This window comes from Pseudophryne corroboree, chromosome 2 (assembly GCF_028390025.1).
Source record: "Pseudophryne corroboree isolate aPseCor3 chromosome 2, aPseCor3.hap2, whole genome shotgun sequence".
In the NCBI taxonomy this organism is placed as follows: Eukaryota; Metazoa; Chordata; class Amphibia; order Anura; family Myobatrachidae; genus Pseudophryne; species Pseudophryne corroboree.
Window position 1 is genome coordinate 975,286,663 of NC_086445.1, and position 144,179 is coordinate 975,430,841.

The 144,179-nt window shown below is 45.6% G+C and overlaps 1 protein-coding gene and 2 long non-coding RNA genes across 4 annotated transcripts in view; 1 reads left to right on the top strand and 2 right to left on the bottom strand.

The window, feature by feature from the left end:
* The window catches only part of LOC134987403 (putative nuclease HARBI1), a 2,743-nt gene extending 1,452 nt beyond the window's left edge, over positions 1-1,291 (bottom strand). Inside the window, exons 1-2 of one of the 2 annotated variants that reach the window (XM_063950497.1) lie at positions 474-1,291; positions 17-389 (exon numbers count right to left, since the gene is read on the bottom strand). In XM_063950497.1, coding sequence (XP_063806567.1) covers positions 17-389; positions 474-1,218 — 1,118 coding nt within the window. In that variant the 5' untranslated portion in view covers positions 1,219-1,291. Of the gene's footprint in view, positions 390-473 lie in introns of both variants that reach the window. The other variant, XM_063950496.1, reaches the window with a different exon arrangement.
* A 28,869-nt stretch (positions 1,292-30,160) lies between these two features.
* Positions 30,161-79,949, bottom strand: LOC134987440 (uncharacterized). Its single transcript, XR_010193103.1, has 3 exons — positions 79,744-79,949; positions 78,939-79,054; positions 30,161-30,389 (listed from the first exon to the last, which is right to left on the bottom strand). It is a non-coding gene; the product is annotated as an uncharacterized LOC134987440 (long non-coding RNA).
* On the top strand, positions 33,250-54,041 carry LOC134987429 (uncharacterized). The gene is made up of 2 exons (XR_010193092.1): positions 33,250-33,659; positions 53,619-54,041. It is a non-coding gene; the product is annotated as an uncharacterized LOC134987429 (long non-coding RNA).
* Positions 79,950-144,179: the final 64,230 nt, after the last annotated feature.

Consider the following 144,179-nt stretch of genomic DNA (forward strand, 5'->3'; position numbering starts at 1 on the left):
TATAAAAACACTATACCTGAAATATTCGGCAACAATCCTTGCCCTCACTTGGCTCCCCCTCCGTGTAACACTCCCACCACCGAAGTGTCGAACAACCCCTGGCTCCTCATCAGGCAATTCCTCTGCCTGAGGAAGCTCTACACTACTCCTTACCGCGATATTATGTAGTATTGCGCACAGGACCACTATTTTACTTGCCATCTCCGGCGAATACATGATGTCGCCACCAGTGCGGTGGAGCACACGAAACCGCCCTTTAAGGACACCAATTGTGCGCTCCACCAGCTGCCTAGTGGCAGTAAGCGCGGAGTTAAATGCCATCTGTGGTCCTGGCCTGGGATTACGGTAAGGAGTCATGAGCCAGGGGGTGCAAGGATATCCACGGTCTCCTGTTTGAGGAAAAACCTTAAATTAAAAAGAGTATATTATAAAATTTCATTTATTTTTAAGATAAAAAATATCTTCAAACTCACCCAATAACCACATGTCTGCTCGTTGACTTGCTCTTAATCTCTGCCATATCCCTGATTGTCTAATGACATATGCATCATGTGAACTTCCAGTAAACTTGGCATTCAGGGAAAGGATCTGGAGGGATGGCCCACAAACAACCATTACATTCAGAGAATGAAACAGTTTCCTGTTTCTATAAATTTCTTCATTATGTCTTGGTGGCTGAATAGCAACATGTGTGCCATCCACAACCCCAATAACATGTGGGAAGCGACTACCACCTTCCTCAAATTGCCGCTTCACCACATCTAGGGCACCAACATCCAAAGGCATATCAATGAATTGCTTCACCCGCTTTAGGAAAGCCTGGCAGACACGCCGCAGGACCTTACTGAACTGGCCCTGCGACATGCCAACCAGGTCTCCCACAACATGTTGATATGAGGCTGTAGCCAAAAAATGTAACACAGCAAGGAATTGTGTCAATGGTGGTATTGCTGTAGGATACCGAATTTCAGACTCCAGATCACTCTCTATTATGGAGAGAGTGTCTAGGATTAGATGTGGTGGCAGCCTGTATCTACGCACCACCACATCATCTGGCATCCCAAAAAGTAGGACACGGGTTCTGAAAATTGGTGGCCTAGCACGCCTCCGTTGCCTTGGTTGATGAGGAGCCGGTTGTGGTTGTGGGGCTGGCGGTTGGGGTGGGAGTGCTGGCGTGGGTTGGGGAGGTAGGGCTTCTGCTGCGATAAATATCGACATAACACACTTTTTTGAGATAAAAACAAAAAAATGTTTAATACTCCAAAATTATTTATTAAAAAATATACAAACAATAAATGTATAAAAAAAGGTGGAGTCAACTTACTGCAGGAGCGTACGACATTATTTCTGGGTTCAATTCAGGAACAAAATATTAAAAAAAAAAAAAATACATATGTTAATTTGAGAAAAACCAAAAATGTAAGTTTCTAGATTTCTGAGCATCAAACACATCACAAACACCATAAAACAAATATAAATAAAAATAAAATAAAGGAAAAAATTCAATCAAGTAACAAAAAAAAACCATTTAGTAGCTAGGCCAGGCAAGAAAAACACTACTTTGCAGATCAATCCAGGTAAGAAAAAATACTTGTCTTTACAAAATGGCAAAGAAACATAATAACAACACTTTGAACAAACACAAACAGGCACCAACACAGGCAAAGGGCACTTACCTGATCCAAAATCAATAAAGTTTTTGTGTTTTCTTGCACACCAAAAACTCAAAATATACAAGGGTTTCCTCACCCAAAAAACAACTCCTACAAGAGAACAAAAATGACAGTCAAAAACAACATACAGACCATTCAAACAAACAAACAACAACACAGGCAAAGGGCACTTACCTGATCCAAAATCAATAAAGTTTTTGTGTTTTCTTGCACACCAAAAACTCAAAATATACAAGGGTTTCCTCACCCAAAAAACAACTCCTACAAGAGAACAAAAATGACAGTCAAATCAAAGAAGCACAGGTTTATTTACAAAAATGGACTTGCAAAATATATCTGTGTTTTTTAATAAAAATTAAAAAAAAACCAAAAAAAAAAACTTTGAATTCAAAAAATTACCAAGAAGATTTCCAGAATACTCACAAACGAAAAAACGCAACAAAAAAATGTCTATACTCAAAACGCAAACGAAAGGACAAATGTATGCTTGACAATTACTCACTCTGCAAATTCCTATAGCACCTTCACGCACAAGCCAACAAACTCAAGTGAAACTCAAAACTACCTACACTCACAGCGTGCAAAGTAGGCCCTTAAATAAGCAGTGCAATCAACCAGATTGTGTACACCTGTGTGAATTAACGCTTCGCACGTAGGTATATAAGCGCACACACCTCGCCGTACACGTCATCACAAACATGGCTTCTCGTGAGCAAATCGCAGCAGAGATGGACCGCATTGCAGAGCAGGAGATGGCATTGCGGAAAAGACGCATAGATTGCCAACGGCGCATGCTGGAATACGCCTCTGCGGATGTTGAAGAGGCAGGACCTAGTACTCTGCAAATGTCTGCTTCTGAACCACAACAATTGACTGGGGATACTCTGCCACACACACAAAGTGACCAAACTGAGGGAGAATTGGCTTTAGCCACACAAACACAACAGACAGAAGCTGCTAGTGAGGAGGAAGATGGTGATGAACAACAAGAAACCTCACAGGCTACCTCCAGACGGAAGAAAAGACAGCCTGCATTCACTAAGAGGGAGTTGCGTGTCTTGGTCACGCAGGCCATGTCCAAAATCCATAGAGGGCCAAAAAACATGGGGGCTGCTTCAAAAGAACGAATCTGGAGAGACATCACAAAATCTGTGAATGAAGTTGGCTCTGTCGTCAGAACATCACAGGAAGTGAGACGACGGTAAGTGCATATTGACAGTCCTTTTTCTGTGCTAAGTTGACTAAAAAATGTAGTTACATGTGATGTTATGTCTAGCAAACACAAGCAGAACACGTGTCCTATATATTAGCTTAGACAAATAATAAGACTCTACTTTGTCCCTCTTTCACAATACATATGTAGGTGGGCCGACTTCAAATCCCGCCTGAAGGCAAAGAGGACTGCGGAGTGGAATGCCTCAAGGGCTACAGGTGGAGGAGCACCTGTCGCTGTGGAGTATACTGACTTGGAGGAGATGGCGATGCCCTGTGTCAGTTATGAGGAGGGCCAAGGGGTGTCTCATATGGACACGGACCTGCCTGAGATCCTGACGGGACATGACTTGGAAGGTAAGTTTACACATTTAGTTGTCTGTAATTTTGACAGTATTTATAATAATAAACTAATTTTGTATCCTACTTTTTTCCCACACATTCTTCTATTTGCTTGCCACAAAACACAGCACAGGGGGGTGATCCGTTTGAGTCACAGGACGGTTATGTGGTTGAGGCTGAGGTGGAGGGACCTAGTGAGTCTGGCAGTGTGGGCCAACAAATCCCACCTCTGCAGGTTCCTACTGGCCCCCCCACCCAACCCTCTGCTATCCCGGAGATCCTGCTTGAAATCGCTAGGTATGGTGAGAGCCTAAATCGGTTTCAAGACGGGGTCATCCGGGAGGTAAGCCAGATAGCTGTCCGGCTCACTGAGCACCGAACCTGTGTTGAGCAAGGTGTTGCTCAACTCTGCCAAGGTCTGGCAGAGATCAGGCAGGGCCAAGAACAACTTGCCTCCTCATTCCAAACCCTTGCAAATAACATCTTGCAAGGGCTCCAGGCCATCGCTGTCTCCCTTGCCCACAGTGGCAGAGAGCCACCCACATCGGCTCCCTCCCCTGCCCCTGCCCAGGAAGAACAGCCCACTGGGCAGGCCCAACGAAGGTCGCTCCGCAGACCTTCCAAAGAAGAACAGCCTCAGGCGGGGAGAAAAAGAAGAAAATGATGTCTCTCCAGATGGGCAGCACCCATGTTTTTGATGTTGCCTCTATGTATTTTTGGAGTTGGCTTGTGTGACCAGAATGGATAACTCCCTCTTAGTGAAATGTATTCTTTCTGTTTGGATGTATTGTAGCCTGTGAGTTTATGTGTATAAACACCAGAGCCATCTTCCTCTTACTAGTGTGCTATGTATTGTTGTGTTTGTGTGGTGGATCCTAATTCTTTCTCATTTGGTTTAAAATTTGTGTGTGGCAGGGTGTGTCATGTTTTATTTATGCTTTAAAAATATACTTTTGTCAGAAGCAGAATTTTGCAGAGTACTGAGTTCTGCTATCTAATGATTGTCAGTGCCATCTGCTTGCTGCTTGGTCCATCTCTGCCTGTGCGACTCACGTGGAGTCATGTTTAAATGTTGTCAAAAAATTATATAGTAATAAAAAATATATTTCAAAAATTTGAGCAGTTTCTTCCAGGTAATGCAGTTCCAGAAAGATTAGGTCAGCATATAGACACTTGTAGACCAATCTGCTAATTCTCCTTAAAAATTGAAAAAAAAAAAAAAAAGGTATGCTTTGCACCACACTTTAATGTCCATATTAAGTAAACAGACACGACGCTTTTTATAAATATCTAGGGTCAACAGGACATCATTTCAAACATTGTCAGATATTATAATCAAATATTATTGTGACTTTTAAGACTAAATTAAAGTGTATGCTGCATTATGTTGGTGTTGGTTTATTTTTAAACAATTTTGCAGATTTCAAACACTTTCACAAATATTTTCATTTGCTTGTATTTGGGAGTCTTACACACATTAAAACAAGTTTTAAAAAGGCTTACACAACAAATTCAAAAAAAAAAAACACCCTTATTTGGCAGTGTGTGAGATTTATATGTGAGTAGACTAAACATGTAATGTGTGTTCAGACAATTGCTGGTTGGTAACTTTCATCTGCTCATTAATTAACAAGTAATTGGACATCAGATGAATGTGATATCCAATTAACTGCTAATTACTGCATACACACTTGTACCAGTACTTCGCAAATGTAGAGTAACTGCAGACCTACTCTGCTGCTGCGTGAATGTTGCTACGGTTTCCTATGTTAGTTTTAACAGCGACAATGTTTATTTGCGAAAAACACGCCCATTGCGAGTTGAATACTCCCACACTGTACGCCCACTTTCACGCCCTTGTCGGAGCATTGCGAAGTCTCGCCTCCGCCACGCCCACGCCACTCCTCGTTTTCGTTTGGCAGTTACGGCTTTATTTTTTCTGAGTAATTTTGCACAGTTGTCGTACGTATGTACTCGCGCATGCGTAATCACGCATTTGCGCATGCGCAGATACTTACATTTCGTACATTTGCGATGCGATGACTCTTAGCGATCAACTCGGAATGAGGGCCATTGTGAGGTGTGAGGTGTTCAGAATAGACTGGAAATGAGTGGAAATTATGGTAATTGTGGTTAATAATACTATGGGATCATGATGACCCCCAAATTCTATGATGTAAGCTGTTTTTTAGGGTTTTTTGAAAAAAACACCCGAATCCAAAACACACCCGAATCCGGCAAAAAATTTTCGGTGAGGTTTTGCCAAAACGCGTCCGAATCCAAAACACGGCCGCGGAACCGAATCCAAAACCAAAACACAAAACCCGAAAAATGTCCGGTGCACATCACTAATAGAAACGCGCGTAAATCATATATGATTTTACTAAATGGATGTACTAGAGATGTGCGCCGACCCCCATGTTTTGGTTTTAGTTTTGGCATACCTCCCAACATGACCCTCTCCAGGAGGGACACAATGCTCTGCTTCTGGACTTTTCTCTTAATCTATGATTGCCGGCAGCTGATTTGAACAGGTTAATGGATATGAAAGGTGTTTTAGTATAGGTGATGGCAATCATAGATTAAGAGAAAAGTCCAGAAGCAGAGCATTGTGTCCCTCCTGGAGAGGGTCATGTTGGGAGGTATGGTTTTGGTGTTGGATCTATGGGCCTAATTCAGATCTGATCGCAGCGGCAAATTTGTTAGCTAATGGGCAAAACCATGTGCACTGCAGGGCGGGGCAGATATACATTTTTAAAGAGAGTTAGATTTGGGTCAGCTATTTTGTTTCTGTGCAGGGTAAATACTGGCTGCTTTATTTTTACACTGCAATATAGATTTCAGTTTGAACACACCCCACCCAAATCTAACTCTCTCTGCACATGTTATATCTGCCCCCCCTGCAGTGTACATGGGGGGTCATTCCGAGTTGATCGCTCGCTAGCAGTTTTTAGCAGCCGTGCAAACGCATTGTCGCCGCCCACCAGAGAGTGTATTTTCGGTTTGCAGAAGTGAGAACGCCTGTGCAGCAGAGCGCCTGCAAAAACATTTTGTGCAGAACAAGACCAGCCCTGGACTTACTCTTCGTGTGCGTTGATTCTAACGTTGGAGGGTTGGCTTTTGACGTCACACACCCGCCCAGCGTTCACCCAGCCACGCCTGCGTTTGCCCTGGCACGCCTGCGTTTTTCCAAACACTCCCAGAAAACGGCCAGTTGACACCCAGAAACGTCCCCTTCCTGTCAATCTTCTTGCGTTGTGCCATGCGACTAAAAGCTTCGCTAGAACCTGTGCAAAACCATAAATGACTTTGTACCCGTACGTCACGCGTGCGCATATGCATGCGCAGAAATGCTGATTTTTAGCCTGATCGCTGCGCTGTGAACAATGGCAGCTAGCGATCAACTCGGAATGACCCCCTGGTTTTGTCCATGCGATCAGATCTGAATTAGGCCCTATATCTCCTTCATGTTTTGGATCTGTATTTGGTTTTGCCAAAACCGCCCTTGTGTGTTTTGGTTTTGGATCTGTACTTATGTCAAAAAATCATAAAAACAGCTAAAATAACACAATTTGGGGGAATTTTTGTTCCTTCAGTATTATGAACCTCAGTAATATTAATTTTCAGTCAATTCTGACCTCCTCACAGCTCACAATATTGTTTTCATCCAGTTTAGGCCAAAAGGTTGCACCGAGGTAGCTGGATGACTAAGCTGAGCACAAGCAGTGGGCGGCACAAACATGTGGCACTTAACTTCCAACATGGCACATCCAGAAAACGCAATGGCACTGCAGTGGCAGACAAGGTGGCAGTTAATAAACTATGACAATGTTTATCGTCTATACAAGACAGTCAGCAGTGCTTCAAACAGTGCATAATGCAAAGAAAAGTGGTACAATATGGAATAGTCCTTGGGCCCTCCCACTCACCCTTATGTTGTATATATTAAACAGGACATGCACAGTTTAAAAGAGAATCACCTCAGTGACAGGGACTGCCACTTGTGGCTGAAATGATTGGTCAGTTTGGGCCCCCACAAAATAAGTTACCAATGGGCAGTGAACATTGCTAGTAATGATCTCTACGTACACAAACTGGTTCTACATTGGCAAGATGACGCCATCATCATCATCATCCAATTCCTCATCCCCATCAGTGTGTACATCATCTTATTCACACAATATTAATTTGTCCCTGCTGGAATCCACCATACAGGCGCCATTCTATTTTTTGGACATAATTGCCAGTAAAGGTCTTCTTCGTGGAATTGGTCATTCATTTTGATGAACATATTTTCCACATTTTGGGGAAGTAACCTCCTATGCCAAGCGCTGACATGGTTCCCGGCTGCTCTGAAAACTGTTTCTGCATACACACTGGAGAGTGGGAACTTAAGTAGAGCAAAGCCAGTTTGTGCAAGGGCCTTCAAATTGCCTTTTATTTCCTGCCAGTAGTGAAATGGACTGTCTGACATGCCTATTTGGATGTTATCACTAAAATAATCATCAACCATTTTCCCTGAATGGTGACCGTATCAGATGGAATCATGGTAGATATGTCCGTAATTGTAGGCAGTTATTTTAGGCCCAACCAGATGTCATAAGGTTTTGCTGACTGATCTGTATCACCACCAGTGGGTCACTTAGAAAAATTTAGTTTTTCCTGGCAGCAGCAGCTGTCTGAGAAACTAAAGGAGGAGATGTTGCAGTGTCACGTGCCGCTTGAGCAGACAATTTGTTCACCAACAGCTCTTTGCATCTCTTAAGATTTGTGTCCATCGGAAAGAAAGATACAATGTATGACTTAAACCTAGGATCAAGGGCCTAATTCAGATCTGATCGCAGGGCTGCTAATTTGCTGTCCTGTGATCAGATAGTCGCCGCCTCCAGGGGGAGTATAAATTCGCTGTGCAAGTGTGCAATCGCATGTGTAGCTGAGCTGTGAAAATCCACTTTGTGCAGTCTATGCGCAACCCAGGACTTACTCCTCCAGTGCGATGAGAACATGCTGATCGGGGCCGGAGCTGACGTCAGACACCCTCCCTGAAAATGCTTGGGGCATTTTTCCGGATACTCCCTGTAAACGGTCAGTTGCCATCCACAAATAGCCTCTTCCTGTCAATCACCATACGAACGGATTTTTCGCACCATCCCGTTGCTAACCGGTGATGCCCGTTGTTGTTGTCTGAGGTGCGTGTGCATTGCGGTGCATACGCATATGCAGTTAGGGTCTGATCGCCCGCTGTGTGAAAATGGACAGCAGTGATCAGATCTGAATTATCGCCAAGTATGGTCGGCAAAATATAGTGAACTAACTTCAAGAGATTGATGACCCTTGGATCTTGGCAAAGCAAATGAAGGGCTTGAACTACAAGTCTGACGTGCTTAGCGGAATTGCTTTGTTTCATCCCCTACTTCTCTTTCTCTAGCTGCTTTTCTAAGAGTCTAATAAAAGGAAAGACCTGACTCAAGCTCTCAGTGTCTGAACTAACTTCACCTGTGGCAACTTCAAAGGGTTGGAGAACCTTGCACAACGCGGAAATTATTCTCCTCTGTGCTTGCCTCAGGTGCATTCCCGCTCCTTTCCCTATGTCATAGGTGGATGTATAGGCTTGAATGGCCTTTTGCTGCTCCTCCATCCGCTGAAGGATATAAAGGGTAGAATTCCACCTCGTTACTACCTCTTGCTTCAGATAATGGCAGGGAAAATTCAAGGGTGTTTGCTGTCGCTCCAGTCTTCGACATGCAGTGGCTGAATGTCGAAAATGTCTTGAAATGTTTCAGGACATCGAAAGCATCTCCTGCATGCCCCTGTCATTTACGGAAAAAACTTCTGCACCTCCAAATGAATTGTGTGAGCAAAACAGGGTACATGTTAGAATTTACCCAGCTATAATGCTCTCACAATATTGGTGGCATTGTTCGAAATCACAAAATCCCAGGAGAGACCAGGTGGGGTAAGCTATTTTGCAATGATTTTCCTGAGTTTTTCTAAGAGGTTGTCATCGGTATGCCTCTTAGTGAAACCAGTGATACACAGAGTGGCCTGCCTCTGAATGAGCTGGTATTTGTTAGATGCTGCTGCTGTTGGTTCTGCTGAAAGCAATACACCTACCCAGTGGACTATCACAGTCATGTAATCTTTAGTTTGTCCTGTTCTGCTTGTCCCAATATCTGTGGTTAAGTGGACAGTGGGAACAATGGCATTTTGGAGGACACTAATTAAGCTTTTCTTAACATCCTTTTAACATACTTGCCTACCCTCCCGGAAAGCCGGGAGGCTCCGGAAAATTGGGTGGCCCTCCCGGCCCCCCAGAAAGGTGGGCATGTGTTTCCCTCTTTTCCTGGCAGCCCCCACACTCCCCCTCGGCCGCCCACAGCAGAGAACAAGTGGGCGGTCCGAGGGGGATACGATGACGCGATTTGCATCATCGTAGCTCCGCTCCCCGCTGTACAGTGCCTGTTTTCTCGGCACTGTCTTAGCGGGAGCAGGGCTACGATGACACGACTATTGTGCCACGCCCCCGGACCACTCACTTTCCCTGTGGGCCATGCCCCTGGACCGCCCACATTGCCGCCACACATGCCCCCATTAGCCTACCACGCTGTAACCTCCCAGAGGATGGTGCAGCAAGGTAGGCAACTATGCCTTGTAAGGAATTGCTTTTCTAGTGAAGTGGAATCTAGATGGGATTTGGTAGTGGGGAAACAGGACCTTGATTTACTGTCTAAAACCCACTGCATTAATGGCAGATACTGGACGCACATCTAAAACCAGCATAGCTGTTATGACATCAGTAATCCGCTGTGTATATGGGTGACTGCTGTCATACTTACTCCCCCTTGCAAAGGATTGTTTAGCAGTCAATTGTTTTGTTGAGCTACTACAAGTAGTCTTCCTAGTCCCATTCTGGGATGAAGATTCACTCACAGCAGCAGCACCAGGCGTAGCACTGAAGGATCATTCTGAGGAAGCCTGGAAAGGAGACAAGTCAGTCATGTTTATTAAATTGAATGCAGGACTATTTCCAATCATGAATTGAGGATATTGGCAATGAAGGTGTTGGTGGTGGAGATTCCAGGCACTGGACAGGGGCGGATTGGGATTGAACACCAGCCCAGGAAATTTATGGAAGCAGCCCTAGTGGGGGTGGAGTCTGATGAGGGGGAGGGGCCTGTCAAGAGGGTGGGGTCACTCCTCAGAGGTCCTGATTCTGAGATAGACACAGTTGGGGCCTCCTTTGCTTTACGTTATGCTAATGTTTACCTACGACTTTATGCATATTCTGCTACAATGCCCTTCCCTAATGGACATCTGTACGTCTGAATATACAAGGACGGATATGCCCACTTTCAGTGTCTACTGACACTGCTGTCATGCCTTTACTCTACTTTTGATTTTTCATTCTACAAACCCCTTTTGTTTAACCTTATATGTTTCAAAGTACAGGGAGGGGGAGCACACACTACATACAGCACAGTACAGGGAGGGAGCACACACTACATACAGCACAGTACAGGGAGGGAGCATACACTACATACAGCACAGTATAGGGAGGGGGAGCACACACTACATACAGCACAGTACAGGGAGGGAGCACACACTACATACAGCACAGTACAGGGAGGGAGCACACTACATACAGCACAGTACAGGAAGGGAGCACACATTACATACAGCACAGTACAGGGAGGGAACACACACACTACATACAGCACAGTACAGGGAGGGGGAGCACACACTACATACAGCACAGTACAGTGAGGGGTAGCACACACTACATACAGCACAGTACAGGGAGGGAGCACACACTACATACAGCACAGTACAGGGAGGGGGAGCACACACTACACACAGCACAGTACAGGGAGGGAGCACACACTACATACAGCACAGTACAGGGAGGGAGCACACACTACATACAGCACAGTACAGGGAGGGAGGGGGAGCACACACTACATACAGCACAGTACAGGGAGGGAGCACACACTACATACAGCACAGTACAGGGAGGGAGCACACTACATACAGCACAGTACAGGAAGGGAGCACACACTACATACAGCACAGTACAGGAAGGGAGCACACACTACATACAGCACAGTACAGGGAGGGGGAGCTCACACTACATACAGCACAGTACAGGGAGGGAGCACGCACTACATACAGCACAGTACAGGGAGGGGGAGCACACACTACATACAGCACAGTACAGTGAGGGGTAGCACACACTACATACAGCACAGTACAGGGAGGGAGCACACACTACATACAGTACAGGGAGGGAGCACACACTACATACAGCACAGTACAGGGAGGGGGAGCACACACTACACACAGCACAGTACAGGGAGGGAGCACACACTACATACAGCACAGTACAGGGAGGGAGCACACACTACATACAGCACAGTACAGGGAGGGGGAGCACACACTACATACAGCACAGTACAGGGAGGGAGCACACACTACATACAGCACAGTACAGGGAGGGAGCACACTACATACAGCACAGTACAGGAAGGGAGCACACACTACATACAGCACAGTACAGGGAGGGGAAGCACACACTACATACAGCACAGTACAGGGAGGGAGCACACACTACATACAGCACAGTACAGGGATGGGGAGCACACACTACACACAGCACAGTACAGGGAGGGAGCACACACTACATACAGCACAGTACAGGGAGGGGGAGCACACACTACACACAGCACAGTACAGGGAGGGAGCACACACTACATACAGCACAGTACAGGGAGGGAGCACACACTACATACAGCACAGTACAGGGAGGGAGCACACTACATACAGCACAGTACAGGAAGGGAGCACACACTACATACAGCACAGTACAGGAAAGGAGCACACACTACATACAGCACAGTACAGGGAGGGAGCACGCACTACATACAGCACAGTACAGGGAGGGGGAGCACACACTACATACAGCACAGTACAGTGAGGGGGAGCACACACTACATACAGCACAGTACAGGGAGGGCGAGCTCACACTACATACAGCACAGTACAGGGAAGGAGCACACACTACATACAGCACAGTACAGGGAGGGAGCACACACTACATACAGCACAGTACAGGGAGGGAGCACACACTACATACAGCACAGTACAGGGAGGGGAAGCACACACTACATACAGCACAGTACAGGGAGGGAGCACACACTACATACAGCACAGTACAGGGAGGGGGAGCACACACTAGATACAGCACAGTACAGTGAGGGGGAGCACACACTACATACAGCACAGTACAGGGAGGGAGCACACACTACATAAAGCACAGTACAGGGGAGGAGCACACACTACATACAGCACAGTACAGGAAGGGAGCACACACTACATACAGCACAGTACAGGGAGGGAGCACACACTACATACAGCACAGTACAGGGAGGGGGAGCACACACTACATACAGCACAGTACAGGGGAGGGAGCACACACTACATACAGTACAGGGAGGGAGCACACACTACATACAGCACAGTACAGGGAGAGAGCACACACTACATACAGCACAGTACAGGAAGGGAGCACACACTACATACAGCACAGTACAGGGAGGGAGCACACACTACATACAGCACAGTACATGGAGGGGGAGCACACACCACATACAGCACAGTACATAGAGGGGGAGCACACACTACATACAGCACAGTAAAGGGAGGGAGCACACACAAGTAGTGAAACACAGACACAGGACCAGCGCAGCGGAATCTGTCCAAGTGGCCAATACGCCCCTGATCTGATTACATACATAGCCACCACATATTACATGGATAGGACTACATTACACGTATAGTATAGCACTGCATTACATGTATAGCACCGCACTACACGTATAGCACTGCATTACACAAATAGCACCACATAACATGAATAGCACCACATTACATGTATCACACTGCACTACACGTATAGCACCTCATTATACGAATAGCACCACATTACACGTATAGCACCTCATTACACAAATAGCACCACATTACATACGAAGCCACTGCATTACATACGTAGCCACTGCATTACATAAATAGGCCCATCATCATGGACAGACATTGGGCAGCTATAGGGCTGAAGGACTTTGCATAAGAGATTGTCCCAGGACTGGCTGTGAGTGCTGCCTGATCAGCTGGCATCCTGAGAATAAGGTACACCCTTCTCCTGTCCATTCCCCAAACTATACACTGTGGCCCTAACCCTTACACCAAAAATAATGTGATTAAAAATAACCTCTCTGTCGGGTCCCCTTCAGCGCTCAGTTGACGCTCTGTCCAGTTCAGCGAGGGTGCGGGAGCTAGGGTGGCGGCGGGTGTAGTGAACCCGGCTCTGACCATCGCTATGCTGCTGCTCCCAGGCTCGTTGAAGAGACCTTTGGCCGGGGCCAGGGAGAGGATGCTGCTGGGCAGGTTAAATATTTCCAGGTCCCCCATTGGTAGAACAGCTTCACCACTTTTCATGGTTAGCGGCACCTGAAAGTTCCCTAGTCTAACTTCTGGATTGCGTTCCAATGAACCGCAAGTACTGGAAGCAGTGTGAGCCAGCCCAGCCTGAGTGTGAATCGGTCTGGCTGAGGGGGATATGGGACCAGCCCCTCAGAATCTGTCATGGTGTCCTGGTGGGCCAATCCGCCCCTGCACTTGGATATAACAGAGAGTAGAAAGCTAGATGATGCTGGACTGGTTGTTGTTACATGTTTAGCCAAAGTTTCTGAATTAAAAAAAAAAACTTATGATGAATATGCTGCAAGTGATGTAACAGGGAGGAGGTTCCAAGATGGTAAAGGTCCCTACCTCTACTTACCATGGTTTTACAAAGGGTACAGATGGCTTGACACTTAAGAGGTGGATTTTTTTGCTTTTGTACAGGCATGACAATGGGATTTTTCATATCATGGGTAACAACTATTTCCACTGGTGTCTGATTTACACAAACAACATCCTCATCAAAATCCTTATTAGCGCCAGCTACACAAAGATACTCCTAATCCTGGTGCACTTCCACAGAAGCATCCTCAATTTCTATGTCAGCATGTTGACTTGAGCTGCTTATCCCCATATTTTCAGAGGGCGCACAAATGGTGGAAGGCGGCTCCTCTTCAAGTACAGTATTGGAAAGGTAAGGCATACCTGCAGACACATGTAGACTGTTCTCAAGGATTTGTAATGATTCTGAGCACACAGATGGTTCCTGTGCCTTAACATGTTTAATTTAAAAAAAAACTTCTACAGATAGCAGGGCTTACATCATCATAAAAGGCAGGACCACCAGTCATATATAAATGCCAAGGCTTTAGCCTTTCCCTGTCACTTTGTTTGTTGAATGGCATAGTGTCAATTTTATGTTTCTCTCTAGCAAACTTTATTATTGATGTTTTTTTCTTTACAACTGTAAAATGATATTGCTTCTTGGATTTTACATGCCCTGACTTAAGACTTCAGTGCCTTTGGGCATTCGCGTTAGTAGATAATGTTGACAGACTTGTATCGTCATGATTGGTGGCAGCACCTGCAGCACTAGTATGTGATTCCTGCTCTCCTCTCAATTGTTTGTCCTCCATATCTACAGTATCAACAAAACACAAATGAAGTGAGGTACAGCACACACAATTTGAATAAAAAATGTACCACCTACAGTGTCGCACAATACGTGTGTGAGTCAGAAATAATAATCCAACACTGCAGTTTACTTTCACCTACAGTTTCACACAATGTGTATATGAATCATAAATAAAAATCTAACAGTGCGGTTTACTTTCGCCTACAGTGTCACACAATATGTGTATGTGTCAGAAATAATCATCTAACACTGCAGTTTACTTAAACCTACAGTGTCACACAATACGTGTATGAGTCAGAAATGATAATCTAACACCTAACACTGTGGTTTACGTTCACCTACAGTGTCACACATTACATGAATGAGTCATAATATATATTACACTGCAGTTCATTTCCACCTACAGTGTCACACAATACATTTATGAAAGTATACTACAGTGGGGTTTATCACCCAAAAAAAAAAAAATTAAACCACTGGAGGATACAGCAGCCTCTTGACAGAGGGACACAGCACCCCTTTATGTACAAGAAAGCATAGACACATACAATGTTGCAATATGTGTATGGTTATACACTGCAGTCTGTCAACAGTGTCACATAAAAATAATAATATAGTACACAGGGGTATATCACCACAAAAAAATGTTTTTTCTTTTTTTAAACTATATATTTAGCTTTTATTTTGTTTAAACTGGGGCAGAGCACCCCTAGATTGACACAGCACCCCTGGAGGACAGAGCAGCCCCTTTATGGATGGAGAGAGAACTCTTGGAGGACACAGCAGCCCCAGCCCCTTGATGGACAAAACATCAGCACTCCTGGATGGACAACACAGCAGCACTCCTGGATGGACAACACAACACTCTTGGAAGGACACCGCCGGGACACGTCTTTTCAATACAGGCTCCACAACTGGAGTAAAGATGGCGCGATCGCCGGGGACCTGTATAAAATCCAAAACCCATGAGAATCCGACAGTGAGAGGATGATGTTTTAACTTTACGTGGGATCCGAGTCCAGCGGGAAAACCCGAGTCAGACTCGGATCTCAGCTCAGATCGTGAAGTTTGGGTGGGTCCGGTTTTCGGAGAACCAGACCTACTCACCTTTAGTCTGTACCTGACATGCGCAATGAGAGCCACTCAAGTTATCTTCACTGCAAACTGCAATTTCTATACTATGGGGGAGATTTATCAAAGCTGGAAGAAAGATAAAGTGGAGAGAGATAAAGGTCCAACCAAACAGCTTCTAACTGTCATGTTACGGGCTGTGTTTGAAAAATGGTGGGCTGGTTGGTTGGTACTTTACCTCTCTCCAATTTATCTCTGTCTAAGCTCTGATAAATCTGGGTGGCTGCTCCTTTATGCAGCCACTGGGTGGGGGGTCCTGCTGTGATTATCAATCAGCAGTGATCAACAGCTTGGCAGACACTGGGGGAGGATGCAGGGAGGCAGAGGGGCCGCACTCTGTGAGTGACAGTTGCAGGAAGATTATCTTCCAGCAGCCGCCTGTGCTATGTATCTTACTGGTTGCATTGTTTGCGATCAAATCAGATAATGCACTTGCTGGTGTGGTCACAAACGATGTGTCTATGCCAGGCAAGTGGTCATTGCATACTCTGGCAATTAACTGACAAGAATTGACTTAGAGACAAAAAAATGGGTTGCACGAGAAAACGTGGACACTAAATTTTATTATAAACAATAGGTTTTAATCAACAAAACTTGATTACAGCATCTGCAGTCCCAGAGGTATGTGACCAAACCATTGAAATAAAAAATATAATTCAGCTTTGCTCCCGAGCATTTTATCTGTGGCAAAGCTGGTGTGGCTAGTGTGCCTGCGACTATAGCGCACAGATGCATATGCACGCGCATGCCCATAGGAAATGAATAGGCAGCGTACATAGTCGCAGCCGTGCCACGGGTAAGATGAGCGTGGCTACATCTGTACATGCTCTGTACTTACCTAATTACATTCCAAATTATGATTCAGGGGATGGTAGTTCCAAAATAATGCAAAATATGTTAATCCAGCAAACTACTGTATGTCAAAATCTTCCTGTCTGGCCACTGAAAACATGAGAAGAGATAGTTACTGTAAGTGCCATGGATAAAAACCTATTTTTATATATACAGACTATATATTTGGAACAGTACACCTGCTCTTGGCTTGTTTACTTTGCCAAAATCTATCATTGGAACTCTGATTTACCGAATGATGGACTTCTGCTTGGCAAAGCAACTAATGTGAGGTGCCTAGAAAAAAGAACAACCACTCCTTTTGATTTTCTAGTCAGACCACAGGCATGAAAGGAGGATGGGGGGTGTTCAGCGGTGGCTGCTACCATTTTATGGTAGGGGGCTGTCACTACCCATGACACACAGGAGAGGAGAGAGAGTCGGCCCCAGCTAGCCAGGTCTAAGCACCTGTGCAATGGCACCGCCAAGTGCCAGGACCGGAGCATGCGCACAAGCAGCTGCTAAAGTGCTCATGCGCAAACCCCTGGCTTCTATGTACTGCATTGTATGCAGCCTATAGAATCCATATTGGGCTGACAATCAGGCAGGGAGTGGCTTTCAACAGGAAGCCTGCTCTCTGCTAATCACAGCCCGGTGTGGCAGTCCCGGAGGAAGGAAACACCTGCCTGTCCTGTGGGTGACTAGCAGGTAGTACTTCTAATATGAAGTCACTGGCAGTCACAGTTAAGCCACTGAGCCAGTGCACTCACACAGACCACAACTGGTTCAGCTGAGCTCACTGAAGTAGCAGATTTTAGTAGGGGGAGCTGCATCCCTGCAGCCCATAGGTAAAATCAGCCACTGGAGGTATAATATGTAAGATCAGGCTGGTGCAAGACAGAAGATTGTGGAACAAGGTCGACCTTCTTTGTTTACAGTTCTAGTACTTCATGTTGAATCTCCAGAGTTTATTAGCCATCGATAGTCAACTGGAAAATATTGCTATCAGTGTGAACTCAGATATCTGCCTCAAGGAGGGGGAAGGGAGGAGGAAGGTCAGGGTTCAGGGATGGAAGGGCCAAGGCTAAGTTCACTAGAGTGAGCTGCCCAGAAACTCAGAGCCAAGTTAAAAGCCGCAAAAGTGACTAATACATGTGAGGCTGGTTCTATCGACCTGAAGGGAGTTCACTTCATAGGCCACTATGCTGGACAAGTGGAAACTAAACAGGGCGGTGTCATATTGGTGGTAGACTATTATTATTAACAGCTCCCACTCTCTAACCCAGGACTTGACAACTTTTTGTAAAATCTAGAAGCCAGGACAAAAGTGAAGGAGCAAGATCACCATCCGCCCACCAAAACAAAAACTGAACTCCTCCATGCAGCCACATTACGGAGCAGCTTCCTCCCACTCCTCGGGCAAACCAAAACCCATGTCTAGACAACTAAGGAAATGTGGTACCCCCATCCCTCAACAGCCACACACTCCCCCTTCCTGGGCAAGCAATCCCCTCCCCTGTCTGCACACGACCCATTCCGAAGCCACAATCACCGGCAGCACATAGGACTTCTTAGGGCCAGGCAGCAAAATCTAGTTTCCATGGCGACCTGGACCCAGGAATTTGTTGAGCCATGCTCTAACCATTCAGAGTTCTCTCATTCATTCCTATGGCAGTGAACTAAAAGCCCTGTGCACCAGGGCATGCTGGCATCTGTGGTTATCCATGTACCAACATGCCCTGACAGCCTTTAAATTTGGGAATAACAGAGCTACAGTAGCTGAAACCTGTGACCCACCATTAAAGAAGAATATAGATTTTTATATTTTTTTAACAACAAATTACTAGCTTCACACCCACAGGGCTGGTGCAGGTTGTGCTTTAGCTGGGGGAACCCTGAATTTTTTTATTTGTAGTTTACAAAATACACTGTAAACACACCAGAATGCCACACCAGTGTAGGGTTTCGTAATAAATTGTACATCACCGGCAAATTGGCGTGTAAGCTTGCAGGCTATCACATCCCACCACAATCAAGCCACGATCTTTGGTCATCCTAAAGGTCACTGAAAATTAACTCGCTGTTACGTTCTTCCACAAGTGCCTAACTCCATCTGGTCAACATCAGCCTCCCTCTTGCAGATCTGGACTTTGTATATCGCTGCCTGAGTCCCGTCTACTCTGGACTGTATCCAGGGGAAACCCTGTGGACTTCTATACTTCTATAACTCAGAATTATGGGAATAGTTTAATAAAAAAGAATGCAGTTGAAAATAAATCTGTTGAAATCCCATTTGTCCATTATAAATTCTTGTAATAAAAAAGCAGCTGTTTGTTCTCAGTTTACAGACATCAGCTTCTGTTATACACACACAATTCTTATATCATAATTACAAGCAACAGTTATCATAACAAATTAAAAATGCTAACTTCTGTCACTCTGGGGTGGATGAGGAGCACCTGTATTAAACATTAGTGGTCAGGTATCTTTCTAGATGCTTTGCAGCTTATTTATCAAAGGAAGAAATTGTTAAATATGCGAAAACTGACATATTTGCTGGATTTTCCTTAGTGAACAAGCCCCTCAGAAATCAATGATCATCACTGGGTAATTTTTTATTGCAAAAGGCTTTGCATTTGAAAATGCAGGATTGGGCTTCCAGGAGCAGGACGCATGTGGCTTCAGCAGTGACCCTAACTGGGGTTGCACATAAGGCATTATTACAGTAGGTGTGTAGAGGCAAGCAGGGCCGATTTAAGAATGTGGCAGTTGGAACCACCGGCGGCTCCTACTTACATTTAGTAGGTGGGCTGCAGCAGCCAGGAGATCTGAGTCCTGTCTGCCAGGTCACTGCACCTGCACAATGGATCTGGCAGGTGCAGAGCCAGATTAAGGGGGGGGGGGGGTCAGGGGGTAAGTACCCTGAGCCCCCCCAGGTTTAGGGGGGCCATGGCCAGAGCAGCTCTTCCCCAGCTCTGATGCTGTCTTCTCCCCTCTCCAGCTTCTGCCACCAGCTCTCCTAGCAGCAGCGGAGGCTGGAGCTAGAATCGGTCACTGTACTGCCTGGGATCATGAAGGAGGGAGATGGGAGTGGGTACTAGTTACCCGTGCCAGAGTCCGTCGCCGGCTCCTGTACCCCCTCTTCTCCTGTCGGATTAGCCCCTGGCTGAAGGTCACAATCAAGCCCTCCAGATCTGAATAAAACAATAAAACAAAAACCCACGGCATTTGCATAAGAGGCGTGGCCACACATCCGGCGATTAAGCCACGCGCCCTGACCTCACAGTGAGCAGAGCAATGGGGTAGTTGCTAGCAATAGGGGAGGGCCCCCCTGTCTTCAGTGCCCCCCCCCCCCCCCCCCCAGGCATAATCCGGCCCTGGGCAAGTGCCAGGACCAGCGTATGCTGAGATGGGCAAACTCCCGGGTTCTATGGACTGCTTCGGCTGCAGCCCATAAGAGCCGGATTATTAAGTAGTGTTAAAGTATTATTGCTGATGCTTTTTGATCTGCTGGGGGAACACTTTTCTGTTTTTCTTGTTTAGAACAATCCTTCCCTGAGTTTGCTCTTAATATTGATATATTTTTGTATGAGCTGTTATCATGTAGAATAACATTTTGTAGTTATACAGACCCATCTGTCCTCAGCTTATCCACGATGGGCGCACGCATCGCGGCATGTGTCTATTCATGGCCGTACTCGTCTTAGCATCTCTTGCATATGCACCATGCATACCTAACTGCGCAACATCAGCATTGAGTCCATCTCTAAATAAGCCCCTATGTTCCAACTAGAGATACGCGGTTCGGTTCTCCTGAAATACAAACACAACCGAACTTAGGGGTTCCAAGTTAAGTCGAGTCCCAGTTCAGAATCACTTTGAGTTTCCAAGTGGTACCGAGTCCCGGTTCGGGTCTGTTGTTAGTTTGCTACTCGGATTAAAAAAAAGAACTTGCACATTTCTAGTTCCAACTTTTCAGATCTGTTGTCTACCAGGAAATATATGCCGATACAGAAATACCACTAGTTTGGAGGTTATTTAAATATTTCCTCCACGTTATTTAGGAAACTGTGTTGGTCCTTTGATCTGGTTAATGATGTTTGATTGGATGTTTTGTATGTACTACTATGCAACAATCTGTATATTTTAAATATCATTATAGTTATGTTCCCCTGAATTATAGAGATAAAATGACTAAAGTGTGAGTTTTTTTTAGAAGTGGAGATTCTACTTTTCATTTATCTAGCACCTTCTAGAAGATAATAGCAAGAATCTGATTGGTTGTCATGGTCAACAGCTTCACTTTAGAGATGTGCACTTGAAATTTTTCGGGTTTTGTGTTTTGGTTTTGGGTTCGGTTCCGCGGCCGTGTTTTGGGTTCGACCGCGTTTTGGCAAAACCTCACCGAATTTATTTTGTCGGATTCGGGTGTGTTTTGGATTCGGGTGTTTTTTTCAAAAAACACTAAAAAACAGCTTAAATCATAGAATTTGGGGGTCATTTTGATCCCAAAGTATTATTAACCTCAAAAACCATAATTTCCACTCATTTTCAGTCTATTCTGAACACCTCACACCTCACAATATTATTTTTAGTCCTAAAATTTGCACCGAGGTCGCTGGATGACTAAGCTAAGCGACCCTAGTGGCCGACACAAACACCTGGCCCATCTAGGAGTGGCACTGCAGTGTCACGCAGGATGGCCCTTCCAAAAAACACTCCCCAAACAGCACATGACGCAAAGAAATAAAGAGGCGCAATGAGGTAGCTGTGTGAGTAAGCTAAGTGACCCTAGTGGCCGACACAAACACCTGGCCCATCTAGGAGTGGCACTGCAGTGTCACGCAGGATGGCCCTTCCAAAAAACACTCCCCAAACAGCACATGGCGCAAAGAAAAAAAGAGGCGCAATGAGGTAGCTGTGTGAGTAAGATAAGCGACCCTAGTGGCCGACACAAACACCTGGCCCATCTAGGAGTGGCACTGCAGTGTCACGCAGGATGGCCCTTCCAAAAAACACTCCCCAAACAGCACATGACGCAAAGAAAAAAAGAGGCGCAATGAGGTAGCTGTGTGAGTAAGATAAGCGACCCTAGTGGCCGACACAAACACCTGGCCCATCTAGGAGTGGCACTGCAGTGTCACGCAGGATGGCCCTTCAAAAAAATACTCCCCAAACAGCACATGACGCAAAGAAAAATGAAAGAAAAAAGAGGTGCAAGATGGAATTGTCCTTGGGCCCTCCCACCCACCCTTATGTTGTATAAACAGGACATGCACACTTTAACCAACCCATCATTTCAGTGACAGGGTCTGCCACACGACTGTGACTGAAATGACGGGTTGGTTTGGACCCCCACCAAAAAAGAAGCAATTAATCTCTCCTTGCACAAACTGGCTCTACAGAGGCAAGATGTCCACCTCATCATCATCCTCCGATATATCACCGTGTACATCCCCCTCCTCACAGATTATCAATTCGTCCCCACTGGAATCCACCATCTCAGCTCCCTGTGTACTTTGTGGAGGCAATTGCTGCTGGTCAATGTCTCCACGGAGGAATTGATTATAATTCATTTTAATGAACATCATCTTCTCCACATTTTCTGGAAGTAACCTCGTACGCCGATTGCTGACAAGGTGAGCGGCGGCACTAAACACTCTTTCGGAGTACACACTTGTGGGAGGGCAACTTAGGTAGAATAAAGCCAGTTTGTGCAAGGGCCTCCAAATTGCCTCTTTTTCCTGCCAGTATAAGTACGGACTGTCTGACGTGCCTACTTGGATGCGGTCACTCATATAATCCTCCACCATTCTTTCAATGGGGAGAGAATCATATGCAGTGCCAGTAGACGACATGTCCGTAATCGTTGGCAGGTCCTTCAGTCCGGACCAGATGTCAGCATCAGCAGTCGCTCCAGACTGCCCTGCATCACCGCCAGCGGGTGGGCTCGGAATTCTGAGCCTTTTCCTCGCACCCCCAGTTGCGGGAGAATGTGAAGGAGGAGATGTTGACAGGTCGCGTTCCGCTTGACTTGACAATTTTGTCACCAGCAGGTCTTTGAATCCCAGCAGACTTGTGTCTGCCGGAAAGAGAGATCCAAGGTAGGTTTTAAATCTAGGATCGAGCACGGTGGCCAAAATGTAGTGCTCTGATTTCAACAGATTGACCACCCGTGAATCCTTGTTAAGCGAATTAAGGGCTCCATCCACAAGTCCCACATGCCTAGCGGAATCGCTCTGTGTTAGCTCCTCCTTCAATGTCTCCAGCTTCTTCTGCAAAAGCCTGATGAGGGGAATGACCTGACTCAGGCTGGCAGTGTCTGAACTGACTTCACGTGTGGCAAGTTCAAAGGGCAGCAGAACCTTGCACAACGTTGAAATCATTCTCCACTGCGCTTGAGACAGGTGCATTCCACCTCCTATATCGTGCTCAATTGTATAGGCTTGAATGGCCTTTTGCTGCTCCTCCAACCTCTGAAGCATATATAGGGTTGAATTCCACCTCGTTACCACTTCTTGCTTCAGATGATGGCAGGGCAGGTTCAAGCGTTTTTGGTGGTGCTCCAGTCTTCTGTACGTGGTGCCTGTACGCCGAAAGTGTCCCGCAATTCTTCTGGCCACCGACAGCATCTCTTGCACGCCCCTCTCGTTTTTTAAATAATTCTGCACCACCAAATTCAAGGTATGTGCAAAACATGGGACGTGCTGGAATTTGCCCATATTTAATGCACACACAATATTGCTGGCGCTGTCCGATGCCACAAATCCACAGGAGAGTCCAATTGGGGTAAGCCATTCCGCGATGATCTTCCTCAGTTGCCGTAAGAGGTTTTCAGCTGTGTGCGTATTCTGGAAAGCGGTGATACAAAGCGTAGCCTGCCTAGGAAAGAGTTGGCGTTTGCGAGATGCTGCTACTGGTGCCGCCGCTGCTGTTCTTGCGGCGGAGTCCATACATCTACCCAGTGGGCTGTCACAGTCATATAGTCCTGACCCTGCCCTGCTCCACTTGTCCACATGTCCGTGGTTAAGTGGACATTGGGTACAACTGCATTTTTTAGGACACTGGTGAGTCTTTTTCTGACGTCCGTGTACATTCTCGGTATCGCCTGCCTAGAGAAGTGGAACCTAGATGGTATTTGGTAACGGGGGCACACTACCTCAAGAAATTGTCTAGTTCCCTGTGAACTAACGGCGGATACCGGACGCACGTCTAACACCAACATAGTTGTCAAGGCCTCAGTTATCCGCTTTGCAACAGGATGACTGCTGTGATATTTCATCTTACTCGCAAAGGACTGTTGGACATTCAATTGCTTGGTGGAAGTAGTAAAAGTGGGCTTACGACTTCCCCTCTGGGATGACCATCGACTCCCAGCAGCAACAACAGCAGCGCCAGCAGCAGTAGGCGTTACACGCAAGGATGCATCGGAGGAATCCCAGGCAGGAGAGGACTCGTCAGAATTGCCAGTGACATGGCCTGCAGGACTATTGGCATTCCTGGGGAAGGAGGAAATTGACACCGAGGGAGTTGGTGGGGTGGTTTGCGTGAGCTTGGTTACAAGAGGAAGGGATTTACTGGTCAGTGGACTGCTTCCGCTGTCGCCCAAAGTTTTTGAACTTGTCACTGACTTATTATGAATGCGCTGCAGGTGACGTATAAGGGAGGATGTTCCGAGGTGGTTAACGTCCTTACCCCTACTTATTACAGCTTGACAAAGGCAACACACGGCTTGACAAATGTTGTCCGCATTTCTGTTGAAATACTTCCACACCGAAGAGCTGATTTTTTTGGTATTTTCACCAGGCATGTCAATGGCCATATTCCTCCCACGGACAACAGGTGTCTCCCGGGGTGCCTGACTTAAACAAACCACCTCACCATCAGAATCCTCCTTGTCAATTTCCTCCCCAGCGCCAGCAACACCCATATCCTCCTCATCCTGGTGTACTTCAACACTGACATCTTCAATCTGACTTTCAGGAACTGGACTGCGGGTGCTCCTTCCAGCACTTGCAGGGGGCGTGCAAATGGTGGAAGGCGCATGCTCTTCACGTCCAGTGTTGGGAAGGTCAGGCATCGCAACCGACACAATTGGACTCTCCTTGTGGATTTGGGATTTCGAAGAACGCACAGTTCTTTGCTGTGCTTTTGCCAGCTTGAGTCTTTTCATTTTTCTAGCGAGAGGCTGAGTGCTTCCATCCTCATGTGAAGCTGAACCACTAGCCATGAACATAGGCCAGGGCCTCAGCCGTTCCTTGCCACTCCGTGTGGTAAATGGCATATTGGCAAGTTTACGCTTCTCCTCCGACAATTTTATTTTAGATTTTTGAGTCCTTTTTTTACTGATATTTGGTGTTTTGGATTTTACATGCTCTGTACTATGACATTGGGCATCGGCCTTGGCAGACGACGTTGCGGCATTTCATCGTCTCGGCCATGACTAGTGGCAGCAGCTTCAGCACGAGGTGGAAGTGGATCTTGATCTTTCCCTATTTTTGGAACCTCAACATTTTTGTTCTCCATATTTTAATAGGCACAACTAAAAGGCACCTCAGGTAAACAATGGAGATGGATGGATACTAGTATACTTATGGATGACGAGCGACTGCCGACACAGAGGTAGCTACAGCCGTGGACTACCGTACTGTGTCTGCTGCTAATATAGACTGGATGATAATGAGATAAAATTAAAATATATATATATATCACACTAGTACTGCAGCCGGACAGGTATATATTATGTAATGACGGACCTGCTGGACACTGTCAGTCAGACTCAGCACTGCAGACTCCTAAAGTAAGCTACTAGTATCAAGAAGATAGAAAAAAAAAACCACGGGTAGGTGGTATACAATTATGGATGGACGAGCGACTGCCGACACAGAGGTAGCTACAGCCGTGGACTACCGTACTGTGTCTGCTGCTAATATAGACTGGATGATAATGAGATAAAATTAAAATATATATATATATCACACTAGTACTGCAGCCGGACAGGTATATATTATGTAATGACGGACCTGCTGGACACTGTCTGTCAGCACTGCAGACTCCTAAAGTAAGCTACTAGTATCAAGAAGATAGAAAAAAAAAACCCACGGGTAGGTGGTATACAATTATGGATGGACGAGCGACTGCCGACACAGAGGTAGCTACAGCCGTGGACTACCGTACTGTGTCTGCTGCTAATATAGACTGGATGATAATGAGATAAAATTAAAATATATATATATCACACTAGTACTGCAGCCGGACAGGTATATATTATGTAATGACGGACCTGCTGGACACTGTCTGTCAGCACTGCAGACTCCTAAAGTAAGCTACTAGTATCAAGAAGATAGAAAAAAAAAAACCACGGGTAGGTGGTATACAATTATGGATGGACGAGCGACTGCCGACACAGAGGTAGCTACAGCCGAGGACTACCGTACTGTGTCTGCTGCTAATATAGACTGGATGATAATGAGATAAAATTAAAATATATATATATATATCACACTAGTACTGCAGCCGGACAGGTATATATTATGTAATGACGGACCTGCTGGACACTGTCTGCAGAATGCGTTTATAAAAACACCACACGACGAGTGTTTAACTTTTTCAGGCAGACAATCACAATTATACTGGTGGTCAGCAGACAATCACAATACTGGTGGTCAGTGGTCACTGGTCAGTCACACTGGCAGTGGCACTCTGGCAGCAAAAGTGTGCACTGTACTTAAAATATGTACTCCTGCTATAACTGCTCCCCAGTCTCCCCCACAATTAAGCTGTGTGAGCAGTGAGCACTCAGCACAGTCAGATAATGATATACAGTATTACATATGATGCAGCACACTGGGCTGAGCACAGATATGGTATGTGACTGTGTCACACTGTGTATCGTTTTTTTTCAGGCAGAGAACGGATTAATTAAACTGGTGGTCACTGGTCACACTATCAGCAGCAAGTAGTACTCCTCCTAATAATATGCTCCCCAAAATTTGTGTCTCTCTCTAGTACTCTAGTCTAAACGGAGAGGACGCCAGCCACGTCCTCTCCCTATCAATCTCAATGCACGTGTGAAAATGGCGGCGACGCGCGGCTCCTTATATAGAATCCGAGTCTCGCGATAGAATACGAGCCTCGCGAGAATCCGACAGCGGGATGATGACGTTCGGGCGCGCTCGGGTTAACCGAGCAAGGCGGGAAGATCCGAGTCGCTCGGCCCCGTGTAAAAAAACCTGAAGTTCGGGCGGGTTCGGATTCCGAGGAACCGAACCCGCTCATCTCTACTTCACTTCTAAAAAAAAGTCACACTTTAGTAAATTTACCACATAGCATCACTGAACTACAGCAGGATGGATGTACACATACTAATCAGCATTACTTATGGATATAGTGATGGTGATTTTATTTACCTGTAAATCTAGATCATAGATGTGACTCGGTAAAGCACCAAGAATCACCTTTAACTCCAAATCTTGCACCAGGTTTATTTGCACATGCCCTTATATGTTAATTGCCCCCTTCTGCTCCTTTCTATGTACAAGTCGTTGAAGTAATAATACCGTAGGATCAAAATTACCCCCAAATGATGTGATTTTAGCTGTTTTTATGTTTTTTTTTTAAAAATCATCCAGATCCAGAACCAAAACCAAAACACGAAAGGGTGGTTTTGGCAAAACCAAGCCAAAACCAAAACACGGGTGGGGAATTTGAACCAAAACCAAAACACGAAAGGGTGGTTTTGGCAAAACCAAGCCAAAACCAAAACACGAGTGGGGAATTTGAACCAAAACCAAAACACGAAAAGTGCCCGCCGCACATCTCTAATATATATACAACTGTCAATAGGGATCCTAACTCATCACACAGTATGAATATTGCACCAACATGCCACTTTATGCCATGCAAAAGCGCCTTCATGCAATTTTTAATTAGACTCTTCCTCTTTCTCCGTCCTGTACGACAGTTTATATGGAAATTTTTAAATAATGTTAAACGCATATGACAATTATGTTCCAATTTGCACGTCATTTACAATTCCCGTGGAACAATGTGGCACTAAATTAGAAGCAACTTTATAGGTTTTGAACATTAATGTGTTAATAAATGTACAGATAAACAACACCTCAGAACCGTAATTAGGCAAAGCGCAGATGTCACACAAACATTGTCTGAAGAAAAAGAGAATAGTATAATTACTTCACAAGTGCTTCTCTATGGACTTATTCCTCTACTCCGCTGTTCACTTCTTATATCTCTGACAGATGTGGCTAATCAATTATACATAAAGCAATTCAACAGTATTTACGTTTTCTGTATATGCTTTGAATAATTTTATGTTAAAGTTGCAATTTTGAAGTTGTACTAAGTGAAGTGTCAATAAATTGTACAGAAACTAAAGAGCACTTACTGTATATCTGCATTAAAAAGAGCTTTGGAGAATTTTATCCAGAAAGTGAAAAAGGAAAGATATTTGTTCAAATAAACTTTTTGTCATAGGTACGCCCCAGGCAATGCAAGACAGTTACAGCATATTAAGGTTAATGCACATTGGGGGGCATTCCGACCCATTCGCACGCAGCCGTGTGTCGCTGTGGTGCGAACGGATTCGGAATGCACATGCGCGGTGGTTGCACTGTGGGTTACACCGCGTCCTACGAAGAAAGCAGTCGCAGAGCCGACTGCAAGAAGATTAACAGAAAGAAGGTGTACCTGGGTGGTTCCGGACCATAGGAGACTGTTTTCGGGGAGTGGAGAAGAAAATGCAGGCGTGTCCAGCAGAACGGAGGGCGGATGTCTGACGTCAAAGCCGGCCCCAGCCTAGTCTTCTTTTGCTTGAATTTTTTTTAGCTTAGCGGGGCTGCACAAGCGATCGCAGCCCGGCTACGCTAAAGTACACTCCCCCATAGGCGTGTACTAGTTGATTGCAGCATCAGCAAAAAGTTGCTGGCTGTGATCAACTCGGAATGACCACCATTGCCTCTTAGTGCACCTACTGGTAAACACCTACTGAGAATATTTTATTTGATGGTTTGTTTTAGAGAAATAGGGTGTATAATCCAGGTAAAAGCCATATTATATTGTTGCACAGCACCCAGAGTCAGCTTCTGCTAATGATTCTCAGCTCTCATATATGGGTCAGCATCCTGCTGCTCTGGATGCCGGTGGTCAGGTGACCAACACTTAATCTTGACACCACTCCTAATCCCAGCGCAAGAACCCTGACTGATGGCATCCCGTATCTAAGTATTGAGGTGAGGGTGAGGGGAGGGGGGGCAGGGGGGGTAAGGATTAGGAATCTGGGGGGAGGGTGTTAGCCCTAGTTGCCTCCCCCTGTATCCTTAGCCTAGCCGCCACCCCCTGGGATTAGCTGTAGTTGAGACCCCGTGTCCTTAGCCCTAGCCGCCACCCCCAGGAATTAGCTGTAGCTGACACCCCCTGTGTACTTAGCCCTATCCACCACCCCCTGGGATTAGCCATAGCTGACACACCCCCTGTGTCTTCAGCCCTAGCCGCCACCAAGCGGGTTAGTTTAGGGTGCAGGGGAGGAGTAAATTAATTACCCTCTCCCCTATCGGCATTCTAACAGTCTGCATCCCACTGTCGTGTGACCGCCGTCATTGCGTATCACACCCCTTACATGTTATCACAGAGCTGTACAATGAAAATGATTAGGTTAAGGTCCCTGTCCAGTTGACCCTTAGACTCCTGATTGACCACATTGCAGTATCCAGGAGACTTCACCAGGTTATTTAAATAATGTTTCATTTATTGCAGCAGTAAGTGCAAGACAGAGACAGAGGAGCACAGTTTTATATTTAATACCAGAGGAAAAGTGAAATGATAGCTTTTGAGATCATTGCACTTCTTAAACATGGTAGGAAAGCACTCCTTTTGCAGACCCTGTCGCTGCATGCAATGAATAGTACATTCGAGTGATGTATAATTGTACAATAAGAAACTATAATTAATGCATCGGAAATCCGATAATTAGTAATTGTGCCCCTTTATGAGATAATGCTAGCTGCCACTGAGCCTGGAAGCAATGTGTGTAGAATCTCGCAGCGGATGTGTCCTTAACTGTAGGCTAAGGGGAAAGAAATGAGAACTTTAACATTCATTGAGTTCCATACTTAGCTTACTAATAGGAACCATTTTTTATTCTGCAGACTAATTGCATTCAGAATACAAACCTTTCATATAAATATTTTGGGATGATGATTGAAAGCCACAAGATGTTCAGTAAAAAAAATTCTCTTACAAACAAAATTGTAATTAAATCAGATGTAATTTAACAAGCTTTGAAGGGCTCTTCTTGCAATTCTGCATGATTTCATTAAGATATTGGTAGCAGATGAATAGTACTTTCACTGTAGAAGGGATATAATCATTTAATTTGAATGCATAATAAGAAGCTATTTTAATGGTGTCAGATTACATCTTAACATGTTTCTTTTACTTGCTGGGTCAGTAACACATTTCCTAGTACATGCGGGATATGGCTAAATGTTGATACAGAGAGTATTCAGTAGAGTGCAGGGTTAAATATAGCACACAAATAGCTGTGTCCAATCATATACAGGTATGGGATCTTGTGTCTGGACGCCAGTTATCTGAAAAGTAAAATAAAACAATATTAAGATAAAATCATTTCTGATCTTCTCATAATTTTGTTATACAAACAAAGGGGATCGGTATGAAATACCTCCAATCAAAATCCCAACGGCAATTGACCGACGGTCAAAATGCCGACAAGGTCAAAATCCAGACATGGACAAAGTTCCGACATTTAAAACACAGACAAGGTCAAAATACCGACATGTAAAATGCTGATGGTTCAAAATGCCGACATGCTGTTTTCATTGTTTTTGTGTGTATGTCGACATAGGTCGACATGGACACCATATAAGTGTACCGCGTCCCCTCGCATAGCTCGCTGTGCTCGCCATGCTTCGGACACGGTGCACTATTATATTCCCCCTCCAGGTCCACTGGGATGGTAAAGTATGAACAAGTCGGTTTCAATGAAAAAATCATGAAAAACTCATGTCTGCATTTTGACCTGTCTGCATTTTACATGTCGGTATTTTTTTTGACCTTGTCGGTATTTTAAATGTCGGTATTTTGTCCATCTCGGGATTTTGACTTTGTCGAGATTTTGACCTTGTCGGGATTTTGATTGGAGGTAAATTGATTGCATCCCAAACAAAGACATGATCACCTCTACCATCACAGACATAACAACTTCTTCCGTCACTACTAAGCAGTTTAATAGTACAAGCCATGTGAGGTCCACCCAAGTGTGTGTGTGTGTGTGTGTGTGTGTGTGTGTGTGTGTGTGTGTGTGTGTGTGTGTGTGTGTGTGTGTGTGTGTGTGTGTGTGTGTGTATCTTTTATGCACGACTAGAGTTTTGGACCAAGCACCACTAAATTTGGCATGGTAGTGCAGTTTTTCCAGAATTAGGTTTCTGCCCACTGTAGGTATGAACTCTGTCAGGGCCATGGAGGTCTACATGGTGGCCACCAATTAGGCCGTGGAGTCGCTGAATTAAGCAACTTTGCTCAGGATGTCGCCCAGTGCCAAAAACTGCACTGCTCTGAAGGCACATGCTGATATGTAGCAGTGGGGGACAGGCAAAGTTCCAATGGAAGAGCAGTCAGTCAACTGACACACTGCACCTGCACTGACAGCTACTAGCGATGGTTTCCAATCTTAGTCTGCAGAGATTTCTGCTCAGCAATGCTGATTTCTGTTATGTAAGTCAGTCTGCATCTGATATACTCCATTCCAAACAGTCAGAGAATACGCCTGCCTGCACTGTCATTTACTCCTAATTTGCATTGTTATCCAGGTGTGAATGACTCCTGTGTTCCGTCTCAAAGCTTTCTCTCTTTAATATACCACATTCAAACTATTTACATCTCAGTCCTCAAAAGTGTGATCCTTTTCAGGACCATTCACTGTTAAAGCACAACCACAGACTAAGTTTCTGGAAAGTCATGCCACCAAAAAAATTATCCAGTGTAGTTCGCAGTCCCTCAGCTCCTAGATGTAAAAGAGTGGTAAGACGTGAGAAGACTACAGAAGAAGTACAAGTATGCTTGGCAGCGCAATAAGAGAGACAAGTAGACAATTGAGAGAGAGAATCAATCAATGCAAAGCTAGCGCACCAATCTGCTAATGTTTCTAGACATGCAGCATCCAGGACTATGGTGTCCCCACGTGCAAGGCAACCACATCAGTCAGCTGATGCTGCTAGACATGCAACCTCAAGAGACATGAAGTCAGCAACTGCAAGAAAAACGCATCAGTCAATCAAGGCTGCACAAACTGCTACATCCAGGGCCATGGAATCCCCAGCTGCAAGACAAACCCACCAGTCAGTCAATGCTGTATAAATTGCAGCCTCGAGAGCAATGGTGTCTTCAGCAGCAACACAAATTCAACAATCTGCTAATTCTGCAAGAACTGCAGTTCTCATACTAAAGCCATGGCAAGACTTTAAACATGCTGAATTTCAGTATGATGCAGACATACAGTATGAAATGCGCCCTCAGGTAAATACTGGGAACATGTCCAGGCAATGCATGTACTACAGTGCTAAGGCATGGGACAGAATAGCACCTGGTATGTGTTGCTGTGGGGGCAAGGTGAAGCTCCCACCAGTCTTGAACCCACCTGAACCCAGGGGCTGGCTGGCAACTTTCAGCCTGGGGGCAGACTCAAGCAAGAGGACCATTTTTTTCTCAGGGAATCTGCAGTCATGTGGCCCTGGAACACCTAAATTGCACTGGGCCGGGGTGCAGATGGCACCCTGCCCCTCTGCCCAGCCAGCCGCTGCCTGAGCCACTTAAGTCTCTGGTTGTTGGAACACACAATAAATCAAAAGTGTTTTGCTCAGACATTAGAAAATATAAATCTGCTCTCAGAATGACATCATTTGGAGCAACAGGTCCAGTAGATGATTCAGTACACATGTATGAAAAATGTAAGTTCAGGGTCCAGGTAACCATCGAGTAGGAATAGGATCATTGTTGCCACTTCCCAAACAGTACGGTCCTTTTCAGCATCAATGGAATGAGGATATAGGCGAGAACAATGTAAAAAAGCTGAAGGTTGCAGATGTTCTTCAAGTTCCATTCTTCAACCCTAGCTAGTGTGGTGCCCCACCAAAAGGACCCCCTCCCCCAGTATATTTACTGAGGAGTGTCTGATTTATGTCCACACTGTATATATGTACCTGATTTATTGTAATAAAATATTTACGTAATGATATATATATATAACTGCATAGAGTGCCCTGTATGTTATGCCCCTCATTCATTGGTGACAGTGGGGTGTTTGCTGCAGCTGCTTATGACATTGGTGACAGTGGGACAGCAGCCATGCATTCAGCGCGTGGTAAACAGGGACTCCCACCTGCACTCTGAGTTCACAGTATGCATGCGGCTCCAGAACAGTGAGTCAGCAGAGAGAGAGCCGTTAGGTTGGCAGTTGGGCAGCCATGTTTGGACTGAGGGCTGGCAGCTAGCCTACCAAAGGTGCAGATCAGCTAGTGCGTGTGCTCTCGTTCCCCGGTGCCTGTGAACAGCAGACAGCATCAGGCTAGTTCCAACGGTGCTTCCCCTGGCTGTGGACAAGTCATCCTGTCACCCAGCATACAGCGATGACCGAAGGAAGCAGAGCGGTGTTCAGCGTAGACCCTCCTAGGGAGATGAGTAACATCAGGCGGGAGAAAAGGTGGCACCATCTTTGCTATCCAAGCCAGCTTATTATTATTACAGACAGGAGTCCCTGCCAATAACTAGGCTGTAAGGAGGTGAAACAGTGTCTCCAGTTCACAACCACAGCAAAGAGACAGTAAGACAGGCAGACTGCAGAGGTAGCAATCCAAAGATCACAGCCTATATCAGATATATAGCCAGTGGTGCAAGTAGAAAAAATGTCTTACAAGTACTGTGTGCGCCAAAAATGTGTGTGGTCAAATGACGCATGGGGCATGGCTAATGAAAATGGGGGCGTGATACACACATGGGGGGTAGATACACATATGACCCCAATAGTGCCAGATACACGTTGCTCCACAGTGCCAGACATAAATTGCCCCACAGTGCAAGATACACATTGCCACACTGTGCCAGATACACATTGCCCCACAGTGCCAGATACACATTGCCCCACAGTGTGAGATACACATTGCCTCACTGTGCCAGATACACAAATGCCAGATATACATTGCTTCACAGTGCCAGATACACATTGCCCCACAGTGCCAGACACACATTGCCCCACAGTGTGAGATACACATTGCCTCACTGTGCCAGATACACAAATGCCCCCAGAGTGGCAGATTTACATTGCCTCACAATGCCAGATACACAAATGCCCCCAGAGTGCCAGAATTACCCTGCCTCACAGTGCCAGATACACATTGCCTCACAGTGCCAGATACACAAATGCCCCCAGAGTGCCAGATATACATTGCCTCACAGTGCCAGATACACATTTCCCCACAGTGCCAGATATACATTGCCTCATAGTGCCAGATACACAAATGCCCCCAGAGTGCCAGATATACATTGCCTCATAGTGCCAGATACACAAATGCTCCCTCTGTGTCAGATATACATTGCCCCCCAGTGCCAGATACAGAAATGCTCCCACAGTGCCAGATATGCCCCCAGTGCCAGATACACATTGCCTCACTGTGCCAGATACACAAATGCCCCCAGAGTGCCAGATATACATTGCCTCACAGTACCAGATACACGTTGCCTCACTGTGCCAGATATACATTGCTCCACAATGCCAGATACACAAATGCCTCCAGAGTGCCAGATATACATTGTCCCCCAGTGCCAGATACACAAATGCCCCCACAGTGCCAGATATGCCCCCAGTGCCACATATGCCCCCAGTGCCAGATACATAAATTCCCCAGTGCCAGATACAGAAATGCCCCCAGTGCCAGATACACATGTCCCCCAGTGCCAGATACAGAAATGCCCCCACAGTGCCAGATATGCTCCCAGTGCCAGATATGCCCCCAGTGCCAGATACACATGTCTCCGTAGTGCCAGATATGCCCCCAGTGCCAGGTACACATGTCCTCACAGTGCCTCCTCTTCCCCTGCTGCTTACCGCACTGCTGCTGTCCTGTGTGTGAAGGGAGGAGAGCGCAGTGTGCGCCTCTCCTGCCCCTCAGTCTCCGGCGGCAGTGTGGGTGTCTACCTTCAATTAGGCGCCGATCCATGAGCCAATCAAAGCTCACGGTCCGGCAGACAATCAGGAGCCTTGGCTGCCGGTTTGCGAGCTCTGATTGGCTCATGGGCCGGCGCCGAATTGTAGGTAGACACTGAGGGGGCAGGAGAGGCGCACGCTGCACTCTCCTCCCTCACAGCAGCAGCGCGGTGAGCAGCAGCGGAGGGAGGAGCGGCGGCCCGGCGGCGGTGGGTACAGCGTACTTACGGCTAAATTCTTAAGGGTACGCCGTACCCGCCCACTTGCACCGCTGTGTATAGCATCTACAGACCTCCAATTCTTTCCTTAGCAGCCTGATCTAACAGAGGTGATTTGTATCTGTCCTTTATCTTCAGCTACTTCCAGCTGCTTAATTACCTAAAGAGTCAGTCAGGAATATGATGTTACTACTAACAGTCACGGAACTTTTAATAAACCACTAATATTTATACTTACCGCTGTTAGTCAGGAGATCACTACATAAGTGTTCACTTTCCCTCTCAGCAAACCGGCAGAGATAGTGCAGGATTATAAACTGTTATATTGCTACAGCTACACGATATTATAGCTGGAACACATTAATCCCTACAATCCCTGTGGAGTTATACAAGGAAAGAGAGACTGAGGAAGTGTTGTTAACTCTCAGGACACTTGTAACAGGGAACTGTTTCAGAGGGAAACGAGACTCATTTAATAAAGACATAGCCAGGCTTTCTTTACGTCCTAAAGGGATTCTTCACATGTGCACCAACGTGGTAGAAGGTGTACCCCGATAGACTGTGATATTGTTATTGTATCGTAAATTTGGTGTATTGTTATATAGCTAAGTCAATGTTGAGGTGCCCAAAGTGAGCATTGCATGACAAATGCGGTTGAGGCTATAGTATGGTATTAATCTAACAGGCCTTGTACCACCAACCCTTTCAGCCTAAACACTCTAGCGGAACCAGGTAAAGGAACACGCGGTGCCACAGAGTTGCAGACCAATAAAACTTGTTTATTGTTTTTAGGTGTGCAGATTTTACTGCATCGTTGTAATGTAATTCTGTTCAATGACATATTGCTATTGTGAGTTCTTTATGTTGCGGAGTCCTTAGTAGAGGACATCAGTAAATAAATACACTGTGTGGCAAAATCTTCAAAGAAGTTCTTATTGTTGAAGCCTTCCTTGCCACTTTGGGAAGAGTGGAGTCTTAAGGAGACCTGTAGAGTCAAGAAGAGACGAGGTACCTCTATAGTGACTGAATACTTACCTGTAACTTATAAAAGCATACTTACCTTCCAACACCTATCTCTAGAACTTACCTGAGTGGGATATTACACTAGTGTATCATAGGTAGGGCATCCTAAATGACAGAAAATTAAACCCGAGCATGGATGTGTCTGTATTTCACAGTACTCCTGCACATGTCCAAAATGGCTGCCACCAAAGGGTTAATGCCCGGCAACTGCTGTGGTGAGTTTGTGTAAAAATATGTTTGTGCACTGTATGTGTGCCGCAGCACCAAGCCGAGCTCGGTGACTGTGGCACTGTTGGGGTAATTCTGGATAAATCTGGTGCTCTGTCCCATTTGCAATGAACAGTGGGAGCACTGTGAGAGGTAGTATGTGGATCCATCAGGAATAGCCAGTGACACAGGATCAGGCACCCCTGGGCAATCACTAACGTAACTCTATGCAATGGACTAGCCACTAGGTTGCTACCAGTGTCTGACTGGACCTGGACTTGGACCAGACTGGAACGTGCAGAGCCGGCCATAGGCATAGGCAAACTGGGCAATTGCCTAGGGCATTTGATATGCCTAGGGGCATCAGCAGCTTCTGCTGATTAAAATGATATGCGGCATGCCTATATTCTGTGTGTAGCATTTCATATGCAGATACAGCCACAGTCTCACACATTATATAGGCATGCTGCATATCAGTTTAATCAGCAGAAGCTGCTTGTGCATCCTAGCCACATACCAATGCAAATAAGATGCATTTTCATAACAAAAAAGGTGCCCAACGTTAGCATTGAGGCAAGATTTATGAGGACACATCTGCTTCCAAGCAGAGGCAGAGGTCACAGTGTTAGTGGCAGTATGAGTGATGTATGCATGTGAGTGGGTTGGTTGTGCAGTAGTGTTCGGAATATGTGTAAGGAGCATTATGTGTGTCATGTAAAAATGCATTAATAATGTGCAACATATGTGTATGGGGCACTGTGTCATTATGTGTATACGGGCATTAATAATGTGCGGCATATGTGTAACAGGGTACAACTGTATGTGTGTCATTCTGTGTAAAGGGGCACTAATAATGTGCAGCAAATGTGTAGGGGGCACTATGCATGTCATTATGTGTATAAGGGCATTATTAACATGCGGCATATGTGTAAGGGACATTGTGTGTAAAAGGGCATTAATAAAGGTTGTCATAATGTGTAAGGCGCATTATGTTTATAAGGACATTAATAATGTATCTCATATGTGTAAGGGGTATTACTGTGTGGAATTTGTGTGTATAAATGCATTACTAATGTGTGGCATTATGTGTATAAGGTGCTCTACTATGAGGCGTTGCGTATAGAAAGGGCACTACTGTGTCGTCTAATGTGAATAAAGAGTGATAGGGTGTGGTGTAATGTGAATAAGGAGCAATTCAGTGTGATGTAATGTGAATAAGGGGCTCTACTGTGAGGAGTAACATTTATAAGGTAAAGTGATACTACTGTGGAATGTAATATAAATTATGGACACTATTGTATGATAAAATGTGAATAAAGTTGTAGTACTGTGTGGCGTAATTGGAATTGGGGTTACTATTGTGCGGCCATGCCCCTTGCCAGCAAAAACACACTCCTTTTTGGGCTGTGTGCCAAATGTGCGAACTGTTCCTATTTAAAATATAGGGGGTACAAACCCCAAAAATAAGGACTGCTATGGGTGAGGGGTGATGGTGCTGGGAAAGAGGTGCAAGGTCAGAGGCGGAACCAGCGATGGTGCTAGGGGGCACCAGACAAAATCTTGCCTAGGGCATCATATTGGTTAGGGCCGGCTCTGGGAACGTGCAATGGAGATAGACTGGAACAAGATATCACTCTGGCTGGATTAGAACCGGTAAGCTTCAGGACAGGCAGGTATATGTAACTTGATTTGCTCTAGAAATTACTGTCAGCTGGCTGAGACCTGTACTTCTCTGGGTAGCAAATAGACAGCAGGAATCGAACTGTGGGATGGAACGGAGTCCATGGTCGTCGGAGGTGCGCGATGCTGGTGAATCTTTGATATTTTTTAAAAGGGTAATCGCTTACAAGGCATGGTTTGTCTGGAAAGTGTTTACCCCTTTAAATAAACGTCCAAGATCGTCCGACATTGCGCATCTCCAGTGATCTCGGACTCTATTACATCCCACAGTATATAAAACCCAGTGTGTGTGTGCAGTCTGTGCGCAGCTCAAGACTTACTCTTCCAGTGCGATGAGAACAGGCAGTTCGGGGCCGGAATTGATGTCAGACACCCTCCCTGAAAACGCTTGGTAACGTCTGCATTTTTCCGCACACTCCCTGTAAACGCTCAGTTGCCACCCACATATGGCCTCTTCCTATCAATCATCTTCTGAACTCCCGTGCGATCGGCTTTTCGCACCATCCCGTCGCTGGCCTCCATTGCCTATTGCTGTTGTCTGGCGCGCGTGCGCATTGCGGTGCAGAAATGCACAGCAGCGATCAGATCTGAATTACCCCCAAAGAAGGAAACCAGAAATTGAGCAAAGTGGGGAAGGTATCTTTGGTGCTTATAGGGGGGCAAAAGATGGGAAGATTGCTAAAATTAGAAATGCACCTTTAACCTGACTTGGCGACTCTCCCATACAGGAGGGAAATATGTTTATGCGACTATCATTCAGTCCATAATGGAACAATCCATAGTCATGTGACACCAGAGCCGGCCTTAACCAATATGATGCCCTAGGCAAGATTTTGGCTGGTGCCCCCTAGTACCACCGCTGGTTCTGCCTCTGACCTTGCACCTCTTTCCCAGCACCATCACCCCTCACCCATAGCAGTCCTTATTTTGGTGTTTGTACCCCCTATATTTTACATAGGAACAGTTCGCACATTTGGTGCTCAGCCCAAAAAGGGGTGTGTTTTTGCTGGCAAATGGGCATGGCCACAATAGTACCCCCAATTCCAATTACGCCACACAGTACTGTACTTTATTCACATTTGATCATGCAATAGTATCCATAATTCATTATACATCCCACAGTAGTATCACTTTACCTTATAAACGTTACTCCTCACATTAGAGACCCTTATTCACATTTCATCACACTGAATTGCTCCTTATTCACATTACACCACACCCTATTGCTCTTTATTCACATTAGATGACACAGTAGTGCCCTTTCTATACGCAACACCACATAGTAGAGCACCTTATACACATAATGCCACAGAGTAATGCCCCTTACATATATGAAACACATTATTAAGGTCCTTATAAACATAATGTGCATTACACATTATGACAACCTTTATTAATGCCCTTTTACACATAATGTCCCTTACACATATGCCGCACATTATGAATGCCCTTATACACATAATGACACACATAGTGCCCCCTACACATTTGCTGCACATTATTAGTGTCCCTATACACATAATGACACACATACAGTAGTACCCTGTTACACATATGCCACACATTATTAATGCCCTTATACACATAATGACACACATAGTGCCCTTACACATATGTTGCATATTATTAATGCATTTTTACATGACACACATAATGCTCCTTACACTACTGCACAACCAACCCACTCACATGCACACAGCCCTTACACTGCCACTAACACTGTGACCTCTGCCTTTACTTGGCTACAGATGTGTCCTCATAAATCTTGCCTCAATGCTAACGTCGGGCACCTTTTTTTATGAAAATGCAGCTTACCACTTTTACACTCGAATGAAAATCCCGGGATTTTGCACGTGAACGCGCATCATCCCGGGATTTTTGTCAGTGTGAAAGGGTACAGGGTCAATTTCCCGGGACGAGCATCCCGGGATTTCAACCCAGGTCTCGTCCAGGGTTGGTCCCAAGACCGTCCCGGGAAGCTGTGTAGTGTGAAAGGGTCCGTCCCGGGATTCACTATCCCGGGACTGTTAAAAGGACTCGGATTGGAGCTTTCTTGAGCTCAGAAAAGATGATGTCATCTTTTCTGAGCCCAAGGCCATTTCTAATGACATACTTATGCATTTGCAGGGATATCCCGGGATCAGTGTAAATGGGGCTGTCCCGGGTCGATCCCAGGTCTTAGTGCAGTGTGAAAGGGGTCAGTCCCGGGAATGCATCCCGGGAGTGACCCGGGAGTGCGAGTGTAAAAGGGGTATTATTTGCATTGCTATGTGGCTAGGATGCACAAGCAGCTTCTGCTGATTAAAATTATATGTAGCATGCCTATATACTGTGTGAGACTGTGGCTGTATCTGCATATGAAATGCTACACACAGAATATAGGCATGCTGCATATCATTTTAATCAGCAGAAGCTGCTGATGCCCCTAGGCATATCAAATGCCCTAGGCAATTGCCTAATTTGCCTATACCTATGGCCGGCTCTGTGTGACACAAGCGATTACACCGTGCATGTAAAAATCAGGTGTGCACAAAACATATTAACATTTAGCAGCTAAATCTATGATTATTTTGGAGAGGTCTGTAAAGAAACCTCCATCTAGCCCTTTCTGTTTTTTAACTTGCCCAATGTATTCAATGTATGCCTCTTCACAGACCATTGAGTGTTTACGTCTCCTTTGAGGTCGCTGCTGAAGAACACAGGATAGTTAATACCAGTCTGGTGTATGTATAATGGTACTTTATTACTGCATACAGTATGTGGCCACTCTGGTTTTGAAAAGGTAAAAGTCACAAGCTCCACAATGAAAGACAGATGTATTCGTGAATGCGTTACGGCCTTTTCAGACAGCTTTGTACCTAACTGTCTACATTTGTGTGTCCCCAGGCTGTCACTCATACACTAAACAAGGCTGAAACATTTCTCAGCAGTTCAGTGTATCACTGACAGCCAATTTCACCGAGCATCCTCTGTCTTTTTATAGCCACATTTTCTCAGAGCCAATGAAAATCTGAAAAACAAAGATCAGCTAAGCTCATAGTATTAACAAATTCAGGCCAATTCACCAAGGCCAGGAGAATATCATAATTTACTTTTCATGGCTTAAAAGATGTTCCAGTTGAATTATTTATTTGTGACCTTTACAAGTGAAAGAACTGAAAGAATACATCCATAGATCTTCAAATCACATGGTTAAAAAACACTGAAATATTATTTTTATTTGCATTACTGTTGCTATGTTGTAATAGTACCTGTAACATAATACTTTTATTATATTTATAGTGCACTTACAGTACATAGTAACATAGTAATTGAGGTTGAAAAGAGGCAATTTGCCCATTGTGTTCAACCTATATTAAGTTGCGATGAATCTACATACCCGCTGAGTTTTATGTTTTATGACTAGTTAACTACTATAACTCATACAACCTCCGGATTAACCATTTTGATATTTTAAATATTATAACCTTGGATGTAATTTTCATTCAGAAATGTATCCATTCCTTTTTAAAATCCATTTACAGAGTCCGCCATTACCACCTTCCCTGGCAGGGAAGTCCACATCCTAATTGCCCTAACAGTGAAGAACCCTTTCCTCCATCGCATTCGGAAAGGGTTCTTCACTGTTAGTACATTAGGTCCAGTCGTTTTAAAAAAGGAGGGGACTGGCGTGCAGACCCCGTTGCAGGCCCCCTCCTCACCAGCAAAACCAGGTTGATTTTGCCATGTAAATGTTTGTCACTTAAAAAAAAAAAACAGGAAAACGGAGTGCAAACGGAGCCCCTTACAGGTTCGCCGAGCTCGCCACCGGGTCTATACCCACTCTATGGGTGTCATGGACACCCACGAGTGGGAATAGCCGCTGTGTGCCGGCTGCCGGCATTGTAAGCGGTCGGGATTCCGGTGTCAGGATACAGGTGTCTTATGGGGATTCTGCTGTCATTTTTGGCAGACTTCTGGGTGGGGGTGACACGTCCCCTTCCCTGCTAAGTATGAGAGAGACTCTGGCAGGAGCGTAAAATGAGGGAGGACTTAGCTAAAAGTCCCTCCTTATAATTGGTGACTCTCATAGCTGAATGACATCATCACATCAGATGGAATGACATCATTAATTACACTCACTTAAAAGAAGTGGCCCCTAATAAGTTATTCTTTGCTGATCCATGTGTGAGGAGAAGAAAGCATGCTAATTCTGTCTTCTGAAATGTCAAAGTACCGGGTCTAATATGTGTGGGTATGGCAGAAATAATTGCTGTTCGGTCTATAGATCTACTCTAAAAAGGTCTATAGTCAATAGGTTGACCACTAATGGTCGACATGCATTCGGTCGACAGGGTTAAAAGGTCCACATGTAAAAAGTAGACAGCTCAAAAGGTCGACATGACCATAGTCGACACACATATAGTCGACACAGGTTTTTTTTTATGTTTTCATTTTTTCCAACTTTTTCATACTATACCATCCACGTGGATTACGATTGGGAATAGTAACCTGTGTCGAGTGGCGCCTAGATAAGGGTAGGGGCGAGCAGAGGCGTCACTCACCTCTTATGTACCCGGTGCGGTAGGGGGCGTGGCCTCACTGAAGGAACGTGGCTTTGCGAGCCGCCCCATGGGAGGGGCGTGGCTTCATGGGAGGGGTGTGGCTAAATTTCCCGACCCGCATTTTGTCACTCCGGGGGTTCGGGAATTGTGGCCTGCCCCCAGAGACTAGCATGCCTGCAGTGCCAGCTCCTACATGGTGACAAGAGCCGGGTTGCTGCACATAATGTTACAGTGCAGCACCTGGCTCCTGTCACTGAGCAGGAGCAGGCACTTTGGTGTCACCCCTCGGCGGATGACATCCGGGTGCGGGCCGCACCCCCCGCACCCACCATGTGATGCCACTGGGGGTGGGTACACTTTACCCGGGCCTGGGCCTGTTGGAGGGCCCGGGGTCGGCTTCCCCCCCTCCCCCTTCCCTGATGCAGAGAGCCAGTAGGGAGAGGGAGAACTGAATGCCACTGCAGCAGACGCTCTCCCCAGCCCAGCACACGCTCCTCAGTGCTGTGTGCTAAGCTTTGGAGAGAGGCAGCTGCAGCCTGTCCTCTCCCTCGCTCTCTGTCTCTCTTGCTCCCTGCATGGGTGTAGGAGCGAGCGATTGCACCCTGTCTCTCTGGACACCGGCGCCCCCGCTTCGCGACCGCATGGAACAGATCATTGTTTTTTTATGGAGGGGGTCTGGTCATGCCCCCTCCATTTGGCTACGTCCCCCTCCTTGTGCCAGGGCCCACCAGAACTGTCTGTGGCTCTGTCTGTGCCACTCGCAGTGGTAGCAGAGGGAGGCACCTTGCCAGAAGTATGGCGAATGAAGCGATGAATGCGAGGAGAAATGGTACACTAAAGGGGATTGTCTGTGGCATAAAAGTGACAAAATACCCCCCCCAAAAAAAAAAATAGTGTCTACCTTTTTTGTGTCGACTTTTTCCCCAGTCAACGTTTTTACTGTCTACCTATTCTATGTCGACCTTTTGACCCTGTCGCCTTGATGCATGTTGGCCATTTGTGGTCGACCTGTTGACTGTAGACCTTTTTAGTGTAGATCTAATAATACACACCCAAATAATTACAGATACAGACAGCAATAGAGCAGCAGAGACAGATAGCAAGAGAGCAGCAATTAGAGACCGACAGCAAGAAAGAAGCAGAGTGAGAGCAGCAAGAGAGAACCAGAGACAGACAGCAAGAGAGCAGCAGAGAGAGACAGACGGCAAGAGAGAAGCTGAGAGATCCCGAGACAGACAGCAAGAGAGCAGCAGAGAGAGACAGACGGCAAGAGAGAAGCAGAGAGATTCAGAGACAGACAGCAAGAGAGCAGCAGAGAGAGACAGCAAGAGAGAAGTAGATTGAGAGCAGCAAGAAAGCAGCAGAGACTCAGCAAGTGAGCAGAAGGGACAGTCAGAAGTGCTGGTAGAGAGACAGGTAGTAGACAGCAAGCATCCCCAGCTCACCTTTGCCTGGATGGCTTCCTCATTGTGTAAGGCTACATGGGAGTAACTGTGCCTTAGTCCCGTCTCCTGGTGTAGGGAGAAGGGAACTCCCATGAGACAGAAGACCCCACTCTTCGCCCTCGGAGTGCTTGCTGGCGGGCCACCTGCTGGGGGTGCCTGGCTCTCCTTGGCACCGGCTGTCACATCCACTACAGACACTCTCAACACTTGCAGGACTCAGTACACCACTGTATCATTCAATAGCATGTTTCTGTCTTGCGCTATTGATCAAGACTAGAACGCACAGTGTCATGATAATATATAGTCAAGCATCAGAAAAGATACTAGAATAAAAAAATAACTAATATATGCAATACACCATACACACATGCACACATATAACATCTGTTCCACCGGCCTATCCATAATGGGTGCAGTGTGTACGGTGCATACGGGCGCCCCCCCCCCCCCGCATGCTGCACCCATTTTTTCAATGCTCACCTACTGGGAGTCCGGCGCCTGCTGTTGCAGCCCTGCAAAAGCACAATGAAAATGGCTCGGGGGCCAATTCTTGGCGTTTTGTGCATGCGTAGTAGGGAGAGTTGCCAGGAAAATTGCCAATACGGAAACCTGAGCATGCATTGTAGACTCTAGCACAGTGCTAGAGTCTACCAGCGGCTGCCGGCAAGAGAGAGAGAGAGGAGGGGGCCTAGGCGAGTCTACAGACGGGTTCCCTCCTCTCTTAAAACGCATCTGGACAGTGGGGTACAAGCAAAGACTGAAAGACATGCCTTATGAATCAATACTTCAGACCTAGGGCCTACTACAGACCTGATCGCAGCAGCAAATTTGTTAGCTAATGGGCAAAACCATGTGCACTACATGGGGGGGACATATAACATTTGCAGAGAGAGTTAGAGTTGGGTGGATTATATTGTTTCTGTGCAGGGTAAATACTGGCTGCTTTATTTCTACACAGCAATTTAGATTTCAGATTGAACACACAACACCCAAATCTAACTCTCTCTGCACATGTTATATTTGCCCCCCTCCTTGCAGTGCACATGGTTTTGTCCATTAGCTAACAAATTTGCTGCTGCGATCAGGTCTGAATTAGGCCCACAGACTGCACTTTCCTTTCTGCGTTCTTTTCCTCAGATAGTAATCTCACACTTTTGACATTTCAAGACAAATATTTTTTTATTGCTTTTTCTGCCAGTAAAAAAAAACCCGTCCAACACTTCTATTACTTTGTCTTATTGTTTTATCTTGAAATGAAAATAATGAGCTGCTCTATGCCAGTATATCTGCACTTTGATCAAATGTAAAGGGTGCATCTTCTTTCTGTAGCTGACATCCATCATCATAAACTATTTAAGCATTGTGTGGAGGTTCTCTAACATGTGCCCTGACAACACAACAGGTATCCCGCATCCTGCAGTCCTTTATAACAGCACCTTAGCTGAAGGAGTGAGGCAGGGCCGTCTTAACAGCAGTGTAGGCCCCTGGGCACAGCAATGCACTGGGCCCCAGTGGCGTCAGAACATTTTTCAGTTGGGAGGGGCAAGATAAAATCTCAATTTGGCGCCCCTAATTTATGGCCACCTTAGACAGGTCACTTGTACCTGTACGAAACTCTATGGAGTAGCAGTGAGTGAGTGACCCCTTATATACATTATGTCTGGGAGAGCTCCCTTACACACAATATGCCTGGTAAAGGGCCTAACTCAGATCTGATCGTAGATGTGCTAAATTTTACACATCTGCGATCAGTTACTCAGACATGTTGGGGGATGTCCAGCACAGGGATAGTCCACCTCGCATGTCTGGCTCCCCCCCCCCTCCTTCCTCCCGCACAGGTGTGAAAGCATCGCATAGCAGTGATGATTTTGCACCTGGCTAGTATCTCCCTTCCAATGCAGCCACTGCGGCACGCCCCCGCAACAGACCGGACACGCCTGCGTTGTCTGGACCGCACCCAGCCAACGGTGTTCTTACGGCGTTGGCGCGCCCTCTTTCGGCCCGCAACCACCTGTGCCTGTCAATCAGGCAGAGGTGATCGCAGCCCAGAGATGCTGTCAGCATCTTACTGGGCTACCGGGGTGCGTGCACACACCACAAAGGGGTTCAGACTGCGATCACTGCCGCTGCAGCAATCCAGTCTGAATTACCCCCAAAGCCCCTTATATACATTATGGCCCTCATTCCGAGTTGTTCGCTCGCTAGCTGCTTTTAGCAGCATTGCACACGCTAAGCCACCGCCCTCTGGGAGTGTATCTTAGCTTAGCAGAATAGCGAAAAAAAGATTAGCAGAACTGCTACTAAATAATTATTTGCAGTTTCTGAGTAGCTCTAGACCTACTCACAGATTGCGATCACCTCAGTCCGTTTAGTTCCTGGTTTGACGTCACAATCACGCCCTGCGTTCGGCCAGCCACTCCCCCGTTTGTCCAGACACTCCCACGTTTTTCCCAGACACGCCTGCGTTTTTTAGCACACTCCCGTAAAACGCTCAGTTACCACCCAGAAACGCCCATTTCCTGTCAATCACTCACCGATCAGCAGAGCGACTGAAAAGCGCCGCAGGATCCACAGCAAAGCTACTAAGTTTTTATTTAAATAACTAAGCCATTTTTTATTCTTGCAAACAAATATTGATTTCCCAGCAAATTAGACAACTGACGGTTTAACAGCTTTCACAAGAAACGTGGTAGCTTCCATTTTGTTTTTGAACATGACTTCCTTTCATCTTCAAAGTTCCTGCTTCATCTGTCTCCGGTTTGATAGAAACATTTTCATAATTTAAAAGATAACAGGATAGCTGTGAACCACTGAAAATCCTCCTGAGCATTAAATGCATGATAATAGGGAGATGTCTTATACAGTATGTGAAGGCAGATAATGGACGCAGAATGGCAGCTTATTAGTTTCCTCTGCCCTATGGTGAGTTACTGCCTCGCTTGCCAAGAGAGGTGATAAAAGAGTCTTCAGCTTAAAATCAGCGATGTTTTATAAGTGTGACATATGGATGCTGGCTCCAGTCTACTCCAGTGTGCGTTGTGGTGGTGGATGTTATGTAATGTTCCACAACCGTATCCGGACTCTGGGTCGACACCAATTGGTCCACAGTGACTAGGTATTAGAAATAGTTTGATGCGACCATTAGGTCGAAAGGTCGACATGAGTTTTTCAAATATTTTTTTCTTTATTTGAACTTGTTCATACTTTACGATCCACTTGGACTACGATTGGGAACGGTAACCCGTGCCGTGTGCAGCGGTAACGGAGCAAGGCACCCTGCCCGAAGCATGGCGAGCGAAGCGAGGGGACACGGTGCACTAATTGGGGTTCCCGGTCACTTTACGAAGAAAAACGACACCAAAAAAACATGAAAAACTCATGTCGACCTTTTTTCATGTTGACCTTGTTCATGTCGACCTAATGGCCGTGTCGACCTATTTCTAGTGTCGACCTAGCCACTGTTGACCAATAGGTGTTGACCTAGGCACTGTCGACCCTGAGTCCCATACCCCCATAAGTTGAGGGGGGGAGAGGCTGTCCTGGCGGCACGTACACATCTATCTGTGCGGATGGGCGGGGTGCGAGCTGTAAGCCAGGAAGCTGCATTGCTTGACGAGGCCCTGAGCAACTCAAATGAGAGAAGACAGACACTGGGCATGGGACTCAGGGTCGACACTTTCCCCTCAGTCATGGCAATGCCCCCTTTGGGTACTCTGGTTTCCTACCATAACTGACTTCAAACAAAAATGAACCCTAGTTTTTAAGTGTGTTTAGGGCAGACTAGATGGGCCAAGTAGTAGGCTATTGTTTTCCAGTCCTCCTTTGCCCAGTGTTTGTGACAATAATGTAGTAGTTCCTTTGTAATATTACCCTAATCCTAACGCCAATCCTAGCCCTAAACCTAACCCCTAAAGCTAAACCTAGCCCTAACCCTAATGTTGACCTTTTCACTATGTTGACACTTCATATGCAATATTCTGTCCAAGTGTCACATTTATTATGTCGACATTTTAAACATGCCAACATCATAACTGTAGACATTTGGGCAGTATGGATGGTGTAATGGTTAGCATTACTGCCTCACAGCAATGAGGTCATGGGTTCGATTCCCACCATGGCCCTGTGTGGAGTTTGTATATTCTCCCCGTGCTTGCGTCGATTTCCTCCAGGTACTCCAGTTTCCTCCCACAATCCAAAAATATACTGGTAGGTTAATTGGCTACCAACAAAATTAACTCTAGCGTGAATGTGTGTGCATGTACATGTGATAGGGAATATAGGCCCTCATTCCGAGTTGTTCGCTCGCAAGGCGATTTTAGCAGTATTGCACACGCTAAGCCGCCGCCTACTGGGAGTGAATCTTAGCTTCTTAAAATTGCGAACGAAAGATTCGCAATATTGCGATTACACATCTCGTAGCAGTTTCAGAGTAGCTTCAGACTTACTCGGCATCTGCGATCAGTTCAGTGCTTATCGTTCCTGGTTTGACGTCACAAACACACCCAGCGTTCGCCCAGACACTCCTCCGTTTCTCCAGCCACTCCCGCGTTTTTTCCGGAAACTGTAGCGTTTTTTCCCACATGCCCATAAAACGGCCTGTTTCCGCCCAGTAACACCCATTTCCTGTCAATCACACTACGATCGCCTGAGCGAAGAAAAAGCCGTGAGTAAAAATCCAAACTTCATAGCAAATTTACTTGGCGCAGTCGCAGTGCGGACATTGCGCATGCGCACTAAGCGGAAAAACGCTGCGATGCGAAGAAATTTTCTGAGCGAACGACTCGGAATGACCTCCATAGGTGGGTATTTACTAAGCAGTGATAAGAGCGGAGAAGTGAGCCAGTGCCACTGGCAACCAATCAGCACTGAAGTAACATCTATAATTTGCATACTATAAAATTATACAGAGCTGCTGATTGGTTGATGGGGCAACTTCTCCACTGGCTCACTTCTCCGCTCTTATCACTGCTTACTTAGTAAATTTCCCCCCATAAGCTCCACTGGGGCAGGGACTGATGTGAATGGCTAAATATTCTCTGTAAAGCGCTGCGGAATATGTGTGCGCTATATAAATAACTGGTAATAAATAATAATAATTATATATTCTGTCTAGAAAGTGAATGTTGACTATATGACCACATATCACGTGCGTTCTCAGTGTTATAGGGGGTCATTCCGAGTTGATTGCTTGCTAGCAGTTTTTAGCAGCCGCGCAAACGCATTGTCGCCGCCCACCGGGGAGTGTATTTTTGCTTTGCAGAAGTGCGAACGCCTGTGCAGCAGAGCGCCTGCAAAAACATTTTGTTCAAAACAAGACCAGCCCTGTTGTTACTCTTCGTGTGCATTGATTTTAACATTAGAGGGTTGGCTTTTGACTAGTGATGAGCGAGGTTCGGTTTTACTCGGTTTTACTCGGTTTTACTCGGTTCTCAAAACGGCATCTTATTGGCTATCCAAAACACGTGACATCCGTGAGCCAATAAGATGCCGTTTTGAGAACCGAGTAAAACCGAGTAAAACCGAGTAAAACCGAATCCGCTCATCACTACTTTTGACGTCACACACCCGCCCAGCGTTCGCCCAGCCACGCCTGCATTTCCCCTGACACACCTGCGTTTTTCTAAGCACCTCCTGAAAACGGTCAGTTGACACCCAGAAACGCCCCTTTCCTGTAAATCTTCTTGCGGCCGCTAGAACCTGTGCAAAACCACGAAAGCCTTTGTACCCGTACGTCGCGCGTGCGCATTGCGGTGCCTACGCATGTGGAGAAATGCCGATTTTTAGCCTGATCGCTGCGCTGCGAACAACAGCAGCTAGCGATCAACTCGGAATGACCCCATAGTACAATGTCTAAGAATGCCTGTTGAATACTGCAATTTAATGATGGTCTGTTAAATTAATAAGGTCCTATACATCTCTTAAATAGAGATTAAATGCTTCAAAATACAAATGTTACAAAGGTTACTGAAAATGAATAGAAACTGCGCTAAACAATACTCAAAAGATGTTTCCTTCAGAATTTGTCCTTAATACAATAGCTCATGTATCAGGAGATGAACAAAGAAGATGTAACTTGTATCAGTACTCTGACTCCAGAACAACATGATACTGTAGCTCGGTTTATTGCTCTCACCATCTCATTTGCATGCTGGTACTGAACCAATTACCGTGTCCCTAAGAACTCATACTGTGTTCCTTTATAAAAAATAAATAAATGTGCTGAAATACAGAACTGACTATATTTACTGAGTTTGACAAAACTAAGGGTTTTTTGAGGCTATACGGTAGTCACAAAGGGACTGATTCAGAATAAATTTCTTCCCATTATGTGCACTATAGCTTGAATGATTTCAGTATGCGCACTTTCAGACCCACATACATTGTGCCTGCATCAAACCTTACTACCAGCAAGGTCAGGGGTGAAGCTAGGCCTTCTGTCACTCATGGCAAATCTGTGGCTTGGAGCCCCCCACTCCTTTTGGTTAGTAGTCACGAATGGCTAGCTTGAATACAGCTGTCAATGTTGTAAAGGCTGATATGTATGTAGGGTGAGAAATTTTTCTTTAAAATGGTGGCAGTCAGGATGCCCTTGGTCACATGACTGACCGTGGCATCCCAACACTGAAGATGCCGACATCGAAGGTGGTAAGTATTCCTACCCCCATACTATACCCTAACCCTCTGGGGGTGTCGGCTTGGGCTAACCCTGGGGGGGGGGGGGGTTTAGGGCTAACCAGCAGAGGGCATCACAGTGAACGGCAAATATTTCAGAGACCATCAGTGACAACCATATAATGCAGAGAGCATCACAGTGACTGCAATATAATAGAGACCATCAGTGACCACCATAAAATGCATAGTGTTGAAGTGCCTGCCATATTATAGAGACCATCAGTGACCACCAGAGAGCATCGTAGTGCCAACAATATCATATCTATATATCAGCAGTGACTGTAGCAAATCACTATGAAATGAGGGGAGAAAGATCTGTCCTATTTCAGCAGCCCCCTCAGTCTTTCTTTCTTGATGCCCCCTTGACAGCTGGAGCCCAGTGGCCAGTGTCTCCAAACCCACTAGGAGTTACGCCACTGTCTCCAGCACAACAGACTGATTTCCCACCATATGCCCCTTGCTACTGCTCTCTTTCCCCAACTATGATCTAAAGAACCACATCTCTCCTTTGCCCAACACTCCACAAGTTCCCACATGTGATCTCGCTAGCCTCATTTCACTACCATCCCTGACTGAGTGCTGGACCATACAGTCTACAGTCCAGACCTTACCCTACACACCACCACAATAGTCTTATATCCATTCAAGCCATGCAGAAATCACTCCTCTACTACCCTTACTGCCACTGTTACTTGGCAGCTGACCAAACAACAAACTTCCTCCTACACTGACTCTCTATCGATAGACTGGGATCAAGGGAAATGACTAACCACTCCCATTAAAAAACAAAGTCTTAGGCCCAGATTTATCAGCTCCTGTTATTTTTCAAACACAGCCGTGTCACGTGACAGTTAGGAGCTGATTGGTTGGTACTTCATCACCGTGCTATTTATTACTCTCCAAGGCTTGATAAATGGGGGCCTTAGTCTTTTAAAAGCCTACCAGCTTTCACCACCCCTCTACTTTCTGAGACCTCATTACTGCCTTAACAACACTTGAATGTTGGTGAGCACAAACGCATTATAAAGCATTAAAGAGAAACTACGTATAACTGTTTAACACTTTAAGACAATATGCACCCGCAGAACATTATTAGGATTAGGACCAATGCAATACATCTAGTGCCAATGACCAGAGCCGGATTAAGGCTCTGGGGGGCCCGGGGCACTTCAGAGAGCGAGGCCCCTAATTAAAAGGCAGGCAGCTGAGATAGATATATATATATATATATATATATATACACATACATACATACATACATACACATATAAATACAAATACATATATACACACGCATATACAGTATTTTTACATATACTGTATATGCACACACAGATATATACACAGATACAGATAGATATATATAGATATATATATATCTAACAAACATTTATGCACATATGTATAGACACAAACGTGATGTGAGGCATAATAATACAGCCATCCAGCCTTACTTTTACTGGCAGGCTGCTGTAGCACAGGAGACAGGAGAGTGAGTGTTCGTTCCTCTCCTTCTCCTCCAAACACCGCTCCGTACCTGCTGCCATTTCCTACACTACATTCTCTCTTACAGCCTGCGTGCTCAGACGGTGACTGAGCCGCAGGCTGTTACATTACACACTATTGGACAGCTGAGCCATCGCTCAGCTGTCCTGTACTGATAGAGCTCCGATCTGTGGCGGGGGGCCCTTTTAGGAAGGGGGGCCCGGGGTACATACCCCCCGGGCCCCCCCCCTTAATCCGGCTCTGCCAATGACACCAGTGACCGTGTCCAGGAGGGGATTCTGCTCTTCCATAGTGCAGGTGCAATCATGGGGTTTGTACGTATAATGGCGGATTAGCGGCGCAGGCAGCAGGAGTCTCAGTGGGATGACAGAAGGCCACAGCGTTAAAGATGCAGTAGCAGTTACACATACATACAATAAATGTAGCAGCGCTTATTGCTGAATGATCATATACTGTACACAATTCCAATATTAAAAAAATAACAATTTTAATAAAATGGTTTAAAAGATGGGTTTATATAAATTTCATAGGACATACATAAAATAGGCCTCACATAGGGGTATTGCAACAACACTTAGGTTACCGTCTGATCCTATTATAATACCTCCTTGTTCGCCTTAAGCAAAGTCCCGGTTTGATCATTTTTCCGAGGATGTGAGTACCGAATCACTGGAGGGTAATTTGCACTAGTTAATAAAGTCAGAGTCCTCACAAGGGCTGTGACGAAATGTAGTACAATCCAAGGAACCAGTATAGATAAAGAAAGGCGTCCAATTGTAGGAGGTTGGACCGGAGGGTGCTGAGTTATAGTGTGGACCCCAGTTGAGGTCTGTGTTTAACTAACGCGTTTCACTGCTCCTGGCAGCTTTTTCAAAGGCAGCAGCAGTTGCAGCAAAAGATGCAGTTGTTACTGCAGTACAGTCCATCCCTGACCCAAACCCTTTTATTAAATACTTTGTGTGCATATACTGTATTTCATTTTGAGCACAAGAGTACGGTCTTGCAGTAAGGTGGATCCCTTGTCAGGGGCTACAGGCTTAAATGCATTTATCAATTAATGAACCAAATCTCCTCTTATTATTATTATTATTATTATTATTATTAGTAGTAGTAGTAGTAGTAGTTATTATGGTGCGTAAAATAATCTGTGCAGTGTTTCTCATTATTGTAGCACCTTACGATATGTAACTGTGGGGTTGCAGTTCTAAGAGAATTGAAACCTTCAGCTCCGTATTCCTCAGTGCGGTGTCTGTCTCATTTTTGTATCTATAGTAATTCTTGTATTTCATTTTTTTTTTCTTCATAGAACCCAGTTATTCTAGCACCTGTGATTGACTAACCTGCAATGAAGTGGGAGCGGCCAAGCACCCTTTTGTGTTCATTATTTTCTACTTTATTTTGATTGGTTCTTGTAGTTGTTACCTGTATATACATTCGGTGGATTGCTGTGACATTTTACCTTGGGGCATGGAAATTGTGTTCTTTTGTGCTGTAAATAAATCATCCTTAATGGCAAGATTCCAGTGTGACGCAGACTCATTTCTATTTCATATATATTGTGATCTGCGCGCACCTGGTAAAGTGATTAATTAAACATGTTCTCATTCCATTGCCTGATACACAATGCACAAAGTAAGATCTAGAATGCAAAATAAAAGAAAATATATATAAAAATTTTTTTAACTTCCTCTTGTCAAATTCATACCACATAAAAAGTAATTATCCTTCATTTAATTTATCTCCTTTTGCTTATTATATATGGATTTATATACATTAAAATCTTTGATGGCACTAAAACTTCCAAATCCATGTGTTTTTTATTATGGAGGAGAAAACAGGATACTGTAAATGTAGAATTTAAGGCATGAGGCATCAATGACTGTAACGTGCTAATAAAAGTAATGCCTCTTAGTTCTCACCTCTATTTTTAAAGGTGTAATACAGATGGAGCCTCGCTCATCTAGCCTTCTCTGCTGCACCTAGGTGCACCAAGGCTTATTAGCATAAGCCTTTAATCTATTGTTCTCAGCTGCAATACAATACAGAGAGAACAATACAGCAGGGGATATTACAGCAGGGGATTAAGTCTGACAGCACTGGCTCAATTAATCCTATTAAATGGATAGATGAGAAGGGCTCCGTCTGTATGATAATTATCCATTTTGCAGAGTTCACATGTAGCATGGATAAACTCAATACAATGTGCAGCTGCTGTTGAGATACGGTCACCATACCGGTGTTCGTGATGCTGGCAGTCGGAAATACCGATCCCGGAATACCAGCAGAGCTGAGAATACCGACGCAGAGATTCCGACATTGATCACAGTGTCGATGCCAGAATTCCAACTGTCGGCATCCTCGGGGCTAGGGAGTGTTGGGAGGGGGGGGGGGGGGTGTTATGGTTAGGCTGCTGGGGGGGGTTAGGGCTAGTCTGTGAGGAGGGAGGACTATGGTTAGGCACCACCACAGAGGGATAGGGTTAGGCTGCGTGGGTGGGACGGTTAGGGTTAAGCTGTGGGAAGTGGGTTTAGGTTTATGCCCCACCTGGGAAGGTTAGGTTAGGCTGCGAGGGGGGGGGGGGGGGTTAATGTTAGGCTGCGGGGAGAGAGGGTTAGAGGGGTAGGAGGTTAGGGTTAGCATACGTACTTAATAGGCATCGGAATCCTGCACGCTGGGATACCGCTGTCGGTATTCTGGCCACCGACATCCCAAGCGCCAGGATCCAGATGCCAAGCCCTGCTGTTTTGTTAAGGGTCAAGGGTCAGTAGTGCTTTTACACCCATATAAAACACATAGGAGACATACAGTATAGTGCAATATACAGGTTTTATTGGCGGCACAGCAAACAGGTTTATTTGGGTACTTCTGGCAGTAACAGAAGCAGGTAAGATGTACACAATGACAAGGTCCGATCATGGGTTGGAAGCAAGTGCCGATGTCCATGGCAGCCAGAATTACTACCTTATGCTACAGAGAATATCTGTCCAACTTCCTGTGTATAGTCACACCGCGTAATGCTTTACCTCTACAGCTGCAGCACACCGGCGTTCCGGATATCCGCAGTCAGAATACATATGCCGGAATCCTGACACTGGTCACAAGACTGATGCCAGGATCCCAACATCGAACACAATGCCATAGCCAGAATCTCAACTGCCAGCATCCTGACTGTAAGAGTGCAGGGGAGGGTTAGGGTTAGGCTGCAGGGGAGGGTTAGGGTTAGGCTGCAGGGGAGGGTTAGGGTTAGGCTGCATGGTGAGGGTTAGGGTTAGGCTGCATGGAGAGAGGGTTAGATTTAGGCGGCAGGGTGAGGGTTAGGTTTAGGGTTAGGCTGTGGGGAGAGAGGGTTAGGTTTAGGCATTAAGGGGGGACTTTGGGTTAGGCACCACCGGGGAGTGCTAGGGTTAGGCTGCAGGGTGTTGGTGGGGAGGGATAGCATCAGGCTGTGGGAACGGAGGGTTAGTAGGCGGGTTAGAACACTTTCCAACAAGTTGCCGGGATGCTACGCATCAAGATGCCGCTGTCAGTATGCTGAATGCCAGCATACCAAGTGCTGGGATACTGATACCATCCTGTAAAAGCACTCATTCTCACCCCATGCTTGGTTCTAAATATCCGTTTGACACAGGCATCCTATTTCCATCCATATGCCTAGATTAAGCTTAGAAGTTGTGTTGTACGCCCTTGGTACTCCTGTGAGACAAATCTAATCTGTGCATCCGCAGAGTAACCGCCCAGTTGCCAACCAGAAATGGCCATTGTCAGAGTGGCCATACACGGAGCAAGCCCACCCGCCCTTTTATCATCCCTCAATATGTGCATGCATGTTGGGGTGCATGCACAGTCTGCGATTGCTTCCCTCTGTGCATGCGCAGTCTACTGATAATCGTGGGATGCCTCCGATTTTGTTCTTACGTCCTACACACAATCAGTGCCACAAAGTTTAGAAGCAATAAATCCAAATAACAAAAGAAGCAAATGGAGAAAAGATGATCATGAGTAGGTCGAGTTCAGGAAAGGGAGAGTTCAACAGAATCACAAACAAGCCAAGGTGAAAAACACAGCGAAACAGGATACCAGAGCTATGCCAGACACACTGGCAAAATCTGTCCAGTGATTGCCGGTCACTGCTTGTTTGGCAACAACTAAGATTATAGAAGAAGCATAGCGCACTCTCATTGGGCATGCACCAGGACATTTCCCAACCCTGTAGAGCAACAATGTCTACGGCGACACACATTAGGTGGACACCTATTGGTCAACAGTGACTAGGTCAACACAGGAAATAGGTCGACATGGAAAAAGGTCAACTTGAGTTTAATGTTTTTTTGGTGTCGTTTTCTTTGCAAAGTGGCGAGGAACCCCAATTAGTGCACCGTGTCCCCTCGCATGGCTCGCTTCCCTTTTCATGCTTCGGGCAGGTTACCATTCCCAATTGTAGTCCATGTGGATCATAAAGTATGAAAAAGTTTAAACAATGGAAAAAAAATAGAAAAAATCATGTCGCCCTTTTTCCATGTCGACCTTGTTCATATCGACCAAATGGTCGTGTTGACTTATTGTCTGTGTCATCCTACTCAATATCGACCAATAGGTGTCAACCTAGTGTGTGTCGACCTAGACAGTGTCGACCTAGAGTCCGGATATTGTATGAGCAATATCCTAACATTGATAAAAAAGCAAAATGAAAGGACAGCGCTTTACGCTAACTGATGAACCAAGCTGCTATAGGAGTATGGAGGGAATCCACTTATCCCAATGTTATGTTAAGAAACCAAAATAAAATCTCCAAGCGCTCTGGTATCAGATGTTGACACTTCTATTAAATTAATGATCAAACATTTTTATATAAGGAATATTTTATTTAAAATATAAGCACAAAAAGAATACACAATTATTAAATGTATATCTATAAAAAATGTGAGTCCTAGTACCGGTATACTGACATACAAACAATACAACATAGAACATATATTTAAAGGTAAAATGCCTCCACAGGTTTTTCAACTTAGAGGATAATTGGTCCTTTATAGTGTGCTGGGTAATAGATCCCAAGCTTTTGTAGTGTCCTTGTTTGGGAGTCTGCTGTAAATATGACTCAGACAAAGTCCATAATCTTCCAGGGCATTCATCAACATAGACAAAAAAGTCACTTTTAAAAGTTGGGAATCGCCTCAACTTACTTGTACATCCGTGGGTGTCAGAAAAAGCATAGCATCAGATGTCCGCCGGCAGACGTGATATGGTGCTCTAGTATCAACTAGTTTCGCCTGTCTAGCAGGCTTCGTCAGGATAACCAAGTGCACCCTCTGTCATGCTTTTAAAGCTCCCTCTGACAGCGGTTCCCATGGAGACGGATAGACACTTCCGTTCCTCCGGTAATGGTTCCTATGGAGACGGGTAAACACTTCCGCCCCTCTGAAAACGGTTCCCATGGAGACGGATCGACACTTCCGCCCCTCGTCTCACTTATAGCCTTGCTTCCGCCCTTAGTTCAGTTTTCTATGTCGTCTTCACTGTTAGACAGCTTCCGCCCTTCTTTCATAGAGTCCTCCTCCACAGGACGCGTCACTTCCGTCCTCTTTCCTCACCGTTGTCATGGCTATGAATGCTTCGTTCACATTTCCATTTAACTTCCTCCATCTGTTCCGCCCTTAGTTCCCTTTGATAGCGGTTTCCTTGGGAACGTGTATAGAACTTCCGCCCCTCTTTTTATTTATGATATAGCTTCCGCCCTTACTCCAGCTTAGTATGTCACCTTCATTGCTTACAGCTTCTGCCCTTCTTTGTCAAACATTATTCTCTAGTAATGGGATTGGTTTTACCCCCTTGTTTAAACACACAGACAAAACAACATAAATCACAGTGACTTAAAATCTTTTTAGATAATTACTTAATACCTAATTTTTTTAGAAAATATATATATATATCTTTTTATAAGGGATGTATATGTTTATACCAAATATTTAATATTTAATAAATAAACAGAGGTGATACTGATAGAACCAGTCCTTTTTCAATTCTCTTTCAGAAATGGATGCAGGTCCCATTCAACATTGAGGCCTCCCGGTATTAGTGTTCCTAGATTGAACATTGTTCTTGCTTCTTCCTTCAATAACAAGTCATTCCAGTTTCCACCTCTCCAGGGTTTCTTTACCATTTTAATACCTATAAACTTTAAACCTGAGGGATCACTATTATGTTTCTTGGTGAAATGTTCTGGAATGCTGTGATGTTCCATATTTTTCCTTATATTATTTAGATGTTCATTAATTCTGACGTATAGGTTGCGGTACGTCTTCCCCACGTATTGTAGCCCACATGGGCATATAAGTAAATAAATCACCCCTTTCGAATTACAGGTAATTCTTTCATTTATTTTATATTCCTTTCCTGTTTTACTTGATGTATATTTTTGAATTGGTTTCGTCGATGTGTTCTTAGTTTTTTTACAGGCTATACAATTATGACAATTGAAGAAACCTGGTTCTGATTCTTTTAGCCAAGTTTCTTTCCCTTTTGTCTCTTTCCTAAGGATCCCTTTTACGATTTTATTTTTTATTGTAGGCGCTCTCCTGAAGATCACTTTTGGTTTCCTGGGTAGAATATCTTCCAATTCTTTATCGGCTTTCAAGATATGCCAATGTCTAAAAATACTTTTTTCTAATAAACCTCGTTGGCTTGAATAATTCGTTAGGAACAGAATTTCATCTTGGATGTTCTTCTTTTCTTTATAGCGAAGGAGATCATTTCTGTCTATTAGATCCACTTCTTCTTTTTTAGGCTTGATCTTTCATAGTTCTTATTCTCAAATTGTTGAATTAATTTCCTAGTTTGTTGTTCATAATCTTCTTTCCTTGAGCAGTTTCTCCTAATCCGCTTCATCTGCCCCTTTGGAATATTCGAAAGCCACTTCGGATGGTGATTACTCTGGAAATTTAAATAGCTGTTGCAGTCTACATCCTTTGTAAAAGTTCTGGTCTCTATTTTATTCTCCTGAATGAATATAGTAAGATCTAAAAAATTCACGCTAAATTCACTGATTTCTTTTGTGAATTCTAAGTTAAACACATTATTATTTAGCTGCTCAATAAATTTCTCTAAGTCCATGGACTTTCCATTCCAAATAAGGATGACATCGTCGATATATCTTGCCCATAAGACGATTTTATTCAAATATGGGTTATTCTTCCATATATGCTCATTTTCCCATTGTGCGAGAAATAAATTAGCGTAAGAAGGGGCAAAGTTTGTGCCCATGGCTGTGCCTTGGGTTTGGATATAGCAATCATCTGCATATCAGAAATAGTTATGATTAAGAGTGAATTTTATTCCTTCCAAAATAAAATCAATTTGATCTTTACTCAAACTTGATTCATTTGTAATAATTTTCCGGACATTTTCCATTCCTTGATCATGTTTTATTGAGGTGTACAATGACTTTATGTCACATGTAGCCAATAGGTAGCCCTCTTTCCACATAATTCCATTTAATTTATTTCAAATTTGCGTGGTATCTTTAATATAACTTTGCTGATTAATTACAAAGGGTTTTAGAAATGTATCTATATAACAAGAAAGATTGAAGGTTAACGATTGGATTCCAGCTATTATTGGCCTTCCCGGTGGAGTGGTTTGATCCTTATGGATTTTTGGCAGATGATAGAAGTAAGCCATCATCGGATATTCTGGATAAATGAACTTATATTCATCTTTTGTTAAGATCCCTTTCTCCAGAGCTTCCTTAAGGATTTTTTCTAGTTCTTTTCTGAATCCATCCGTAGGGTCTTTCTGTAGAAGTTGGTAGGTTGTTTCATCACTTAGGAGTCTTCTTGATTCTTTATCATATTGGTCTGTGTCCATAAGGACAATACCCCCTCCTTTATCCGCCTGTTTAATCACGATCTTTTCATTCTTTTGTAACATTTTGAGGGCCTTACTCTCGTTCTTAGTTAAATTCCATTTTCCTTTCTGTCTGATGTTGTCCGGTATTCTTCTGATATCATCTTCTACCATTCTTTGGAAAGTGGTAAGGTAGTGGTCTTTCAGATGGGCTGGATAAAACGTAGATCTTTCCTTTAGGTTTGAATGTTCAAATCCGTCCAATCTTGTTTCTCTTTCTCCTATATTCTCTTTTTCTTTCCGCTTAAAAAACTTTTTCAACGTGATTTTTCTAATGAACTTCTCCAAATCTATAAAAGTATTAAATTTATCAAGAGTATTCGTCGGTGCAAATTTTAGGCCTTTCTGCAAAATTGATGTCTCAGAGGCACTTAGGTTATATTTACTTAAGTTGAATATCCCCTGTGTTGAGACTTCTTCGCTGTTTTTTTCAGTTTTTTCTTTTGACCTGTTTTTTGTTCCACCTCGCTTTCCCCTTCTGTTGTATTTGAATCTCTCTTTCGTCTCCGTCTATTTTTCATGTTTAGGTCTGGTGATTTTTTTGGGATTGCTCCTAGATTTAAAGAGGAGGTGTTCTTCTGAGCTAGTTCTAAAAAAGCATCTAGAAAAGCTTCTGTATCATCCACTTCTTCATCTTCTTCCTCTACTGAATGTTTTTCTCCACTTCTTGGTTTGCTTTTTCCTCTATTATTCAATCTTGCCATCAATGTTCGAGCTGAGACATCAAGTTTTTCTTGGTGATCTTCTCTCCCATGATTAAAACTTTTTTTCAAAGTCTCCGCTGTAGGATATCTATCTCTCCTATATCTATAAGGAGCCTCATATCTTCGTTCTTCTCTTTCCAACCTCCGATATCCTTCCTCATTATTCCAGGTGCTTGGATACCTGTCTGTCATTTGTTTCCTGGTTATTGGTGACCTCATTCTAGTACGTGATTGTTCCCAATACCTATCATTGAGGTTCCTACTTCTATAACCATACTTCTCATTTGGTATTGGATAGATCTGTTCCCTAATTCTATCCCTCTCTTTCCGTTGATTTGAATTATCTCTGGTCGTATTCCATTGACGAGCCAAACGGTAGTCATTTCTTGGTCTATTTTCTATTCCGTTCGTTTGGTTTTCTATTTTCCAATTTCTGAAATCCCCCTTGTAGTCTTCCAAATCCCTGACAAGTTTCTTCCGTTTCTGCTCAATTACTTCATTTTCTATTTTCTGAAGTTTATTCTTAGTCAGGGTCTCGAGGTTCAGATAATCTGTCAGTTTCTCTAGGGGTTTGAATTTTTTTCGTATATTAAGAATTTCTTCCTCTAGATCTCTAATAGATGCTTCCCTGTCATCAATAATTAGTTTCATTAAACGAAAAGAACATGCATCTAATATGTCATTCCATTTTTTTTGCAAATTCACCATTTTTTGATAAAAATGATGGTACTTTGGTCATTCTTAGACATCTAGGGATCATCTGTTTTTCAATATATTTCCCAAGTGTGGTACCTTCCCACCATTGTTTAATTTCTTGTATCTGTAATTTTTCTAATCTAGTATATAATTCACAAAATGTTTCCTCCGTCACCTCTGTTATTGTTTGTGGGGTTCTTCCTTGTACTGGTATTAAATCATTTAATAACCTTATACGTTCTTCTTTATTGAGTGTCATCGTGCGAATAGCTGCTGCCCTTTAAGTGGAAAAAGACTTTAAAAAAGCAAAATGAAAGGACAGCGCTTTACGCTAACTGATGAACCAAGCTGCTATAGGAGTATGGAGGGAATCCATATATCCCAATGTTATGTTAAGAAACCAAAAGAAAATCTCCAAGCGCTCTGGTATCAGATGTTGACACTTCTATTAAATTAATTATCAAACATTTTTATATAAGGAATATTTTATTTAAAATATAAGCACAAAAAGAATACACAATTATTAAATGTATATCTATAAAAAATGTGAGTCCTAGTACCGGTATACTGACATACAAACAAAACAACATAGAACATATATGTAAAGGTAAAATGCCTCCACAGGTTTTTCAACTTAGAGGATAATTGGTCCTTTATAGTGTGCTGGGTAATAGATCCCAAGCTTTTGTAGTGTCCTTGTTTGGGAGTCTGCTGTAAATATGACTCAGACAAAGTCCATAATCTTCCAGGGCATTCATCAACATAGACAAAAAAGTCACTTTTAAAAGTTGGGAATCGCCTCAACTTACTTGTACATCCGTGGGTGTCAGAAAAAGCATAGCATCAGATGTCCGCCGGCAGACGTGATATGGTGCTCTAGTATCAACTAGTTTCGCCTGTCTAGCAGGCTTCGCCAGGATAACCGAGTGCACCCTCTGTCATGCTTTTAAAGCTCCCTCTGACAGCGGTTCTCATGGAGACGGATAGACACTTCCGTTAATCCGGTAATGGTTCCTATGGAGATGGGTAAACACTTCCGCCCCTCTGAAAACGGTTCCCATGGAGACGGATCGACACTTCCGCCCCTCGTCTCACTTATATCCTTGCTTCCGCCCTTAGTTCAGTTTTCTATGTCGTCTTCACTGTTAGACAGCTTCCGTGCTTCTTTCATAGAGTCCTCCTCCGCAGGACGCGTCACTTCCGTCCTCGTTCCTCACCGTTGTCATGGCTATGAATGCTTCGTTTACATTTCCATTTAACTTCCTCCATCTGTTCCGCCCTTAGTTCCCTTTGATAGCGGTTTCCTTGGGAACGTGTATAGAACTTCCGCCCCTCTTTTTATTTATGATATAGCTTCCGCCCTTACTCCAGCTTAGTATGTCACCTTCATTGCTTACAGCTTCTGCCCTTCTTTGTCAAACATTATTCTCTAGTCATGGGATTGGTTTTACCCCCTTGTTTAAACACACAGACAAAACAACATAAATCACAGTGACTTAAAATCTTTTTAGATAATTACTTAATACCTAATTTTTTTAGAAAATATATATATATATCTTTTTATAAGGGATGTATATGTTTATACCAAATATTTAATATTTAATAAATAAACAGAGGTGATACTGATAGAACCAGTCCTTTTTCAATTCTCTTTCAGAAATGGATGCAGGTCCCATTCAACATTGAGGCCTCCCGGTATTAGTGTTCCTAGATTGAACATTGTTCTTGCTTCTTCCTTCAATAACAAGTCATTCCAGTTTCCACCTCTCCATGGTTTCTTTACCATTTTAATACCTATAAACTTTAAACCTGAGGGATCACTATTATGTTTCTTGGTGAAATGTTCTGGAATGCTGTGATGTTCCATATTTTTCCTTATATTATTTAGATGCTCATTAATTCTGACGTATAGGTTGCGGTACGTCTTCCCCACGTATTGTAGCCCACATGGGCATATAAGTAAATAAATCACCCCTTTCGAATTACAGGTAATTCTTTCATTTATTTTATATTCCTTTCCTGTTTTAATTGATGTATATTTTTGAATTGGTTTCGTCGATGTGTTCTTAGTTTTTTTTACAGGCTATACAATTATGACAATTGAAGAAACCTGGTTCTGATTCTTTTAGCCAGGTTTCTTTCTCTTTTGTCTCTTTCCTAAGGATCCCTTTTACGATTTTATTTTTTATTGTAGGCGCTCTCCTGAAGATCACTTTTGGTTTCCTGGGTAGAATATCTTCCAATTCTTTATCGGCTTTCAAGATATGCCAATGTCTAAAAATACTTTTTTCTAATAAACCTCGTTGGCTTGAATAATTCGTTAGGAACAGAATTTCATCTTGGATGTTCTTCTTTTCTTTATAGCGAAGGAGATCATTTCTGTCTATTAGATCCACTTCTTCTTTATTCTTTTTTGGGCTTGATCTTTCATAGTTCTTATTCTCAAATTGTTGAATTAATTTCCTAGTTTGTTGTTCATAATCTTCTTTCCTTGAGCAGTTTCTCCTAATCCGCTTCATCTGCCCCTTTGGAATATTCGAAAGCCACTTCGGATGGTGATTACTCTGGAAATTTAAATAGCTGTTGCAGTCTACATCCTTTGTAAAAGTTCTGGTCTCTATTTTATTCTCCTGAATGAATATGGTCAGATCTAAAAAATTCACGCTAAATTAACTGATTTCTTTTGTGAATTCTAAGTTAAACACATTATTATTTAGCTGCTCAATAAATTTCTCTAAGTCCATGGACTTTCCATTCCAAATAAGGATGACATCGTCGATATATCTTGCCCATAAGACGATTTTATTCAAATTTGGGTTGTTCTTCCATATATGCTCATTTTCCCATTGTGCGAGAAATAAATTAGCGTAAGAAGGGGCGAAGTTTGTGCCCATGGCTGTTCCTTGGGTTTGGATATAGCAATCATCTGCATATCGGAAATAGTTATGATTAAGAGTGAATTTTATTCCTTCCAAAATAAAATCAATTTGATCTTTACTCAAACTTGATTCATTTGTAATAATTTTCCGGACATTTTCCATTCCTTGATCATGTTTTATTGAGGTGTACAATGACTTTATGTCACATGTAGCCAATAGGTAGCCCTCTTTCCACATAATTCCATTTAATTTATTTCAAATTTGCGTGGTGTCTTTAATATAACTTTGCTGATTAATTACAAAGGGTTTTAGAAATGTATCTATATAACAAGAAAGATTGGAGGTTAACGATTGGATTCCAGCTACTATTGGCCTTCCCGGTGGAGTGGTTTGATCCTTATGGATTTTTGGCAGATGATAGAAGTAAGCCATCATCGGATATTCTGGATAAATGAACTTATATTCATCTTTTGTTAAGATCCCTTTCTCCAGAGCTTCCTTAAGGATTTTTTCTAGTTCTTTTCTGAATCCATCCGTAGGGTCTTTCTGTAGAAGTTGGTAGGTTGTTTCATCACTTAGGAGTCTTCTTGATTCTTTATCATATTGGTCTGTGTCCATAAGGACAATACCCCCTCCTTTATCCGCCTGTTTAATCACGATCTTTTCATTCTTTTGTAACATTTTGAGGGCCTTACTCTCGTTCTTAGTTAAATTCCATTTTCCTTTCTGTCTGATGTTGTCCGGTATTCTTCTGATATCATCTTCTACCATTCTTTGGAAAGTGGTAAGGTAGTGGTCTTTCAGATGGGCTGGATAAAACGTAGATCTTTCCTTTAGGTTTGAATGTTCAAATTCGTCCAATCTTGTTTCTCTTTCTCCTATATTCTCTTTTTCTTTCCGCTTAAAAAACTTTTTCAACGTGATTTTTCTAATGAACTTCTCCAAATCTATAAAAGTATTAAATTTATCAAGAGTATTCGTCGGTGCAAATTTTAGGCCTTTCTGCAAAATTGATGTCTCAGAGGCACTTAGGTTATATTTACTTAAGTTGAATATCCCCTCCGTTGAGACTTCTTCGCTGTTTTTTTCAGTTTTTTCTTTTGACCTGTTTTTTGTTCCACCTCGCTTTCCCCTTCTGTTGTATTTGAATCTCTCTTTCGTCTCCGTCTTTTTTTCATGTTTAGGTCTGGTGATTTTTTTGGGATTGCTCCTAGATTTAAAGAGGAGGTGTTCTTCTGAGCTAGTTCTAAAAAAGCATCTAGAAAAGCTTCTGTATCATCCACTTCTTCATCTTCTTCCTCTACTGAATGTTTTTCTCCACTTCTTGGTTTGCTTTTTCCTCTATTATTCAATCTTGCCATCAATGTTCGAGCTGAGACATCAAGTTTTTCTTGGTGATCTTCTCTCCCATGATTAAAACTTTTTTTCAAAGTCTCCGCTGTAGGATATCTATCTCTCCTATATCTATAAGGAGCCTCATATCTTCGTTCTTCTCTTTCCAACCTCCGATATCCTTCCTCATTATTCCAGGTGCTTGGATACCTGTCTGTCATTTGTTTCCTGGTTATTGGTGACCTCATTCTAGTACGTGATTGTTCCCAATACCTATCATTGGGGTTCCTACTTCTATAACCATACTTCTCATTTGGTATTGGATAGATCTGTTCCCTAATTCTATCCCTCTCTTTCTGTTGATTTGAATTATCTCTGGTCGTATTCCATTGACGAGCCAAACGGTAGTCATTTCTTGGTCTATTTTCTATTCCGTTCGTTTGGTTTTCTATTTTCCAATTTCTGAAATCCCCCTTGTAGTCTTCCAAATCCCTGACAAGTTTCTTCCGTTTCTGCTCAATTACTTCATTTTCTATTTTCTGAAGTTTATTCTTAGTCAGGGTCTCCAGGTTTTGATAATCTGTCAGTTTCTCTAGGGGTTTGAATTTTTTTCGTATATTAAGAATTTCTTCCTCTAGATCTCTAATAGATGCTTCCCTGTCATCAATAATTAGTTTCATTAAACGAAAAGAACATGCATCTAATATGTCATTCCATTTTTTTGCAAATTCCCCATTTTTTGATAAAAATGATGGTACTTTGGTCATTCTTAGACCTCTAGGGATCATCTGTTTTTCAATATATATCCCAAGTGTGGTACCTTCCCACCATTGTTTAATTTCTTGTATCTGTAATATTTCTATTCTAGTATATAATTCACAAAATGTTTCCTCCGTCACCTCTGTTATTGTTTGTGGGGTTCTTCCTTGTACTGGTATTAAATCATTTAATAACCTTATACGTTCTTCTTTATTGAGTGTCATCGTGCGAATAGCTGCTGCCCTTTAAGTGGAAAAAGACTTTAAAAAAGCAAAATGAAAGGACAGCGCTTTATGCTAACTGATGAACCAAGCTGCTATAGGAGTATGGAGGGAACAACAAACTAGGAAATTAATTCAACAATTTGAGAATAAGAACTATGAAAGATCAAGCCTAAAAAAGAATAAAGAAGAAGTGGATCTAATAGACAGAAATGATCTCCTTCGCTATAAAGAAAAGAAGAACATCCAAGATGAAATTCTGTTCCTAACGAATTATTCAAGCCAACGAGGTTTATTAGAAAAAAGTATTTTTAGACATTGGCATATCTTGAAAGCCGATAAAGAATTGGAAGATATTCTACCCAGGAAACCAAAAGTGATCTTCAGGAGAGCGCCTACAATAAAAAATAAAATCGTAAAAGGGATCCTTAGGAAAGAGACAAAAGGGAAAGAAACTTGGCTAAAAGAATCAGAACCAGGTTTCTTCAATTGTCATAATTGTATAGCCTGTAAAAAAACTAAGAACACATCGACGAAACCAATTAAAAAATATACATCAATTAAAACAGGAAAGGAATATAAAATAAATGAAAGAATTACCTGTAATTCGAAAGGGGTGATTTATTTACTTATATGCCCATGTGGGCTACAATACGTGGGGAAGACGTACCGCAACCTATACGTCAGAATTAATGAGCATCTAAATAATATAAGGAAAAATATGGAACATCACAGCATTCCAGAACATTTCACCAAGAAACATAATAGTGATCCCTCAGGTTTAAAGTTTATAGGTATTAAAATGGTAAAGAAACCCTGGAGAGGTGGAAACTGGAATGACTTGTTATTGAAGGAAGAAGCAAGAACAATGTTCAATCTAGGAACACTAATACCGGGAGGCCTCAATGTTGAATGGGACCTGCATCCATTTCTGAAAGAGAATTGAAAAAGGACTGGTTCTATCAGTATCACCTCTGTTTATTTATTAAATATTAAATATTTGGTATAAACATATACATCCCTTATAAAAAGATATATATATATATATTTTCTAAAAAAATTAAGTATTAAGTAATTATCTAAAAAGATTTTAAGTCACTGTGATTTATGTTGTTTTGTCTGTGTGTTTAAACAAGGGGGTAAAACCAATCCCATGACTAGAGAATAATGTTTGACAAAGAAGGGCAGAAGCTGTAAGCAATGAAGGTGACATACTAAGCTGGAGTAAGGGCGGAAGCTATATCATAAATAAAAAGAGGGGCGGAAGTTCTATACACGTTCCCAAGGAAACCGCTATCAAAGGGAACTAAGGGCGGAACAGATGGAGGAAGTTAAATGGAAATGTAAACGAAGCATTCATAGCCATGACAACGGTGAGGAACGAGGACGGAAGTGACGCGTCCTGCGGAGGAGAACTCTATGAAAGAAGGGCGGAAGCTGTCTAACAGTGAAGACGACATAGAAAACTGAACTAAGGGCGGAAGCAAGGATATAAGTGAGACGAGGGGCGGAAGTGTCGATCCGTCTCCATGGGAACCGTTTTCAGAGGGGCGGAAGTGTTTACCCATCTCCATAGGAACCATTACCGGAGGAACGGAAGTGTCTATCCGTCTCCATGAGAACCGCTGTCAGAGGGAGCTTTAAAAGCATGACAGAGGGTGCACTCGGTTATCCTGACGAAGCCTGCTAGACAGGCGATACTAGTTGATACTAGAGCACCATATCACGTCTGCCGGCGGACATCTGATGCTATGCTTTTTCTGACACCCACGGATGTACAAGTAAGTTGAGGCGATTCCCAACTTTTAAAAGTGACTTTTTTGTCTATGTTGATGAATGCCCTAGAAGATTATGGACTTTGTCTGAGTCATATTTGCAGCAGACTCCCAAACAAGGACACTACAAAAGCTTGGGATCTATTACCCAGCACACTATAAAGGACCAATTATCCTCTAAGTTGAAAAACCTGTGGAGGCATTTTACCTTTAAATATATGTTCTATGTTGTATTGTTTGTATGTCAGTATACCGGTACTAGGACTCACATTTTTTATAGATATACATTTAATAATTGTGTATTCTTTTTGTGCTTATATTTTAAATAAAATATTCCTTATATAAAAATGTTTGATCATTAATTTAATAGAAGTGTCAACATCTGATACCAGAGCGCTTGGAGATTTTCTTTTGGTTTCTTATCCTAACATTGATGTCTTTATTTGCACTTGTTTGGATACAACTTTAGTGGCATTTGTGAATTTTAATACAAATGATTTGAAATTGGTTTGAAGGGTTGAGCGCTGAAGAATGCGCTATCAAGTTTAGCTTCAGATTATTCACGTTCAAAAGATTTCTCAATCACAATCATTATCTGTTGATCATTATCATGTGGATCATTGAACAAGAAAATTAGTTGGGGTGAAAATAAATTTCTCTAACGTCCTAGTGGATGCTGGGAACTCCGTAAGGACCATGGGGAATAGCGGGCTCCGAAGGAGGCTGGGCACTCTAGAAAGATCTTAGACTACCTGGTGTGCACTGGCTCCTCCCACCATGACCCTCCTCCAAGCCTCAGTTAGATTTCGTGCCCGGCCGAGGTTGGATGCACACTAGGGGCTCTCCTGAGCTCTTAGAAAGTTATAGTCTTAGAATTTGTTATTTTCAGTGAGACCTGCTGGCAACAGGCTCACTGCAGCGAGGGACTAAGGGGAGAAGAAGCGAACTCGCCTGCTTGCAGCCGGATTGGGCTTCTTAGGCTACTGGACACCATTAGCTCCAGAGGGATCGACCGCAGGCCCAGCCTTGATGTTCGGTCCCGGAGCCGCGCCGCCGTCCCCCTTACAGAGCCAGAAGCAAGAAGATGGTCCGGAAAATCGGCGGCATGAAGACTCTGTCTTCACCAAGGTAGCGCACGGCCAGTGGCGGTTCTTGCCACGGGCAAGCAGGACTTTTGCCCGGGGCGCCGCCTTCCGGAGGGCGCTGGTGCCATCCGGAGGGCGCCGCACCGTGGCAAGATCCGCCACTGCTGCCCGCTGTGTCCCCCGTCCGCCTCCGCTGCCCGCTGCCGTCCCCGTCCTCGGCGCCTCCTGTGAAGGGAACTAGACGCTATGCGTCTAGTTTCCCTTCGTGGAGAGTAACTGCTGAGCGGTGCGCGATGACGTCATCGCGCACCGCACAGCAAAGGTCCTCTCCACGAAGGGAACTAGACGCATAGCGTCTAGTTTCTCTTCGTGGAGAGGACCTTTTGCTGTGCGGTGCGCGATGACGTCATCGCGCACCGCTCAGCATTCAAGCGGCGCTTTCAATGTACAGGGGGCGTGACTCACCACGCCCCCTGTATTAGGCCACGCCCCTTTCCTGCCCGGGGCGCTCTGCGCCCTTGAACCGGCCCTGCGCACAGCACTGCAGCTGTGCGCCATTGCTCCTCTCACACACTTCACACTCCGGTCACTGAGGGTGCAGGGCGCTGGGGGGGGCGCCCTGAGGCAGCAATAAAAACACCTTGGCTGGCTAAAATACCTCAATATATGGCCCCAGGGGCTATATATGAGGTAAATACCCCTGCCAGAATTCCATAAAAAACGGGAGAATAGGCCGCGAAAAAGGGGCGGAGCCTATCTCCTCAGCACACTGGCGCCATTTTTCCCTCACAGCTCGGCTGGAGGGAAGCTCCCTGGCTCTTCCCTGCAATTCTACAGTACAGTAAGAGGGAAAAGAGAGGGGGGGCATTAAAATTGGCACTGTATACAGTATATTATATAAAAGCTATTAGGGACATAACTCAGTTAGTCCCTGTATATATATAGCGCTCTGGTGTGTGCTGGCATACTCTTACTCTGTCCCCCCAAAGGGCTTTTGTGGGTCCTGTCCTCGTTTAGAGCATTCCCTGTGTGTCTGCGGTGTGTCGGTACGGCTGTGTCGACATGTTGAATGAGGAGGCTTATATGGTGACAGAACAGAGGCCGATATATGTGATGTCGCCCCCTGTGGGGCCGACACCAGAGTGGATGGATAGGTGAAAGGTATTAACCGACAGTGTCAACTCCTTACATAAAAGGGTGGATGACGTAACAGCTGTGGGACAGCCGGCTTCGCAGCCCGCGCCTGCCCAGGCGTCTCAAAGGCCATCAGGGGCTCAAAAACGCCCGCTCTCTCAGATGGCAGACACAGATGTCGACACGGAGTCTGACTCCAGTGTCGACAAAGTGGAGACATATACACAATCCACTAGGAACATCCGTGACGTGATCCCGGCAATAAAAAATGTGTTATACATTTCTGACTTTAACCCAAGCACCTCTAAAAATGGGTTTTAGGTTTGGGGAGAAAAAACAGGCAGTGTTTTGTTCCCCCATCAGATGAATAAATGAAGTGTGTGAAAGCGTGGGTTCCCCCGTTAAGAAACTGGTAATTTATAAAAAGTTACTGATGGCGTACCCTTTCCCGCCAGGTGGATAAGTTACGCTGGGAGATATCCCCTAGGGTGGATAAGGCGCTCACACGTTTGTCAAAAAAGGTGGCACTGCCGTCTTAGGATACGGCCACTTTAATAGGTACCTGTTGATAAAAAACAGGAGGCTATCCTGAAGTCTGTATTTACACACTCAGGTACTAGACTGAGACCTGCAGATAGTGCTGCTGCAGCGTGGTCGGTGACCCTGTCAAACAGGGATACTAGTTGGCAAACATAAAAACATATTAAAGACATCGTCTTATATATGGGGGATGCACAGAGGGATATTTTGCCGACTGGCATCCAAAATAAATGTAATGTCCATTCTGTCAGGAGGGTATTAGAGACCTGTCACTGGACAGGTGATGCTGACTTAAAAAGCGCATAGAGAGCCTTATAAGGGTGAGGAATTATTTGGGGATGGTCTCTGGGACCTCGTATCCACAGCAACTGCTGGGAAGAAATAATTTTACCTCAGGTTTCCTCACAGACAAAGGTACAGTCCTTTCGGCTTCAGAAAAGCAAGCGGGTCAAATGGCGCTTCCTTTCTGTACAGAGACAAGGGTAGAGGGAAAAAAGCTGCACCAGTCAGCCTGTTCCCAGAATCAAGATTCTTCCCCCGCCTCCTGTGAGGCCACACCATGACGCGGGTGCTCCACAGGTGTAGCCAGGTACGGTGGGGGGCCGTCTCAAAAATTTCAGCAATTAGTGGGCTCGCTCACAGGTGGATCCCTGTTTCTTTCAAGTAGTATTTCAGGGGTACAAGCTGGAATTCGAGATGTCTCCCCCCAGCCGTTTCCTAAAATATGCCTTGCTGACAACTCCCTCAGGCAGGGAGGCTGTGCTAGAGGCAATGTATAAGCGGTATTCCCAGCAGGTAATACTCAAGGTGCCCCTACTTCAACAAGGACGGGGTTACTATTCCACACGGGTTGGGGTACCGAAACCGCATGGTTCGGTGTGACCCATTTTATATTTAAAATCCTTGAACACAAAAATTCAAGTTCAAGATGGAATCGCTCAGGGCGGTTATTCCAAGCCTGGATGAGGGGGATTACATGGTATCCTGGGACATCAAGGATGCTTACCTGCATGTCCCCATTTACCATCCTCGCCAGGAGTACCTCAGATTTGTGGTACAGGATTACCATTACCAAGTCCAGACACTGCCGTTTGGACTGTACATGGCACCGAGGGTGTTTTATCAAGGTAATGGCCGAAAGATACTCCTTCAAAAAAAGGGAGTTGTAATTATCCCGTACTTGGACAATCTCGTTATAAGGGCGAGGTCCAAGGAGCAGTTGGTAGTCGGGGTAGCACTATTTTGGAAAGTGCTACAACAGCATGGTTGGATTCTAAACAGTCCAAAGTCACAGCTGGTTCCTATGACACGTCTACTGTTCCTGGGGATGGTTCTGGACATAAACCAGAAATAGTGTTTCTCCCGGAGGAGAAAGCCAAGGAGTTGTCATCTCTAGTCAGAGACCTCCTGAAGCCAAAATAGGTAGCGGTGCATCATTGCACACGAGTCCTGGGAAAAATGGTAGCTTCCTACGAAGCAATCCCATTAGGCAGGTTCCATACAAGAACTTTTCAGAGGGACCTGTTGGACAAGTGGTCCGGATCGCATCTTCCGATGCATAGGCTGATAACCCTGTCTCCAAGGACCAGGGTATCTCTACTGTGGTGGCTGCAGAGTGCCCATCTTCAAGAGGGCCGCAGGTTCGGCATACAGGACTAGGTCCTAGTGACCATGGATTCCAGCCTTTGAGGCTGGGAGGCAGTCACACAGGGAAGAAATTTCCAGGGACTTTGGTCAAGTCAGGTTATTTCCCTACACATAAATATTCTGGACCTGAGGGCCATTTACAATGCCCTGAGGCCGGCAAGGCCTCTGCTTCAAAACCAGCCGGTACTGATCCAATCAGACAACATCACGGCAGTCGCCCATGTAAACCAACAGGGCGGCACAAGAAGCAGGATGGCGATGGCAGAAGCCACAAGGATTCTCCGATAGGCGGAAAATCATGTGTTAGCACTGTCAGCAGTGTTCATTCCCGGAGTGGACAACTGGGAAGCAGATCTTCTCAACAGACACGACCTCCACCCGGGAGAATGGGGACTTCCTCCAGAAGTCTTCCAATAGGATTGTACACCATTGGGAAAGGCCACAGGTGGACATGATGGCGTCCCGCCTCAACAAAAAGCTATAAAAGATATTGCACCGGGTCAAGGGACCCTCAGGCGATAGCTATGGACGCTCTGGTAACACCGTGGGTGTACCAGTCGGTTTATGTGTTCTCCCCTCTGCCTCTCATACCAAAGGTACTGAGAATAATAAGAAGGCGAGGAGTAAGAACGATACTCGTGGATGGCCAAGAAGAGCTTGGTACCCAGAACTTCAAGAATTTATATCAGAGGACCCATGGCCTCTGCCACTCAGACAGGACCTGCGGCAGCAGGGGCCCTGTCTGTTCCAAGACTTACCGCGGCTGCGTTTGTCGGCATGGCGGTTGAACGCCGGATCCTGAAGGAAAAGGGCATTCCGGAGGAAGTAATTCCTACGCTTACTAAAGCCAGGAAAGAGGTTACAGCAACTCATTATCACCGCATATGGCGAAAATATGTTGCATGGTGTGAGGCCGAAAGGGCCCCAACAGAGGAATTTCAACTAGGTCGATTTCTGCATTTCCTGCAAGCAGGAGTGACTATGGGCCTTAAATTGGGTTCCATTAAGGTACAGATCTCGGCTCTGTCGATTTTCTTTCAAAAAGAACTAGCTTCAGTACCTGAAGTTCAGACATTTATAAAAGGAGTGCTGCAGAGTCAGCCCCCGTTTGTGCCTCCTGTGGCACCTTGGGATCTCAACGTGGTGTTGAGTTTCTTAAAATCACATTGGTTTGAACCACTAAAAACTGTGGATCTGAAATATCTCACGTGGAAGGTGGTTATGTTATTGGCCTTGGCTTCTGCCAGGCGAGTATCAAAGTTGGCGGCTTTGTCTTGTAAAAGCCCTTATTTGATTTTCCATATGGATAGGGCAGAATTGAGGACTCGTCCCCAGTTTCTCCCAAAGGTGGTGTCAGCGTTTCACCTGAACCAGCCTATTGTGGTGCCTAGGCTACTAGGGACTTGGAGGACTCCAAGTTGCTAGACGTTGTCAGGGCACTGAAAATATATGTTTCCAGAACGGCTAGAGTCAGAAAATCTGACTCGCTGTTTATCCTATATGCACCTAACAAGCTGGGTGCTCCTGCTTCTAAGCAGACTATTGCTCGTTGGATTTGTAGTACAATTCAGCTTGCACATACTGTGGCAGGCCTGCCACAGCCAAAATCTGTCAATGCCCATTCCACAAGGAAGGTGGGCTCATCTTGGGCGGCTGCCCGAGAGGTCTCGGCTTTACAACTTTGCCGAGCAGCTACTTGGTCAGGGGCAAACACGTTTGCAAAATTCTACAAATTTGATACCCTGGCTGAGGAGGACCTGGAGTTCTCTCATTCAGTGCTGCAGAGTCATCCGCACTCTCCCGCCCGTTTGGGAGCTTTGGTATAATCCCCATGGTCCTTACGGAGTTCCCAGCATCCACTAGGACGTTAGAAAAAATAAGAATTTACTCACCGGTAATTCTATTTCTCGTAGTCCGTAGTGGATGCTGGGCGCCCATCCCAAGTGCGGTTTATCTGCAATACTTGTACATAGTTATTGTTAACTAAATCGGGTTATTGTTGAGCCATCTGTTGAGAGGCTCTAATGTTTCATACTGTTAACTGTGTTTCATATCACGAGTTGTACGGTGTGATTGGTGTGGCTGGTATGAGTCTTACCCGGGATTCAAAATCCTTCCTTATTGTGTACGCTCGTCCGGGCACAGTACCTAACTGAGGCTTGGAGGAGGGTCATGGTGGGAGGAGCCAGTGCACACCAGGTAGTCTAAGATCTTTCTAGAGTGCCCAGCCTCCTTCGGAGCCCGCTATTCCCCATGGTCCTTACGGAGTTCCCAGCATCCACTACGGACTACGAGAAATAGAATTACCGGTGAGTAAATTCTTATTTAATCTCAACGAAATACTGTACTTATACAAAAATACTGAAGTATAGAGATAATTATTTTTAAGTTGCAGCAAAAGTTCTAAAAAAAAAGGTGGTTCTTCCATCTGAATCTTATTCTGTCGTGGAGGACATTAATATCAGAAATAGTTTGTGACCCCATTCTACAATACAGAGACATAATCATTATAACACAATACAAAGACATAATCGTTATAGCACATATAACGTAATATGAAGATATAGGGGTCTATTTATTAAGCCTTGGATGGAGATAAAGTGGATGGAGAAAAAGTACCAGCCAATCAGCTCCTAACTGCCATGTCACAGGCTGGGTTTGAAAAATGACAGTTATGAGCTGATTGGTTGGTACTTTATCTCTGTCCACTTTAGCTCCATCCAATGTTTAATAAATAGACCCCATAATCAATATAGCACAATACATAGACATAATCAATATACTGTAGTCACACATCAGATTTATGGATATTGAATATGTGCAAGTTTTTAATCCAACCAATATATACATTGGAAATTAATCTAATAGCTGTGCAGTTCATTGCCACATTGATGATTTGCTTAATACAGTATATTAATTGTTAAAATTGTTATTTCCATAATGATAATTAAACATTGGAAGTGTCATATATGAAAGGGAAATCTCTGTCTAGATCATTCTTCTATATGTTTGGTCAGCCGAGCACAACCACTTCATTCCTTGTGTTGTTAAAACTAAATAAGTATTTTTATCTGTGAACAATTGCATAGTACAACTGATCTTGTCTAAGACGGTGCAAAAAAAACACTTGAATTCCCCCCATAGAGGTGAGGAGAAGTGTTGGCCTTTTATTATATAGGATGTAGGCAATTGCACATTACCACTTCTCTAGTCCAGTGTGCAGAATGTAATTTTTCGTTTATGATATGCTTCTACATGTATGGACTTGTTATGAATCTAGAATGGAATTGATAATATGGATCCATGCAGTACCAGTTCTCTTGATATGCAAAGTGCCATAATTCGCATCATTATTCATTCTTTGCTATTTCATAATTCTCTGTTCATCCTCCTTCCTTGGATAATCACATCCTTCGGTATCTTCCTTGACTCACTCTTACATCCATCCATCTGTTGTGCTAGTCTGTAATACTCTATAATAGTGCTTTCAATTTATCTTTGTTGATTCTATATATACACAACACTCTTTGAAGTGCTTCTATTTTAGCCATTTCTTATAGATCCAGTCTTCTCTTTCTAACTTCAATTCCTAATGACAGACCCGGCCCTAACCAATATGATGCCCTAGGCAAGATTTTGGCTGGTGCCCCCTAGCACCACCGCTGGTTCTGCCTCTGACCTTGCACATTTTTCCCAGCACCATTACCCCTCACCCATAGCAGTCCTTGTACCCCCTATATTTTAAATAGGAACAGTTCGCACATTTGACGCACAGCCCAAAAAGGGGCATCTTCTTGCTGGGAAGGGACATGGCCACACAATAGTAACCCCAATTCCAATTACGCCACACAGTACTGCAACTTTATTCACATTTTATCTTGCGATAGTGTCCATAATTCATATTACATCCCACAGTAGTATCACTTTACCTTATAAACGTTACTCCTCACAGTAGAGCCCCTTATTCACATTACATCACACGGAATTGCTCCTTATTCACATTACACTACACCTTATTGCTCTTTATTCACATTAGACAACACAGTAGTGCCCTTTCTATTTGCAACGCCATATAGTAGAGCACCTTATACACATAATGCCACACATTAGTAATGCATTATACACAATTCCACACAGTAATGCCCCTTACACATATGAGACACATTAATGTCCTTATAAACATAATGCACCTTACACATTATGACAACCTTTATTAATGCCCTTTTACACATAATGTCCCTTACGCACATGCCGCACATTATTAATGCCCTTATAAACATAATGACACACATAGTGCCCCCTACACATTTGCTGCACATTATTAGTGCCCCTATACACATAATGACACACATACATTAGTACCCTGTTACACATATGCCGCACATTATTAATGCCCTTATACACATAATGACACACATAGTGCCCCCTACACATATGTTGCACATTATTAATGCATTTTTACATGACACACATAATGCTCCTTACACATATTCTGAACACTACTGCACAACCAACCCACTCACATGCACACAGCACTCACACTGCCACTAACACTGTGACCTCTGCCTCTGCTTGGATGCAGATGTGTCCTCACAAATCTTGCATCAATGCTAACGTCGGGCACATTTTTTTTTATGAAAATGCATCTTATTTGCATTGCTATGTGGGTAGGATGCACAAGCAGCTTCTGCTGATTAAACTGATATGCAGCATGCCTATATACTGTGTGAGACTGTGGCTGTATCTGCATATGAAATGCTACACACAGAATATAGGCATGCCACATATCATTTTAATCAGCAGAAGCTGATGATGCCCCTAGGCATATCAAATGCCCTAGGCAATTGCCTAGTTTGACTATGCCTATGGCCGGCTCTGCCTAATGAATCTCTTCTGGGAATGTTCAAGCCATCCCTATTTTCTGATGTTCTTCTCTCACCATTATTCTTTCTCTTCCCATAATTTTCTTTCATTTTTGTCACTTTGTTCTTCCTGTAGGTCATTTGCCATTTTTCTATTCACCTTCATCTATTTATTTCCTCCCATTCGCTTTCTTTTTCTCACCCTTTCATCTTATCTCATCACCCTTTCCTTTCACCCTGCAAGGCACACGCCATCCTCTCTACGTTTCCTTCTGCTCTTTCCAACATTCACTTAGCGGCCAATGGGGGTCATTCCGAGCTGTTCGCTCGTTGCCGATTTTCGCAACGGAGCGATTAAGGTGAAAATGTGCATGGTACGCAGTGCGCATGCGCTAAGTATTTTAGCACAAAACTTAGTAGATTTACTCATGTCCGACCGAAGAATTTCCATCGTTGAAGTGATCGGAGTGTGATTGACAGGAAGTGGGTGTTTCTGGGCGGAAACTGACCGTTTTCTGGGAGTGTGCGGAAAAACGCAGGCGTGCCACGATAAAACGCGGAAGTGTCTGGAGAAACGGGGGAGTGGCTTGCCGAACGCAGGGCGTGTTTGTGACGTCAAACCAGGAATGAAACGGGCTGCGCTGATCGCAGTGTAGGAGTAAGTCTCGAGCTACTCAGAAACTGCTAAGAATTTTCTATTCGCAATTCTGCTAATCTTTCGTTCGCAATTCTGCTAAGCTAAGATACACTCCCAGAGGGCGGCGGCCTAGCGTGTGCAATGCTGCTAAAATCTGCTAGCGAGCGAACAACTCGAAATGACCCCCAATATTGTAGCAATTACTTAATCCATCATTAAGTCTTCTCCTTATGTAGTATATGTTTCATGTTCCTTTATATATACATAGTATAAGATATATAGATATAAAAAAATATATATATTTATATATATATATATATATATATTTACGTTGCCCAAGTAGGCGGTGCTTACAGCTACTGAAAAACGACAGGAGTCTCACTTCCGCTGTCAACGTTTCAATGTTAACTTAACATTTTCGTCAGGACAAACAAGAAAAACAACTTGCCTTACCTTTATCACCTCTTCCGACTGTGCATGGCACCGTCCGCCCGCCGCGTCCCGATCTGTCCAAATGACGTCATTTGCAGGTGCTGGCGTCCAATGCCTTAGCAACAGACCGGAATACACTATACATAAATCAAAATGAAAAAAAAAACAGAGTTAATATAAAACACCAATACGAGATACATAGTAACGCCCACAATAATACAATAAAAGATACCATAAAGATCACGGAGAAACAGTCACCATGCTCTGGTATGAATCACTCAGATAAATACATGTAGATGCATTTTAACAATGTGCATGATGTCCCTGTGTAATAACAGCACATAATAATAATCCAACACCAGAGCAGCATAAACAATAGCAGGTCACTGACCCCACAATTCACATACTAAATGTCCAAGTCCCAATACAATCAAGATAGATGTTTTAAAGAGAACATATTAACTCCACACCTAACTCTAGTATAAAATCACTTAGGAACCAGCTTGAAGTTCATACTGTACAACACAGCCCTTCTGATGGTCTCTTCACTTATAGTTGGGATCTGTGCACAGACATTGTAATGCTGCAATTAGCTAGCTGATAGTATCTAACGAGCTTGTAGAAAACACATGAACTTAGGTTTAATAGCAAATAGCTGTGAGTGCCGCCTACTTGGGCAACATATATGTGGTGACGGGGATTCAACTTGTTACTTATGGAGGGCACCGGCCATTTTACTTTTATCCGGGTTGTATGGAGTGCCGCTAAAGTGCTGTAATAATAATAATATATATATATATATATATATATATATGCTATGATTTACCGGCAGATGGGATGACGCTCGCCACGCTTCAGGCCCAGTGGCTTGCTTCGCTCACCACAGGTTCTATTCCCACTCGGGTGGTGACATGGACCCACCAACTGAGTGGGTATACCAGGCAGCCGTCGGAATTTCATCTGTCGGTATTTCACCGGCTGCCAGGGTTCCGGCATTGGTCTCCTGAACGCCGGGATAAGAACAGACGGTATTTTAACTGCATCCCATAGGCCTAATTCAGAGTTGATCGCAGCAGCAAATTTGTTAGCAGTTGGGCAAAACCATGTGCACTGCAGGGGGGGCAGATATAACATGTGCAGAGAGTTAGATTTGGGTGGGGTGTGTTCAAACTGAAATCTAAATTGCAGTGTAAAAATAAAGCAGCCAGTATTTACCCTGCACAGTAACAAAATAACCCACCCAAATCTAACTCTCCCTGCACGTTATATCTGCCCCCCTCCTCTGCAGTGCACATGGTTTTGCCCAACTGCTAACAAATTTCCTGCTGCAATCAACTCTGAATGACTCTCTCTCTCTCTCTCTCTCTCTCTCTCTCTCTCTCTCTCTCTCTCTCTCTCTCTCTGTCTCTCTCTCTCTATATATATATGATATCTGGATGTGGATATAGATCTCAGCCTTAAGTAAATCAGTTTGACTGAAAAACCACATTGAGAGTGTCAGCTAACCCCTAAATATTCAGCATGGGTAAATTGCCGTAAAAAAATTTACATAGGTAAAAAGGAATTATCAGAAGTTTGCTTACACCTAATTGACCTCCTGCTCTAAGATACGCAAAGCAAACCTCTGTTTATTTTTATATCAACTTGTTTTTTTCATTGCTATACATATTTTACCTATTTTTTCACCGATTTTAGTTGAGAAAGTCTTTTAGATATGCTGTTTTATATATAAAAGAACTTACGTGCTATATCCTGTCTATAATAACCTTTCTACAGTATATAATTTTTTTTTATATTGGCTATATAATCCCTCATTAAGAATTGTATATGCACTCCACTATTCTCATTTTACTATAGTCTTAACACCATTGGTCGCTAATACATTTTATATATATATATATATATATATATATATATATATATATATATAAAAGCAGAAAGTACCGGCTCTCCCATCAGCTGTACACCCGCGCCGGGTGCCCGCAAGATAAAGTTCAATAGACACAAATGGATGTGCGGCACTCCAGACGACTTAAGTAACGAGACTCAGGCAGTAAATGAAAGCAACGTTTCAATGTTTAACACATCGTCTTCAGGCTTAACAAACACACATAAAACGACACTCACCTAAATAGTGATCTCACCCCTGTGACTGGCGCCATTGATCCGGAGGCGGGATTGCAGCCCGCTCAGGTGCGCGAATGCAAGCGTCACTGACATCATCATAGTGCTCCCATCACCAAGGCAACATGACAACAAGCATAAGCTACATAGAAAAACATGTATCATAACATAAGCCTACTTACAATTAGCAATTACACAGGTACAGGCCTATCGTGACTAATCATCGTACTAATGGCCCAAATTTTAAATTCATATGTTAAAACCTATCTATGTGCATATAATACATATCTATAACTGCATTATGCATAATGCTAAATGGCAGACTCATACTAAATACCCCAGGGTCCTAAACCAAACAGCTCAAACCCAGATGTTCATTTAGTCCACGAGGTGCCATAGTATCTAGCCGCTGGATCCATTGGACCTCTAATTGCAATCATTTTAACCCTCTATTCCCCCCTCGAAGAGAGGGCTGAACCTGATCGATCATCCTGTACTTCAAGGAGGTCAATGTATGTCGGGCTTTGGCAAAATGCCGAGCCACAGGCTGATTTTTGGATGTTCAGCTGACTATAGATAAAGGTAAAATTACCACATCATTGTATTCTAAGCCCACTGACAGTAACAATTACCTTCACTTTTCAAGTAGCCACCCATTGCCTCTAAAACGGGGGCTACCTTATTCCCAATTCTTGCGGGCTAAACGGATCACTTCTGATCCAGAATTAGCTATACATCATATTGACAATATGTCCCAAAAATTTCTGGAGCGAGGGTATGACCCCCTGTTGTTAAATCAGGCTAAAACCAAAGTTATGGTATTAGACCGCCAACAGCTATTAAATCATCATAAAGATAAGGATAATGACAGCATTCTACCCTGGGTTAATGGTTTTCATTCAGCCAGCAATTCCATTAAGAGGTCAGCTAAAAAACATTGGCACTTGATCCAATCGGATCCAGATTTGCCGCTTACACATACTAAACTAATGCCATGTTACCAACGACCTAGAAACCTACGGGATATATTAGTGAAATCGGATATTTATGATCCAGCACAACAAACCATGGCATTTGCGGGTAGAAAAGGGTGTTACAAGTGTACCTGTACCACTTGCCAGTATCTGATCTCTGGTAGTACCTTCCAGCATCCGCATACTGGTAGGACGTACCAGATCAGACACCGTTTGACATGTAGTTCCAGGTCTGTCGTTTATCAACTTTTGTGCCCCTGTGGCCTGTCATACATAGGCAAAACGGAGAGGGCATTTAAGGAGCGTATGACAGCCCACAGGTCAGCCATTAAAGCTGCCATAACTTCAGGTTAAAGGCGATCAGCCTGTGGCTCGGCATTTTGCCAAAGCCCGACATACATTGACCTCCTTGAAGTACAGGATGATCGATCAGGTTCAGCCCTCTCTTCGAGGGGGGAATAGAGGGTTAAAATGATTGCAATTAGAGGTCCAATGGATCCAGCGGCTAGATACTATGGCACCTCGTGGACTAAATGTACATCTGGGTTTGAGCTGTTTGGTTTAGGACCCTGGGGTATTTAGTATGAGTCTGCCATTTAGCATTATGCATAATGCAGTTATAGATATGTATTATATGCACCTAGATAGGTTTTAACATATGAATTTAAAATTTGGGCCATTAGTACGATGATTAGTCACGATAGGCCTGTACCTGTGTAATTGCTAATTGTAAGTAGGCTTATGTTATGATACATGTTTTTCTATGTAGCTTATGCTTGTTGTCATGTTGCCTTGGTGATGGGAGCACTATGATGATGTCAGTGACGCTTGCGTTCGCGCACCTGAGCGGGCTGCAATCCCGCCTCCTGATCAATGGCGCCAGTCACAGGGGTGAGATCACTATTTAGGTGAGTGTTGTTTTATGTGTGTTTGTTAAGCCTGAAGACGATGTGTTAAACATTGAAACGTTGCTTTCATTTACTGCCTGAGTCTCGTTACTTAAGTCGTCTGGAGTGCCGCACATCCATTTGTGTCTATATATATATATATATATATATATCTCCTATATAATAGCCCAGATCTGTGACTTTGTGACTCATTTGCTAACGCTGGGCGGAGTCACAACACTGGGCAGAGTTAGTCAAATGAGTCACAGATCTGGGCAAATCTATAGGAGACTAGGAGCAGAAGCAGCTGGTATGGGCATGGCACAGGCAGGGGTGCATACCTGCCAGCTTTCTTCAGGCAGGAGGGACACACACACACACACACACACACACACACACGTGGTGAAAAGGGGGCGTGGTCAACGAAAAGGGGTGTGGCTTCACGGGAGGGCCCACGGTTTTTGTCAGTGAGGGGGCATGCCCAGTGCTCTGTGAGCTGCTGGCATGCCCCCAGGGGCGGATTATGAGTCCGGGGGGCCCAGGGCACTTGAGACAGGGGGGCCCTATCTCATTGCTGCGCCTGCTGTGGGTTTGGGGGCGTGGTCTAATTGTGGCCCACGGGGCCACGCCCCCTTATGCACATTCCGGAGATTTATTTTTTTTCGTGGGATTTTGGCCCCTCAGCTAGGGGTAAATCCAGAGGGGGTGGTCGCTCCCCCCTACACACCCACACAGGCAGAAGAAAGCAGGGAGGCTGCTGCCTCCCTGCACCACCACAGACCTGCCAACACGCAGCAGAGTGTGCTGACTGTAGCACAATGCTGCTGCTGTTGCAGGACGGGGGAGCTTCAGAGCTGGGACAGAGCTACTCCAGCCGGGGAGGCCCCTAAAACTGTGGGGCCCACGGTACGTACCCCCTGGCCCTCCCCTCTTAATCCGGCTCTGCTGCCAGAACCCCCCCTTAATCCGTACCCCCTGATGCCCCCTCTCCTCCTGTCTCCACTAAATAGACGCTGTGCGCATCTATTCACTGCTGCTCTGCTAAGCAGAACAGCGAGTTCAGGAGCTTCCCAACTGCCCCCCCCCCCCACCGGGGGACACTGCGGGCCATGGGTGGGACAGCGGGACAGACCCAAAAAAATGGGACTGTCCCGCAAAAATCGGGACAGTGTGGAGGTATGGGGGTGTATGAGGGGGTAAGCCGTACAGACAGACGGCACCGGCTCACTGTGTGCTTAACCCCCCCCACATCAGCAAACTCAGCAGGGGCTCTCTGGCGCGGAGGAGCGTCACTTTCTGGCACACTCCACGCTTCTTAGCTGCAGTTTTGTGGGGCACCTGCCGCTGTGCAGGTTCCGTCCTGCCTCTGTTATCTCCAGCCCCGGCAACCCCACCGCTAGCTGCAGTGCTGCCACCCGCAGTGAGGTGCGCCCAGCTCCTTCACACACTTTAGCCGGCGGGTAGCGCTGCAGAAGTCCGCGCTGCTTGCAGGCTCCGACCCGCTCCTCCCTCCAGCCGCAGCGTCTCCCGAGGCTAACCAGTCACTCCCAGTCTCCCCTTACCACAGTGCCCGGCAGCTGCGCGAGGTCTCCGGTGTGTGACTGAGGAGGGGGGGGGGGGATGCGGACGGCCAGAGGAAGCAGGACTCCAGCCTGAGAGAGTCAGCCATTCCAAGTCTCCACCAGCAGCAGATCCCAACAGGTTGGAGTGGAACAGCAGCAGCCAGCAGCAGTGACTCCGGTAATACACATCTGTCTGTCACCACTGTTTTGTCCCTAATACCAATCTCTCCCATGCCCTGTGTTCTGTCATGTCCCTGTAACCCCTGGCCTTGCCCTTTCACCCTTATCCTGGCCCTTTCACCCGTATCCTGGCCCTTTCACCCTTATCCTGGCCCTGTCACCCTTATGCTGGCCCTGTTACCCCTATCCTGGCCCTGTCACCCCTGTGCTTGCCCTGTCAACCCTATACCGGCCCTGTCACCCCTGTCCTGGTCCTGCCGCCCCTACCCTGGCCATGTCACCCCTATCCTGTCCCTGTCATTTCTGTCCTGGCCCCGTCGCCCCTGTCCTGGCCCCGTCACCCCTGTACTGGCCCCGTCACCCCTGTCCTGGCCCCGTCACCCCTGTTCTGACCCTGTCACCCCTGTCCTGGCCCTGTCACCCCTGTCCTGGCCCTGTCACCCCTGTTCTGACCTTGTCACCCCTGTCCTGGCCCTGTTACTGCATACCCTCCAACTACCTTTCTGGCAGGTACAGTACACGCAGTGCCTCCAGACCCCTCCCCAATGCACCACACCTACGTACCTTGCCCTCCACCACATGCGGCACTCCACCCCTCCTCCACACGCTGTGCCTCCAGACCCCCTACACCACCCGCGGCTCCCACTCCACCGCCCCTCCACCACCCACAGCACCTCCAGGCCCCCTCCACCATCCACCCCCCCATATATCTCTCCCCCCACACCTGCCCCCCCTCCACCTACAGCATCTGCAGACACCCTCCTCAATCCGTGGTCCCCCCCTCCCCCACCCACGACACCCCCACACCTGCCCCTCCACCACCTGCAGCGCATCGAGACCCCCTTCCCCATCCGCCGCACCACCTGTACCTGCTCCTCCCCCACCCATGGTGCCTCCGGACCCCTACCCCCGGCACCTCCGCCACTTCCAATCCCACAGCACCTCCGGAACCCTTCACCCATCCGCAACATCCCCGCACCCACCCGTGGCACCCCTGCCCCGCCCCACCTGCAGTGCCTCTGGACCACTCCCCCATCTGCAGCCCCCACTCCTCTGCTCCTCCCACATCCGCAGCCCCTCTCGACCCTTCCCCATCCGGGGGCCCCCCCACTTCCGCCCCCTCCTCCACACGCAGCATCTACAGACACCCTCCCCCATCCGCAGTCCCCCCCGCACCCGCTACATTCTTTACATCATGCCCTGCAGGTGCTGTTCACGCCGTCGCAAGGGGCTGCGCCTCTTTCACCATTGCACGCCCTTTCATTGTGCAATATTTAACCACTAACAAAGGAATGCAGGTAATACTCCATATAATACAAATATTAAACCCCAGAAAGGCATGCAAGGGTTAAGGGGTCGTAGCCCCTTTGCGACGGTGTGAAGAGCGCCCGTAGGGCGCGATGAAGCACCTAGTATACATATATATATATATATATATCTCCTATATAATAGCCCAGATCTGTGACTTTGTGACTCATTTGCTAACGCTGGGCGGAGTCACAACACTGGGCGGAGTTAGTCAAATGAGTCACAGATCTGGGCAAATCTATAGGAGACTAGGAGCAGAAGCAGCTGGTATGGGCATGGCACAGGCAGGGGTGCATACCTGCCAGCTTTCTTCAGGCAGGAGGGACACACACACGTGGTGAAAAGGGGGCGTGGTCAACGAAAAAGGGCGTGGCTTCACGGGTGGGCCCCCGGTTTTTGTCAGTGAGGGGGCATGCCCAGTGCTCTGTGAGCTGCTGGCATGCCCCCAGGGGCGGATTATGAGTCCGGGGGGCCCAGGGCACTTGAGACAGGGGGGCCCTATCTCATTGCTGTGCCTGCTGTGGGTTTGGGGGCGTGGTTTAATTGTGGTCCACGGGGCCACGCCCCCTTATGCACATTCCGGAGATTTATTTTTTTTCGTGGGATTTTGGCCCCTCAGCTAGGGGTAAATCCAGAGGGGGTGGTCGCTCCCCCCTACACACCCACACAGGCAGAAGAAAGCAGGGAGGCTGCTGCCTCCCTGCACCACCACAGAGCTGCCAACACGCAGCAGAGTGTGCTGACTGTAGCACAATGCTGCTGCTGTTGCTGGCAGGACGGGGGAGCTTCAGAGCTGAGACAGAGCTACTCCAGCCGGGGAGGCCCCTAAAACTGTGGGGCCCACGGTATGTACCCCCTGGCCCTCCCCTCTTAATCTGGCTCTGCTGCCAGAACCCCCCCTTAATCCGTACCCCCTGATGCCCCCTCTCCTCCTGTCTCCACTAAATAGACGCTGTGCGCATCTATTCACTGCTGCTCTGCTAAGCAGAACAGCGAGTTCAGGAGCTTCCCAACTGCCCCCCCCCCCACCGGGGGACACTGCGGGCCATGGGTGGGACAGCGGGACAGACCCAAAAAAATGGGACTGTCCCGCAAAAATCGGGACAGTGGGGAGGTATGGGGGTGTATGAGGGGGTAAGCCGTACAGACAGACGGCACCGGCTCACTGTGTGCTTAACCCCCCCACATCAGCAAACTCAGCAGGGGCTCTCTGGCGCGGAGGAGCGTCACTTTCTGGCACACTCCACGCTTCTTAGCTGCTGTTTTGTGGGGCACCTGCCGCTGTGCAGGTTCCGTCCTGCCTCTGTTATCTCCAGCCCCGGCAACCCCACCGCTAGCTGCAGCGCTGCCACCCGCAGTGAGGTGCGCCCAGCTCCTTCACACACTCTAGCCGGCGGGTATCGCTGCAGAAGTCCGCGCTGCTTGCAGGCTCCGACCCGCTCCTCCCTGCAGCCGCAGCGTCTCCTGGGAGCTAACCAGTCACTCCCAGTCTCCCCTTTCCACAGTGCACGGCAGCCGCGAGGTCCGCACCGCGTGCATGCTATGACCCCCTCCTCCCTCCAGCCGCAGCGTCTCCCGGGGCTAACCAGTCACTCCCAGTCTCCCCTTACCACAGTGCCCGGCAGCTGCGCGAGGTCTCCGGTGTGTGACTGAGGAGGGGGGGGGGGATGCGGACGGGCAGAGGAAGCAGGACTCCAGCCTGAGAGAGTCAGCCATTCCAAGTCTCCACCAGCAGCAGATCCCAACAGGTTGGAGTGGAACAGCAGCAGCCAGCAGCAGTGACTCCGGTAATACACATCTGTCTGTCACCACTGTTTTGTCCCTAATACCAATCTCTCCCATGCCCTGTGTTCTGTCATGTCCCTGTAACCCCTGGCCTTGCCCTTTCACCCTTATCCTGGCTCTGTCACCCTTATGCTGGCCCTGTTACCCCTATCCTGGCCCTGTCACCCCTGTGCTTGCCCTGTCAACCCTATACTGGCCCTGTCACCCCTGTCCTGGTCCTGCCGCCCCTACCCTGGCCATGTCACCCCTATCCTGTCCCTGTCATTTCTGTCCTGGCCCCGTCGCCCCTGTCCTGGCCCCGTCACCCCTGTACTGGCCCCGTCACCCCTGTCCTGGCCCCGTCACCCCTGTTCTGACCCTGTCACCCCTGTCCTGGCCCTGTCACCCCTGTCCTGGCCCTGTCACCCCTGTTCTGACCTTGTCACCCCTGTCCTGGCCCTGTTACTGCATACCCTCCAACTACCTTTTTGGCAGGTACAGTACACGCAGTGCCTCCAGACCCCTCCCCAATGCACCACACCTACGTACCTTGCCCTCCACCACATGCGGCACTCCACCCCTCCTCCACACGCTGTGCCTCCAGACCCCCTACACCACCCGCGGCTCCCACTCCCCCGCCCCTCCACCACCCACAGCACCTCCAGGCCCCCTCCACCATCCACCCCCCATATATCTCTCCCCCCACACCTGCCCCACCCTCCACCCACAGCATCTGCAGACACCCTCCTCAATCCGTGGTCCCCCCTCCCCCACCCACGGCACCCCCCACACCTGCCCCTCCACCACCTGCAGCGCATCGAGACCCCCTTCCCCATCCGCCGCACCACCTGTACCTGCTCCTCCCCCACCCATGGTGCCTCCAGACCCCCTACCCCACCCCCGGCACCTCCTCCCCTTCCCATCCCACAGCACCTCCGGAACCCTTCACCCATCCGCAACATCCCCGCACCCACCCGTGGCACCCCTGCCCCTCCCCCACATGCAGTGCCTCTGGACCCCTCCCCCATCTGCAGCCCCCACTCCTCTGCTCCTCCCCCATCCGCAGCACCTCCCGACCCTTCCCCATCTGCCCCCCCCCCCGCTTCCGCCCCCTCCTCCACACGCAGCATCTACAGACACCCTCCCCCATCCGCAGTCCCCCCCCCCCGCGCCCGCTACATTCTTTACATCATGCCCTGCAGGTGCTGTTCACGCCGTCGCAATGGGCTGCGCCTCCTTCACCATTGCACGCCCTTTCATTGTGCAATATTTAACCACTAACAAAGGAATGCAGGTAATACTCCATATAATACAAATATTAAACCCCAGAAAGGCATGCAAGGGTTAAGGGGGCGTAGCCCCTTTGCGACGGTGTGAAGAGCGCCCGTAGGGCGCGATGAAGCACCTAGTATATATAGATACTCCAGATATAGATATAGATATAGATACTCCAGCCTTCTGACGAAGTCGATGACGAAACGCGTTAAGGTGGAGCTAATTGACGCATGTACTCGCTGGGGCTGTTGAATCTCGAAGTCCACGGCTGATGTGTTCCTACTCGCGGCCCTCAAAAGGCAGCAGCTAACGGCGAGGTGAGGATTCCAAAACGGACTAGGTGACTTCTGGTTCCAGCCTTTGTCGGGAGATTATTGTGAAATCATGTGGTAACCAGCCCACACTGGTTACCTTGCGGTACGAGTTTAATCTTATTCTGTACGTCTGTCTATTTTTATTAAATACTTTTATGCACTATGGAGCGCCCCCTATATATGCTTTTTTAACAGATACATTACATCCGTGGGAATCGGATTGATCAAAGGGGAGCAGCGGTCCGTGAAAATTTGAAGGAGGACCTAGTGACTTTTTAAGCATTTATTCTTATGCACTTGATTTTACAAACACATTTGTGGTTTTTATTGTTCATTGATATCTCAAAGCAATAACCAGCGCTTACCCCTGTCTATATTTGTTATATGTAAGTGTGTGAATTCCAAACAGGGATTAAGCAGCGGCAGGGCCGTTTCTAGACAATTTGGCTCCCAGTGCGAGATTTCAAAATGCGCCCCCCCCCCATTGCTAGAAAAAAAAATTTGCGTGCCCCCCCCCATATAGCCATAAAAAAAGCATGCGCGCGCCGAAGGCGCGCGCGCTCCCGACAAGGCTGTGTGGCCTGATTGAAATGGGCGTGGTCTCATTACAGTGGGCGTGGCCTCGTCTGATATCACACCCACCACAGGGGGAAAAAATAAAAATGTCCCCTTTTTACACATTACACCAGGCAAGTGTCCCCATATTACACAGCGCGGCAGGCAGGTGTCCCCATTTTACAAAGTGCGGCAGGCAGGTGTCCCCATTTTACAAAGTGCGGCAGGCAGGTGTCCCCATTTTACAAAGTGCGGCAGGCAGGTGTCCCCATTTTACACAGTGCGGCAGGTGCCCCCATTTTACACAGTGCGGCAGGTGCCCCCATTTTACACAGTGCGGCAGGTGCCCCCATTTTACACAGTGCGGCAGGTGCCCCCATTTTACACAGTGCGGCAGGTGCCCCCATTTTACACAGTGCGGCAGGTGCCCCCATTTTACACAGTGCGGCAGGTGCCCCCATTTTACACAGTGCGGCAGGTGCCCCCATTTTACACAGTGCGGCAGGTGCCCCCATTTTACACAGTGCGGCAGGTGTCCCCATTTTACACAGTGCGGCAGGTATCTCCATTTACACAGTGCGGCAGGTGCCCCCATTTAACACAGTGCGGCAGGTATCCCCATTTTACACAGTGCGGCAGGTATCCCCATTTTACACAGTGCGGCAGGTGTCAAGTGGGGGGAGGGAGGGGGGGGGAGAGAGAGAGAGAGAGAGAGAGAATGAATACTTACAACTTGCCGCTCTTCGGGTCCCGCGCGCCGGCCGCCTCCTCTGTCGATAGTTATCTCCAGTCCTCCTCTCCTCCCTCTCTCTCCCCCCGAGCGCTCCTGCTCGGGGGGCGGGGCTTCGCGAAATGACGCGTTTGCGTCGTGACGTCACGACGCAAACGCGTCATTCCGCGAAGCCCCGCCCCCCGAGCAGGAGCGCTCGGGGGGAGAGAGAGGGAGGAGAGCAGTGGTCACAAAGGGCCACGGCGGGCGCCCCGTGCGGTTGCACGGCTCGCCCGCCGCTAGAAACGGCACTGAGCAGCGGTTGATTTGAGTAAATATCCTAAAATGGATCAAACCAGGTTTAGAAATAGTGAATGCATTACCAAGAGATCTCAAGGTTGTGCTAGAATTTTTAATGAGAGTGAAGTTAATACGAATACATCTGAATGTACAAATGAAGTGTTCCCCAATGAATTGGAGGATAAGATACACTTGGTAGAAAAACTGCTCATTAGAGAAACCAAAACCTGGTGGGATGTGACAAGCCTGGAAAGTTATTTGAAATGCGGACGCATTCCACGTGGGCTACGTCTAATGAAAAATCCCACCACAGGTTATGATAATGAAAAATTCCTAAAAGAGTGGTATAGAATTTTGGACGAATGTTCCTTTGAGCTGATGAGGTTATTAGTAGTTGAAAAGAAAAAAATCCTTAAAGAAATCGAGAAGGAACTCTCTACATTAGAAACAGATTCCAATCTAATGGGGAAACTAAATGTATATAAAACTGACATTGATCATAAAGTTAATACTATAGAAGATAAAATCATGGAAACTAAAAGCAAGAAATTTGCTCGAGATAAGAGTGATTATTTAAAAGATCAGGTGAGAAATTGGCATGTAATTAGAAATCAGAATAATAAAAGCAGACAAGTAGGGAAACCGAGGGAGGAATATAGAAAGGAAGGAGAAAATCAGGAAACTCGTCCCACCTATAGGGGGAATGCAGGGGTCACCAATACCTCTTATAAAGAAAAGGGTTGGCAACAGGTGAGACCCAAACAACAACGACATCCTAAAACCAACTATACACGTTCTAATAGGAGGGATGTTCAGCAGCATAATGGGTTTGTTCATAAAAATAGATATGAACGGCTGCATTCATATAGGGAAGATATTCCATCTGAACAATCGGATTTTCAAACACACCAGCGGCCACCAAGGTGGAAAAACAGAACAGACAGACATCTAAGCATTGGGGATCATACCCCAAGGCGTCAAAAAAGACGGTTAGGGGAAGAAGAGGAGCAGGAAATGGACCTAAGGGATCCAAAAAAACGAAATGTTCAGTAGATAATACAGAAAGTGGTCTATTTAATTTGTCCAAGGTTGAACTCAATGACATGGAGAAGAGGGTATTGAAAAAAGGGCTTTCTTTTGCCCCTTCATGTCATATGAATAAAACTCAGTTATATATAGATCTAAGTCTTTATGTTAGAAATCTGACACTTAAAAGGCACTATCTGCGTAAAAATGATGCACCATTAAGAAATTGGTCAAATGGGGAAGCACATACAAACTCAACAGGTTTGAAACCAAAATCTGTTTTTTTCCCTGTTGAGTCTAAAGGCCCGTACGTGGAAATGTTTGCACAAACAGTTAAATCTGATATTGATAAACTTCAGAGAAATCTTACACCCTCAGTATCTAATCTTACGAAAGCGGAATATAAAGCTTTAAAAGACTTATCAAATAACACTGAGATAGTGATTAAAAGTGCTGACAAGGGTGGAGGTATTGTAATTTTAGATCGGTCTTACTACGTTGAGGAGGCTTATAGACTTCTTGGAGACAGTGTATCTTATTTGAAATTAAGTGGTGACCCCACAACGGAATTTGTGGGAGAACTAACAGAATTACTGGACAGAGGGCTAAGTAATGAATGTATAGTAAATGAGGAATACAATTATCTACTGAATAAACATCCTAAGGTAGCCACGTTCTACCACATACCAAAATTACACAAAGATTCACTGAAACCCCCCGGCCGCCCTATTATAGCCGGTATCGGATCTCTAACCTCACGAATATCAGAATTTGTAGACATTTATATAAAGAAATATGTGTCACATCTTAAATCCTATATACGTGATTCTACTCACATTTTACAGGTTATAGATAATTTGGAATGAAAATCTAATTATATGTGGTGTACTATCGATGTACAATCGTTATATACGGCCATCCCGCATTTGAAGGGAATAAATAGTGTTAGAAACATTTTGTTACAAGATCCAGAATTAAATGCTCCCCTTGTGGACTTCGTATGTGAGTGTCTGCACTTTGTATTAAAACGGAACTACTTCACTTTCCTGGATGACTGGTTTTTGCAGTCATGCGGGACGGCGATGGGGACGATTTGCGCACCCAGCCTAGCAAATATATATATGGGTGAATGGGAAAGCCAGTCCCTAGATGCCTTTAAGGAACATATTGTTCTGTTTAAAAGATTTATTGATGACGTCCTAATAGTGTGGAGCGGTGATGAAAAACAATTAGAAATATTTATCGACACTATTAATGTGAATGACTACAATCTTAAATTCACCCACACGTCTAATAGAAATAAAATTGAATTTTTAGATCTCATACTTGATAGTTCTGAATCTGCTGGGTCAGGAAAAATTAATACTTATACATACTTTAAAAAGATAGACTGTAATAGCTATCTAGAATTTGGAAGTTGCCATTTGCCAAACTGGAAAAGGAACATCCCGTTCTCACAGTATACTAGATTGAGGAGGAATTGTGCTAATGTAGAGAAATATGATGAGCAGGCATCCACTTATACCAGGAGATTCTTGGAACGAGGGTATCCAGAGAACCTCATAGAACAGTCTAAGATACGAGCTAGAGAGAAATCCAGACAGGATCTGCTTACCTATAAGGACAAGACACACGCTAGTGGCAAATCTGTAATAACAGCAGATGCACATGAAATTAACTGTCCCTTTGTTACAGACTATAATGTGGAAGCTGGTGCCATTAAAAATGTGCTTAGAAAGAACTGGCACATTTTACAACTAGACCCAGTACTGGGTAATCTTCTCCCTAAAAATCCGGGTGTGGTCTTTAGGAGAGCCAAGAATGTAAAATCCTATGTTTCCCGTAGCAGATTAGAACCAATAAAAGAACAAAAGGAAAAACAAAATTTTTTAGAGAATCTGAAAGGTTGCTATGCGTGTGGAGGATGCAAAGTTTGTAAACTAATGGATAAAAATAAGACCACCTTTTCGGATAGTAATAATTGTAACTCTTTCCATGTGAAGAGCTTTATTAATTGCAACACCACCTTTGTGGTCTATATGTTGACCTGTCCCTGTGGTTACAAATACATAGGTAAGACCAAAAGGATGCTGAAGATACGTATTTTAGAACACACTAGAAACATTAAAAATAAAATGAATAATCATAGTATTCCGCGACATTTTCAGGATTGTCACTCCAGTGACCCCACAAAGTTATCCTTCAAAGGTATAGAACATATAAGGTTAAATAAAATGGGAGGTAATAGAGAGAAAGATCTGGAAAAAAGGGAAACCTTTTGGATATTAACCCTTAACACCATTAAACCAAAGGGTCTAAATGAAGGGTTTGAAATAACACCTTTTCTTAATTAGCCGACTAGGAATATATTTATAGAAAAAACGAAAAACAAATAAAATATAAAAATCAAATGACATCATTAAAAATAATTATTAAAAATAATCATTAAAAACACTTATTAAAAATATACAGTGATTATCAAAGAGGTTTTGAATTTAGTTCATAGGATAATAATGGAATATCTGTAGGTAATATGCACTTTATGGAACTAATGAATGTTACTCTAAAATACGGCTTGGAGGCACTAATTACATCAATCCTAGTAGCCGCATGCTATTTATCCCTAATTAACTATATACATATATATATCACTTTGGAGATACCATTGGAGTATAAGTAATTCTTTATAAAAATCCTTTATTGATCAATGTCTAATAACCAACATGGATGGGATCTGATTAAGGCGTCCAATGCCGTTATTTAGTAAAAATGAATTGTAATTATGTATAATTATGTATAACTTCACGGGCTTGATCTATAAAAGATGATCACAGCGTCAGATACTCCAGCCTTCTGACGAAGTCGATGACGAAACGCGTTAAGGCGGAGCTAATTGACGCATGTACTCGCTGGGGCTGTTGAATCTCGAAGTCCACGGCTGATGTGTTCCTACTCGCGGCCCTCAAAAGGCAGCAGCTAACGGCGAGGTGAGGATTCCAAAACGGACTAGGTGACTTCTGGTTCCAGCCTTTGTCGGGAGATTATTGTGAAATCATGTGGTAACCAGCCCACACTGGTTACCTTGCGGTACGAGTTTAATCTTATTCTGTACGTCTGTCTATTTTTATTAAATACTTTTATGCACTATGGAGCGCCCCCTATATATGCTTTTTTAACAGATACATTACATCCGTGGGAATCGGATTGATCAAAGGGGAGCAGCGGTCCGTGAAAATTTGAAGGAGGACCTAGTGACTTTTTAAGCATTTATTCTTATGCACTTGATTTTACAAACACATTTGTGGTTTTTATTGTTCATTGATATCTCAAAGCAATAACCAGCGCTTACCCCTGTCTATATTTGTTATATATATATATATATATATACATAGATATATATAAAAGTATATTGTATGTTACTTTAGATATTTATTAAATAGATTTTAACTATCACATGAAATTATAGTAACTTATTACAAAATGTAGTGCTAAACTATAGTAAAAGAAATTATTAAAATGCCGTTTTTAAAATAATCTGTAATTTAAACAGTCATTTTAGAGCTCTATGTTTTTTATAATAGTATTTGCATTTTGGAGTTTCTTTCTGATTATGCATTTAATGAAATACAGTACTTATGAAAATGGTATAGTAGTTTTAGTAGTTGGTTGTTTTTACTGATTATAAAGCTCATTAAACATTAGTTTAATGATTAATGCGTTTAATTATTTTTCTAAATATGAATTGAAGGAAGTAGTTTTCATACTGTACAAAACATTGGTGTTAAAGCAAAAATCCCAAATACTGTATAATTTTTTGTTCATTTAAATATCAAATTATGCTAGATTTAAACATATACTGTAAATGAAAATCATTTGTCTTATCTATCTTCCTAGAAATCATTATCTCCATTTAAAGTCTCTCTGGAGGGCAAACAAAAATGGGTAACATGCAGAGACATAGTAAAGTCTGTGCAGGCTCACAGCACTCAGCATATCATGGAGTGGCAGAGGGGGTGCAGAGATGTAGGATGTTACAGTATGGATAGAGCTCAGTGGGGTTTTCCAAAGCCTCTCTGCTCCTAACATCAAGTGCTATGCGACTGTGGCTGCCATGGTAGTCCATAATGTAATGTTAATTCATTCATTAACATTACATTGTAAAAACAAATTTCTTCTTATAGCCTGCAGCAGTGAGTTACGTATAAAAAGAAAACACCTGTTTCGTTTTATGAGGTTGCAGCTTTAAGATACATGTCAGATCCGGTCAGTATATACTAATACTCTTGCATGATTTAACAGTGATGTCCTGTGACTGTATAAGCAAGAAGAAAATGAAAAATATTAATGTGTTCATGTTGTTGTCTTGGTAAATTACGTGTCTGTTTTTTGTATTTCTGATGGTCTCTCGACCTATAGTTGGGATCTGTGCACAGACATTGTAATGCTGCAATTAGCTAGCTGATAGTATCTAACGAGCCTTTAGAAAACGCATGAACTTAGGTTTAATAGCAAATATAAAATGAGTATTGACAAAAAATATGAAGCAACAAGGGGTATTAGCGTAATGAACCATTCTTTATAAGGAACTGCCACGAAACTACTTCAATTCAATCCAATAGATATGAACAATTAAATATGCCTTTCTTGCTGCGCAGTAGATTCTCTAATGCCAAAATATTAATGAGTCTAAGAGGTTTTCACATCTGCTGCATCTACTGTTCATTAACACACATTCTGCCTGAATATCATTTCTTCTCATTTTATTTGTGCCTCATTTAATAGTTTTCGGGCTTTAGCGATGAGATGTTTTTCTTCAATTCCATGAAACCGATTAAATTCCCTTCATTCAGCAAACCTAAAGGGATATGCTTATTCTACAATCTCCATACACATACATGACTCTTCTATGGTAAAAGCTATTATCATGCCTAAAGTCCACATGTTTTGAAAGGGATTTTTATTTTCTACAGCATGTGTTTGAGCAGTGATAATGTGTCACTCCCAAAGGATGAGACACTAGAAATGTATCTGGAAAGCTAGAACAATGACAAGAAGAGGGATTCGCAGGAAAGCATAGTCAAAGCATAAAACATACTGTGCAATATATACAATACACTTCTATTACCAATTAATGTAAATCTTCAACTAGAGATGAAATCAACTGGACTACAAAAATTAATTAAAAAAAAGCCATTGTCCCAATAGTTATATTTCATGGAATAATTAATTTTAGAAAAAAAAAACAACAACAACCAATCAATGTGATTAAACCTGGGACCTTCTAGTTTTCACACTGCTTTTTTTTTTCCATATTACGTAAAATATGATTGACAAAGCTTGTTGCCCATTATTATGTACAGTTGGGTGGTGAATTCGCATTTTTTGTTTTTGTGTGCAGGGCAAATACTTTGTAATCTTGCCTGGGGATCTGGTCTCTAGGTCGACAGTAACTAGGTCGACACTATCTAGGTCGACCACTATTAGTCGACAGTAACTAGGTCGACAGGGTCTCTAGGTCGACATGGTCTCTAGGTCGACATGTTCTGGGTCGACAGGTCAAAAGGTCGACATTAGTGTTTCACAGTTTTTTTCTTTTTTTGAACCTTTTCATACTTAACAGTCCACGTGGACTACGAATGGAACGGTAAACCTTGCCCGAAGCATGGCGATCAAAGTGAACCATGCAAGGGGACACGGTGCACTAATTGGGGTTCCCGGTCACTCTACGGAGAAAACTACACCAAAAAAACATAAAAAACTCATGTCGACCTTTTGACCTGTCGACCTAGAACATGTCGACCTAGAGACCCTGTCGACCTAGTTACTGTCGACCAATAGTGGTCGACCTAGACACTGTCGACCTAGTTACTATCTACCTTCCATACCACACCCTCTTGCCTGCTGAGCATACAACTGTAAATCTGCACCATCTGTGTTTGATAAAGCTAGAAGCTGCGGGCTTTATTCCTTGTGATACATAGAACCACACAATATTTGATGTGATCATTGTTACTATGAACATAATGTTCCTAGAGAGCTTAGAATTGTACATGTTATCACTTGGAATAGTGAAGAAGCGTCAGATTCTACAGTACCTATCATTTTATAGAATGTACTTGATACATGCTATCTAGAAGCTGATTAGTTGCTATGGACAACTTCTCCATTTGTCCACTTCTCTACATTTTTAGAAACAGGGCTATATTTATCAAAGCTTATAGAGAGATAAAGTGGAGAGCAATAGAGCAAGCTACTAACCAATCAGCTCCTAAGTGCCATGTTACAGGCTGCGTTTGAAAAATGGCAGGAGCTGATTGGTTGATGCCTTATCTCCATCCACATTACCTCTAAGCTTTGATATATCTCCCCATTAATACATTTCCCCTTATATCGCTTGAGGGGAAGGGGATGTATCCAGCAGTGTAAAGAATGGAGAAGTTGCTATAGCAACCAGTCAATTAGCATTTATCAAGTGCATTCTATAAAACAAAAGGTGATTGATTGCTATGGAGAACTCCTCCACTATTTACACGGCTCAACAAAATACCCCCTTAATCTTTCAAACTACCTCTCTTATGGCATTAACGGGTCTATTTACTAAACCTTGAATGGAAATAAAGTGGACGGAGACAAAGTAGCAGCCAATCAGCTCCTAACTGCCATCTTATAGGCTGGGTTTGAAAAATTACAGTTAGGAGCTGGTTGACTGGTACTTTATCTCCGTCCACTTTATCTCCATCCAAGGCTTAGTAAATAGACCCCTAAGTAAGTTACACACTTTTTTATTTGGGTGTAAAAGCTTTGGGGGTAATTCCAAGTTGATCGCAGCAGGAAATTTTTTAGCAGTTGGGCAAAACCATGTGCACTGCAGGGGGGCAGATATAACATGTGCAGAGAGAGTTAGATTTGGGTGGGGTGTGTTCAAACTGAAATCTAAATTGCAGTGTAAAAATAAAGCAGCCAGTATTTACCCTGCACAGAAACAAAATAACCCACCCAAATCTAACTCTCCCTGCAAATGTTGTATCTGCCCCCCCTGCAGTGCACATGGTTTTGCCCAACTGCTAAAAAATTTACTGCTGCGATCAACTTGGAATTACCCCCTTTGTTCAGTTTGAAGGTGCATTGGACAAGAGTCTATTGGGTCTATTCATGAAGCAGTGAAAAGTGTGGAGAAATGAGCCAATGGAGAATTTGCCCATGGCAACCAATCAGCATTGAAGTAACATTTATAATTTGCATACTATACCATTGTAAGGAGCAGCTGATTGGTTGCCATGGGCAACTTCTCCACTGGCTCACTTCTCCACTCTTTTCACTGCTTCATGAATAGACCCCACAGTACCCATTGTATCCATCCCATACAAGTTCATGTGTAGGCTGTGTAACAACTTGCAGGGGCAAACACAGGATTCCTGGAGGGGGTTTCCATATGTTTGTTTTTAGAGCATTTGTTGCCAGCCCATGAAGTATGTATAATTAGCATGTAACAAGCTATAGTCATCCCCAAAGTGCAGTTTATGTAATACAGAGTGTCAGCGATATGCAGGTCCAATGATTACGGTAAGCCACTTACCAGTTTCTCTGTCTGGTGCGATGGCTGAGTACTCCGACCCACAGACACACACAGCAGACTTGGTAGGAAACTTTGCAGCCACTGGGCATGTACAGCAGCTCCATTCTGACCTTTATGCTGCATGTAGTGACCTCTAGCCAGCCTGTGGGGAAGGTGGGTTTCGGGGCAACTGGAAACCCCACTTTTGCCTATGACTTGCAGCCAATCAGATCATTACAATGTTAACAGCAGCAAAGATTCTTTCAAAAAGGACAGGCTTGTAGCTCCAGGGTCTTGAGGGAAAAGATGACCTGTCCCACCTAGAGATGAAATTCTATCAGGACTATATTTGACAGTAAAATAAATGTGATGCGTCCTGCCACTGATTGCATGCACAGCTGCGTTTATTTAGGCAAAGGACAGCTCTCCCGATAAGAGCTGTTTTATGCAGTGTGGGGACTTCTGTGTTTATGACCATGTAGTCCTTCTGCACATGTTTCATATGACGCACAAGTCACAGGGGACACTGGTAGGGAGCCTGACTGCATCTTCCTCAGTAACCATTGAGAAAAGAAGCCCATAGGCTTCTATAAGGCAACACCCTTTACCGGTTCCAAGCTCCAAAATGTATGCAAAATGCGGTTAGTCCTCAGAAATCTGCATATTCAGAGGTGTGACCATAATATGACCTTTGATGCGTTACATCCTATGGTGCATATGTAATAGGGTCCAAGGTTGCCGGAGGCGCGGTCTGCCGGACGATCTTGGATGTTATTTTAAAGCAGCAATCATTTACAAGCATGGTTTTGCCTTGTAAATGATTGCCGCTTTAAAAAAATCTCTGAGATCGTCCGGAATCCCGCAAACTCGGACCCTACTACGTATTCCCCTATGTGTGTAATTGTAGGACTTCTGCCTGTAATAACATCTCACTGTATCTTATATACAGGGCCTAATTCAGAGTTGATCGCAGCAGAAAATGTGTTAGCAGTTGGGGAAAACCCTGTGCACTGCAGGGGGGGCAGATATAACATGTGCAGAGAGAGTTAGATTTGGGTGGGGTGTGTTCAAACTGAAATCTAAATTGCAGTGTAAAAATAAAGCAGCCAGTATTTACCCTGCACAGAAACAATATAACCTACCAAATCTAAAGGCCCATACACACTGGGCAATTTTGAGCTGAAAGCAGATCACTTTTGGTGTTTTGAGCTGCCCAGTGTGTATGCCCCGGCGATAAACGCTGATGCGCGCTCCCGCTTCATCGCCGGCGGCCGCCGCTCATCTACTGGGATCACCAGCAGATGAACGGCGAGGTGGACGGCTTTCCATAGCGTCCTGCTATGAAAGCCATTCACCCCCGCTGACATCGCTGGGCAGGGGGGAAAATAGCCCAGTGTGTATGCACCATAACTCTCTCTGCACATGTTATATCTGCCCAGGGCCGGCTGCAGGCATGTTCGACTAGAGCGTCCGCACAGGGCGCCACCCTTAATGGGCGCCGCGCGCAGGCGCCGCCATAGTCGTACCTGGAGCCGGCCCTGTGCACTACACCTCTCCCCGGCCTTTGACTGTGTGTGCGCTGCGTAGCGCGCATGGAGCGCTCAAGCGGTCGGGAAAGGTCCTCCAGTCCCGCGCCCTCAGACAGTCACAACAGCACTTTCCATCCCAGCGCCGCCGCAGGTATTGTGGGGATCATCGGGCACTGTGTGGGGGCATATCTGGCACTGTGGGGTCATCTGCACTGTGGGGCACTGGCACTGTGTGTGGGAATATCTGTCACTGTGGGGGCATATCTGGTGCTGTGGGGTCATCTGCACTGTGGGGGCACTGGCACTGTGTGGGGTCATATCTGCACTTTGTATCTGACGCTGTGGGGGCATATCTGCACTGTGGGGGCATTTATGTATCTGGCACTGTGGGGGCATATCTGGCACAGTGGGGGCATTTATGTATCTGGCAGTGTGGGGGCATTTATTTATCTGGCACTGTGGGTGCATGTATTTATCTGGCACTGTGGAGGCATTTACTTATCTGGCACTGTGGGGGCATTAATTTATCTGGCACTGTGGGGGCATATCTGCACTGTGGGGGCATATATTTATCTGGCACTGTGGGGGCATATATTTATTTGGCACTGTGGGGGCATTTATGTATCTGGCACTGTGGGGGCATATCGGCACTGTGGGGGCATTTATTTATCTGGCACTGTGGGGGCATTTATGTATCTGGCACTGCTGGGGGACATATCGGTACTGTGGGGGCATTTATTTATCTGGTACTGTTGGGGCATTTATTTATCTGGCACTGTGGGGGCATTTATGTATCTGGCACTGCTGGGCGGGCATGTCATGTGTATCTGGCATTGCTGGGGGGCATGTCACGTGTATCTGGCACTGCTGGGGGGCATGTCACGTGTTGCTGGCACTGCTGGGGGGCATGTCACGTGTTGCTGGCACTGCTGGGGGGCATGTCATGTGTAGCTGGCACGGCTGGAGGGCATATCACGTGTAGCTGGCACAGCTGGGGAGCATATCATGTAGTGTTCCCGCTAGGCGTCTGTGGCTAGGCAATGTGTCTCAGTGCTCTTCCTGGCACAATGTGTCTCAGTGCTCTGCCTGGCGCAATGTGTCTCAGTGCTCTGCCTGGCGCAATGTGTCTCAGTGCTCTACCTGGCGCAATGTGTCTCAGTGCTTTGCCTGGCGCACTGTGTCTCAGTGCTCTGCCTGGCGCAATGTGTCTCAGTGCTCTGCCTGGCGCAATGTGTCTCAGTGCTCTGCCTGGCGCAATGTGTCTCAGTGCTCTGCCTGGCGCAATCTGTCTCAGTGCTCTGCCTGGCGCAATGTGTCTCAGTGCTCTGCCTGGCGCAATGTGTATAATGTGCTCTTCCTGGTGCAATGTGTCTCAGTGCTCTGCCTGGTGCAATGTGTCTCAGTGCTCTGCCTGGCGCAATGTGTCTCAGTGCTCTACCTGGTGCAATGTGTCTCAGTGCTCTCTACCTGGTGCAATGTGTCTCAGTGCTCTGCCTGGCGCAATGTGTCTCAGTGCTCTGCCTGGTGCAATGTGTCTCAGTGCTCTGCCTGGTGCAATGTGTCTCAGTGCTCTTCCTGGCACAATGTGTCTCAGTGCTCTGCCTGGCGCAATGTGTCTCAGTGCTCTGCCTGGCGCAATGTGTCTCAGTGCTCTACCTGGCGCAATGTGTCTCAGTGCTTTGCCTGGCGCACTGTGTCTCAGTGCTCTGCCTGGCGCAATGTGTCTCAGTGCTCTGCCTGGCGCAATGTGTCTCAGTGCTCTGCCTGGCGCAATGTGTCTCAGTGCTCTGCCTGGCGCAATCTGTCTCAGTGCTCTGCCTGGCGCAATGTGTCTCAGTGCTCTGCCTGGCGCAATGTGTATAATGTGCTCTTCCTGGTGCAATGTGTCTCAGTGCTCTGCCTGGTGCAATGTGTCTCAGTGCTCTGCCTGGCGCAATGTGTCTCAGTGCTCTACCTGGTGCAATGTGTCTCAGTGCTCTCTACCTGGTGCAATGTGTCTCAGTGCTCTGCCTGGCGCAATGTGTCTCAGTGCTCTGCCTGGTGCAATGTGTCTCAGTGCTCTGCCTGGTGCAATGTGTCTCAGTGCTCTCTACCTGGTGCAATGTGTCTCAGTGCTCTGCCTGGCGCAATGTGTCTCAGTGCTCTGCCTGGTGCAATGTGTCTTAGTGCTCTGCCTGGTGCAATGTGTCTCAGTGCTCTACCTGGCGCAATGTGTCTCAGTGCTCTTCCTGGCGCAATTTGTCTCAGTGCTCTACCTGGCGCAATGTGTCTCAGTGCTCTACCTGGTGCAATGTGTCTCAGTGCTCTTCCTGTCGCAATGTGTCTCAGTGCTCTACCTGGCGCAATGTGTCTCAGTGCTCTGCCTAGCGCAATGTGTCTCAGTGCTCTGTCTGGCGCAATGTGTCTCAGTGCTCTGCCTGGCGCAATGTGTCTCAGTGCTCTACCTGGTGCAATGTGTCTCAGTGCTCTGCCTGGCGCAATGTGTCTCAGTGCTCTGCCTGGCGCAATGTGTCTCAGTGCTCTGCCTGGCGCAATGTGTCTCAGTGCTCTACCTGGTGCAATGTGTCTCAGTGCTCTGCCTGGCGCAATGTGTCTCAGTGCTCTGCCTGGCGCAATGTGTCTCAGTGCTCTGCCTGGCGCAATGTGTATAATGTGCTCTTCCTGGCGCAATGTGTCTCAGTGCTCTGCCTGGTGCAATGTGTCTCAGTGCTCTGCCTGGCGCAATGTGTCTCAGTGCTCTGCCTGGTGCAATGTGTCTCAGTGCTCTTCCTGGCGCAATGTGTCTCAGTGCTCTACCTGGTGCAATGTGTCTCAGTGCTCTGCCTGGCGCAATGTGTCTCAGTGCTCTGCCTGGCGCAATGTGTCTCAGTGCTCTGCCTGGCGCAATGTGTATAATGTGCTCTTCTTGGCGCAATGTGTCTCAGTGCTCTGCCTGGTGCAATGTGTCTCAGTGCTCTGCCTGGCGCAATGTGTCTCAGTGCTCTGCCTGGCGCAATGTGTCTCAGTGCTCTGCCTGGCGCAATGTGTCTCAGTGCTCTGCCTGGCGCAATGTGTCTCAGTGCTCTTCCTGGCGCAATGTGTCTCAGTGCTCTGCCTGGTGCAATGTGTCTCAGTGCTCTGCCTGGCGCAATGTGTCTCAGTGCTCTACCTGGCGCAATGTGTCTCAGTGCTCTGCCTGGCGCAATGTGTCTCAGTGCTCTGCCTGGCGGAAAGTGTCTCAGTGCTCTACCTGGCGCAATGTGTCTCAGTGCTCTTCCTGGCGCAATGTGTCTCAGTGCTCTTCCTGGCGCAATGTGTCTCAGTGCTCTGCCTGGCGCAATGTGTCTCAGTGCTCTGCCTGGCGCAATGTGTCTCAGCGCTCTTCCTGGTGCAATGTGTCTCAGTGCTCTGCCTGGCGCAATGTGTCTCAGTGCTTTTCCTGGCGCAATGTGTCTCAGTGCTCTGCCTGGTGCAATGTGTCTCAGTGCTCTGCCTGGCGCAATGTGTCTCAGTGCTCTACCTGGCGCAATGTGTCTCAGTGCTCTGCCTGGCGCAATGTGTCTCAGTGCTCTACCTGGCGGAAAGTGTCTCAGTGCTCTACCTGGCGCAATGTGTCTCAGTGCTCTTCCTGGCGCAATGTGTCTCAGTGCTCTTCCTGGCGCAATGTGTCTCAGTGCTCTGCCTGTCGCAATGTGTCTCAGTGCTCTGCCTGGCGCAATGTGTCTCAGTGCTCTTCCTGGCGCAATGTGTCTCAGTGCTCTGCCTGGCGCAATGTGTCTCAGTGCTCTGCCTGGCGCAATGTGTCTCAGTGCTCTACCTGGCGCAATGTGTCTCAGTGCTCTGCCTGGCGCAATGTGTCTCAGTGCTCTGCCTGGCGCAATGTGTATCAGTGCTCTTCCTGGCGCAATGTGTCTAACGTGCTCTGCCTGGCGCAAAGTGTCTAACGTACTCTGCCTGGCGCAAAGTGTCTAACGTGCTCTGCCTGGCGCAAAGTGTCTAACGTGCTCTGCCTGGCGCAATGTGTCTAACGTACTCTGCCTGGCGCAAAGTGTCTAACGTGCTCTGCCTGGCGCAAAGTGTCTAACGTGCTCTGCCTGGCGCAAAGTGTCTAACGTACTCTGCCTGGCGCAAAGTGTCTAATGTACTCTGCCTGGCGCAAAGTGTATAGGAGGTTCTACCTGGTGCAATGTATATTAGCTGCACTACTGTGTGGTGTAATGCGAATTGCCACTATTATGTGGCCACGCACCTTCCCCATGAAGCAACGCCCTTAAATGTTTGCTGTGCGCCTTTGGCGCGCACTGTCCATGCTCTGTCATGTGAGTAGGTGAGCACCAAGCATTACAGTATGTACATAATTTCGCCCTCCTAACTTAAAAATGTGCCCTCCCTGTGATCAGCACCCTGCCCTAAAAAGTGAACACTATCATGTGTAGCTGGCACTGCTGGGGGGCATATTGTGTGTAGCTGGCACTGCTGGGGGCATGTCATGTGTAGCTGGCATGGCTGCGGGGCATGTCATGTGTAGCTGGCACTGCTGCGGGGCATGTCATGTGTAGCTGGCACTACTGGGGGGCATATCATATCTATCTGGCACTGCACATTATGTGTATCTGGCACTATACTGGAGACATTGTGTGTAAGGAACACTACTGTGGCTGTTATGTGTAAGGCTGCTAATTGTGTGCGTAGAGGGGGTGTGAAAATATATTTATAGTCTGATAATATGAGACCACGCCTACTTTTCCAGAGGCCACACCCACTTTTCATGGAGCGCGCACGCCGAAGGTGCGCGCATAGGGGTTTAGGCAGGGGGGCGGGGTGCTTTTATATTTTCTCGCTCAGGGTGCTAGTAGGCCTGAAGCCGGTCCTGTATCTGCCCCCCCTGCAGTGCACATGGGCCCTCATTCCGAGTTGATCGCTCGCTAGCTGCTTTTAGCAGCAGTGCAAATGCTAAGCCGCCGCCCTCTGGGAGTGTATCTTAGCTTAGCAGAAGTGCGAACTAAAGGTTAGCAGTACAGTGCTGACATTTTTTCAAGCAGTTTCACAGTAGCTGCAGACCTACTTCTACCTTGCGATCACTTCAATCTATTTAGTTCCTGCTTTGACGTCACAAACATGCCCTGCGTTCGGTCAGACACTCCCCCGTTTCCCCAGGCACGCCTGCGTTTTTACCTGACACGCCTGCGTTTTTAAGCACACTCCCTGAAAACGGTCACTTACCACCCAGAAATGCCTCATTCCTGTCAATCACTCACCGATCAGCAGAGCGACGGAAAAGAGTTGCTAGACCTTGTGTAAAACTGCAGTTTTGTGTGGAAGTACGTCGCGCGTGCGCACTGCGGCCCGTACGCATGCGCAGTTATGCCGTTTTTTAACCTGATCGCTGCGCTGTGTAAAACGGCAGCGAGCAATCAACTCGGAATGACCCCCATGGTTTTGTCCAACTGCTAACAAATTTGCTGCTGCGATCAACTCTGAATTACCCCGACAATATCTACGACTTGAAAACAAAGGTGACTCTCTAGTTGTTTCTTCCTGGTAAAGGGCCAGAGTCAGCCAGGAACTTACATAGCTTTGCGCTCTTTGATGCCGTGGCACAGTGTATACAGAGTGGTGTATGAGAAGAAATATGTGTGTGACTACCTGAACCTACATACATCATTAATGACCTCAATGCCTTTCAGAAGCCTCTGCTCCCAGGTCATTGCTAGCAGCAGATACTTCTGCACATTGGGTGTCATTCCGAGGTGATCGCTAGCTGCCGTTGTTCGCTGCGTAGCGATCAGTAAAAAAAATGGCTAATCTGCGCATGCGTATGCACCGCAATGCAGGCGCGCGTCGTACAGGTATGAAGTCCATTGTGGTTTTGCACTGGTTCTAATCGCACAGCCAAATGCAAGGAGATTGACAGGAAGAGGGCGTTTCTGGGTGGCAACTGACCGTTTTCTGGGAGTGTTTGGAAAAACGCAAGCGTGGCAGGGCGTTTTCTGGGCGGTTATCTGACGTCATTACCATGTAATTCGTCGCAGCAATCATCGCACAGAATAAGTAATTACAGGGCTGGTCTTGTTCTGCACGAAAAGTGTTTGCTGCCGCACGGCTGCACAGGCGTCGCACTTCTGCAAAGTGAAAATACACTCCCCCGTGGGCGGCGACTATGTGTTTGCACGGCTGCTAAAAGTAGCTAGCGAGCGATCAACTCGGAATGACCCCCATTGTGCCAATGGTACAGTAAATAAAATGCTTTTATTATAAAGCAAATCTCACTGATTGCTTATTACAATGCTCATTGCATATCACTTTCTTGTTCCTGTCTATACCGTTCTTGTGCTTAATTACCAAAACACACAACATACAGTTATTGTTTAAACAAGACTATGGGGGATATTTACTAAGCAGTGATAACAGCGGAAAAGTGAGCCAGTGGAGAAGTTGCCCCATCAACCAATCAGCAGCTCTGTATAATTTTATAGTATGCAAATTATAGATGTTACTGCAGTGCTGATTGGTTGTCATGGGCAACTTCTCCACTGGCTCACTTCTCCGCTCTTATCACTGCTTAGTAAATGTCCCCCTATGAATCTACTTTACTGTATTCAAACACTCTTACTGTACCTGGCAATTACTTGTTATGGCTGAGATTTATCAAGATAAAGTGGAGAGAGAGAAAGTAATAACCAATCAGCTTCTGCCATATTACAGGCTGTGTTTGAAAAACAGGGCCTGATTGGTTGGTACTTTATCTCTCTTCCCTTTATCTCTCTCCCAAGCATTGATAAACCTCCCGCTATGTGATGTCCACCTTGATTCTGATGTTTGCAGCTTCATTCAACTTCTGCTTCTCGTGGCCTGGCCCAGGATGTGGTGAGGTTGGACCATCTAGGACAGGCGTGTGGACTGAGGTCCCAGTTCTGAGCCTGACGTAAAGAGGCTGTTTTTGTGTGTATCCGCGGAACCCGGATTTACAATATTATGCTAATGTGAGAATCCGTGCGTCTTCAATCGAGAAGCTGCACTACCCACTGATTTTACGCCAACCGGTGCACCTGTCATCATTAGTATTGGCACTTGCACCAGCCCCATGTTAGGTAGAGATCTGTCTGCAACAGGCGTCCCTTCTCCATAGAAGCCGTAGAGAAATTACCCGGGCCCCAGTAAAGATGGGGGTGGGGTCTATGTCCCCTTTAAAAAGAAATTGCCACCAAGTGATGTGATCGCAATTCAATTGTGATTGCATCACTGACCCCGCAAAACAAGGCTAGCCCTCTGCCTGCGCAGCCTAGCTGCAAAGGCAAGCACACCACCGCCATGTTTTGCATCACAGCGCTTGATGTCATGCAGCCACCCTGAAAAGGCTCTGACCCAACCCCTGGATGTGACTTTTAATACATCTTGGCAGAAATAAACTTCATTGGAGGATATTCAATTGTTTGAAAAGTCAGTTGGGTGTCTGTTTTTTCCTATCTAATAGACAGGAAAAAACAGACACCCAACCGACTTTTCAAACATTTGAATTCCCCCCTTAATGTTCAAATAGCAGCAATGAGAAATTCTATTTATTGAGTCTAAACTAGAGATGAGCGCCTGAAATTTTTCGGGTTTTGTGTTTTGGTTTTGGGTTCGGTTCCGCGGCCGTGTTTTGGGTTCGAACGCGTTTTGGCAAAACCTCACCGAATTTTTTTTGTCGGATTCGGGTGTGTTTTGGATTCGGGTTTTTTTTCCAAAAACACTAAAAAACAGCTTAAATCATAGAATTTGGGGGTCATTTTGATCCCAAAGTATTATTAACCTCAAAAACCATAATTTACACTCATTTTCAGTCTATTCTGAATACCTCACACCTCACAATATTATTTTTAGTCCTAAAATTTGCACCGAGGTCGCTGTGTGAGTAAGATAAGCGACCCTAGTGGCCGACACAAACACCGGGCCCATCTAGGAGTGGCACTGCAGTGTCACGCAGGATGTCCCTTCCAAAAAACCCTCCCCAAACAGCACATGACGCAAAGAAAAAAAGAGGCGCAATGAGGTAGCTGTGTGAGTAAGATTAGCGACCCTAGTGGCCGACACAAACACCGGGCCCATCTAGGAGTGGCACTGCAGTGTCACGCAGGATGGCCCTTCCAAAAAACCCTCCCCAAACAGCACATGACGCAAAGAAAAAAAGAGGCACAATGAGGTAGCTGTGTGAGTAAGATTAGCGACCCTAGTGGCCGACACAAACACCGGGCCCATCTAGGAGTGGCACTGCAGTGTCACGCAGGATGTCCCTTCCAAAAAACCCTCCCCAAACAGCACATGACGCAAAGAAAAAAAGAGGCGCAATGAGGTAGCTGACTGTGTGAGTAAGATTAGCGACCCTAGTGGCCGACACAAACACCGGGCCCATCTAGGAGTGGCACTGCAGTGTCACGCAGGATGTCCCTTCCAAAAAACCCTCCCCAAACAGCACATGACGCAAAGAAAAAAAGAGGCGCAATGAGGTAGCTGTGTGAGTAAGATTAGCGACCCTAGTGGCCGACACAAACACCGGGCCCATCTAGGAGTGGCACTGCAGTGTCACGCAGGATGGCCCTTCCAAAAAACCCTCCCCAAACAGCACATGACGCAAAGAAAAAAAGAGGCGCAATGAGGTAGCTGTGTGAGTAAGATTAGCGACCCTAGTGGCCGACACAAACACCGGGCACATCTAGGAGTGGCACTGCAGTGTCACGCAGGATGTCCCTTCCAAAAAACCCTCCCCAAACAGCACATGACGCAAAGAAAAAAAGAGGCGCAATGAGGTAGCTGACTGTGTGAGTAAGATTAGCGACCCTAGTGGCCGACACAAACACCGGGCCCATCTAGGAGTGGCACTGCAGTGTCACGCAGGATGTCCCTTCCAAAAAACCCTCCCCAAACAGCACATGACGCAAAGAAAAAAAGAGGCGCAATGAGGTAGCTGACTGTGTGAGTAAGATTAGCGACCCTAGTGGCCGACACAAACACCGGGCCCATCTAGGAGTGGCACTGCAGTGTCACGCAGGATGTCCCTTCCAAAAAACCCTCCCCAAACAGCACATGACGCAAAGAAAAAAAGAGGCGCAATGAGGTAGCTGACTGTGTGAGTAAGATTAGCGACCCTAGTGGCCGACACAAACACCGGGCCCATCTAGGAGTGGCACTGCAGTGTCACGCAGGATGTCCCTTCCAAAAAACCCTCCCCAATCAGCACATGATGCAAAGAAAAAGAAAAGAAAAAAGAGGTGCAAGATGGAATTGTCCTTGGGCCCTCCCACCCACCCTTATGTTGTATAAACAAAACAGGACATGCACACTTTAACCAACCCATCATTTCAGTGACAGGGTCTGCCACACGACTGTGACTGATATGACGGGTTGGTTTGGACCCCCCCCAAAAAAGAAGCAATTAATCTCTCCTTGCACAAACTGGCTCTACAGAGGCAAGATGTCCACCTCATCTTCACCCTCCGATATATCACCGTGTACATCCCCCTCCTCACAGATTATCAATTCGTCCCCACTGGAATCCACCATCTCAGCTCCCTGTGTACTTTGTGGAGGCAATTGCTGCTGGTCAATGTCTCCGCGGAGGAATTGATTATAATTCATTTTAATGAACATCATCTTCTCCACATTTTCTGGATGTAACCTCGTACGCCGATTGCTGACAAGGTGAGCGGTGGCACTAAACACTCTTTCGGAGTACACACTTGTGGGAGGGCAACTTAGGTAGAATAAAGCCAGTTTGTGCAAGGGCCTCCAAATTGCCTCTTTTTCCTGCCAGTATAAGTACGGACTGTGTGACGTGCCTACTTGGATGCGGTCACTCATATAATCCTCCACCATTCTATCAATGTTGAGAGAATCATATGCAGTGACAGTAGACGACATGTCCGTAATCGTTGTCAGGTCCTTCAGTCCGGACCAGATGTCAGCATCAGCAGTCGCTCCAGACTGCCCTGCATCACCGCCAGCGGGTGGGCTCGGAATTCTGAGCCTTTTCCTCGCACCCCCAGTTGCGGGAGAATGTGAAGGAGGAGATGTTGACAGGTCGCGTTCCGCTTGACTTGACAATTTTGTCACCAGCAGGTCTTTCAACCACAGCAGACCTGTGTCTGCCGGAAAGAGAGATCCAAGGTAGGCTTTAAATCTAGGATCGAGCACGGCGGCCAAAATGTAGTGCTCTGATTTCAACAGATTGACCACCCGTGAATCCTTGTTAAGCGAATTAAGGGCTGCATCCACAAGTCCCACATGCCTAGCGGAATCGCTCCCTTTTAGCTCCTTCTTCAATGCCTCCAGCTTCTTCTGCAAAAGCCTGATGAGGGGAATGACCTGACTCAGGCTGGCAGTGTCTGAACTGACTTCACGTGTGGCAAGTTCAAAGGGCATCAGAACCTTGCACAACGTTGAAATCATTCTCCACTGCACTTGAGACAGGTGCATTCCACCTACTATATCGTGCTCAATTGTATAGGCTTGAATGGCCTTTTGCTGCTCCTCCAACCTCTGAAGCATATAGAGGGTTGAATTCCACCTCGTTACCACTTCTTGCTTCAGATGATGGCAGGGCAGGTTCAGTAGTTTTTGGTGGTGCTCCAGTCTTCTGTACGTGGTGCCTGTACGCCGAAAGTGTCCCGCAATTTTTCTGGCCACCGACAGCATCTCTTGCACGCCCCTGTCGTTTTTTAAAAAATTCTGCACCACCAAATTCAAGGTATGTGCAAAACATGGGACGTGCTGGAATTTGCCCATATTTAATGCACACACAATATTGCTGGCGTTGTCCGATGCCACAAATCCACAGGAGAGTCCAATTGGGGTAAGCCATTCCGCGATGATCTTCCTCAGTTGCCGTAAGAGGTTTTCAGCTGTGTGCGTATTCTGGAAAGCGGTGATACAAAGCGTAGCCTGCCTAGGAAAGAGTTGGCGTTTGCGAGATGCTGCTACTGGTGCCGCCGCTGCTGTTCTTGCGGCGGGAGTCCATACATCTACCCAGTGGGCTGTCACAGTCATATAGTCCTGACCCTGCCCTGCTCCACTTGTCCACATGTCCGTGGTTAAGTGGACATTGGGTACAACTGCATTTTTTAGGACACTGGTGAGTCTTTTTCTGACGTCCGTGTACATTCTCGGTATCGCCAGCCTAGAGAAGTGGAACCTAGATGGTATTTGGTAACGGGGGCACACTGCCTCAATAAATTGTCTAGTTCCCTGTGAACTAACGGCGGATACCGGACGCACGTCTAACACCAACATAGTTGTCAAGGACTCAGTTATCCGCTTTGCAGTAGGATGACTGCTGTGATATTTCATCTTCCTCGCAAAGGACTGTTGAACAGTCAATTGCTTACTGGAAGTAGTACAAGTGGGCTTACGACTTCCCCTCTGGGATGACCATCGACTCCCAGCGGCAACAACAGCAGCGCCAGCAGCAGTAGGCGTTACACGCAAGGATGCATCGGAGGAATCCCAGGCAGGAGAGGACTCGTCAGAATTGCCAGTGACATGGCCTGCAGGACTATTGGCATTCCTGGGGAAGGAGGAAATTGACACTGAGGGAGTTGGTGGGGTGGTTTGCGTGAGCTTGGTTACAAGAGGAAGGGATTTACTGGTCAGTGGACTGCTTCCGCTGTCACCCAAAGTTTTTGAACTTGTCACTGACTTATTATGAATGCGCTGCAGGTGACGTATAAGGGAGGATGTTCCGAGGTGGTTAACGTCCTTACCCCTACTTATTACAGCTTGACAAAGGGAACACACGGCTTGACACCTGTTGTCCGCATTTCTGGTGAAATACCTCCACACCGAAGAGCTAATTTTTTTGGTATTTTCACCTGGCATGTCAACGGCCATATTCCTCCCACGGACAACAGGTGTCTCCCCGGGTGCCTGACTTAAACAAACCACCTCACCATCAGAATCCTCCTGGTCAATTTCCTCCACAGCGCCAGCAACACCCATATCCTCCTCATCCTGGTGTACTTCAACACTGACATCTTCAATCTGACTATCAGGAACTGGACTGCGGGTGCTCCTTCCAGCACTTGCAGGGGGCGTGCAAATGGTGGAAGGCGCATGCTCTTCACGTCCAGTGTTGGGAAGGTCAGGCATCGCAACCGACACAATTGGACTCTCCTTGTGGATTTGGGATTTCAAAGAACGCACAGTTCTTTGCGGTGCTTTTGCCAGCTTGAGTCTTTTCAGTTTTCTAGCGAGAGGCTGAGTGCTTCCATCCTCATGTGAAGCTGAACCACTAGCCATGAACATAGGCCAGGGCCTCAGCCGTTCCTTGCCACTCCGTGTGGTAAATGGCATATTGGCAAGTTTACGCTTCTCCTCCGACAATTTTATTTTAGGTTTTGGAGTCCTTTTTTTACTGATATTTGGTGTTTTGGTTTTGACATGCTCTGTACTATGCCATTGGGCATCGGCCTTGGCAGACGACGTTGCTGGCATTTCATCGTCTCGGCCATGACTAGTGGCAGCAGCTTCAGCACGAGGTGGAAGTGGATCTTGATCTTTCCCTAATTTTGGAACCTCAACATTTTTGTTCTCCATATTTTAATAGGCACAACTAAAAGGCACCTCAGGTAAACAATGGAGATGGATGGATTGGATACTAGTATACAATTATGGACGGGCTGCCGAGTGCCGACACAGAGGTAGCCACAGCCGTGAACTACCGCACTGTACTGTGTCTGCTGCTAATATATAGACTGGTTGATAAAGAGATAGTATACTCGTAACTAGTATGTATGTATAAAGAAAGAAAAAAAACCACGGTTAGGTGGTATATACAATTATGGACGGGCTGCCGAGTGCCGACACAGAGGTAGCCACAGCCGTGAACTACCGCACTGTACTGTGTCTGCTGCTAATATATAGACTGGTTGATAAAGAGATAGTATACTCGTAACTAGTATGTATGTATAAAGAAAGAAAAAAAAACCACGGTTAGGTGGTATATACAATTATGGACGGGCTGCCGAGTGCCGACACAGAGGTAGCCACAGCCGTGAACTACCGCACTGTACTGTGTCTGCTGCTAATATATAGACTGGTTGATAAAGAGATAGTATACTCGTAACTAGTATGTATGTATAAAGAAAGAAAAAAAAACCACGGTTAGGTGGTATATACAATTATGGACGGGCTGCCGAGTGCCGACACAGAGGTAGCCACAGCCGTGAACTACCGCACTGTACTGTGTCTGCTGCTAATATATAGACTGGTTGATAAAGAGATAGTATACTCGTAACTAGTATGTATGTATAAAGAAAGAAAAAAAAACCACGGTTAGGTGGTATATACAATTATGGACGGGCTGCCGAGTGCCGACACAGAGGTAGCCACAGCCGTGAACTACCGCACTGTACTGTGTCTGCTGCTAATATATAGACTGGTTGATAAAGAGATAGTATACTCGTAACTAGTATGTATGTATAAAGAAAGAAAAAAAAACCACGGTTAGGTGGTATATACAATTATGGACGGGCTGCCGAGTGCCGACACAGAGGTAGCCACAGCCGTGAACTACCGCACTGTACTGTGTCTGCTGCTAATATATAGACTGGTTGATAAAGAGATAGTATACTCGTAACTAGTATGTATGTATAAAGAAAGAAAAAAAAACCACGGTTAGGTGGTATATACAATTATGGACGGGCTGCCGAGTGCCGACACAGAGGTAGCCACAGCCGTGAACTACCGCACTGTACTGTGTCTGCTGCTAATATATAGACTGGTTGATAAAGAGATAGTATACTCGTAACTAGTATGTATGTATAAAGAAAGAAAAAAAAACCACGGTTAGGTGGTATATACAATTATGGACGGGCTGCCGAGTGCCGACACAGAGGTAGCCACAGCCGTGAACTACCGCACTGTACTGTGTCTGCTGCTAATATATAGACTGGTTGATAAAGAGATAGTATACTCGTAACTAGTATGTATGTATAAAGAAAGAAAAAAAAAACACGGTTAGGTGGTATATACAATTATGGACGGGCTGCCGAGTGCCGACACAGAGGTAGCCACAGCCGTGAACTACCGCACTGTACTGTGTCTGCTGCTAATATATAGACTGGTTGATAAAGAGATAGTATACTCGTAACTAGTATGTATGTATAAAGAAAGAAAAAAAAACCACGGTTAGGTCACTGGTATATACAATTATGGACGGGCTGCCGAGTGCCGACACAGAGGTAGCCACAGCCGTGAACTACCGCACTGTACTGTGTCTGCTGCTAATATAGACTGGTTGATAAAGAGATAGTATACTACTAATATTATATACTGGTGGTCAGGTCACTGGTCACTAGTCACACTGGCAGTGGCACTCCTGCAGCAAAAGTGTGCACTGTTTAATTTTAATATAATATTATGTACTCCTGGCTCCTGCTATAACCTATAACTGGCACTGCAGTAGTGCTCCCCAGTCTCCCCCACAATTATAAGCTGTGTGAGCTGAGCAGTCAGACAGATATATAATATATATAGATGATGCAGCACACTGGCCTGAGCCTGAGCAGTGCACACAGATATGGTATGTGACTGACTGAGTCACTGTGTGTATCGCTTTTTTCAGGCAGAGAACGGATATATTAAATAAACTGCACTGTGTGTCTGGTGGTCACTCACTATATAATATATTATGTACTCCTGGCTCCTGCTATAACCTATAACTGGCACTGCAGTAGTGCTCCCCAGTCTCCCCCACAATTATAAGCTGTGTGAGCTGAGCAGTCAGACAGATATATATAATATTATATATAGATAATAGATGATGCAGCACACTGGCCTGAGCCTGAGCAGTGCACACAGATATGGTATGTGACTGAGTCACTGTGTGCTGTGTATCGCTTTTTTCAGGCAGAGAACGGATTATATTATGTACTCCTGGCTCCTGCTATAACCTATAACTGGCACTGCAGTAGTGCTCCCCAGTCTCCCCCACAATTATAAGCTGTGTGAGCTGAGCAGTCAGACAGATATATATAATATTATATATAGATAATAGATGATGCAGCACACTGGCCTGAGCCTGAGCAGTGCACACAGATATGGTATGTGACTGAGTCACTGTGTGCTGTGTATCGCTTTTTTCAGGCAGAGAACGGATTATAAATAAAAGTGGTGGTCACTGGTCACTATCAGCAAACCTCTGCACTGTACACTACTGAGTACTCCTAATGCTCCCCAAAATTAGTAAATCAAGTGTCTCTCTAATCTATTCGAATTCTAAACGGAGAGGACGCCAGCCACGTCCTCTCCCTATCAATCTCAATGCACGTGTGAAAATGGCGGCGACGCGCGGCTCCTTATATAGAATCCGAGTCTCGCGATAGAATCCGAGCCTCGCGAGAATCCGACAGCGTCATGATGACGTTCGGGCGCGCTCGGGTTAACCGAGCAAGGCGGGAAGATCCGAGTCGCTCGGACCCGTGAAAAAAAACATGAAGTTCTGGCGGGTTCGGATTCAGAGAAACCGAACCCGCTCATCTCTAGTCTAAACCTCAATAAACAGGAAATGGGCCCCTTAATGTTGTATTGTTCTTCTAATACACAATTATCTGCATTCCCCCCAGTGTCATCTATGATAATAGGATTTTGGTACTCACCGTTAAATCCTTTTTTCCTAGTCCGTAGAGGATGCTGGGGACTCCAAAAGGACCATGGGGTATAGACGGGATCCGCAGGAGCTTGGGCACACTAAAAAGACTTAAGACTGGGTGTGAACTGGCCCCTCCCTCTATGCCCCTCCTCCAGACCTCAGTTATAGGAACTGTGCCCAGGAGAGACGGACATTACAAGGAAAGATTTTTGTTTTAACTAAGGGCTACCAAATGACCAGCCCACACCATAAACATACCGTACAACCGGAATAACGCCAAACCAGATAACAGTATGCATAAAACTCCAGCAACCAGCTGCAACAAACCAATACACAAGTCGTGTATAAACTAACTTAACCAGTAAGAAAATATATAATGCAAGTAATAGTCCGCACTGGGACGGGCGCCCAGCATCCTCTACAGACTAGGAGAAAAGGATTTAACGGTGAGTACCAAAATCCTATTTTCTCTTACATCCTAGAGGATGCTGGGGACTCCAAAAGGACCATGGGGATTATACCAAAGCTCCAGAACGGGCGGGAGAGTGCGGACGATTCTGCAGCACCGACTGAGCAAACGCCAGGTCCTCATCGGCCAGGGTATCGAACTTATAGAATTTAGCAAAAGTGTTCGAACCCGACCAAGTAGCCGCTCGGCAAAGCTGTAGTGCCGAAACACTTCGGGCAGCCGCCCAAGATGAGCCCACCTTTCTGGTAGAATGGGCTTTAACCGACTTCGGCACCGGCAACCCCACCGAAGAATGAGCTTGCTGGATCGTACTACAAATCCAGCGTGCAATAGTCTGTTTTGACGCGGGATGACCAACCTTGTTGGCCGCATACAAAACAAACAACACTTCAGTTTTCCTAGTAATAACAGCTGTCCTAGAAACAAAACTTTTAACGCTCTTACAACATCCAGAGATTTTGGAATCGCCACTTCTTCCTTAGCTACCGGAACCACAATAGGTTGGTTAATGTGAAATGACGAAACCACCTTCGGTAGAAATTGTTGACGAGTCCTCAATTCCGCCCTATCCGCATGAAAAATCAAGTACGGACTAGAGATGAGCGCCTGAAATTTTTCGGGTTTTGTGTTTTGGTTTTGGGTTCGGTTCCGCGGCCGTGTTTTGGGTTCGACCGCGTTTTGGCAAAACCTCACCGAATTTTTTTTGTCGGATTCGGGTGTGTTTTGGATTCGGGTGTTTTTTTCAAAAAACCCTAAAAAACAGCTTAAATCATAGAATTTGGGGGTCATTTTGATCCCATATTATTATTAACCTCAAAAACCATAATTTCCACTCATTTTCAGTCTATTCTGAATACCTCACACCTCACAATATTATTTTTAGTCCTAAAATTTGCACCGAGGTCGCTGGATGACTAAGCTAAGCGACCCTAGTGGCCGACACAAACACCTGGCCCATCTAGGAGTGGCACTGCAGTGTCACGCAGGATGTCCCTTCCAAAAAACCCTCCCCAATCAGCACATGACGCAAAGAAAAAAAGAGGCGCAATGAGGTAGCTGTGTGAGTAAGATTAGCGACCCTAGTGGCCGACACAAAAACCGGGCCCATTTAGGAGTGGCACTGCAGTGTCACGCAGGATGTCCCTTCCAAAAAACCCTCCCCAATCAGCACATGACGCAAAGAAAAAAAGAGGCGCAATGAGGTAGTTGTGTGAGTAAGATTAGCGACCCTAGTGGCCGACACAAACACCGGGCCCATTTAGGAGTGGCACTGCAGTGTCACGCAGGATGTCCCTTCCAAAAAACCCTCCCCAATCAGCACATATAGACATATAGCTAATATAGACTGGTTGATAAAGAGATGTCGTAGTATGTATGTATAAAGAAGAAAGAAAAAAAAACCACGGTTAGGTGGTATACAATTATGGACGGACTGCCGAGTGCCGACACAGAGGTAGCCACAGCCGTGAACTACCGTACTGTACTGTGTCTGCTGCTAATATAGACTGGTTGATAAAGAGATGTCGTAGTATGTATGTATAAAGAAGAAAGAAAAAAAACCACGGGTAGGTGGTATACAATTATGGACGGACTGCCGAGTGCCGACACAGAGGTAGCCACAGCCGTGAACTACCGTACTGTACTGTGTCTGCTGCTAATATAGACTGGTTGATAAAGAGATGTCGTAGTATGTATGTATAAAGAAGAAAGAAAAAAAAACCACGGGTAGGTGGTATACAATTATGGACGGACTGCTGAGTGCCGACACAGAGGTAGCCACAGCCGTGAACTACCGTACTGTACTGTGTCTGCTGCTAATATAGACTGGTTGATAAAGAGATGTCGTAGTATGTACGTATAAAGAAGAAAGAAAAAAAAAACACGGTTAGGTGGTATACAATTATGGACGGACTGCCGAGTGCCGACACAGAGGTAGCCACAGCCGTGAACTACCGTACTGTACTGTGTCTGCTGCTAATATAGACTGGTTGATAAAGAGATGTCGTAGTATGTACGTATAAAGAAGAAAGAAAAAAAAACCACGGTTAGGTGGTATACAATTATGGACGGACTGCCGAGTGCCGACACAGAGGTAGCCACAGCCGTGAACTACCGTACTGTACTGTGTCTGCTGCTAATATAGACTGGTTGATAAAGAGATGTCGTAGTATGTACGTATAAAGAAGAAAGAAAAAAAAACCACGGTTTGGTGGTATACAATTATGGACGGACTGCCGAGTGCCGACACAGAGGTAGCCACAGCCGTGAACTACCGTACTGTACTGTGTCTGCTGCTAATATAGACTGGTTGATAAAGAGATGTCGTAGTATGTATGTATAAAGAAGAAAGAAAAAAAAACCACGGGTAGGTGGTATACAATTATGGACGGACTGCCGAGTGCCGACACAGAGGTAGCCACAGCCGTGAACTACCGTACTGTACTGTGTCTGCTGCTAATATAGACTGGTTGATAAAGAGATGTCGTAGTATGTACGTATAAAGAAGAAAGAAAAAAAAACCACGGTTAGGTGGTATACAATTATGGACGGACTGCCGAGTGCCGACACAGAGGTAGCCACAGCCGTGAACTACCGTACTGTACTGTGTCTGCTGCTAATATAGACTGGTTGATAAAGAGATGTCGTAGTATGTACGTATAAAGAAGAAAGAAAAAAAAACACGGTTAGGTGGTATACAATTATGGACGGACTGCCGAGTGCCGACACAGAGGTAGCCACAGCCGTGAACTACCGTACTGTACTGTGTCTGCTGCTAATATAGACTGGTTGATAAAGAGATGTCGTAGTATGTACGTATAAAGAAGAAAGAAAAAAAAACCACGGTTAGGTGATATACAATTATGGACGGACTGCCGAGTGCCGACACAGAGGTAGCCACAGCCGTGAACTACCGTACTGTACTGTGTCTGCTGCTAATATAGACTGGTTGATAAAGAGATGTCGTAGTATGTATGTATAAAGAAGAAAGAAAAAAAAACCACGGTTAGGTGGTATACAATTATGGACGGACTGCCGAGTGCCGACACAGAGGTAGCTACAGCCGTGAACTACCGTACTGTGTCTGCTGCGACTGGATGATAAATAATGATATAAAAAATATATATATATCACTACTGCAGCCGGACAGGTATATATATTATATAATGACGGACCTGCTGGACACTGTCTGTCAGCAGAATGAGTTTTTTATAGAATAAAAAAAAAAACACCACACAAGTGAAGTCACACAACGAGTGTTTAACTTTTTCAGGCAATCACAATATAGTATACTACTAACTATACTGGTGGTCAGTGTGGTCAGGTCACTGGTCAGTCACACTGGCAGTGGCACTCCTGCAGCAAAAGTGTGCACTGTTTAATTAATTTTAATATAATATGTACTCCTGGCTCCTGCTATAACCTATAACTGGCACTGCAGTGCTCCCCAGTCTCCCCCACAATTATAAGCTGTGTGAGCTGAGCACAGTCAGATATATAATATATACATAAATGATGCAGCACACTGGGCTGAGCAGTGCACACAGATATGGTATGTGACTGTCTTGTACTCCTGGCTCCTGCTATAACCTATAACTGGCACTGCAGTGCTCCCCAGTCTCCCCCACAATTATAAGCTGTGTGAGCTGAGCACAGTCAGATATATAATATATACATAGATGATGCAGCACACTGGGCTGAGCAGTGCACACAGATATGGTATGTGACTGAGTCACTGTGTGTGTATCGTTTTTTTCAGGCAGAGAACGGATATATTAAATAAAACTGCACTGTCTGGTGGTCACTGTGGTCAGTCACTAGTAAACTCTGCACTCTCTTCTACAGTACTCCTAAGCTCCAGTAAATCAGGTCAATCTCTCTCTCTCTCCTAATCTAAATCACTGTACTCCCTAACAGCTGCTCCCCGTCCCCAATCCTCCCCACAATTATAACTAAGTCACTCAGTCTTTACTCTTTTCTACTATAACGGAGAGGACGCCAGCCACGTCCTCTCCCTATCAATCTCAATGCACGTGTGAAAATGGCGGCGACGCGCGGCTCCTTATATAGAATCCGAGTCTCGCGAGAATCCGACAGCGTCATGATGACGTTCGGGCGCGCTCGGGTTAACCGAGCAAGGCGGGAAGATCCGAGTCGCTCGGACCCGTGAAAAAAAACATGAAGTTCGTGCGGGTTCGGATTCAGAGAAACCGAACCCGCTCATCTCTAGTACGGACTCTTATGAGATAAAGCTGCCAATTCCGATACTCGCCTGGCAGATGCCAGCGCCAAAAGCATAACTACCTTCCAAGTGAGAAATTTTAATTCAACCATCCGCAAAGATTCAAACCAGGAAGACATGAGGAACCGTAAGACGACATCAAGGTCCCATGGCGCTACAGGCGGTACAAACAGTGGATTGATATGCATTACACCCTTTACAAAAGTCTGAACCTCTGGGAGGGCAGCTAACTCTTTTTGAAAGAAAATAGACAAAGCCGAAATTTGCACTTTGATGGAACCCAATTTCAGGCCTGCATCTACACCCGCCTGTAAAAAGTGGAGAAAACGACCCAAGTGAAAATCCTCTGCAGGAGCCTTTTTAACCTCACACCAGGAAACATATTTCCTCCAGATACGGTGATAGTGTTTCGCCGTAACCTCTTTCCTAGCCTTAATGAGAGTTGGAATGACCTCCCTGGGAATACCCTTACGAGCTAAGATCTGGCGCTCAACCTCCATGCCGTCAAACGCAGCCACGGTAAGTCCGGAAACACGCATGGACCCTGTAACAACAGATCCTCTCTTAGAGGAAGCGGCCAAGGATCTTCCACCAGTAAGTCCTGAAGATCCGGGTACCAGGCCCTTCTTGGCCAGTCTGGGACGACAAGAATCGCCTGAACCCTTGCTCGACGAATGATCCCCAGCACCTTTGGAATGAGAGGAAGAGGAGGGAACACATACACCGACTGGAAGACCCACGGAGACACCAGGGCGTCCACCGCCGTGGCTTGTGGGTCCCTTGACCTGGAACAATACCTCGGGAGCTTCTTGTTGAGCCGAGACGCCATCATGTCTATCAACGGAATTCCCCAGCGTCTTGTCACTTCTGCAAATACGTCTTGGTGCAGAGCCCACTCTCCCGGATGGAGGTTGTGTCTGCTGAGGAAATCCGCTACCCAGTTGTCCACCCCCGGTAGGAAAACTGCTGACAGTGCGCTGACGTGTTGTTCCGCCCAGCGAAGTATCTTTGTGGCCTCCGCCATTGCTGCTCTGCTCCTCATTCCGCCTTGCCGGTTTATATGGGCCACTGCTGTGATGTTGTCTGACTGTACCAGGACCGGTCGACCCTGAAGAAGACTTCTTGCTTGGAGCTGGCCGTTGTAAATGGCTCTTAACTCTAGAACATTTATGTGGAGACAGGCTTCCTGGAGCGACCATTTTCCCTGGAAATTTCTTCCTTGGGTGACTGCGCCCCAGCCCCGGAGACTTGCATCTGCTGTCAGAAGTACCCAATTCTGGATACCGAATCGGCGTCCTCCCAGGAGGTGATGAGCTTGTAGTCACCACAGGAGAGAAATTCTGGCTCTGGGAGATAGACTTATCTTCCGGTGAATGTGTAGGTGAGACCCGGACCATTTGCTCAGCAAGTCCCACTGAAACACGCGGGCGTGAAATCTGCCGTATGGAATAGCTTCGTACGCCGCAACCATCTTCCCCAGAACCCGAGTACAATGATGGATCGACACACTCGTCGGCTTCAGAAGTTCTCTGACCATCGTCTGCAATTCCAGAGCCTTTTCTTCTGGAAGGAATACCTTCTGTAACTCCGTGTCCAGAATCATGCCCAGAAAAGGAAGCTGAGTGGTCGGAATCAACTGGGATTTCGGCAAATTGAGGACCCATCCGTGTTGTCGCAGAACCGATAGAGACAACTCTACACTTGTCAGCAATCGTTCCTTGGACCTCGCCTTTATCAGGAGATCGTCCAAGAACTGGATAATTGAAACCCCTTGTTTGCGAAGAAGAACCATCATTTCCGCCATGACCTTGGTGAAAATCCTCGGAGCCGTGGAAAGCCCAAACGGCAACGTCTGAAATTGGTAATGAGAATCCCGTATCGCAAACCTGAGGAAAGCCTGATGCGGAGGATATATCGGCACATGTAAGTAGGCATCCTTTAAGTCGACTGACGCCATAAATTTCCCCCCCCCCTCCAGGCTGGCAATCACCACTCGAAGGGATTCCATCTTGAACCTGAAGACTTTCAAGTATCGATTGAAGGATTTTAGATTTAGAATTGGTCTGACCGAACCGTCCGGTTTCGGTACCACAAAGAGGCTCGGGTAGAACCCCTCCCCCCCACTGGACCGGAGGGACGGGAACAATGACCCTCTGTAGACACAATTTTTGAATGGCCGCCGGGACCACCTCCCTGTCCGGAAGAACCACTGGAAATGCCGAAATGAAGAACCGGTGAGGGGGCATCTCCTGAAACTCCAGTTTGTATCCTTGAGACACTATTTCTAACACCCAAGGATCCAGGTCTGATTGAATCCAGACCTGGCTGAATACCTGAAGACGGCCCCCCACCGGTCCGGACTCCCCCAGGGAAGCCCCAGCGTCATGCGGTGGACTTGGTAGCAGCCGGGGAGGACTTCTGGTCCTGTGCACCTGAGGTTGCAGGAATTTTTCTTCCCCGTCCTCTACCCTTTGAGGCGAAGAAAGACGAACCCTTTCCACGAAAGGACTGCATTTGCTGATGTGGTGCCTTCTTCTGTTGTGTGGGAACATAAGGAAGAAAAGAGGACTTACCCGCAGTCGCGGTCGAGACTAGTCCCGCCAGGCCGTCTCCAAACAAGACCGTACCTTTAAAGGGTAGAGCTTCCATAGACCTCTTGGAGTCGGCATCAGCATTCCATTGATGGATCCACAAGGCCCTCCTGGCAGATATCAACATGGCATTGGTCCTTGATCCCAAGAGACAGACGTCCCTTGCCGCGTCCTTCAGGTAATCTGCAGCGTCCTTAATATAACCAAGAGTTAGAAGGACATTATCTTTATCAAGAGTATCCATGTCACTAGCTAAATTCTCCGCCCATTTAGCAATAGCACTACTCACCCATAACGACGCCACAGCAGGTCTGAGCAATGCACCCGTATTAGCGAAAATGGACTTCAGACATGTCTCCAACTTGCGATCCGCCGGATCCTTGAGAGCTGCCGTGTCAGGAGACGGAAGCGCCACCTTCTTAGACAAACGGGATAGAGCTTTATCAACGATCTCCCATTTTTCCCTGTCATCAGAGGGAAAAGGATACGCCATAAAAATCCTCTTGGGAATCTGCCATTTCTTGGCGATTCCCAAGCCTTTTCACAAAGAGTATTCATTTCATGAGAGGGGGGAAACTTTACCTCAGGTTTCTTCCCCTTAAATAAGCAAATCCTTGTTTCCTGCACCGCAGGTTCATCAGAAATCTGCAACACATCCTTTATAGCCACAATCATGTACTGAATACTCTTAACCAAACGTGGATGTAACGCCGCCTCAGTGAAATCGACCTCGGAATCAGAGTCCGTGTCGGTATCCGTATCCCCCACCTGAGTAAAAGGCCTCTTATGGGACCCGGATGGGGTCTGTACCTGAGATAAAGCCTCCTCCATAGATTTCTTCCACACCTGGGTCTGTGACTCAGACTTATCTATCCTCTTAGATAAAGAAGCTACATTGGAATTTATTGTACTAAGGAGTGCTAGTAAATCAGGAGTCGGCTTCTTCGACAGTGCTAGCTCTAGCCCCGCATCCCCACCTCCTATAACCTCCTCTGGTGAATAACATTCAGGTTCCGACATGTCGACACGCAGTACCGACACCCACAACACCCAGAACCGTCCCAGCAAGGTGACAGGCCCACAATTCAGCCCTGAAGAGGAGACAGAGGGAGTATGCCAGCTCACACCCCAGCGCCTGTATTGGGACACAGAAGATTAAGTGTACCCAGCGCTGCCTTATAGTTCACAACTGGTACCCCACAGCGGCTCCCCACTGGAGATGCCCCTTATACTTGCAGAAAACATGGAGGTCCCGGCAGCGTCTCTCCCTCGGTGCTGTGTAGGGAGAAAATGGCGCGCGAGTGAGCCGCGGACCGAAGCTCTGCCCCCTCCCGGCGGCTTCGGCCCGCCAAATTTTAACATACAAAAAATGCCCGGCGGGGGTCTGTAATAAAGTGCCTCGGCACCTACGATCTTTTGCCGGCTCAGTAACCTCAGTAACATGCCCCCCAGGGCGCCGCCTCCCAGCGCCCTCCACCCAGTGACAAGCGTTGGTGATGTGTGTGTGGGAGCATGGAGCACAGCGTTACCGCTGTGCTTTACCTTCCATCACTGAAGTCTTCTGCCATCCTGAAGTCTTCTGTTCTTCTCATACTCACCCGACTTCTGACTTCTGGCTTCTGTGAGGGGGTGACGGCGTGGCTCCGGGAACAAGCAGCTAGGCGCACCAAGTGATCGAACCCTCTGGAGCTAATGGTGTCCAGTAGCCGAGAAGCAGAGCCTTGAAACTCACAGAAGTAGGTCTGCTTCTCTCCCCTCACTCCCACGCTGCAGGGAGCCTGTAGCCAGCAGGGCTCCCTGAAAATAAAAAACCTAACAAAAAGTCTTTTCCTAGAGAAACTCAGGAGAGCTCCCCTAGTGTGCATCCAGTCACTCCTGGGCACAAAGTCTAACTGAGGTCTGGAGGAGGGGCATAGAGGGAGGGGCCAGTTCACACCCAGTCTTAAGTCTTTTTAGTGTGCCCAAGCTCCTGCGGATCCCGTCTATACCCCATGGTCCTTTTGGAGTCCCCAGCATCCTCTAGGACGTAATAGAAATTCAATTGTATGAAACTTTAAATATTTATATACCAAATGGCCCATACAGTACAGTACATCAATCTTAAATCCAGAAAGTGAGGTTGACCAGGTATAATGTATATAAGGTGCTCCAGGCAGTCATATCCTCCTTCCCCTAAAGTTCATGAGACAGTCATATACTCAGGGGACTAAGGAGAGGTGTGTGCATATTCTACCCATAAAATCAGTATTGGGGAGTCTTGGCTGCATTAAGGAAATCTAAGAGGAAATCTTTTTCTTTTTACTGTTTGGAGAGCTACCATTTATATGAAGTAGTATTTAAATGACTAAAGGCAGGTTTTATCCTTTCCAAACTGACGGCTACCTTCAATTGTACTAGAGGGCTTTCATTAGCTTAATAATGTCTGCAGGATTAAAGCATATCTCAAGGGCCCTCTGAATTTATATAGGAAGGACTGTTCGGAATTTAGAACCAGTTTTGGCAATGTGTTATGGCAACATCTATCTGTACTATTGTGATACAAAAAAGTCCTGGCATTTATGTCTTAACTTGGCCAGAACTAGCTACTTTCCTACACCATACTTACCGACTTTGTATTTCTCCTCTCCGGGAGAAGCCCGGAGAGGAGACGCTGCAGGTTTCTTCGGGGGGCGGGGCCGGACTGTGACATCACTAAGCCCCGCCCCGCATCGGGAAATGCCGTGATTCGCGAGTCTGCGGGAAGGGGGCGATTTGCATAATTTTAACCCCTTCTCCACCCGACGGACCCGCGAATGCTGGAGGTTATCTCTCCATCCTGCCCGCATCACTAGGGTGCGAGCAGGATGCGGGAGACCTGCCCACTCTTCCGGGGGTGCGGGGGGCTACCCCAAAAAACGGGAGCCTCCCGCAGCTTCCGGGAGAGTAGGTAAGTATGTCCTACACCTTTGTGAGTAAGTGTTAATCACTGTCCAGTCGAGAGAGTGTGGGAAGGGGGGCAGAGTGTGCACTGCAGGGGGGCAGATATAACATTTGCAGAGAGAGTTAGATTAAGATTTGGATGGGTTATTTTGTTTCTGTGCAGGGTAAATTCTGGCTGCTTTACTTTTACACTGCAATTTAGATTGCAGATTTAACTCACCCCACCCAAATCTATCTCTCTCTGCACATGTTATATCTGCCTCCCCTGCAGTGCACATGGTTTTGCTCAACTGCTAACAAAAATCCTGCTGCGATCAGCTCAGAATTACCCCCACGGTGAGATATTTTCTTACGATTTTGACTATATAGTGAAAATCATAAGAAAAGTTAGTGCAGATCGCAAGGTGAAAGTCACCTTGCGTTCCCGATGTGATCCCGATCCGATCTCAATGCGCGGTTGGCATCGCAAGCATAGATAGACTGTGCAGGCAACTCAATTTTGACTATCTCGTAGAAAAGTTAGTCAGAATTGCCACTTAGCCAAAATCGCACATAGGGGGTCATTCCGAGTTGATCACTAGCTGCCGTTGTTCGCAGCGCAGTGATCAGGCTAAAAATCGGCATTTCTGCGCATGCGTATGCACCGCAATGCGCACGCGCGTCATACGGGTACAAAGACCTTTGTGGGTTTTGCAAAGGTTTTTGCGAAGCTTTACGTTGCACGGCACAAAGCAAGAAGATTGACATGAAGTGGGCATTTCTGGGTGTCAACTGACCGTTTTCAGGGAGTGTTCGGAAAAACACAGGCGTGTCGGAGAAAACGCAGGCGTGGCTGGGCGAATGCTGGGCAGGTGTGTGACGTCAAAAGCCAACCCTCCAACTTTAGAATCAACGCACATGTAGAGTAACTACAGGGCTGGTCTTGTTTTGCACATAATGTGTTTGCAGGCGCTCTGCTGCACAGGTGTTCGCACTTCTGCAAAACGAAAACACACTCCCCGGTGGGCGGCGACTATGCGTTTGCACGACTGCTAAAAACTGCTAGCGAGCGATCAACACGGAATGACCCCCATAGTCAGTATCGCGAGCACAGTCATTATGTGCTTGAGATACCGACTTAGTCCCTGTCGCATAGTGAGAATCGGGGTTAGCCCGAATCTCATCATGTGTACACACCTTAACACTCTAGACAGGGAAGGTGGTGACCCCTTCACCATCTAAAAAGGGAAGTGTTTGTCAAGCACTTATAATGTGAATGTACCCACTTGCTTTATGTTTTGTTACTGGTTTATTTTCTGAATCTGAAATGGGCCTAATTCATGTTTGTGCGCACACGCCTATGCAGCTATGATTTTATCAGGCTACAGACTTAATAGTCATGGTCAAGTAAAGCTGCCATCCAGAAAAACTATAGACACTCACCTGAGCCATCACACAGTCTTCAGTAACTGCATACAATAATTAGGTACAGTACATTGACGATACAATAATGAGGTACATTGACTCCTCAAGTCAATCTATGGCCACACAAACTGGCCGCGGCAGTAGCAACCCTGGTGCCATGTTTCTATACGTACATGACTGCAGATGAAAGGCAGATACGTGCCCCCAAAACACCCATAACACATTTAGGTTTTCGCCACCACTCCCCGTTACATCCCCAAATGGTTCCTTTCTGTCAATCACTCCGCGATTAAATCTTCATTGTGAGTGGCAACGCAACGGTACCTTGGCAAGTGCACAGTGCGATCGCGGCACATGCACAGTCTGCCGATAATCGTTCACGAACATCGGTATTGTGTACAGACATGAATTACAACCGGTATTACGAGGGGCGGGTCAAGCTCTTCCCCAAGCTCCACAAGTGCTCTCAGCATGCCGTCTCACTGCTGGCCTCTCCTGACCTCCACTTCATCCTACAGTACCACACTCACTGGCTGGATCCCTGCTGCTCTTCCTCACTGACACTCAACTGTCAGGTCAGCCCATGGCACCTGCAATGTATATCACTGCAGCTCAAATTTACCTCAGTGCCCAAGCACTCCATCCAATGTACACACATTAGGGCACTCTGAGGTCTACTGTATGTCATAAGACATGGAGAGTGTTAACGTGGAGAGAGACAACCAACCAATCAGCTCCTAACAATATTGTGGTGAAACGGGCACCCAAATAGCCAAAATGTATTAATATTCCTAGAGCCGTTACAGGAGTGCGTTATGTCATCTCATCAGTGGAACATGTCTTCCCTCTTCAGCTCTCCTTTTCTACTTCCATAGCATTACCTTCCATGTACAGCCTTAGGGTACTTTACAGGGCACATTTTCAGATGAACCCAGTTGGAAATGAGGGATGGTCAGGAGGTTCCATGAGGGAAGGGGGTGGGAGTACAAAGTGGAGCTGAGGGGGAGGAGGTGAGTACAATATGAAGTGGAAGATGAGAATGGCACAAGGCTGGTCCTAGAGGAGGGTCCAGTCCAAAGTTACTAGCTACACACTGCAGGGGTTGGAGCCGGGTGCAAAGGAGAGTAGGCCCTGGAGGTGGGCAAAGAAGGGATGTGGGGAGGGAGGAGGTGAAGCAGCCGTAAAGGATATTATCTCTGTCCTGACACTGCCCGTATTAACTGTAGATGGTGGCCTGCACGGCAACATTTTTTTTGGGGGGGGGAGGGTGAGCCGCCCCCTTGTCTCCCCTGTTCCAGTGCCTATGGTGGTATTAAAGATAAGAAACTGTTATTCTTGCTTAATGTGTTTAGTGGATAATAATTATTTCATATTAAACTGCATACTTGCTGTACATTAAAACTGATATTTATTTAGGTGATAACCCAATTATTGCATTTCCAGATTGGAGATAAATCATTGAGTTGGGGAACTGTGGGTCTTTGCCTCAGTTCCTATAGACTGGAGGAAGACAAGATGCAAGATCATCTGATAGAGTGCACCCAGAGAAGCATTGATTAATTGGTTTGGCCTGTAAGTTACATACAGTATCTATGAACCTATTACTCTGGTTGTCACACTCCCAGAAGAGAGATCTCTTGCTTCTTACCGTCTAGTTTCAGCTCATTCTATTCAATGCAAAATACAGCAGAGATCCGTCAGTTGTGCAGTGGGTACGCTAACATGTGAAAACTTCTGCACATCTCCTGAATGGTAATAATAGCTATTTGGAGACAACGGAACTGTCATTATTAAATTAAATACACAGGAAACCTCAGCACTCATAAATGTAAGTTAACAAACAACTTGTTTCAATGTATTTTGGCCCTCATTCCGAGTTGTTCGCTCGCTAGCTGCTTTTAGCAGCATTGCACACGCTAAGCCGCCGCCTACTGGGAGTGAATCTTAGCTTTGCAGAATTGCGAACGAAAAATTTGCATAATTGCGAATAGAAATTTCTTTGCAGTTTCTGAGTAGCTCGAGACTTACTCTGCCACTGCGATCAATTCAGTCAGTTTCGTTCCTGGTTTGACGTCACAAACACACCCAGCGTTCGCCCAGACACTCCTCCGTTTCTCCAGCCACTCCCGCGTTTTTCCCTGAAACGGCAGCGTTTTTTCACACACACCCATAAAACGGCAAGTTTCCGCCCAGAAACACCCACTTCCTGACAATCACACTCCGATCACCAGAACGATGAAAAATCCTCGTTATGCCGTGAGTAAATTACCTAACTTTTGTGTAAAATAACTAAGCGCATGCGCTCTGCGAACCTTGCGCATGCGCAGTAAGCGACTAATCGCAATATAGGGAAACTCGGCAACGAGCGAACAACTCGGAATGAGGGCATTTGTTATTAACAGTTTTTTGTATAATGCACAAATGTTCTGCGTATGCACCGCAATGTGCAGGCGGATCGTACGGGTACAAAGCGGATCGTTGCTGAGCGATGCATTTAAAGAAGAATCCATTCGCACAGCCAATCGCAAGGAGATTGACAGGAAGAGGGCGTTTGTGGGTGTCAACTGACCGTTTTCTGGGAGTGTTTGGGAAAATGCAGGCGTGTCCAAGCGTTTGCAGGGCGGGTGTCTGACGTCAATTCCGGGACCAGACAGGCTGCAGTGATTGCAGGGGCTGAGAAAGTTCAGACCTACTCAGAAACTGCACAAAATGTTTTTGCAGAGCTCGGCTGCATAGACATTCGCACACTTGCAAAGCGAAAATACACTCCCCTATAGGTGGCGACTATCTGATCGCAGCGCTGCAAAAAGTAGCTAGCGAGCGATCAACTCAGAATGACCCCCTATATTCCTTAACACATGGGCACACATACACCCCAATGTTTAAATTTATTGTTTAAGTAGAGTCAAAGGGCGGGATGTAATGCCATCCCAGCTGGCCGGAGGTGAGGGTTGCCGGCTGAACTCTGACTTTTTGTGAAAGCGGCAATGATTTACAAGGCAAATCCATGTCTTGCAAATGATTGCCACCTTAAAAAAACTTTTGAGTTCGCAGGCAGCCCTCACCTCCGGCCAGCTCGGATGGCATTACATCCCACCCACACCCATAGGAATAAGTGACACAGAATCAGCTTCAACTACAAATTGCCATAAAAAGCCATGAGAACAATATAGCAAACATTAATAATATAATAACTAGAGATGTGCACTTGAAATTTTTCGGGTTTTGTGTTTTGGTTTTGGGTTCGGTTCCGCGGCCGTGTTTTGGGTTCGACCGCGTTTTGGCAAAACCTCACCGAATTTTTTTTGTCGGATTCGGGTGCGTTTTGGATTCGGGTGTTTTTTTTTAAAAACACTAAAAAACAGCTTAAATCATAGAATTTGGGGGTCATTTTGATCCCAAAGTATTATTAACCTCAAAAACCATAATTTCCACTCATTTTCAGTCTATTCTGAATACCTCACACCTCACAATATTATTTTTAGTCCTAAAATTTGCACCTAGGTCGCTGGATGACTAAGCTAAGCGACCCTAGTGGCCGACACAAACACCGTGCCCATCTAGGAGTGGCACTGCAGTGTCACGCAGGATGGCCCTTCCAAAAAACACTCCCCAAACAGCACATGACGCAAAGAAAAAAAGAGGCGCAATGAGGTAGCTGTGTGAGTAAGATAAGCGACCCTAGTGGCCGACACAAACACCGGGCCCATCTAGGAGTGGCACTGCAGTGTCACGCAGGATGGCCCTTCCAAAAAACCCTCCCCAAACAGCACATGACGCAAAGAAAAAAAGAGGCGCAATGAGGTAGCTGTGTGAGTAAGATAAGCGACCCTAGTGGCCGACACAAACACCGTGCCCATCTAGGAGTGGCACTGCAGTGTCACGCAGGATGGCCCTTCCAAAAAACCCTCCCCAAACAGCACATGACGCAAAGAAAAAAAGAGGCGCAATGAGGTAGCTGTGTGAGTAAGATAAGCGACCCTAGTGGCCGACACAAACACTGTGCCCATCTAGGAGTGGCACTGCAGTGTCACGCAGGATGGCCCTTCCAAAAAACCCTCCCCAAACAGCACATGACGCAAAGAAAAAAAGAGGCGCAATGAGGTAGCTGTGTGAGTAAGATAAGCGACCCTAGTGGCCGACACAAACACCGGGCCCATCTAGGAGTGGCACTGCAGTGTCACGCAGGATGGCCCTTCCAAAAAACCCTCCCCAAACAGCACATGACGCAAAGAAAAAAAGAGGCGCAATGAGGTAGCTGTGTGAGTAAGATAAGCGACCCTAGTGGCCGACACAAACACCGGGCCCATCTAGGAGTGGCACTGCAGTGTCACGCAGGATGGCCCTTCCAAAAAACATTCCACAAACAGCACATGACACAAAGAAAAATTAAAGAAAAAAGAGGTGCAAGATGGAATTGTCCTTGGGCCCTCCCACCCACCCTTATGTTGTATAAACAGGACATGCACACTTTAACCAACCCATCATTTCAGTGACAGGGTCTGCCACACGACTGTGACTGAAATGACGGGTTGGTTTGGACCCCCACCAAAAAAGAAGCAATTAATCTCTCCTTGCACAAACTGGCTCTACAGAGGCAAGATGTCCACCTCATCATCATCCTCCGATATATCACCGTGTACATCCCCCTCCTCACAGATTATCAATTCGTCCCCACTGGAATCCACCATCTCAGCTCCCTGTGTACTTTGTGGAGGCAATTGCTGCTGGTCAATGTCTCCACGGAGGAATTGATTATAATTCATTTTAATGAACATCATCTTCTCCACATTTTCTGGATGTAACCTCGTATGCCGATTGCTGACAAGGTGAGCGGCGGCACTAAACACTCTTTCGGAGTACACACTTGTGGGAGGGCAACTTAGGTAGAATAAAGCCAGTTTGTGCAAGGGCCTCCAAATTGCCTCTTTTTCCTGCCAGTATAAGTACGGACTGTGTGACGTGCCTTCTTGGATGCGGTCACTCATATAATCCTCCACCATTCTTTCAATGGTGAGAGAATCATCTGCAGTGACAGTAGACGACATGTCCGTAATCGTTGTCAGGTCCTTCAGTCCGGACCAGATGTCAGCATCAGCAGTCGCTCCAGACTGCCCTGCATCACCGCCAGCGGGTGGGATCGGAATTCTGAGCCTTTTCCTCGCACACCCAGTTGCGGGAGAATGTGAAGGAGGAGATGTTGACAGGTCGCGTTCCGCTTGACTTGACAATTTTCTCACCAGCAGGTCTTTCAACCCCAGCAGACTTGTGTCTGCCGGAAAGAGAGATCCAAGGTAGGCTTTAAATCTAGGATCGAGCACGGTGGCCAAAATGTAGTGCTCTGATTTCAACAGATTGACCACCCGTGAATCCTTGTTAAGCGAATTAAGGGCTCCATCCACAAGTCCCACATGCCTAGCGGAATCGCTCCGTGTTAGCTCCTCCTTCAATGTCTCCAGCTTCTTCTGCAAAAGCCTGATGAGGGGAATGACCTGACTCAGGCTGGCAGTGTCTGAACTGACTTCACGTGTGGCAAGTTCAAAGGGCATCAGAACCTTGCACAACGTTGAAATCATTCTCCACTGCGCTTGAGACAGGTGCATTCCACCTCCTATATCGTGCTCAATTGTATAGGCTTGAATGGCCTTTTGCTGCTCCTCCAACCTCTGAAGCATATAGAGGGTTGAATTCCACCTCGTTACCACTTCTTGCTTCAGATGATGGCAGGGCAGGTTCAGTAGTTTTTGGTGGTGCTCCAGTCTTCTGTACGTGGTGCCTGTACGCCGAAAGTGTCCCGCAATTCTTCTGGCCACCGACAGCATCTCTTGCACGCCCCTGTCGTTTTTTAAAAAATTCTGCACCACCAAATTCAAGGTATGTGCAAAACATGGGACGTGCTGGAATTTGCCCATATTTAATGCACACACAATATTGCTGGCGTTGTCCGATGCCACAAATCCACAGGAGAGTCCAATTGGGGTAAGCCATTCCGCGATGATCTTCCTCAGTTGCCGTAAGAGGTTTTCAGCTGTGTGCGTATTCTGGAAAGCGGTGATACAAAGCGTAGCCTGCCTAGGAAAGAGTTGGCGTTTGCGAGATGCTGCTACTGGTGCCGCCGCTGCTGTTCTTGCGGCGGGAGTCCATACATCTACCCAGTGGGCTGTCACAGTCATATAGTCCTGACCCTGCCCTGCTCCACTTGTCCACATGTCCGTGGTTAAGTGGACATTGGGTACAGCTGCATTTTTTAGGACACTGGTGAGTCTTTTTCTGAGGTCTGTGTACATTTTCGGTATCGCCTGCCTAGAGAAGTGGAACCTAGATGGTATTTGGTAACGGGGGCACACTACCTCAAGAAATTGTGTAGTTCCCTGTGAACTAACGGCGGATACCGGACGCACGTCTAACACCAACATAGTTGTCAAGGCCTCAGTTATCCGCTTTGCAGCAGGATGACTGCTGTGATATTTCATCTTCCTCGCAAAGGACTGTTGGACAGTCAATTGCTTACTGGAAGTAGTACAAGTGGTCTTCCAACTTCCCCTCTGGGATGACCATCGACTCCCAGCAGCAACAACAGCAGCGCCAGCAGCAGTAGGCGTTACACGCAAGGATGCATCGGAGGAATCCCAGGCAGGAGAGGAATCGTCAGAATTGCCAGTGACATGGCCTGCAGGACTATTGGCATTCCTGGGGAAGGAGGAAATTGACACTGAGGGAGTTGGTGGGGTGGTTTGCGTGAGCTTGGTTACAAGAGGAAGGGATTTACTGGTCAGTGGACTGCTTCCGCTGTCACCCAAAGTTTTTGAACTTGTCACTGACTTATTATGAATGCGCTGCAGGTGACGTATAAGGGAGGATGTTCCGAGGTGGTTAACGTCCTTACCCCTACTTATTACAGCTTGACAAAGGCAACACACGGCTTGACACCTGTTGTCCGCTTTTCTGTTGAAATACCTCCACACTGAAGAGCTTATTTATTGGTATTTTCACCAGGCATGTCAACGGCCATATTCCTCCCACGGACAACAGGTGTCTCCCCGGGTGCCTGACTTAAACAAACCACCTCACCATCAGAATCCTCCTGGTCAATATCCTCCCCAGCGCCAGCAACACCCATATCCTCCTCATCCTGGTGTACTTCAACACTGACATCTTCAATCTGACTATCAGGAACTGGACTGCGGATGCTCCTTCCAGCACTTGCAGGGGGCGTGCAAATGGTGGAAGGCGCATGCTCTTCACGTCCAGTGTTGGGAAGGTCAGGCATCGCAACCGACACAATTGGACTCTCCTTGTGGATTTGGGATTTCGAAGAACGCACAGTTCTTTGCGGTGCTTTTGCCAGCTTGAGTCTTTTCAGTTTTCTAGCGAGAGGCTGAGTGCTTCCATCCTCATGTGAAGCTGAACCACTAGCCATGAACATAGGCCAGGGCCTCAGCCGTTCCTTGCCACTCCGTGTGGTAAATGGCATATTGGCAAGTTTACGCTTCTCCTCCGACAATTTTATTTTAGGTTTTGGAGTCCTTTTTTTACTGATATTTGGTGTTTTGGATTTGACATGCTCTGTACTATGACATTGGGCATCGGCCTTGGCAGACGACGTTGCTGGCATTTCATCGTCTCGGCCATGACTAGTGGCAGCAGCTTCAGCACGAGGTGGAAGTGGATCTTGATCTTTCCCTAATTTTGGAACCTCAACATTTTTGTTCTCCATATTTTAATAGGCACAACTAAAAGGCACCTCAGGTAAACAATGGAGATGGATGGATACTAGTACAGGTTGAGTATCCCTTATCCAAAATGCTTGGGACCAGAGGTATTTTGGATATCGGATTTTTCCGTATTTTGGAATAATTGCATACCATAATGAGATATCATGGTGATGGGACCTAAAGCTAAGCACAGGATGCATTTATGTTACATATACACCTGATACACACAGCCTGAAGGTCATTTTAGCCAATATTTTTAATAACTTTGTGCATTAAACAATGTGTGTGTACATTCACACAATTCATTTATGTTTCATATACACCAAATACACACAACCTGAAGGTCATTTAATACAATATTTTGAATAACTGTGTATTAAACAAAGTTTGTGTACATTGAGCCATCAGAAAACAAAGGTTTCACTATCTCAGTTTCACTCAAAAAAATTCCGTATTTCGGAATATTCCGTATTTCGGAATATTTGTATATGGGATACTCAACCTGTATACTTATGGATGGACTGCCGAGTGCCGACACAGAGGTAGCTACAGCCGTGGACTACCGTACTGTGTCTACTGCTAATATAGACTGGATGATAATGAGATGAAATCAATATATATATATGTATGTATATATAATATCACTAGTACTGCAGCCGGACAGGTAGATAATATATTTATTAGGTAATGATGACTGATGACGGACCTGCTGGACACTGTCAGCTCAGCAGCACCGCAGACTGCTACAGTAAGCTACTATACTATAGTAGTATGTACAAAGAAGAAAGAAAAAAAAAACACGGGTAGGTGGTATACAATTATGGATGGACTGCCGAGTGCCGACACAGAGGTAGCTACAGCCGTGGACTAACGTACTGTGTCTGCTGCTAATATAGACTGGATGATTGATAATGAGATGAAATCAATATATATATGTATGTATATATAATATCACTAGTACTGCAGCCGGACAGGTAGATAATATATTTATTAGGTAATGATGACTGATGACGGACCTGCTGGACACTGTCAGCTCAGCAGCACCGCAGACTGCTACAGTAAGCTACTATACTCTATAGTAGTATGTACAAAGAAGAAAGAAAAGAAAAAACCACGGGTAGGTGGTATACAATTATGGATGGACTGCCGAGTGCCGACACAGAGGTAGCTACAGCCGTGGACTAACGTACTGTGTCTGCTGCTAATATAGAGTCTAGACTGGATGATAAATTATTGATAATGAGATGAAATCAATATAATATCACTAGTACTGCAGCCGAACAGGTACTATATATATTTATTATGTAATGACTGATGACGGACCTGCTGGACACTGTCAGGTCAGCACAGCACCGCAGACTGCTACAGTAAGCTACTATAGTAGTATGTATAAAGAAGAATGAAAAAAAAAAAACCACGGGTAGGTGGTATACAATATTATATATATAGATACATATTACCGGCACTCCTCTTGGTGGCTATTTCTTAGCTGTGCTGGTTGCCCTCACAAGTGGTGATAAATAGCGTCAGATGGTGCGGCACTCCAGACGGAAAAGATCACTCATAACGGCAGTATAAATTGCAACGTTTCAATGCCTTTATTGCGGCATTTTCATCAGGCTTATAACACAGACATACAAAAAACTCTTACCTTATATCCCCACCCGTCAGTGAATGATGCCGTTCGGGGAGCGGGACCACGCACCCGGCCCGGCGGCTCACAATGATGACGTCATCCCGTCTCACGCTTTGCGGCGCAGCCGGTGACTCATCGCACTGTTTCCTTAGTAACTGTAACAACATATACAAATAGATACAGTGCTATAATAGCGTGCTAAATAAAATAAATTCATCTATCTGAACATTAAAAACCGACCTATTTCGTTGAGGGTATATTTACCAAATCTGAGCAATTTATACCAATGCAATATACATCCTAGATAGACAGCACTCAGATGCGATAGTTTTTAACCATATATATGTAAACCTTAATTTATTCATAAAGTTTTGATCGATATAAATGATGTGGATGAAGGTATACTGAAGGCATATATATCTATTGTAATACTGAACACCTAGGTCCTTAGTTTTTACCGATGATGACCACCCCTTATGAGTTTATATGTGCTGATTATATTACTTAACCCAGATCACTGCTGTCCCTAGCTATGATATAGACATGTATAACTACATGTCCACTCATTACAAGAAATTATTGAGGCCCAGATGCTCATTAAGGCCTCTGGGTGCTAGGGTTCCCATTCGATGGATCCATCGGGATTCCATCTGTAACAGTTTAAGACCTCTGTTACCTCCACGTATGTTAAGGGGTACATGGTCAATCATCCTATATCGGATGGATGTTAAATTGTGCCTAGCTTCCGAGAAGTGCCTTGCCACGGGCTGATCACTGCCTCCCGTAGCCAGTGCTTTCCTAATAGCAGATCTATGTGCTGTCATCCTCTCCTTGAAACTGCGTTCTGTTTTGCCGATGTAGGATTTCCCACATGGGCAAATGATCTGGTAGACAATATATTTAGTATTACATGTGAGCTGGTGATGTATGTAGTACTTTTTACCAGATAATGGGTGATTGAATGTATCACCTGCCAACATAAACTGGCAGGTGGTGCACGTACAACGTATGCATCCTAGTTTTGGTCGGGCCCCACTAGACACTCCAGCCCCCGGTGTGGATGATATGTCCGCTTTAACTAATATATCACGGAGGTTTCTACCCCTAGTGTGACAAGGCATGATTCTTGTATTAGTCAATGGTAAATCAGGGTCTGACTGTATAATCGGCCATAATTTTTTCACTTTTTTGGTGATGATGGGACTGGCCTGATTATATCGATTTACCCAGGGGAGTATCTTGTTGGGTTCACGATTTTTTACATTATTCTGTTCTGAATATTGTAACACTTTCTGTTTTGCTTCCAATAGTACATCAATGTGGTATCCCCTTGCTAGGAATTTGTCGATCAATGCATTGATCTGTTGTTCTGCTAAAATACTGTCTGTTGTAATACGTTTAATTCTCAACATCTGTGAGTAGGGTAAACCTCTCACCAATGCTCTGGGGTGGGCACTATTGAAATGCAACAAGTTATTTCTATCGGTTTCCTTGGCATATAAACTGGTATAGATATTGCCCTCATCAATTCTAATGGCTACATCCAGGAAATTTACATACTCTTCTGAGATGTTATACGTGAGTTTGACCGGACCATTAGCTAAATTATAGTTATCTAACAAATTGATCAATTCCTGCTTTTTGCCACTCCAAATTAACAACAAGTCATCTATAAATCGCGTATAGAAAACAATCTGATTAGCAATCTCTGTACATGAAAAAAATACATCCTGCTCAATGCTGAACATAAACATATTAGCGTACGATGGGGCCACATTCGACCCCATCGCACAGCCAATACGCTGCAGGTAAAATCTGTTATCATAAAGAAAAAAATTTGATGTAAGTATGAGTTGGAGTAAATCCATCACAAGTCCCAAGTCCGGTCCCGTGTAATTCACGTTATCTTTCAAGAATCTATGTGTGAATTGCAATCCCATATCATGTGGTATTACAGTATATAAGCTCTTGACATCAATGCTGCACAGCCATATTTCACCTTGCAGCACAGGTAGTTCTTTTAATTTAAGTAAAAGAGATGGGGTATCCAATAAATATCGCGGGTGGATAAGGAACTGATTACACAAGATATAGCTAAGGCACTTGTTCCTGAATTCCCTGTGGTGCCTCTCTTATATACAACACCGAAGATACATAAATCCATGACAAAGCCTCCTGGGCGCCCTATTATATCTGCAAGAGGATCATTACTGCAGAATACAGCGATATATCTGGATGCCCTGTTCCAACCGGCAATACGAGCCCACCCGCGATATTTATTGGATACCCCATCTCTTTTACTTAAATTAAAAGAACTACCTGTGCTGCAAGGTGAAATATGGCTGTGCAGCATTGATGTCAAGAGCTTATATACTGTAATACCACATGATATGGGATTGCAATTCACACATAGATTCTTGAAAGATAACGTGAATTACACGGGACCGGACTTGGGACTTGTGATGGATTTACTCCAACTCATACTTACATCAAATTTTTTTCTTTATGATAACAGATTTTACCTGCAGCGTATTGGCTGTGCGATGGGGTCGAATGTGGCCCCATCGTACGCTAATATGTTTATGTTCAGCATTGAGCAGGATGTATTTTTTTCATGTACAGAGATTGCTAATCAGATTGTTTTCTATACGCGATTTATAGATGACTTGTTGTTAATTTGGAGTGGCAAAAAGCAGGAATTGATCAATTTGTTAGATAACTATAATTTAGCTAATGGTCCGGTCAAACTCACGTATAACATCTCAGAAGAGTGTGTAAATTTCCTGGATGTAGCCATTAGAATTGATGAGGGCAATATCTATACCAGTTTATATGCCAAGGAAACCGATAGAAATAACTTGTTGCATTTCAATAGTGCCCACCCCAGAGCATTGGTGAGAGGTTTACCCTACTCACAGATGTTGAGAATTAAACGTATTACAACAGACAGTATTTTAGCAGAACAACAGATCAATGCATTGATCGACAAATTCCTAGCAAGGGGATACCACATTGATGTACTATTGGAAGCAAAACAGAAAGTGTTACAATATTCAGAACAGAATAATGTAAAAAATCGTGAACCCAACAAGATACTCCCCTGGGTAAATCGATATAATCAGGCCAGTCCCATCATCACCAAAAAAGTGAAAAAATGATGGCCGATTATACAGTCAGACCCTGATTTACCATTGACTAATACAAGAATCATGCCTTGTCACACTAGGGGTAGAAACCTCCGTGATATATTAGTTAAAGCGGACATATCATCCACACCGGGGGCTGGAGTGTCTAGTGGGGCCCGACCAAAACTAGGATGCATACGTTGTACGTGCACCACCTGCCAGTTTATGTTGGCAGGTGATACATTCAATCACCCATTATCTGGTAAAAAGTACTACATACGTCACCAGCTCACATGTAATACTAAATATATTGTCTACCAGATCATTTGCCCATGTGGGAAATCCTACATCGGCAAAACAGAACGCAGTTTCAAGGAGAGGATGACAGCACATAGATCTGCTATTAGGAAAGCACTGGCTACGGGAGGCAGTGATCAGCCCGTGGCAAGGCACTTCTCGGAAGCTAGGCACAATTTAACATCCATCCGATATAGGATGATTGACCATGTACCCCTTAACATACGTGGAGGTAACAGAGGTCTTAAACTGTTACAGATGGAATCCCGATGGATCCATCGAATGGGAACCCTAGCACCCAGAGGCCTTAATGAGCATCTGGGCCTCAATAATTTCTTGTAATGAGTGGACATGTAGTTATACATGTCTATATCATAGCTAGGGACAGCAGTGATCTGGGTTAAGTAATATAATCAGCACATATAAACTCATAAGGGGTGGTCATCATCGGTAAAAACTAAGGACCTAGGTGTTTAGTATTACAATAGATATATATGCCTTCAGTATACCTTCATCCACATCATTTATATCGATCAAAACTTTATGAATAAATTAAGGTTTACATATATATGGTTAAAAACTATCGCATCTGAGTGCTGTCTATCTAGGATGTATATTGCATTGGTATAAATTGCTCAGATTTGGTAAATATACCCTCAACGAAATAGGTCAGTTTTTAATGTTCAGATAGATGAATTTATTTTATTTAGCACGCTATTATAGCACTGTATCTATTTGTATATGTTGTTACAGTTACTAAGGAAACAGTGCGATGAGTCACCGGCTGCGCCGCAAAGCGTGAGACGGGATGACGTCATCATTGTGAGCCGCCGGGCCGGGTGCGTGGTCCCGCTCCCCGAACGGCATCATTCACTGACGGGTGGGGATATAAGGTAAGAGTTTTTTGTATGTCTGTGTTATAAGCCTGATGAAAATGCCGCAATAAAGGCATTGAAACGTTGCAATATTATATATATATATATATTATATACAATTATACATATATATATATATATATATATATATATATATATTAAACTGGTGGTGATTGATTATTAAACTGGTGGTCACTTCAGGTCACGTTGCAACTTGCAACTAGTACTCCGAGGCCTAAGCAGACAATCACAAAATATATTATTATACTGGTGGTCAGTGCGGTCACAACAATGGCAGTGTGGCACTGACTCTGGCAGCAAAAGTGTGCACTGTACGTTATATGTACTCCTGAGTCCTGCTCTCAGACTCTAACTGCTTCCCACTGTCAGTGTCTCCCCCACAAGTCAGATAATACACTTACAGTCACACTATCTAATCTATAAATATCACTTCAGCAAGTAGTATAGTAGTATACAGTATAGTAGTACTCCTCCTAATAATGCTCCCCAAAATACTGTGTCTCTCTCTTCTCTAAACGGAGAGGACGCCAGCCACGTCCTCTCCCTATGACTCTCAATGCACGTGTGAAAATGGCGGCGACGCGCGGCTCCTTATATAGAATCCGAGTCTCGCGATAGAATCCGAGCCTCGCGAGAATCCGACAGCGTCATGATGACGTTCGGGCGCGCTCGGGTTAACCGAGCAAGGCGGGAAGATCCGAGTCGCTCGGACCCGTGAAAAAAAACATGAAGTTCGGGCGGGTTCGGATTCAGAGAAACCGAACCCGCTCATCTCTAATTCCAGTGGGGACGAATTGATAATCTGTGAGGAGGGGGATGTACACGGTGATGAATCGGAGGATGATGATGAGGTGGACATCTTGCCTCTGTAGAGCCAGTTTGTGCAAGGAGAGATTAATTGCTTCTTTTTTGGTGGGGGTCCAAACCAACCCGTCATTTCAGTCACAGTTGTGTGGCAGACCCTGTCACTGAAATGATGGGTTGGTTAAAGTGTGCATGTCCTGTTTATACAACATAAGGGTGGGTGCTCGGGTTAGCCGAGCAAGGCGGGAAGATCCGAGCCTGCTCGGACCCGTGTAAAAAACCTGAAGTTCGGGCGGGTTCGGATTCAGAGGAACCGAACCCGCTCATCTCTAATAATAACACCATACAGTTATACAGTAATTTCCATTTATGAAACAGACATGTACAGTACATTCATTTAATATAAAAGTCAGCATGGAATGGTCATCTTGGTAGGCTTGGAAGATCTTTAAATTCATATTTTTAAAAATTATTCTGCTCAGGTTACCCATGCTCATCCAACTCTCTCAAAGAAAATCTACAACTGACACAACTGCACCCAGCTAGACTGCGGCTGTTGGATAATGGCTCTCTTATAGATTTTCTGACTGCGGAGGATGCGACATCCTATTTGCCAGGGAACTCTGCAGATGGCTCCTCATCTTTTCGGGTCTCATTTATCTGATGTTGCCTATCCAGGATAACTATGCTTTCTGATATACCTGTTGCAGATGCTTTTTCTTCTATTCCCTTTTTTTTTTTTTTTTTTGGTTGGTCTAGGACTATTGGAACCATTTTACTGACAGTCCTATTTCTATGCTATTTTTCAGCAGCGGATCCCATTGACATGTGGTATGTGGGCTGCTGCTACCCCCATTCCATAGAGGAGATGGTGACATCCAGCCCTGAGTCACAGCGCCTACACAATGGATCCGGCAGGTGCCGAGACCGACCCATTCCTACAGGAAGCCAGCTCTCTGCCTATCGCAGCCCAGTCTGGCAATGGGACTGCCTGTGGTGACAGCTAGGACTTCCAATAGGAAGTCACTGGCAGTCACAGTGAAGCCAGTGCAGCCACGGACAGGGCCGGTGCAAGGTTTCTCAGCACCCTAGGCAAATTGTCAGCTGCCCCCCCCCCCCCACATATATGTGTGTGTATGTAGTCTCATATATATATATATATATATATATATATATAAATAAATATAAATAAATAAATATACACAGTGGTCGAAGTGGAAATTTTGAAGTGGGGGTATGCAAAAGTCAATGGAAAGGGGGCATGGTCATCCACAAGGGGGCGTGTCCCGTGTAGTAGAACCCATTATACTATCTAGTACTGGTGCCCCTTTCACATTATAGCACATGGTACGAGTCGAAACTCACATTGTAACACACTGAATGAGCCGAAATTCACATTGTAGCACACTGAATGAGCCGAAATTCACCTTGTAGCACACAGAATGATCCGAAACTCACATTGTAGCACACTGAATGAGCCGAAACTCACATTGTAGCACACTG